This window comes from Equus caballus, chromosome 1, assembly GCF_041296265.1.
Source record: "Equus caballus isolate H_3958 breed thoroughbred chromosome 1, TB-T2T, whole genome shotgun sequence".
NCBI lineage: Eukaryota > Metazoa > Chordata > Mammalia > Perissodactyla > Equidae > Equus > Equus caballus.
In genome coordinates, this window is record NC_091684.1 from 92,797,529 (window position 1) to 92,940,269 (window position 142,741).

The window sequence follows — 142,741 nt, forward strand, 5'->3', positions numbered from 1 at the left end:
CTTTTTTGCCTTCTAGCTGTTGCTTTTCACCAGGTTCCTTGAAATCTCGCCCCAAGCCTTTGCAGGTTATGTCAGCCAGGGATGTGAAGGAGGTTTGTGTGCACATTTTGTTCTCTATCTGTGTCTTCCTCCCTCCTAGAATTTTCCCTCTCAATTGGCAGCCGTGCTGGAGCCCTAAACTCTGTTTCTGGCCCCTCAGCTCCGTAAGACACCTCTACTTGGGCTCTGTTCTCCATTGCTCCCTGAGCGGGGGCACCTTCAGAGACAAAGCTGGTCAGATGTGTCCCTCCCTTACCATGCTTCTCTTGTAAGGGTCAGGTCCCATCAATTTCTGCCTGCTTTTGGTTGGTCTCCAGTGTTCTTTTTACATTTTTTCCAGCATTTATAAATGTTATCAGCAGGAGGGTTAATCTTATATAAGCTCCCCTCGCGTTACCAGAATCTCTTCCCTAGAACCACCATTTTTGAAAGACAAATTGGCAATATCTATTAAAAATTTAAATGCCTCTATTTCTTGGTTTCTCTCCTAGAGGTATTCCTACACCTGGGCACATAGAAGTAAGCACAAGATTTTTTCATTTCAGCATTGTTCATAATAGTGGAATAGTAGAAATGCTAACTGTTGATCGCAAGGGTTGACAAACTTTTTCTGTGAATAACCAGATAGCAAGCAGTTTAGGCTTTGCTGTCTGCAGCAACAGCTCAGCTCTTCTGAGGGAAGGAGGAAACAGCCGTGGACAACACATAAATGAATATGCATGCCTGTGTTCCAGTAAAACTTTATTTGTGGACGCTGGAATTTTTGAATTTCACATAATTTTCGTGTGTCACAGGCATTCTCTTTTTCTGGTATTTTTTTCACCTCCTTAAAAATATAAAAATTAACCTTTGATCGCAAGTCATATAAAAACAGGCAGTGGGCCCGATTTGGCATGTGGTTCATAGTTTCTGACTCCTAGTCTATGAGTTTAACTATTTATAGGCAAGTAGGGTTTTTTTCTTCTTAAAATTTAATTTTAAAACAATAATAGATTCACAAGAAGTTGCAAAGCGAGTACCGAGATCCTGTGTACTCTGCACCCAGTTTCCGCCAGTGATTACATTGTATGTAACTATAGTACAGTGGAAAACCAAGGAAGCGACATTCGTACAATGTGTATATGTAATGCCATGCTCTTTTATCACAGGTGTAGACGTCTGTAACTACCACTGCATTCAAGATACAGAGCTGTTCCACCACCACTATCATGCTGCTCATTCATAGTCACAGTCCTCTTCCGCCCAATTAATCTCCTGGCAACCCCTGGCAACCGTTAATGTCTTTTCCATCTCAATAATGTTGTCATTTCGAGAATGTTATATAAATGGAATCATACATGGCACCTTTTGGGACTGGCTTTTTTCATTCAGCAGAATGCCCTTGAGATCTCTCCAAGAGGCAAGTTTTTGTAATCAATGAAAGCTAGGCAGCCATGGGTTGAACGCTGCTTGTATTGACATGCTTTTTGGCTTAAATTGGAGTTGCCGGCTTCCCTGGAACTCCCAACTCGTTTCTTAAGGAGAAACTTCTATAAACTTTATATCTTTGAAGCTTAAATCCTCTGGAAAAGTGTACGATGTGGCATCTGAAACATCCCATGGCCTGAAGGCTACTCCAATTTATCTATCTTCCTCCAGCCAACTGCTGAACTGGATTTTCTTGTATTGAAATCCCTAGCCCAAAAATCCTGGAATGCTGGGGAGCGAGCAGTCCTGAGGAGTCAGTGGAAATGGGGTTCCTGCTGCAGAAATGACAGCAGAGTCCTTCCACCCCCTGTGAGCCCTGTGGAGCAGCCAGCGGTTCCCTGTTGCTAGACACCATATGGAAGACTTGGTGGGAAAAGCATGCTAAAGGGGACTGAATTCCCTGGAGCAAGGCCAGCTGGAGGACGGCATCTGCCACCTGTGTGGCATCTCCAGCTCCTTCAGAACAGCAGGAAAAAAGGGAGTCCCTGCAGCAGGGAGGCAAAGATCTCCGCTGCCTGGCAGAGCCATGTCCACAAAGCTGCCTTCCTCCACCATCCAGCCTGCTCCATCTCAACCGAGACCGCTCTTGGGAGGAAAGAGTGAGCATTTGCTCTCTAGGGTGGTGGACAATGTCAAGACTTGGGCATCGAATGGGGATGTATTTGATCCTGCTGTAACATTTATGGTTTTTTCTACTTCTTAAAAAATATTATGAAATTTTAAAAATATACAGAAAAGTAAAGAGACTATGAGAACAGACGTTGGTGTGCCCATCAACAACTTTTCTTGATCGAACCCTAACGTCCTGCCGTACATGCTTTATGTATTTTTAAAACAGCAAAACCTAACAAATACTCTTGAAACAATGTTGTTTTCCTTTTTCTAGTGAGTTTTAGGAGTTGTTTATAAATTATAGAATCTCATCCTGGCAGTTATATGTGTTACAAATATCATTTTCCAAATTATAACTTCCCATTTTATTTATCCTATCTTTTGTCAAATAAATATTTAAAAATTTCTTGAATCCAGTTGATCTTCTGCTGGTTTGGAAGCCATAGATATGCAAACCCGGCAATCCACAGCCCGTACCTGCACTACGTCTTTCATCCAACTCCAACACTCTGGACTACTAGCCACCCGCCCTAATCACCCCAAGGCCAGCTACTAGGCAACCAGAGACAGCCCCTTTGCCCCAGAGCTCAGAATAATCTACTCAGTTATTCAAACCAGCCAGTCCTAAGCCTGCTCAACCCCCTTGCCCATTCCTTCCTGCCAAAACCATAATAAAGGTTCTCGCCCACATTTTCCCCACTCTCTGCTTCCTGACTGACCCGGGTGCTTTCCCATGGGGCACGCCATGCCTCCTGTTTCTAGGGATCTGTGAGTATAAAAACTGCCTTCATGACCGTTGCTTCCATGTCTTTGTGTCTTATTCCTGAGTGAAACAAATCTGAGGTACCCTTAAAACAAACCTTTAATAATTAGTGTGAGTCTGTAGGTGGTAAAACCTTAGTCTTTGTGTGAATAAAAAACTTTTTGTTATCATTTGTAAGTGATAGGTTATCTGGCATAAAATTGTCAGTTGAGTTATTTACCCCCACCCTCAGCCTTTTGAAGATAATGCTCCATTGTCTTTGGCTCTCATTGTTGCTGATGACAAGTCTGTCATCAGTTGTTGTTCTATCAGCAAGCAATTTGTCTTTTCTTTCTGGCAGCTTTTTATTCTTGATGTTTTGCAGTTTTGTTACAATTTCTCTAGGTATAGATTTATCCTTCTTTATGCTGACTGGTACTCACACTGCACTCTGAGAACCCCTTCTTCAGTTCTGGAAATTTCTCGGGTATTATCTCTTCAAACATGTCTTTTCTATTTTCTCCATTCCCTGCTTCTATAACTCCTATTAGATACTTCTTAGAACGTCTCAAAGTGGCCTTTAGGTCTCATAACTGTCTTTTTAATGTATCTTCTAATTTCTTTGTCTCTGTATCTTGTGTCATGGGTGAATTCCCCAGTAATATCTTTGAATTTGTTAATGTTCTCCTCAACTAGTTTCTATCTAGAATTTATCCTGTCTAATGAGGTTTTTTTTTTTTTTTTTTTTAATTAAGACCTCCTTTAGAACAGTTTTAGGTTCATAGCAAAATTAAGGGGAAGGTACAGATTTCCCATACACCCGTGGCCCCCACATATAGATAGCGTCTTTCATTATCAACATCCCCTACCAGAATGGTACATTTATTACAATGATGAACTCCACTGACACATCATAATCACCCAAAGTCCATAGTCCACATTAGGGCTTGCTTTTGGTGTTGTATATCCTATCAGTTTGGACAAATGCATAATGATATGGATCCATCATTATACAATCGTACAGAGTATTTTCACTGCCCTAAAAATGCTCTGTGCTCTGTTTGTTCATCCATCTCCATCCCCACCCCCTCCAATCCCTGGCGACCACTGATCTTTTTACTGTCTCTGTAGTTTTGCCTTTTCCAGAATGTCATAGAGTTAGAATAACATAATATGTAGCCTTTTCAGATTGGCTTCCTTCACTTAGTGATATGCATTTAAAGTTCCTTCATTGTCTTTTCATGGCTTGATAGCTCATTTTTTTGGTGTTGAGTGATATTCCATTGTCTGGGTGTACCACAGTTTATATATCCATTCACCTATGAAGGACATCTTAGTTGCTTCCAAGTTTTGACAACTAAGAATAAAGTTGCTATAAACATCCATGTGCAGGTTTCTGTGTGGACGTGACTTTTCAACTCCCTTGGGTAAATACCAAGGAGCATTATTGCCAGATCATATGGCAAGAGTATGTTTAGTTTTGTCAGAAACTGCCAACCGTCTTCCATAGTGGTTCTACTAAGTTTTGAAAATTTTCAAAGACAATACATTTCTAAGATTTCTAAATCATTCACATCTACTTGATATTTTATTCTGCCTTCTTCATTTCTACCTGTTTAAAAGTAATTCATTTTAATTTTAAAAATCTCTTTGAGCAGCTTACAATAATTTAGAAATATTTGTCAGACTGCTTTATAAACTTCATTTTGTCTGGAGTGAACTCATGTTCCACTTGTTGATTTTGTTGGTTTTTTTCAGTATTTGCATTCACCCTTAGATTTTGGAATATGAATTGCTGGCTTATTTTGAGTAGGATGTTTCAGGGCTTGTGTTTTCTTTTGTTCTGATTTGTTCTCTTCCGTCTCTTGCCTTCTCCATCGGTTTTTCATTTTTGCAATCGTCTTCACTAAGCCACATCTACTCCCGTCTGGGGCTGAGCATTATAATGCAGGTTGACAGAGACTGCTTTTTGGTGATGCTAGAGAAATCCTAGGCTCAGACAAGGAGCCAGCAGGTGACCTTGGTTAATTCTAGGTTCTTTCTCCAGCCTCCTCTTGAGGTCTAGAACCTCAGATAAACCAGTGCTCCAGGCAGTGGGTCAGAGTTGTTTCAGCCTTATTTCCCCACCAGGAGATCCACATGCCAACGTAAGCAGACAGATTGGAACCAGTGCTGCATCTCATATGGAATATGTTTAGTCCTCTAACCCAGTAAAAAGCCAGACCACCAGGTACCTTGCCTGCTTTGGGCTCCAGTGCTCAGCAGCCTGCGGCTTCTGTGCCTTCTACTATGTTGCATTCCTGTCCTGTTTCTGGCCCTGGACATATTTATCTTCTTTTGAGCTGACCATATCTTAGAGTGTCTGTCCTTTAAAATTGTATCTGTCATTACATATTTGGAGCAAAGGACTGTGCTAAAGTAGGAAGATTTCTTGAAGGATGTCTTAAAGTTCTTTCGCTGCGAGCCACAGAAATGACCTCTGGAATTTGCACGTAGGAAGCCTGAGAGGTAGCTCCTGGGGTGGAGGCACGTGACCAGAACAGATCTGGGGATCTGGGCAGCAGGAACTGATGGAGAGCCTGGTCTGTGCTGCTCTGAAGATGAATTTCTAGATTCTAACCATGTTTAGTCATTTTGTCACTATCCTTAAGAGTCACATTTCAGGAAAGAATATCTGATTGGCATTTCTTGGTCCCTCTGTATCTTTCTTGGAGTAATTTGATTGACAGCCTATCTAAGACTGTGTGCAATAAATGGGGGAGGAGCCCCCAAGTAAAATTGGAGCGTGGTTTCCAGAAGATAGGGATATGGATGTCAGACGGAAGAAAATATAGATGCCCATTCGTCTTACTCTGCCACTAAGTAGGTGTGAAAACAATAGCAGCTGATACTTATCAAGTACTTTCAAACACTGACGCTGTGCCAGTCACTGTTCTTGGTCTCTTCCATCTAAGAATCCACCTGCAAGTCCTCACTCCACCCCGTGAGACAGGTACAACTTTCATGCCACTGATTCAGATGTTGAGGCTCAGAGAGTCTGAGTAACTTTCCTAAGGTCACACAGCTGGGATTCACATCCAGTTGGTTGGGGGTCTAGAGTCCTTAGACAGAGCTGCTGAGCCATGCTGCCTCTGGACTCAGGGGCTTCCTCGTAAGGTTGACTGAGAAAAAAGAAAGGTCGAGCAGGGAAGGCACCTGACACAGTGCTCAGTCCATGGTGCTTGTTCACTGTCCAACTTGGTGGTCAGCGTGGATCCAGTTGGAGCTCACGGGGCTTTCTCCATATGAGGGGAGTGAGAGGAGAAGATGGGAGCTATTTTTTCTTAGACTACCCAAGGAAACTCTCATAATAAGAGGGAATTCTGGAAAATTGGAGGCCAGAGTTGAAACGTGTTACAAATCACCTACGGCCCATGCTGTTTATCACCTCTCTTTCCAGCTGAAGTGCAAAATGAAAATACCCTGCTGTCATTTCTCTCTCGGGACTGCTGGACCCAAAAGAAAGGCCAAAGAAAACAGATGCTACTGCTTTATGGCAGAGGATCTTAGAAACCCAACTGCTGCTTTTCCTGATGGGGAAAGTAATCTGCGTCCTTTGATACAAATGGTAAAAATGATACACACAGGATAAGAATAAAGAAGAACCCCTAACATCTATTGATGGCTTAACAGTGTGCCGGGATCTGGGCTCTCCTCCTTAGATTCTTTCTCTTTATCCTCGTAAGAGGCCAAGGAGGAAGGTGTTATTACCACCCCCATTTTATACTTGAGAAAACACAGTGGTGAGGTTGAGTAATTTCTCAGCCATACAGATGCTGTGAGGGGGGCCAGCGTTCACCCCTGGCTTTGAATCTCCACCCTGCACTGTGCATCTCGTGTTGCTGATGAAACAGTCATCTTTTCTTGTATCAGGGCCCTTGTCCCTAAAATGACACACGTGCTCCTGTTTGACAGCCTCCAAAGGATTTTCTCAAATGTACGCGTGCCTAAGCTTGTCTTGTTCAGGAAAGCAATTTGGGGACACTTTTTGTTGGTGTCTTACAGCCTGTTGCTTTGAATGACTGCTGGGACTGCACGAGGGGATCAGCGTTACTCACGAGCAGGTTGAGCTTTCTGGAAAACAGCGACAATCGCTGTGACCAACTGAAAACAAATTGGGAAATGGAGCGATTTTCCCAAACATGTCACCGTTACAATCATTTTTCCCAGGAAAAATTCCATAACATATATTTTGGTCTCTTTGCCAAAAGCCCTAACATGTCCTGACACCCTCCCCACGTGTAATGAAGTGGATCTGCGCGTGCTCAACCACCTCCAGAGCCTCCCCCGTATCCATCAGCACACGGCGTCCACACCAGCTTCTTCGTGTCGTCTGGATCATGAAGGCAGACTGGCTCTGAGTCCTGACGCTGCCCCCCCACCAGCCTCGGGGTCAGGCTCAAGTTGCTTCACTCTCCAAAACCCTGTTTTTAAAAATGCAGATAGTGAGGCTTGTTGGCTCACAGGTTGTGGAGAACTCATCAACATCCACAGAGAGCAGGGCGCCGTGCCCTCACTCCGAAAAGGGAACTCAGTGGAGCCTTGCAGCCTGTGGCCCGTTTTTGCCTGGAATTGAGATCGGGGAGGAGTTGGCTGCCTGAGGAGAGAATAGGGAAGTGCTTGCTTGAGGCAGAGCCCTGGGGGCGTGTGGGGAGGAGCAAGGGCTGTGCCAGGCCAGATGAGACTGAGGAGAGACTTGGGACCACTGTGAGGGAGACTTGTAAAGCCCTTGCTGTGGCGTATGTCATAGAACCCCCCTCTCTCCCTAGGGAAGCTTCCAGAAATTCTACTTTGTGCACAGCTGCCTCTGGGTGAGCAGGTTTATTTGGGGGCATCCTAGGAGGAAGGTGAGCTGAGCGACAGCAGTCAGCTCCTGCAGGGGTGGGTTGGGTGATTCAAGTCCCAGATGGAGCTGTGAGCCCAGAGCCTGGGGGCTGCCCCAGCTCCCATATGAGAGGTGGCCCAGTGGCTCTGAGCAGCGGCTGTTGTGTTTGGTGGCTGATCTAGCGAAAAAACATTTTGGTTCCAAGTGATGGGAAACCTAACTCACTGGCCTAGGAAAAGCCAATCACTGTCGCCTAGGGGGTGTCATGCTCCGATTAGCCGAACACAAGTTTCAGCTGTGTGGCGTCCCAGTTTGACCACGGAGACTAGGAGTAGAGGGGAAGTGGATCCCTAAAATACCAGGGCCGTTCCTGGAAGAAGGTAGAAGGCAGGCAGCGGAAGTGCACAGCCACTGCCCAGCACACGGGCCAAAGGAGAGAGCTGTGTCTTCTCTGCTGCACAGTCTGAGAGATTTTCCAGCCACCCAGAACCCAGGGAGGACAGTTTTCTTCAGCAGGTCAATTGACCCCCAGAGGGAGATGCTAAGAAATTGCCAGCAACAATTCATACTAAGCACTTTTCTCCAAGGCATTGAAACACTTTCCAACACGCTTTATCAAGCAAGAATGCCACATTGCCCCTTAAGCAAGTATCAGTTGGAATGTTGATTGCCAGTAACTTAGCTTTTGGTTATTGACCAACGTGTTTGTTCAGGGTTCTCTATGTGACATCTGCTGTGCCAGGCTCTGCGGTGGGAGGCACAAAGATGTAAAAGATGACACGGCTGCTCTGTGACCCTCTCAGAGGACAGAGACACATGGACACACAAGGCGCCAGGCATTCATTCAGGCTATGGAAAGCGAGGGCTGCAGGAGGCTAGAAGAGGAAGTCCACCGTTTTTCTGGGAGAGAAGGGATGAGGAAAGATTATACCAAGAGGAGCCATTTGCGTTGGGCAGCATTTTACCGGGTGAGGAAGGGCATGACAGGAGGGCAAAGGCCTATGAATGTGAAGGGCCTGGTTTGGTCACTTAGGGCTGTGGAGTAGACAGTGGGCAAGCGGAGAGGTGAGTGAGGGTCTCTGATGCCAGGCTGAAGAGCTTAGACTTTATCCAGAAGCTAGGTAGGGGTGTCTCAGTCAAGGTGCATAGCTGTGGGCAACAGAGCTGACTCTGGCTGATTTGGCTAAATGGAATTGTTTAAAGGGAAAGCAGGGAGCTCAAAGAATTGCCAGGAAGGCTGAAGAAGCAGGCTGGATAAAGGACAGGGACAAAGGCTCTGAAGCCAGAGGAACAGCCCAAGTCACATCACAAAACCAGGCCTGGCAGGATCCCACAGTCATGGCTGCTGAAATGGCAGCCTGCACCACTAGCCTCACTGGATGCTGGGTGCCGTGGCTGGCATTGTTGCCCTGGCTGCCCACAGAAACCAGACGTAGTTGCCACAGCTGGAGCCACAGAACATATTGTCCATTCTCTCACCATCCTTGTGCCAAGAACACTAGAGTCAATGTCTGGGGCAGGTACATCCAACTGACCGAGTGTGGGTTTCCTGCTCATAGCAACCCTCGGCTTCCACCAAGGCCCATCATGTGGGGAGGTCCCCAAGCATAACACGATGATGGGCAGCTGAAAAACAAGTGCACGGGGAAGAAAGAGGGTCCAATTTACGCTTTAGAAAGATTATTTTAGCAGCCATGTGAGAGTGGTTTTCTGGAGGGAGTGATGGAGACAGAGCAACAAGATGAGAATCCAGTGAAATAGTCTAGGCAAGAGATGCTGAAATCCCAAACTAGGGCAGGAGCACTGGCGTTGTTGAGGAGAGGGCAGGTTAGCGGTGTTTCAGAGGTAGAAACAACAGAAGATGGCGAAGGAGTAATTGCCTGTCTCCAAGTCCCCAAATGGAGGAAGCAGATCATTAATCATAACTTTAATTAAAATGGGGAATACAGTCGTAAAAATAGAGCTGGGAGCAGATGTGATGGGGCTACCGCAGGTTGTCTATGGGACATCCAGTTGGAGATGCTCAGAAGATGTGAGACGTCTTCTGTTTTTGGCGACTCAGCATCTATTCTCCCTTATTCTTGGAATAGATCCTTTATAATTTCCTGACTCGACCACTGGGATTTGGGATCTAGCACTTAGCAAAGAACTCAGGGCTGAAGAAAGATGTTGGGAAGTTGTAGCTGAAGCTGTGGATGGGACCTCAGAGAGAGCAGGGAGAAGGAGACTGTGGACAGACCACATGGTGAACCAATGTGTGGGTCCTGGTGCAGAAAGGCATTTAGAGACACGTAAGTAACTTCACAGCACCAATCCTGGGACCCTACTTATGAAGTGTTAATGTTTGTAGAAGATTGAGAAAAATAGGACACAAGGCTGGCCTGGTGGCGCAGTGGTTAAGTTCGCACGTTCTGCTTCTGGGCAGCCCGGGGTTCGCCAGTTCAGATCCCGGGTGCAGACATGGTACCGCTTGGCAAGCCATGCTGTGGTAGGCAACCCACATATAAGGTAGAGGAAGATGGGCACGGATGTTAGCTCAGGGCCAGTCTTCCTTAGCAAAAAGAGGAGGATTGGCAGTAGTTAGCTCAGGGCTAATCTTCCTCAAAAAAAAAAAAAAAAGAAAGAAAAGAAAAGAAAAGAAAAGCAGGACACTTAAAAACATGAGCAAAGTTTTTTTTTTTAATTTTCTAAGCAAAACCACCGAGATATTATTAGATATTTTGGAAGCAATTTTCAAAATGAGGAAAAATATACGTCTCCCCGAGGACAGTTTCCAAGAAGGCGCGAGCTGTTCAAATGCCATCGGGCTGCCTGGCTTTGGTGCCCCTCCACCGCCTGCCTCAGAAAGTACAGTGATCAACAAGTAGTTTCAGCTATTTTTGCATTGTGAATTGTGGTACTTCGTTCAATTAAGTCATTTAACCCGTTTCCCCAGTGACGCTGAGTCCCTAACGAATATTTAAACGACTGGATCATTTTAAAGACAAGAATCAATCACGCCTTTGAGGCTGATCACCAGCTGCTCTGAGCCTCTTTTAGCGTCATTTAGGCTCTTAATTTTGGTAAACTTTGAAATTTGTTGCACAAACCTGGTTTATGTTATACGTGCACTTTAACTGGATTATTGTTGTCATCCCGTGTGGTTGAAGCAGGTTCCCAGGGGTCCGTTTTGGAAAAATTACAAATATAGCTGGAGTCCCATTCCAGCATTGGGAGTGGGTGGCGCTGGAAAGCTTAGGCTTGGGGTCCCTGGGACGTGGGCTCTGCTCCCAGGCTCAGCCACCTCTCAGCTAGGGAAGCAAGCCCGGTCAAGCCCCTCACCTCCACTGAGCCTCAGCCTCCCCACCTGCTAAATAGAGAAAGCAGTGTGTGGGGCTGTGTAAGGCTCTTTCGAGGACTGGACGGGATAAGGTACATCAGATCAGAACAGCGCATGTCATGTAGCAAGGGCTCGAGAATTGATAGACGTCGGCAAAGGAGCTCAACGTTTGTCTTTTCTTGTTTTTTTGTGTGCTAACGAAATAGCAAGTGCTCATTGTAAAAACTTCAAACATAGAAGTATATAAAGTAAACAGGAAAGTTTCCCTTCAACCTATTCGCCTTGCTCTCAGATAACCCTGGGCAAGGTTCCTGACATACTTTTACTTGTGCAAATGTGTGTAAGCACACTATACGTATACCACAAATGGTTCACAAATATGTGGTATGGACGTCTTTACAAAACCAGCGCCTATAGACAGATACAGACAGTATCTCGTTCCTTTTAAAGTTGTTCAAATAGTTTGGCAGGAGGAGGCACCTGACGTTTTTTGGTAACAGTTTCACAGAGGTATCATTCACATATCACGCAATTCACCCATTTACAGCGTACAAGTCAATGGTCTTTAGTATATGCAGACTTGTACAGCCATTACCACAATCAATCACAGAACGTTTCATCGTGTCGAAGAGAAACCTCATACTCTATCACCCCATCGATCCCCGTCCCCCCAGCCCTATGCAGCCCCTAGTCTGCTTTCTGCTGCTATATATTTGTCTATATGGACATTTCACACGAATGGAATCATATAATATGCGGTCTTTTATAATTGGCTTACTTCACTTAGAATAGTGTCTTCAAGGTTCGCCCATGTTGTAGCGTGTATCAGTACTTCATTCCTTTCAATAGCTGAAGAATATTCCATTGTATGGTTCTACCACATTTTGTTTATCCACTTATCAGTTGATGGACATTTGGGTTGTTTCCAACTTTTTGGCTACTGTGAGTAAACGCTGTGAACATTCACGTACAACTTTTTGTGTCCACATATGTTTTCATTTCCCTTGGGTACATAAATCGGAGTGGAATAGCTGCATAGCTCTATGTTTTACTGTTTCAGGAACCGTCAGACTGTTTTCCAAAGTAGCTGCACCACTTTCCATTCCCACCAACAGGGTATGAGCGTTCTGACTTCCCTATGTGCTCACCAACACTTGTTATTGTTGACTTTTTGATAATAGCCATCCTACTGGATGTGATTGATAGCTCATTGTGGTTTGATTTGCATTTCCCTCATGACTAATGACGTTGAGCATCTTTTCCAAGTGCTTGTCAACCATCTGTATATCTTCTTTGAAGAAATGTCTATTCAGATCCTTTGCCCATTTTTAATTGGGTTCTCTTTTTATTGTTGAATTATAAGAATTCTTTACGTATTCTAAATATGTCTTTCAACAGATACATGATTTTTTAAAAATGTTCTCCCATTCTGTAGGTTTTTTCATTTTCTTGATAGTGTCCTATGAAGCATAAAGATTTTTAATTTTGATGAAGTCCAATTTATCTATTGTTTTCTTTAGTTGCTTGTGTTTCTCATGTCATATCTGAGAAACCATCGCCATATCTAGGGTACGAAGATTTATCCCTATGTTTTCTTCTAAGGGTTTTATTGTTTTGGTTCTTACGTATAGGTCCTTCATCCATTTGGAGTTAATTTTTGTATTCTGTCGCATGTGGCTAGCTGGTTGTCCCAGCGCCGTTTCCTGAGGGAACTGACTTTTGAATCTTTCTCCACATTCTGAATTTTCTCTTTAGTCCAAACAGTCTTTCAGTTCGTTCTCGTTTTTCACATCTTCAATGACCCTCTGCTACGCCAGGATCTGGTTTCTCTGTCAACCTAAACCCAACTGCTTTATTTTTAAAATGTTATTTTTGAGTAGGTAACATAATACAAGCAAATTTGAATTGAAATACAAATTCAAAAGACAAAAAGGATGTATAGTGAAAGGGCCCCCTCTCACTGCCATCCCTCTGCTGGCTCAGGCCACCCCATCTAACGGGAGATTCCTCCTGTTTCTTGGTATTTTATGCAGATACAGTGTAGATACATATGTTCCTTCTCCTTTTTTCACAAATCATTAACATAATGTATACACTTTTCTGTAATACGCTTTTCATGCTTTTTTGACTTAAACAATATATCTTGGAGATCCTTCCAGAACAGAATTCTAAAGACCTCTCTCAGTCTTTTTACAGGACACTCAGGACTCCACCGTGTAAATGAATTGTGGTTTATTTAATCAGTCCCTTGTCAGTGAATACGGGGCAACTTCTAATATTTTATTATTCCAAGCCATGCTGTAAAGAATTTTGCACACATGGAAATTTGAATGTGTGGATATGTATCTTTAGGACAAGAGAAATCTATTGAATCAAAAGATATATGCTTCAAATTTTTGACAAATATTGCCTGCTTGTTCTGCAGACATCTTATCAATTTATAGCGCCACCAACAATGCCTGAGTGCCCCTTCCACCCCTCCTTACCAACCTAGATTCCATCTCATTTTGTGATTTACTATCTCAGTTTCAATTTGCATTGATCTTATTATGAATGAGGTTAAACATCTTGTCCTGTGTTTAAGGACCATCTATATTTCCTTTTCTGTGAATTCTCTCTTCATGTCCTTTGCCTCTTTTCTGTTGGGTTGTTAGTCTTTTTCTTATTGATTTGTGGGAACTCCATGTAGATTAAAGATATGAGTGGAAAATGCTTTTTCCTATCTGTATTTTAACTTTTGATGTTATTTGCCCTTTTTTTTGGTGAGGAAGATTCACCCTGAGCTAGCATCTGTGCTAGTCTTCCTCTATTTTATGTGTGGGTTGCCTCCGCGGCCTGGCTGATGGGTGGAGTGGGTGCACGCTGGGGATCTGAACATGCAAACCCTGGGCCACTGCCGAAGCGGAGCACAGGAAATGTAATCACTCGGCCATGAGGCTGGCTCCTTATCTGCATTTTTTTAATCACAAAATCATTTTTATTCTTATGGAATTAAACATATCCATTTGTTCTATGCTTTTGGGTTTTGTGTCATAAAGGCCTTTTTCAAGTTTAAAAAATATTTCAAGTTTGTGATTCTATTTACTGCATTTACATATTTGATCCATCTGGAGTTTACCCTAGGATAAGGTTAGACAGGTCTTCAGCTTTCCTCCCAATGGCTATCCAGTTGTCCGACAGCATCGTTAGAAGACGCACCCTTCCCCATTGATTCGAAAGCCCTTTATGGTGCCCTGCATTCCTCTGTCAATTTCTGATCTTGATTCTACTTTTGACTACTATTGCTTGTTTACATTTCAATATGAACTTTGTAACCAGTTTTTACTGCTTCTAAAAAGTCCTGTTGGCATTGTAATCGGGCTGACATTACATTGGTAGATTAACTTAGGGAGAATCGATGTTTTATGATGAGCCTGCCTGCGGGATCTAGGAGGAGGAAGGAGGTTCAAGGACAGGGGCTTTGGAACTGCCTAGAAACGTTCCCAGACCTACAAAACTCAGGTTGTCACGAGACCAGGCATGGTGAGCCTTCGGTGACAACTGAGCCCCCTTTGGTACAAATAGCAGACACCGTGAGCAGCTGCTTTGCGCCAGCACGTGGCTGAGGCTTCTAATGGCCTCTCAGTAGCCATTCTTCCCATGTTCGTCAGTAATAAGATGTTTTAGTGCCCATTGCTATGTGGCTCAACATCTCTGCTTCCTAGTCCTTTGTGTAACTAGGTTTGGCCACGTAAATGGAGGATCATGTGGGGCTTCTGAGAATTCTACTTAAAAGGAAAAAGCAATCCTTTCTTCTTGTCCCTTCCTCCTTCTAGATTCTTGCAATACAAACCTGATGGCTGCGACCCAGCAGCCGTCGTGGACAAGGAGGCTCCATGCTAAGATGGTGATGGCGGAGCCGTGAGGTAGATGGAGTTGAGATCTCTGGTGACTGAGGAGTGGCCACAGTCTAGACTTCCGTATTAGTCAGGCTTCTCTGGAGAAGCAGAACCAAGAGGATATATATATGCAGGTGTATGTATATGTTCTCCCTTGCCTGCCTTTTGTTCTATTCAGGCCCTCAACTGATTGGAGGAGGCCCAGCCACATGGGGGAGAGCAATCTGGTTCACTCAGTCTCCAGATTCAAACCTTATCTCATCCAGAAACACCCTCACAGACACACCCAAAATAGCGTTTAAGCAAATATCTGGGCACCCTGTGTCCCAGTCAATTTGACACATAAAATGAACCATCACAACCTCCCACTTCTAACTGCTTGCAACCACTGTTATTTGGGTTTTTCTTTGACATGCTACTGAACTTGATCCCACTCACCCGGAGCACACAGGCAAAGAGAAGAGAGAAGAGAGGAGACAGCATCTTCAAATCGTGGCAAATCACGGGACTTCTCAGCCTCAGTAACCATGAACCAATTTCTTATGACAAATTTATATGTATATATTTATATATACACACACACACACAAATATAATTATGTAACATATATAAATCTATATATATATATATTTATAGGTGAGTGAGGACCTGAAGGCTGAGCAAGATTTTGGGAGCTAGAGAACACAGCACGGGCATTCCAGGAGGAGAAAGCAGCCTGAGACGGGCAGGAGAAAGAGAGGCGTGGCTTACGCTGAGGAACTGTGAGAAATTTGGGGCAACCACATTGCTTGTGGGTGGGATAAGGTCTAGGTCAGTGGTAAGAATTAAAAGGCATGAAAAGCCATAGAGAATTTGGGGAACAACTGGCAGAAACAGTTAGAGTAGTTTGGAAACATGCTCCTGAGTTTAAAATAAAAGTTAATGGAAAAAGCAGCACTTTATAGAAAATTTATGGCTGTGGTTCTCCGCCTAGTTTCCCCATTCAGCACACACGCACATCATCCCAGAGGGTCACATGGCCACGGCTCACTCCCCTGGGGAGGGACAGTGTATCATGTCAGCCTGCACAGAAGGGGTCTGCAGACTGAATAAGGCTGGAATCCGACACATCCTTAGGGAGGCGTGCCCTCTCTCTCAACCATCCTCCACTCTCCTCGAGATTCGAGAATCGCTGCTCCGCTTCCACCCTTGGCTGGAGGGTACCTATTCTGTCAAGGGAAGAGGGCCCCTATTGATTTTTATCCAAAGTAAAAGACCTACTAATGTAAGTGTGCGTTTTTAATAAACAGATATCTAGAGAAAGGCAAATAATTTATATATGTATCACCCACGTGCTGCCTGGCTCTTCGTGGTTCATGGGTACCAGTGAAAGACTAGCAACGAAAGCCCAAGTTTGCTCAGAAGTGCCCCCCTGCATGATTGAAAGACAAGCGCACACTCTTCTCTGGACAAGAGTGGTGGGGGAGGTGCACCCCAGTGGTCTCCCACACTGCTCCGGGCCTCTGGGGTCTTGTTCCATATTGCCTGGAGTCACCTCCCGCAGGTTCCAGGGCCACTGCCTCCTAAGGCCTCTGCTGCTGTGCTCACCTTGGGGCTATATTCCCTTCCCCCTTGTCCTTCCCCGCAGCCCAAGGGTAGACACAGGCTGAGAAGAAGAGCAGGTCCTTCCCCTAAGTCCCCACATCACAGCTCAGGTGGCAAGAACTGCTGGAGGCTCTGGGGGGAATTGGTCACACTCATGGAGGACCAGCCACAGATGCTTCCCTCCCACCTACCCCCATGCTCTGGAGACCAGCCTTTCTCACAGCCCAGGAGGATTCCCAAGCGCTCCTAAGCTCCTTGGAATCCATGCCTGAGAACATGAGGCCCAGAGGGAAGAGGCACCCCATTCTGCCTGTCCAGGGCTGGTCTTCCCAGCCCTGCCCAGGATGACCGAGGGAGGCAAACTCCACTCCCTTCATGGGAGAATCCCACCTCTCCCTGTAAGGATGTGCTCTTGTCCTAACACCCCAATGCCACTTTTCTCAGAGTGCAGATGCGCACATGCATTGGAATCAGCCGAAGCACATGGCAAAATGCGGATTCCCAGGTTCCATCCCAGACTCATTAAATCAGAGCATGGAAATGTGGCCCAGAATCTGCTGGAAGAGACTGCAAGGCCAGTGTGTTCCTTGAAGGAGCCAGAAGGTTTTGGTCTTAAACATTACACGTTGGGTAATACAGTAATACAGGCTGGACTGAGCTTCCCCAAGCTTGTTACTCCTGTAGGAAGAGGGGTTGGGGCTCACTGTTCTTCTTCAGGCTTCTGGGTCTCAGCTCTTGACCTCTTCTGAACAGCCACTCAAACAGGAACACACATTTTCAAAAGGTCCATGACTACACAGGCAAATGGCGTCCAACACCTCACTAACGGAAGGAGCATTCCCAGCAGGAATGTGATGGGGGGGGGGGGGGTGCAGCTCTGCCCACAGCTGGGCCCCCTTGTCCCTTAGCACAGAGAACAACAGGGCTTTGGGGGGGGGGGGGTCAGCTTCTCAAATGTCTTCATTTCAGAGATCTGCAGTCTTTGCTTTCCATTTGCATAACCAAATGGTTGGGTCAAGTGATTTCACCAGCCCAAGGAGTAGCTGACAAACGCCACCGTGTAGACAGGAGGGCTGGCCTCATGGGATGGGTGACCTGGTCATTTGAGGGGATAATTACACCCAGGCCAAAGGTGTAAACTGAGTGGTCCAGGCAAACAGGAACAGATGAGTAGCCTCCTGGTGGGCTAGAGGTGGTGGTTTTGGTTTTGCTTTTTGTATTGCGGTTGGCATTGCATTTTTCAAAAAATTGAGCCCATGCTTTGAAACCAAAAGTTTCAAATAAAAGTCCAGGTTGCTGGCTCTTCTGGAAAACTTCAGAAGGTTGAGACCATCAGGCCTGCCTCCTCTCGCACAGCAGCTCAGTCGCGGCTCCCCCTTCAAGCCTGGGTGCCGGCTCCACAAAGCCATCCCACCCCCGACTCCCCACGGTGTCCCCCAGGAGGCCAGGCTCCCTGGGCAGTCATTATTGCTGCTTGCTCTGTTCTTTCCTTTTACCAGCTTAGTGCCTCTCGGCCTGCCCTGCCCGGACTCAGGCCCACGTGGAGGAGAATTCGGGTCTCCCCTCCTGAGCCAGAACATTAGCTCAGAGCCAGGACTGGAGCACCTGGTCACACCACTACCCAAATAACCACAAATAGACTCTTTTCCATGAAACGTTCAAGCAATTTGGGAAGGAAATTTCTCCACGCTTTATGCCAATGACCTGGGCTAGCATTTTCTCATCTTTCACCTGGATTTGGCCAGTTCTATTTCTCCTGGAAGCTTGGCACCCACGGAGTGTTCAAACGTTGTCACCTGAGATGTTTTCCCTCGTGGTGCCCACAAAGCCTGCAAGCTGGGGATGAACGTCTGACGAAGGGGGATGTGAGTATCAGATCCCAGTATTACTTTGCCCGGGATTTGTGACCAAGGGAGTAGCTTTTGCTTCCAGAGGGAGTAGCCTATACAGAGTCCTTTGGGGTCCTCCTCGTCCCCCTACTGTGCAAATATCCTGGCAGCTGACCTTAATACAGTTATATTATATATGGCCTTGTCACAAGCTTTGTTTGTCAAAGTTTCGAAGGGTGGACCCACCAAGAGAGCAGGGGGCAGCCACAAAGGCCTCAGGCAGCAAGCCCAGGGAGGCCCCCGGAAATCTCCATTCTTTTTAAATTTTAAAGCTAAATGAAAAAAGCTTAGAGATTGCAAATTTCATTTAACAACTAATAAGATGGAGCTATGCTTCTAATTTGATTCTAAGAAGACACTTTCTTTACACATTCCCAAAACAATGAAATTGATTTGGCATCTTACAAAAATTAAATATGATTTAATTAAGTGGCATTTTAAAAGCGTTAAAAGGCACCCAAATGTCTAGCTTGTTAAAGCACAGAGCATTTTTGCCTTCAGTCAGGAGCAAGCCATGTTTCCTGTTTCTCTGAAGGAAAATATATATTCAAGAAGACATGAGACAGGGGAGCAGAGGAGAAGAATAATGGCACATTTCTTTAGACTGAAAAAATGATTATATTTCCAAAGAGAAAGCTCTTCATAATTAGTGCCAGAGAAGAGCTGGCATATAGACATATGACATATATAGATGTCATATAGGCAGAGGATCTCTATGTCGAATTCTTGATTTTATTTTATTTTTTTTAAGATTGTATTTTTCCTTTTTCTCCCCAAAGCCCCCTGGTACACAGTTGTGTATTTTTGGATGTGGGTCCTTCTAGTTGTGGCATGTGGGATGCCGCCTCAGTGTGGCTTGATGAGCAGTGCCATGTCCGCGCCCAGGATTCGAACTGGGGAAAACCTAGACTGCCGAAGCAGAGCGTGTGAACTTAACCACTTGGCCATGGGGCCAGCCCCTTGACTTTATTTTAAATGTTTATTTGAGAAGTAACCCCCACCGACACACACTCACACGCACACACACACACACACACACACTCATATGCAAAGAAAACATCAATTCTACCACTGAAAACATTTACCATATGGAAGAAACGATTGTCCTGTAGGCCTCTTCCTTCCACCCACCCCACCCACCTCTCCAAACCTACCACCCAGAGGTGCCCCTGTAACTTTTTCCAGTAATGCTGACGCATACATCATTTAACACTGATCTAAACTGAAACACAGCACCTCGGGCACAGGCATCTCCCGGAAGTTGCATGCACTTGGGTTTTTCTTGGAATCTGTGTGCAATCTTGTTTTACTTGTCCTTCCACTCTGGTCATGGAGGGAAGGAGAGCAGGTCCTGGTGGTGGTTGGTGAGGGAGGGCTGCTCTGACAGCACAAATACAGGCTCGGGGGGGTGTGTCAGAGGAGGGCAAGGTGGCTGCACAGAAGGCAGATGGGCAAGCTTGCAAATTTATTTCTCAGCAGAAAAAGTTTTGGTGGTGAAAGTAGGAATCACTGTTCAAGGAGGAAGAAATTGATTCAAGATAGGATGTTTAGACCGCGAGCAAATGTTTTAGTCACATGGGAATAAGGTCAATGTAAAAATGTTAAGGTAAAAAAAAGATATGCAGGGGGCTGGCCCCGTGGCCGAGTGGTTAAGTTCGCGTGCTCCGCTGCAGGCGGCCCAGTGTTTCGTTGGTTCGAATCCTGGGCGCAGACATGGCACTGCTCGTCAAACCATGCTGAGACAGCATCCCACATGCCACAACTAGAAGGACCCACAACGAAGAATATACAACTATGTACCGGGGGGCTTTGGGGAGAAAAAGGAAAAAAATAAAATCTTAAAAAAAAAAAAGATATGCAATGGCTACACACAATGTGATCCTAAATTGGTGAAATCAGTTTCTATATATATCTACCTCCATATGAGTGTTCGGACATAAATAGAAGAAACCCAAATTGAAACATACCAAATGTTATCAAATTTATACTTTATCCTTATCTGTATTTTTCCATTTTGCTATAATGAAAATGTCTTTCTCGTGTAGTAAAATGTTTATATGAAAACAAAGACAGAATACGACATCTATGATAACTTAAAGTGGTCTTTGAGAAAAAGGGACTAAATCTAGGATTCCTAAAGACGTGTGAAAACCGGACACCAGGAGGAAGGATTTTTTTAGCTTCTTGTTCTCAGTAAGGACGACTAAATATTTCCGAAGAATCCTAAGTGATTCATAGTCGCTGAATGAAATCTGGTAAATGAAGCTTGGGCTGAAAATGGAAATTCCATCCCCCATTTCATCACACTCGAGAAGGAACTTGACAAGTGGTTTCATCGAGTCCCAGAGACCTTTGAAGTTCTGGGGTGCAGGGGGTTTGAGGCTGCCTGGAGCATTGGACAGGGTGGCCCCCAGGTGCAGCGCAGTGGCAGGGAGCAGGGTGGCCGCCTCCCTGAGGGGTGTGCGCTCGGACCTGGCTGGCAGCCTTGTGGAGGCTCTGAAAGCCCTTCTCTTTCAACACGGCGCCCAGAGTCTTCGGCGAAGGAATCCATCTTTCTTCTCAAAGGTATGATGCCTTCTTCCCATGACCTCACGTTTAACGTCATCGGATCAATATCTGCATTTCTCCCCTCTCCTTTACTCTATAGCCAAGAATATATGCTGCAGTTTGGTGCATAGGATGTGAAAGTAGAAAGAACATCGTTTGACATGGCTGAGTTTTACATCGACCGTAACTAAAACCCTTCCTTAACTCCGAGGGACTGTGTTTTCCTCCAGGGGGACAGGTGAGCCACTCGACCCTCCTGCCCTGGCCTCTTTCCAGCCCTCTTCAGAACAGTCTGTTGGAAGGCAGATTATTTTCTTGTTTTAAAGGAGAATGGCTGAAGATTTGACTTTAGGTAATTATATGTTAGCATTTTAAATATCATTCCGTTCGGAGTAAGAAATAAATCCGTAGGAATAGCCAGATTCCCAAATACTGACATTAACTTTCGGTTCAGATTTTCAAAGGCCACTATTCTCCCTTCCCCAGCCCTCCCCTCTCCTGCCCATCTTTAATTTTACCTCTTTGCTTACTACGGAATGGAATCTCAGGTGCTTCTGGCAACTATGCGTTATTAGTAAGGGATGGCGCCTTGTTATTAGATTGCATTTTATTGTTTCCTTCAGCTCAACGTGTACCTGATATTGGAGGGCTCTCCCTATGGGTAGAGACTGAGAGATGCTGCAAATGATATGGTTTCATGATTTTTGTGGGCCCCATGTCCTTGCAGCCAGGTGAGAAGTCCTATGCCGTGCAGGCTGAAGGACAGGCTGGTGTTGCCTCGTTCGGAGCGGCAGAGTCCAGCGTCGACGGCCCAGAATGGCCGCTTTTGTTTGTATCACAGAACAGCCGGAGGCAGCTACTGTTCCGCTGACTTCACATGCCTGTTCCGTGAGGACATCAGTAGGCATTTAGCACGGCTATCCTGGCCGCTGCGCACAGGGGGTCTAGGTCACCATCACCTCCTAGGGAAACAGATACAATTTTATTTTGGTCAGCTTTACATACAATTTCTTTTTTTCTTAAAGATCGGCACCTGAGCTAACAACTGTTGCCAATCTTCTCTTTTTTTCTGCATTTTCTCCCCAAATCCCCCCAGTACATATTTCTATCTTTTAGTTGTGGGTCCTTCTAATTGTGGCATGTGGGACGCCGCCTCAGCATGGCCTCATGAGCGGTGCCATGTTGGCGCCCGGGATGCAAACCAGTGAAACCCTGGGCCGCTGAAGCGGAGCACGTGAACTTAACCACTCGGCCACGGGGCAGGCCCCAACAATTTCATGTTGTATAAGACATACATCCAGCTTCCACTAGAAGAGCATTTTCAAAGTACACAGACACGTAAATTTTTAACTAGCCGTTAGTAAAGTATTAGTGGATTGCCAAAGCTTTTGCTTCTGAGCAGAGTGAGGTAGGCACAATGCCAGCCTTCCAGGCCAGAAGGTCTCCAGGGTAAAGAAATTCTTACAACATTGCTGATAAAGCTAGGCACTGCTGGCATATCAACTCTAATTTCTTAGCAAGCCTCGATAGAATAATCAAATGGAACAAAAACCATTTTGAAGGCAAATAATAATGAAACACACATTACTACAATGCAAAAAAAAAAAAAAGGAAAAGAAAAAGTAAAACAACTTATTATCCCTAAATTCCCACCAATCCTTGGAAGTCTAGGGCTAAAACTTCATTTTTTCTGTTCCTCTTCTGTTTCCGGTGTTCTGGGAAGAGCCCTGAGCATCAAGCACCTTACTGTGTGGGGTTTAGGATGCTATCCTTCATGCACCACCAAGCACAGGGCCTCGAGTAAGAATTTAAGACTCAGAAAGAAACCCAATTTGAATGTCGGCCTGACACACTGATCACTTCAACTAGAAATTGGAGCGCCTCAGAGGAGGCAGGATGCTGGTTGGACGGGCTCACCGAACTCCAAGTCATTGATGTTGCAGTGGAATACAACTTCCTCATTCACCACGAGTTCCACCAAGTTCCGCTCTTCTATCTTCTCCAGGATGACGTGGTGTCCATCTTTGGCCAACACAACTGGAAAAGATGGAGAAGGACATGAGTGACCCCATGTCACTGTTCCCATAATAGACTCCCAGTTCAGCAGACGTGCAGATGTCCTCGTGGATGACAGCAGCTGGTCTGCTGTCCAGTTGCCCATGGCTATAACTCAACCGCCCTGGGGGGCACCTACCTGGTGCTGGCCTCCACGTGCCCTCAGCTTTGCCGGGAAGCACAGACAGAGACCTGAGCAATTCAGGCTTTGGTTGCCATTTGCCCCCGCGCCATGTGATCTGTTAAAATATGAGCTTTCTTTAGAAAGAGTTTTTGAGCTTTTCTTATAGAGACAATATTCAACGTTGAAGGAGATTTGGGAAATGAGGTAACCTCTTAACCTTGCTGGTGGAAATATAAATTGGTCACCCTTCTGAATGGCAGTTTGACAACACCTGCCAAAACCCTCAAAAACTTTAAAATAAATCAGAATTAAAAAGTGATTCTAATCTCTGGCCAGGAAATTGTACTTGTAAGAAAGGTTTCTAAGGAAAAAAATCAGAAATACAGGCAGATTTTTGCAACAAGATGTTCCTTTCTGTAGTATTATAATAGCAGAATAGTGTGAATAACTTACATGCCCAATAACAAGAGGATGGTCAAGTAAATGGTGGTAAGTCCATATGATGAGATTTTATTTGGACATTTCAAAAAATGTTTATGAATTTTTAATAGCAAGAAAAATATTTTTAATATAAGCAAAAAATCAGGGTATACATATAACATATATTAAAATATATATTCAACATTAATTAAAATATGTATACATAATAGGAAAAAAGAAGAAAATACCCAGTGGTTCTCTCTCTGTGTTGAGATTATGAGAAACTTTTTCCTTTTTATTCTTTTAGCATTTTCCAGATCTTCTATAACAATCAGAAAACAATGTTTTTGAAAAAAGCTAATGGACTAAGCTTTTATTCTCATCTCTGGAATCTGCATTTTGGTTATGCTTTTGAATTATGAATTACATTGAATTATGGCTCCTTCCCCAGAGATCGGCTACAGAAAAGTGGTTAGATTTCTTCTCTATTGTGGAAATGCGAGAGTAGATGGATTTAGGAGAGATGACAGGCATTGAACAGCCCGGGAGCTCTATTTTCTCCAACATGTTTGTCCCCAGTTTTCTCGCTATGTTCACCCCGTCACATTGGCGTTGGAGCTGATGACGGAAGTCACCACCTTTGGCAGCCTTCACACACCAGTGAGGATTTTGGTTAGGCTGGAAAGTGAAATCAGCTAGTGGGCATGTTTTTAAAAGTCTTAGCATTTCCATCGTCTTAGGTGGAGAAAAGCAGACAGTTATGTCAGTTAGTTGCATTTAATTACAGAGACAATTGCTCTTTCAAAATGTTGGCGTGTCCACTTCTTCCTCTTTCAATCAGTTCGAGAACATCCAGCCCCAACTGTGAACATTTTAATTGCGTGATTTTAATTTCACTTCTGGAAAGGAACTTCAGAAAGCAACTCAGCGTGGATCACCATTAACAAGAGAGCGCTCCTTGGGCACCCAGGGGCAGCCCTAATTGACCTCGCGTCAGCTAAAGCCTCTTTCTACAGAACACTCGCATCTTTTTCTTTGACATATTTATGCTGTTGTATCCTATTTAAGTGTCTTGTTCCTAAGCATCTTTGGAGGAAGGCGCTCGGCTTGGACCAACGACTTGTTTAAAGGAAGCAGTCCACCCAGTTTGGAATGGCCAGCGGTTGGTCTGGGAACCATAAAGGCAGTCTCCAGGCGTCCTATACTCCCCCCAGCAGCGCCCCCTCAGGAGAGGACAGGTATAGCTGGAGAGGGCAAAGCCGCAAGTGGGTAGGTGGGAGGCAATTCGGCCCCTACGACCTTGGCTTTGCCTTATCTGAAGATGGTCCTGGGCAATGTACTTCAACTTGATAGGCAGAAATCAGGAACAAAACAGCTTCTCCACTCCTACCTTACGCCCCACCTCTGGGGGCATGGTGCTGCCTCCATCCTGCTAACACCCAACACCAGCTCTCTAAGACCCGGGGGTTCTGGAGCGAAGGAGGGCTCAGGTCCCATCTGGGGCCCATCACAGTGACCGCAGTGCAAGTGAGGAGGGGGCTTTGCTGGAGGAGCCCCAGGAACGCACGCACCCCTCAGCGTCCCACAGGTCTTTCCCTGCAGGGCTCATCTGACCCAGCCTTGTGCCCAAATAGCATCTGGGTTTGGGGTTTTTTTAGGAGAACAGCAGCACTGTTTCATGGCAAGGTGTGTCTAAGAAACAGGGTTTGATCCACTGAATAACCCACCCTGTGGAGGTGGGGGGTGCAGAATAATGGGGTTCTGCCTCATGTCTCAGCAAACGAAGCCCAGCAGGAAGAAATCCTCTTAAGAGAGCACGTCACTCTTCACTTTACCTTCTGTTCAGTCGCGAAGCCTGGGCTCTTGGGGCCTTTAAGGGCACATGCCTCTCTCATGGACCACAATCCGGCCCAAGTGCCTGGTGTTAATGGAGTTTGTCGAATCCACACGCTCCTAACTGCGCTGGGCACCTCCAATGGCTCTTTTGGACCCTGAGTGACCTGATTCTCATTAAAGCGAAAACCCCCTCAGAGTCTCCATTGTCTATTCACCCTCAGGACACCTGTCCCCTTCTCATCGGTGGAGGATGCGTTGAGCCCTGCTGTAGGGCAGCCAGCGCAGGCTTAAGGGATCAAACTCGGAGAAGCCCCAGCATTCCTGCAGCTCATCCAAATGCCACCTCTCTCCACGGAGGACCCATTTTTTTCCTATGAGCTGCTATGGGGTTGTCTATTCAAAGAAAGGTCAGATAAATAAACTCCTTGCAACAAAGTCTTTGCAAAGGCAGCGGCTCGACTCCAGCATAAATCAACCAGAAGCTGTAAGGCCACCCGCAGCACGCCTGCCTCTTTGAAGTGGCACCTCATTCTTCAAGGGGGATCTGGGGAAGCGGAAGGGACACGGAGGACCATCCCTCTTCCCAGTGCTGGCGGGACTGTGCACCATCTGTGAATGATTTAAAGGCTGCTGGGGAGGAAGTCAAGGCAAACGGACAGACAGGCATCTCCCCTCGTCCGCTAGCCACAGACGCAATGCTGACAACCACTAATGTGCGCAGCTAACCGAGAGCTAGTGACGGAGGAAGGCACCCCGAGCAGCTTCGCTCAATAAAGGCGGGTTCTCCTTTTATGGACCATTTTCTATTCCTTCTAGTTCCTTTTAGCGAGTCATTTGGCAGACTTACGTACAGCAGGCGAGGAGAAACCACGGCCAGGGAAAACGACTTCGACCTTTCTGTTAAGCATTAGTTGGTTTAGCTTCGTCAGTATTGAGGCCAGAGGAGAGACATTTTTGCTGAGCTATTATAATTCGTGGGTAATAAAGAACACAACTTTTCAGACCGCTTAAGGCGTAGCAAGTTCAGGAAAGACCAGGCACAGTTCCAAAACCAGCAGGCCTTCGGGAAATAATAAAGGGCTATAATTTTTAAAGAAATACCCAGAATTCAGATGCAGATTTTACAGACGAAGGCCTGCTGTGCACCTCTCGTGCTTGCTGTGGCGGCCTCCTCTGGTCTAAAGTGGTGGGTGGAGTGTGGGACAGAGATGGGGAGATGATGCTCCCTGATTTGCTTCCCTGGCACTTGTGATCGGCCCTCCGCAAATGTTGGCTACCAGAATTACAGGCATTATCATTCAGGGATATACAAAGCTGACAACAATCAGCCACCTGCTGACACCTTGCAACACTCAAGTCTCCTTCAACCATATGAGTTCTCCCCTTGATCTTCCCCAAATAGCCCCACCCCTATCTGTGCCCTTTGCTTCCTCATCTCTCCCCACTCCTTTTCCTCCTGCAGTCAGAATTTTCAGCCCACCCTCTCCTAAATCTGTGCTTTCGGAGGTGAACAACCATCAGCACACTCAATGGCTCGCTCGGTTCTCCCCGGCCCTCCCAGCAGGTTGACGCTCTGCCCTATCTCCTTTCTCGCTCCTTTAAAGTACTTCTGCTGGCAAAAGAAATATATTTTAAACTCTAAAATTTTATCAGATTATAAATGGAATGCAGACCCACGATTTTTTAAAAAACTGTAAAAATTCCCGCAAAGTTAAAGGACAGAATTTTAAAAGTCACCCGTAATTCTTCCCCCCTCTCCCTCCCTTTGTCTTTTTCAACAGAAGTGGGATCATAGTGTACATGGAATTCGGGAGCACGCTTTAGTCCCTGAACACTGTGTTGTGGCGATCCAGCCCTGTCAACATACAGAGATCTACTACATTGCATTTCACGCGATGCATGTACCGTAATTTATTCAGCCATTCCTTTTTCTGGTTGTTTCGAATGTTTCACTGTCACCAGAAACGCTGCAGAAAACATTCATGGGCGTGCCTCCCTGAACATTTGTGAATATATTTCATATATATATATGCATATGGAAGAACCGAAATAACTGGATTGTGCAATGTGTGATTAAATTTTAAGACACTGCCAAGTTGCCCTCAAAAGTGGCTGTGCCAATTTACCCTCCTAATGCAAGTCTTCAAGAATGCTCTTTTCTATATCCTTTACCAACCATAAATTCATCTTTTTCTAGAGATAACTCCTGCTTAACAGTTTGGTGCCCAATAACCATTTTCTTCTTGAAATTCTCCTCTCACCTGCCTCCTGTGCCTCCAGCTTCTCTCTGACCTCTGTGCCCCTCGGAGGGGCCCCTGCCAATTCCTGCCGTCTGCCCAGTTCTGTCTTTTCTTGCTTCCTCCACAGTCTCACGTCCTGTGGTCCCAGCATTCAGCTCCATGTGGCTTCATTTTAACTAATATTTATGGATCTTTAAGGCATGCCAGGCACAACTCCAGACACTGGGACGCAGCAGAGAACAGAAGAGACAAGAACCCCTGCTCCTCCGAAGCATCCATCCCAGCAGGAGAGAAGGATAACTAGGTACAAGGGTGAAATACGTGTTATGTTAGATACCTATGAGCATTAAGAAGAAATAAGAGAGGAGGGAAGGGAGATAAAGAAGAGGGAGGCAGAGGGAAGTGTTGACATTTTTGATGGGGATGCTTAAGGAAGGCCTGTCTACGAAGGTCTGAGAAGGACCTGAAGGCTGAGAGAGAGTGAAGAACGAAGATATGCAGGAATCTGGGGAAGCGTTATTCCAGGTGGAGCATCTGCCAAGCCCCAAGGTGAACGTCAAGGTCAGTGAAGAGGCAGGTGGCTGGGGCAGAGTGAGTGATTAGAGATGGAGGAAGTGAGGTCAAAGAGGTCACTAGGAGCCTGGTAGGCCACTGTAAGCCTTTGGCTCTGCCTTGAGTGAGCTGGGAGCCGCTGGAAAGTTCTTGGAGGCACGGGTCATGCTCTGACTCAGGTTTAATGGCTTCATCTGGCTTTGGTGCTGAGAACAGACTGGAGGGGACAAGAGTGGTCACAGGGAGCTTAGTGAGGAGGCTGGGGCAGTGGTCAAGGCAGGAGATGATGCTGGCTTGGACAAAGAGGTGGAGAGTGGTTGTAGGGAGGGTAAGAAGTGGTTGAATTCCGTCAGGATGCTTTGGAGACACAGCCAACAGGATGTACTGCTAGACTTAATGAGGAGTTTGATGGAAGGAGAGGAGGGAAAGATGCCTGCAAGGCTTTTGGCCTGAGTAACTGAAAGAACGGAGCTGCTATGAACCGAGATGGAAAGAACGCAGGAGGGGTGGGTGTGGGAGTGAGTGTCAAGAGGCTGGTTTAGACATTTTGGACGTATTAGTCTGAGATGCCAACTAAACATCACAATGACAATGGAAGGTCCTGATTAGAGATATAAGATGGGACTCATCTGCATATAGATGTCATTTAAGGTCATAACTACTTCTGACTCAAATTTGCCTTTGTTGTTCTCCTCAACTCCAGGATGTAATTTCTAACCTTGATATTTCTCAATAAAATTCATTTTCTCCCACTTCTTCTCAAATCTCTTCCTTCAGAATTAGCCTCTTAAGGCACATCCTTGATCTCATCATTCCTTAGCTCAAGAAACTTCACTGGCTCCCTATTGCCAAGGGTAAAATGGGCCTGACTCTCTTGCAGCACACCATCCTCTAGCCAGACCCAACTGCTTGCTGCTCCCAACACGCCCCCAGCTACTTCCCCTCTGCCTCCTAGTGACCCTTTCCCCTAGAATAATAACTGATGCTTGCTAAGCACCTACTATGTGCAAGTATAGTGCGCATGACTCTATATGCATTTTTTCATTGGATTCTCACATCAGTATAGATAGGGATTTTCTCCCATTTTACTATTAAGTAAACTGAGGCTCAGAAAGGTAAAATAACTTGACCTTGACGTTGGCCACACAGCTACTAAATGATGGAGACCATTAAAACTAGATCGATTGGACTTCAGGGCCCTCGTGCTCAGTATCTGCTCATGCCGTCTCTCCACCAACAGTGCCAAGAATGTAAGCAGGAGACAAGTGACCAAGGAGAGGCGACAGGATTTGTGTACAAACCAGGCAGTGAGTTTTTCCCCTCCAACACTTGTAAATTGTACATTATAACAAAATGCTCATTTATGTATCCTGCTTTAATATAATTCTTGGTATGTAAATGATCTAATTTCACTCTATACAATCACGCTGATTGTGGCAGCAGTAAGAAACTCAAATAAAAAGTATCTTCAAACATCAGCAAAACGGTGGAGTACTCTTCCGTAGAAAGGTTGAAAAAACAACCAGAAACTGTCAGAACTAACTTTGTCAGAACTTTGGAAAATAATCAAAGGTGGCAACAAGTGAATGCTGAGTCAAGGAAAAGACAACTTTAAAATGGTAAGAACGCTTTGTGGCATCTTTTTTTGCCCTTGTCCCACCTCCTCCCTGGCTTGGTGGCAGTCTTGAAGATAGCCGCCCTTGTTTCCAGTGTGGGACCCTGGTTCTTGTTTCCAGAGGGAGAACAGCAGACCTTATTTGCAAATCCTTGTGTTGGTCTGTTCTAACCTGTCTGGGGGCTACATACAGGATTGACACAAGGCGCTTGTCTTTGTTTCACCAAACTTGGAACTCACACGGGCTGGAAAAGCCATGGGCAGTGCTTGAAAACACTATAAGACGAATGAAAAATCCGTAGCTGTCTGGGCAAAAGACTGTTGAGACATACGATGAGCCTCACAAAGCCTGGGAGGAAAAGCCGGGGAGAGAGTTTCTTTGGGAAATTAGAGCATTTAAAAGTGCCTGCATGTACTGGGGGATTTAGAAGGCCAAGTGCATGCCCAGAGCAGGATGCAAGCTCAGAGAAGACTCAGAAAGATCCCCAGCTTTCACCACTGGTTCATCTATAGACTCAGTGAAAGCAGGAACGAAGGGCCGAGGCAGAATTGTAAATAGCCTGGATGAGTGTTAAAGGAGTGTCTCAACATACAGCAAATACATAAAGAATGGGAGAGACTTTTTGTTTTATTTTTTTGTTTGTTTTAAAGCTCCTGCCATTCAAGGAGTCTCTGTTGAAACAGGCTGAACACAAGCTAAGCCTTCAACAATTAAGAATAGCAAACCCTGGGGAATGGGGAGAATCTGACTTCCAGAGTTACTGCATTCTAATAGTCAAATATGCAGTTTTCAACAAAAAAATTTTAAAGTATACAAAGAAACAGGAAAGTAACAGAAATTTAAAGGGGAAAAAATAAATTGATAAAAACTGTCTCTGAGGAAACCCAGACATTAAACTTACTTTTATTTTATTTTTTTTAGGAAGATTAGCCCTGAGCTAACTAATGCCAATCCTCCTCTTTTTGCTGAGGAAGACTGGCCCTGAGCTAACATCCATGCCCATCTTCCTCTACTTTATACATGGGATGCCTACCACAGCATGGCTTGCCAAGCAGTGCCATGTCCGCACCCAGGATCGGAACCAGTGAACCCCGGGCTGCCGAGAAGTGGAACATGCGAACTTAACCACTGCACCACCAGGCCGGCCCTGGACTTACTTTAAATCAACTATCTTAAATGTGCTCAAAGAGCAAAAAGAAATCATGGACAAAAACTAAAGGAAGCCAGGAAAATGATGGATGAACCAAATGAGAATAACCATAAAGAGAGAAATTCTGAAAAGGAACCAAATAGAAATTCTGGAGTTGAAAAATACAATAACAGAAATGGAAAATTCCCTAGAGAGGTTCATCAGTGGATTTGAGCATGCAGAGGAAGGACTTAGTTAACTTAAAGACAGGACAATTGAAATGGTTGAGTCTGAGGAACAGAAAGAACAAAGGATGAAGAAAAGTGAACAGAGCCTAAGGAACCTGTGGGACACCATTAAATGTACAAACAAACAGATAATGGGGATCCCAGAAGGAGAAAAAAGGAATGGTGGAAAGAATATTTGAAGGAATAATGGTTGAAAATCTTCCAAATTTGATGAAAAATACATGAAAATACACATCCAAGAAGCTCAACTAACTCCAAGAAGGATTAACTCAAAGAGATCCACACTGAGACACATTATAGTCAAATTGTCAAGAGACAAAGACAAAGAATCAATCTTGAAAGGAGCAAAAAAGAAATGACTTGTCATGTACAGGCATTCTCAATAAGATTAACAGCTAAATGATTTCTCATCAGAAACCATAGAGACCAGAAAGCAGTGGGATGGTATATTTAGAATACTAAAGGAAGAAAACTTGTATTGGTCAGAGTTCCCCAGAGAAATAAAATCAGCAAGTTATATATATCGACAGAGACAGAAAGAGAGAGGTGGAGTGGAGAGAAAGAGGGATTTATTTTAAGGAATTGGCTCATACGCTTGTGAGGGCTGGTAAGTCTGAAGTCTGTAGGACTGGAAATTCAGGCAAGAGTTGATGTTGCAGACTTTTCTCTTAATTGATTGGAAGAGGCCCACCCACAATATGGAGGGTCATCTGCTTTACTCAAAGTCTGCTGATTGTAAATGTTAATCACACCTAAAAAATACCTTCACAGCAACATCTAGACTAGTGGTTGATCAAACAACTGGGCACCAAAACCCAGTTGAGAGTTGACACAAAAACTAACCATCACAACCGTCAACCAAGAATTTTATGTATATCAAAACTACCCTTCAAGAATGAAGGAAAAATTAAGACATTTCCAGATAAAGAAAAGCTGACAGAATTTGTCGCTAATAGACCTGCCCTACAGGAAATGCTAAAGGAAGTCCTTCACGCTAAAATGAGAGAAGACTAGAGAGTAACAGGAAGCCATATAAAGAACTAAAGGACACGGATAAAGGTAGCTACAGAGGTAATCATAAAAGCAGTTTTGGTGTGCTTTTGGTTTGTAACTCTTCTTTTTTCCCTATATGATTTAAAAGGCAAAGGAACAATACAATATTATAAATCTATGTTAATGTGCACACAATGTATAAAGATGTAATCTATGGCAAGAATAATATAAAGGGAGCGGGGCAGAGGTGCATGGGATCAGATTGTTTGTATACGAGTGAAAACTAAGTTGATATTCCTTAAACTAGGTTGTTATAAGTTTAGAATGTTTACTGTAATCCCCAAGGTAACCATTAAGAAAATAATGTAAAATATACTGAGAAGAAAAGGAGAAGGGAATCAAAATGGTACATGACAAAAAAATCAACTAAATTTTTTAAAAGTCAGTAATGGAGGAATTGAAGAATAAAAATAAAATAAGACATACAGGCAACAAACAGCTAAATGGCGGAAGTAAGTCTTTCCTTATCAGTAATTACTTTAAGTGTGAAATGGATTAAACTCTCTGATTAAAAGGCAGATTTTGGCATAATGGATTAAAAAGCACAATCTATCTCTATGCTGTCTACTAGAGACTCACTCTAGATACAAAGACACAACGTGGTTGAAAGTGAAAAAATGGAAAAAAATATTCCAAGCAAATAATAACCAAAAGAGAGCCAGCTTATCTATATGATTATCAGACAAACTAGATTTTAAGTCAAAAAGTTTACAAGAGCCAAAGAAGGACATTCTATATCAAAAAGAGTTTCAATTCATCAAGAAGAATAGCAATTACAAATATATACACACCTAACAAGAGAGCTCCAAAATTTATAAAGAAAAAATTGACACACTTGAAGGGAGAAATAGTGTTACAATAATTGCTGGAGACTATGACACATCACTTTCAGTAATGGATAGAACGTCTAGACAGACTATCAATAAAGAAATAGACGACGTGAACAGCACTTTAAAACCAAATAGACCAAACATATATAAACAGAACTTTCCAGCCAAAGGCAGAGTATATATTCTTCCCAAGTGTGCATGGAATATTCTCCAGAATAGACCATATTTTAGGCCACAAAAGAAGTCTAAATAAATTTTATTTAATTTCTTTTTTTTTTTTTTAAGGAAGATTAGCCCTAGGCTAATATCTGCTGCCAATCCTCCTCTTTTTGCTGAGGAAGACTGGCCCTGAGCTAACGTCCATGCCCACCTTCCTCTATTTTGTATGTGGGACGCCTGCCACAGCATGGCTTGACAAGTGGTGTTAGGTCTGCACTCAGGATCTGAACTGGTGAACCCCAGGCTGCCGAAGCGGAGCACGCAAACTTATCCACTGTGCCACTGGGCCAGCCCCTAAATAAATTTTAAAAGAATGAAATATTATAAAGTATCTTTTTTGCTCACAATGGAATGATACTAGAAATCAGTAACAGAAGGAAATCTGGAAAAATCTATAAATATTTGGAAATTAAACAACCAAAGAAGAAATCACAAGGGAAATTAGAAAATATCTTGAGAGGAAGAAAAAGAAAAACAATATATTAAAACTAACAGGATGCAGTGAAAGCAGTGCTCAGAGAGAAATTTATAGCTGCAAATGCCTACATTAAAAAAAAACAATGATCTAACCGTATAGCTTAAGAAACTAGAAAAATGAGAGCCAACCAAACTCAAAGCTAGAAGAAAAAAATAATAAAAATTAGAGTGGAGCCAAAATAGAAAACAATATAGAAAATCAACAAAACTAAAAGTTAGCTCTTTGAAAAGATCAACAAAATTGACAAAACTTTAGCTATATTGACTAAGAACAAAAGAGAAGAGACTCAACTAACCAAAACAATAAATGAAAGAGGGGACATCACAACTGACTTTACCAAAATAAAAAGGAATATAAAAGAATACTATTAACAACTATACACCAACGAATTGGATAACCTAGATGACATGGACAAATTCCTAGAAATACACAATCTATCGAAACAGACTCAAGAAAAAGTAGAAAATCTGAACAGACCTATAACTAGTAAGGAGATTGAATCAGTACTCAAAAACCTCCCAAGAAAGAAAAGCCCAGGACCAGACGGCTTCACTGGTGAATTTTACCGAATGCTTAAAGAGGAATTAACACTAATCCTCCTCAAATTGTTCCAAAAACTGAAGAGAAGGGCACACTTCCAAATTCATTCTACAAGGCCAGCATTATCCTGATCCCAAAGCCAGACAAAAACACTATAGGAAAAGAAAACTACTGGCCAATGCAACACAAAACTAGCAAACTGAACTCAGTAGTTAGCATAGTAAAAGGATTATACATCTTGACTAAGCAGGATTTATCTCAGGAATGCAAGGTGGCCCAACAGATAAAAATCAATAAAAATAGTACACCTCATTAATGGAACGAAGGAAACAAAAACACATAATAATCATCTCAACTGACTCAGAAAAAGCATTTCACAAAATGCAACACTGTTTCATGATAAAAACTCTCAACAAACTGGGACTAGAAGGGAACTTTCTCAACATGATAAAGGCCATCTATGAAACATCCACAGATAATGTCCTACTCAATGGAGAAAGGCTGCAGTATTTCCCCTAAAATCAGGTACAAGACAAGGATGCCTGCTTTTGCCACTTCTATCAACACAGTATTGGAAGTTCTAGCCAGAGAAATTAGGCAAGAAAAGGAAACAAAATGCATCCAAATTGGAAAGGAAAAAGTAAAACTAGCTCTATTCACAGATGGCATGAGCTTATATCTAGAAAAGCTTAGAGTCCACAAAAATGCTGTTTGAGCTGAGAAACGAAATCAGCAGAGTGGAAGGATACAAAATCAACACACGAAAATCAGTTGTATTTCTATACACTGGCAATAAACAATCTGCAAAGGAAATTAAGAAAACAATTCCAATTAGAATAGCATCTAAAAGAACAAAGCTCCTTTAACTAAGGAGGTGGAAGTCTTGTTCACTGAAAACTACAAAAATTACTAAAAGAAATTAAAGAACACCTAAATAAATGGAAAGACATCCCATGCACATGGATTGAAAGACTTTATATTGTTAAGATGACAATATTTTCCAAAGCATTGTACAGAGTCAATACAATCTCTATCAAAACTCCAATGGTGTTTTTTGCAGAATTGGAAAAACTCATCCTAAAACTCACAGGAATTTCAAGGGACCCAGAATAGCCCAAACAATCTTGAGAAAAAACAAAGTTGAAGGAGCTACACTTCCTGATTTCAAAACTTACTCAAAGCTATTGTAAGCAAAACAGTGTGGGACTGTTATAAGGATAAACATCTAGACCAATGGAATAGAATTGAGAGTCTAGAAATAAATCACTGTGTCTGTGGTCAACTGATTTTTGACAAGAAAGTAGTTGACTATGCTAACTACTGAGTTCAATGGGTAAAGAACAGTCTCTAACAAAGAGTACTGGGAAAACTGGATATCTAGGTGAATATCTTTTGAAGGAAGCTGGACCTTTATCTTACACCATATATAAAAATTAACTCAAAATGAACCAAAGATCTAAATTTAGGAACTACAAAACTCTCAGAAGAAAACATAGGGGCAAATCTGCATGACCTTAGATTTGGCGATGCTTTCTTAAACACCAACGCACAGACAACCAAAGGAAAAACAGAAAAATTGAACTTGGTTAAAATCAAAAACTTTTGTGCGCCAGAGGACGCTATGAAGAAAGTGAAAAGGTAACCTACAGGGGAGAAAATATTTGCATATATCTGACAAGAGTCTATCCAGACTATATAAAGAACTCTTCCAACTCAACAACAAAAATTATAATCCAATTAAATAATGGGCAAGAGACTTGAATAGACATTTCCTCAAAGAAGACACACAAATGGGCAATAAGCACATGAAAAATGCTCAACATCATTAGTCATTAGAGAAGTGCAAATAAAAATCACAATGAGGGGCAGACCCCGTGGCCCAGTGGTTGAGTTCGTGCGCTCCACTTTGGCGGCGCAGGGTTTCGCTGGTTCGGATCCTGGGTGCAGACATGGCGCTGCTCATCAGGCCACGCTGAGGTGGCGTCCCACATGCCACAACTAGAAGGACCCACAACTAAAATATACAACTATGTGCTGGGCGGACTTGGGGAGAAAAAGCAGAAAAAAAGAAAGATTTAAAAACCACAATGAGATTCCATTTCACACCTGCTAGGATGGCTATAACTTAAAAAAAAAAGAAAGAAAAGAACAACTGTTGGCAAGAATGTGAAGAAACTGGAACCCTCATACACTGCTGGTAGGAATGTAAAACGGGGCAGCTGCTGAGGAAAACGGTTTGGTATCCCCTTAAAAAGTTTAACATAGAATTACCTCATGACCTAGCAATTCCACTCCTAGATATATGCCTCCCCAAAACTGAAGACAGACTCAGATACTTGTACACCCGTGTTGATAGCAGCATTATTCACAATAACCAAAAGATGGAAACAACCAAAGTGCCCATCAACAGATGAATGGATAGGCAAAATGCGGTGTATGCACACAGTAGAATATTATTTGGCCATAAAATGTAATGGAGCACTAGTACATGCTACAACATGGGTGAACCTTGAAAATATTATGCTAAGGGAAATAAGCCAGGCACAAAAGGACAAATACTGTATGATTTTACTTACATAAAATGTCTAGAATGGGCAAATTCAGAGAGAGAGAAAGTAGGTATAGCTTAGCAGAAGCTGGGGGGAGGGAGCAATGCAGAGTTGCTGCCCACTGGATATAGAGTTTCTGTTTGGGGTACTGAAAAAATTTGGAAATAGGAGTGGTGATGGTTGCACAACATTCTGAGTCTCATTCATGTCACTGAATTGTACACTTAAAAATGGCTAAAATGGCAAATTTTCTTATATATATTTTACCACCACAAAAAAATAGTACAAAAAAAAAAAAAAGAAAAAGAAATAGCTGAACTGATGGAAAATGCGAGATTGGGTTGGGGAGGAGGAGCTCGGAGCCCCTAGGACTGGAGCAAAGAAAAAAAGGTCTGCAGAAGTCAAAAGCCTAGAGACAGAGGAAATGACAAGGCTCCGAGAACTCTTGAAAGTAGCTTCCCCTCCACCAGCCTAAGATCCACCTTATTTTAAAGAAATGCTGTAGCTGCTTAGTCTCATCATTTAGTGAACAAAAACCAGAGGTGGGTTGTGAGGTGACGGGCTGGTGAGTGGGGCTCATCCAAAGGCGGAAGAAGCAAAAAGTCAGTTATTTAGGCAGTGTCCCCAGCCAAGACCACAAACCATTCAAGCATTGCCAAGTAACACAGAGCTGTTTACAACAGACATTTCTCCATCAACTGTTCTCTCAGAGAAAGCAGCTTTCTCTGCCGATGGAAATCCTCCCCTCTCCAAACCGGAATTCAAACGCCACCTCCTCCAGGAGGCCTTCCCTGATTGTTGAAGTTTAATAAATGCAAAATGGAGCATGTTTTGTGGTCCATCTTCAGTGTTCTCAGTTTTAGCGTAGAGCACTTCCAACCAACAGCACTTCGCTCAAGCCAGACATTGACTGGATCCCGAAGACATCCTCTTGACCCTTGCCTCCCATCTCCATCCTCTCCGGGAGTACCATTGCCTTTCCTTAAAGTGCCACCACCCCTTTATGGCTATCCTGGTCCCAGCTACTATCATCTCGCCCCTGGACCATCTCAAAGCTCACTGGCTTGTCTCCCTGCTTCTGCTCTTGGCCCCGTCTGTTATCTGTTCTTGCAGCAGCCAGTTTCATCCCCCTGCCTAGAACTTTTCTGTGGCCCTGCAGGATCTGGCCCTGTCTACCTCTCCAGCCACGTCTTCCATCAGTTTAACAAATATATCGTTTGCTCATGCTTCCTGCCTTTGCAAATATTAGTCCCTCTGCCTGGCATGCTCTTTCTTCTCTTTAACTGATTAGTTTCTCTTTACTCTTTAAAGCTCAACTCAAATGTAATTCCAGCAAATAAACCTTTCCAGATCTCTCCTCTCTCCCCTCCAATTATGACCAGTGGGAACTCCCACTCTGAATCCGTTCCTCTGTCCCAGGCTTGGCACAACTGTCGACTGTAGTCAGCAATGAGAAGGTCACTTCAAGGACGTGTATCTTTGTTCACCAAGGTGTCTCCAGTACCTACAAGAGTGTCCAATACATATTAGGTACTCAATAAAGGTTTGTTGCATGAATGAATGATCAAGGGATAGACTCTCCGCCATATGACCTTGGGAAAAAATCACTTAATATTCCTGATCCTCAGTTTCCCAATGTGGAAAGCAGGGTATGTAGTCCTTTCTATCAAAGTAATTTGTCTAAACTGCCTGGCACCCATTGGGCTCACAGTGCATGTTTGTTCCCACTCTTATGTTGAAGCGGTGAAAGCCAGAAGAAGCAAAATCATCCCTGGGTGGTGGGGGCTCAGGGAAGACTTTCCAGAGGAGGTGGCACTTGGTCTGGGGCTGAGGAAGCAAGGAAGTCCAGGCAGAGGGCACAGTCTGCACGGATGCTCAGAGGCTGGGGTGCACCTGGGTGCACGCAGCTGAGTGGTCCTCCTGGGCTCGGCTGCTCACCTTGCAGGCCCTCCAGCCGGAAGGTGCGGTGCTCCACGGACAGGCCGACTGCGCTGTAGGGCCCATAGCGCAGGATGACCTGCGCATTCTTGGGCATGGCCGGGCCGCCTGCCGGCGCTGCGGCGCAACACACACTGCTAGGCAACTGCCCGCCAGGTCCTTGAAAAGGGGCGTGGCCACGCGCGGGTGGGCGGGGCCAGGGCGGGTGGAGGCGGAGCTGGAGGATCCTGGCTCTCTGGTCCTTTGCCCGCTGGTGGGATGTCAAAAGGTGTGTTGGTGGCCTGGTGGTCGGAGGCAACTTGCTTTTAAGACCCTCATAGCCAGGTAAACATGGGATTTCAACCTGGTATGGCAAGTGTTAATGACAAATAACCACAGCCAATGTTTACAGCCAGTTACAGAAAGTACGTGTCAGGCCACGTGCTGAGTGCTTTCTGTGTATTATATCATTTAATCATTTTTCCATTTTTATGAAGTACGTTGTATTTTCTGTTTACAAAACTGAGGCGCAACCTTCCCAGGCTAGTCAGGGGTGTAGCAGGAATCGAAACTCTTGTAAGGTGTCTATGCATAGATTTCTTTTTATTTATCTTGCCTGGGATTTGAGATTCTTGAAAGTGTGAATTTAAATCCTTCATCTGTTTTTGGAAAAATTCAAGCCATTACCTCGTCATGTATTGCTTCTGTCCCGTTTTCTCACTTTTCAGGGACTCCAGTTAAACATATAATAGACCGTCTCTGTATTCTTTCTCTCTCTTCTCTTCTGTGTTTTTCTTTCTTCCATGCTTCTTTCCGGGTTGTATGTATGTATGTGTATGTGTGTATTCCTTCCTTTACTCATTCATTTTTACCTGTCGTCTAGTTTACTGATTTTCTTTGCGGTCATGTCTTAGCTGCGATTGATACCATCAATCTGGTTGGTCATTTCAGTTATTTATTTTTCGATTCTAGAATTTTAATTTGGTCCCTTTTCAAATCTGCTCTGCCACTTTTTACAGTTTTCGGTTTCTTGCCAAGTTTTTTAGGAGTCTTTATCTTCTTGATCATAGGAAAGATACTTATTTTATAGTCTGTGTTTGAGAATTCCACTGTCTGGAGACCTCATGTGTCTGTTTCTGTTGTTATTTCTGCTGGTTTCCATTCATTTAGTCGTGTCTCCTGGAACGCTTGCTTTATTTTAACTGTGTACTACCCATTATATGAGAAAAATTATTTGTAGGAAAATTCGAGGCCAGGGCTGTTGTTATCTTCCTCTAGAGAAGACTTTTTTTGTTTTTGTTTCTTGCCGTGTCCTGGTAGCACCAGCAACCTGGGATCATCTTAATACAATTTCAAAGCTTGAGATTTTCTGAGCCATCCAGATGGCTTGAAACTGGCTGCAGTCCATGTGGAGGCTGGTTTATTTATATTTTATCCTCATTCCTGTGGTGCACTCCTTTAGCATCCTAGCGCAAAGAGGGTGTGGCTTACCAGGGTTCCCTCTTGGTGGTGCTGGACTCCAATTTTTGTATGTCTGACTCCTCAAAGACTCAAAAATTGCATCTCATCTTCCAGGTTGCCTATTCAAGATCACTAGATAGCCCCAGAGGAAAAGCATTTCCGGCACTATGCTCTCCCTGGTCTTGATCCAGTTAGCTCTTTTATGATGTCCAAGAAGATTTAAGAAAACATATATGCCAGATTTTTAAAGACGTCTTCTGTAGGAAGCTTAGTCTGAATTAACTAGTCTGTCATTATCAGCAGCAGAAGTTACCCTGTTGTGAGTTTCACGGGTGTTGCATTGAATCTAGACATCAGTTTGGGGAAAGCTGATGTCTTTCTGAGGCCTTCCTTCCTATTCGTGGTCTTGAAATGTTTCTCATTTATTTAGATCTTCTTCAATGTCTTTCAATACAGTTTATAATTATCTGCAGATAGGTCTTCGTGTCTTTTGTTAGATTTCTTGCTAGGTTCTGTTGTAAATCCTGTATTTTGTGTTGTGATTTTTATTGTTTGTTGCTGGTGTATGAAATGAAATTGACCTTTATGTAATGATCTTATTTAAGCTACCCTGACCTTTTTAAATGATTTCTATCAATTTATTTGTAAATTTTGGGGGGTTTTCTATATAGACAATCACATTGTCTACAAATAATGACGGTTTTATTTCCTTTATTAAGCCTTCCTATTTTTTTTCTCATCGTATTGCACAGGCTAGAACCTCTACTGCAATGACGAATAGAAATGGTAAGAGTGCATATCCTCTCTTTATCCTGATTTTAAAGGGAAGGGAACATTTCCAACATTTCCCTATTTAGGTTGATATATAGTAAGTTTTTTGTAGATGTTTTTTGTCATCTAAGTTCTTTTCTAATTCATTTTACCATGATTTTTATTTAAAAAATTATAAATGACAAATTTTTATGAATGTGTTTTAATAATCTATCCGAATGGTCTTATTATTTTTATTCTTTAAGCTGTTGATGAGTAAATGACATTTAGATATCTTCTAATATTAAACTACCTTGCATTCTTGGATAAAGCTGATTTGGTCATGAGTGTATTACCTTTTTTATATGCTATTAGAATTTGTTGGCTAACATTTCGTTTAGGATTTTTGGATATGTATGCATGAGTGAAATGAGTCTTCAGTTTTTCTTTATTGTGTGTCCTAGTCTGCTTTGGATATTAAAGTTGTACAAGCTTCAGAGAATAAATAAGGGAGTATAGAAGAAGAAGGAATATCCCCTTATTTATTTTGTATACAAGTGAAATGATCACTTCTTTGAACGTTTGGTAGAACACGTCTATAAAATTTTATGTTCCCCCCTTGCCTTGTTTTCCTGAGTGGGAAGATTTTAAAGTACTGTTTCAGTTTGTTTAAGATTTAGAAGACTCTACAGAAATTATGTTTCTTCCTGCATCAATTTTAGTAAATTATATTTTTCTAAGAATTTTTCTATTTTTATCTAAGTTTTCAAATTTATTGGCGTAAAGTAGTTGCTGTATTCTCCTGTTACCTTTTTAATGTCTACTTTATTGTAGATATGCCAACTTTTATTTGTAATATTATTTATTTCTGACTTTCTCTTTTTATTTTATTGGTTTTACCAGAGACTTGTCTATTTTGTTAGTCTTTCCAAAGAACCAACTTTTGCTTTGTTTGGCTTCTTTATTGTTTTTTATTTTCTTCTTCATTGATAGTTGTTTTTATCCATATTACTTTCTTTGAGTTTACTGTTGGGTTCTTTTTGTTACTTTTTAGAGTTACACTTAGTTCATCAGTATTCAGTCTTTCTTCTTTTCTGATATAAGTATTTTAAGCTATAAATTTTCCCCGAAGCATGACTTTTGCTGTATCTCAGAGGTTTTGATATAAGATATCTTTATTGTCATTCTGCTGTAAGGATTTTTACATTTCCATTATTATTTCTTCTTTGACTCATGAGTTTTAGATGACGTGTTTCTTCAATTCTGGAATATTCCTAGCCATTTTCTCTTTGAATAGCGCTTTCCCCTGCCCGTCCTGAATTCTCTTTAATCTCTCCTTCCTGAACTCTTACATGTATCTCCTTTGTATTTTTATTTCTTTACAATGTTAGACATATCTGTTTTATAGCTTCTCTCTGTCATCTATTCTCTCCAGCCTTTCTGATGTTAATTCTCCTGTATACTTGCTGCTTTCCCTCCTGTGAGCCATTTCTTGTGCTGTTTGTAGTTTTTGACTGTGAGCTCATCTTGAATGGAGTCTTTTCCCTCTATGGGAGCTTGGTGTGTCAAGGGTTGTGGAAAGTGGCTTTGTATTTGATTCTGCTTGAGGCCCTTTGGATTTCACTGATCCAGGCAATTATTTATTTTTTAAAACATTATTGGCTTGGAATTCCTGCTTTACAGATAAGTTGTATAAATTCAGATTCCACATCCACATACGACACAAGTTTATAGTTTAATTTCTCATGGATGTCTTTTTCCACCATCTACAGCCATGAGTGTTGGCACAGTTCCTTGATGCTCCCCTGGGCTGATAGGAGGGGTTTTCTAGTCCTTTTCACAGGGTTGGGACACCCCTTTGAGGTCCCGGTTTTGTGCGAGGAGGTTAGCTGCATCTCCCACCTCACATGGCAGAGGTTACGTCCTCTCACCTTGCAGGGGTGGTAAACCCCACTGTCAGCCAGAGTCTGTGTCTGGTCTGATAAACCTTTAGCTCCCACTCCCTGCTCTGTTTTGGACAACTTTCCTTTTTTCTGGAATGTGAGGATTTATTTCTTTTGAACTTGACTATATATTTAAAAGAATTTCCTCTTTTGTGTATGTTTTAATAGGTGTATCAGCTTGGCCTGGCATTTTGCTGCTCCTGAATATAAGAAATAGAGACCAAGGACAGAACCCTGGGGACTGGTGACATATGTGGGACAGAAATAGGAAGTGAAATCCCACAAGATGGAGGAAGCAGTAGGAAAAGAACAAGGAGAGAGTTGGTCCTTAGGAAACAAGGGAAAACAGAGCTTTTAGAAAGGTCTTCTTGTGTGATGTGAGGCCAGCTTTTCCCAGGGGTGGCATATCATTCATCCTACAGACTTAAGAGGCCTCTTTGAAAGGGAAACATAAAAGCAGGGAGATCAGCTGAATTTTCTTTCTTTCTTTTTTTTTTGGTGAGGAAGATTGGCCCTGAGCTAACATTTCTTACCAATCTTCCTCTTTTTGCTCGAGGAAGATTGTGCCTGAGCTCATATCTGTGCTTGTTTCCCTCTATTTTGTATGTGGGACACCACCACAGCATGGCTTGATGAGTGGTGTGTAGGTCCATGCCTGGGATCTGAACCCAGGAACCCGAGGCCGCTGAAGCAGAGTGCGTGAGCTCAACCACTATGCCACCAGACCAGCCCTGAGATTGGCTGAATTTTAAAGGGAACCCAAGGCACTCATTCTCCCCCCACCCCAAGCAGAACTTCTTGGGTGTAATTTGGAAACTTCTGGTCACTCTTGTGAACTTAGGAGGGACCCATCCCTGCATTTTTACCTGAATGTACCAGCACCCACCCCACAGGACCTTCAGAGACAGCAAGGAGCAGGTGGCATTATTGTGTAAGTAGGGGATTGGGGTGCCTGTCCATATTCTTCTCTGTTGTCTACTTCTGGTTATTTTGGGGCCATGTGTGATATATGGGGTAAATAAGAGCAAACCCACATTACTTTGATCCTGTTCCTTCCTATCCTCTCCATTCCTCCTGGAAAAGTCTCAGCCATTATCTTTTTGCATAATGCCTTTTCCGCATCCCAGTCATACAAATTCGTACAATTTAAGGGTCCTTTTAGGGTCTGATTGGAAAGCATTTGGGCTTGCATTTGGAGGCATCTCAGTCCTGGTTCTGTGGATTACTGTGGCCACAGAGGGGGTCCTGCAGCTTGAATATATCTTTGTCCTGTGCAGGGTGAAGGAACCTGTGTACTCATGTACCTGTGAGCCTCCAATAAGAATGCTAGATTTTTACATCACTTCCTGGGTTTTTTTTTATTATTATTATTAATGTTATGATAGATTACAACCATGTGAGATTTCAGTTGTACATTATTGTTAGTCATGTTGTGGGTACACCACTTCCCCCTTTGTGCCCTCCTCCCACCCACCCCCCTTTCCCTGGTAACCACCTATCAGTTCTCCTTGTCAATATATTAACTTCCACCTATGAGTGGAGTCATATAGAGTTCGTCTTTCTCTGATTGGCTTATTTCACTTAACATAATACCCTCGAGGTCCATCCACGTTGCTGCGAATGGGCCAATTTTGTCTTTTTTATGGCTGAGTAGTATTCCATTGTGTATATATACACCATATCTTCTTTATCCAATCATCAGTTTCTGGGCATGTGGGTTGGTTCCACATCTTGGCTATTGTAAATAATGCTGCGATGAACATAGGGGTGCAAGGGACTCTTGGGATTTCTGATTTCAGGTTCTTAGGATAGATACCCAGTAATGGGATGGCTGGGTCATAGGGTATTTCTATTTTTAACTTTTTGAGAAATCTCCATACTGTTTTCCATAGTGGCTGTACCAGTTTGCATTCCCACCAACAGTGTATGAGGGTTCCTTTTTCTCCACAACCTCTCCAACATTTGTCGCTCTTGGTTTTGGATGTTTTTGCCAATCTAACGGGTGTAAGGTGACTTCCTGGGTTTTTAAATAATGACCATCTTACGTCACCTCACCACAACCCTGGAAGTGCGTAGCGCTGATGTCAACATCCCCATTTTACAGATGAGGAAACTGAGAGCTAGCGAGGGGAAATGACGTCCCCAAAGTCCACAGCAAGTTGGAGATAGAGCTAGGTTTATGGTCTAGGCATCCCATCTCCGAGCCTGGAGCTTCCCTTCCACTCCATTCTGCCTACACATGTTGTGCAGGCTTAGGTGGAGATGCCCATCTGTATACCCAGGTTTCCACCAACCTGACCACAAACACCCCATGAAGGCTCTGTGCCCCTCACCCCACCCCATGGAGGCATGCCACACACTAGGGGAGACGAAGTTCCTTCCTCCTTTTCACCCCTGGCCCCTGTATCTTTCAGACATTTGTCGCTGCTGCTGACAGACCTCAAACAAAGCAAAGAAATTGTTGACCCACCTCACGGAATTTACAACAAAATGTTTATAGCATTTCTGGGTAGAAACAATGGCCAACTCCATCTTTCTTGGCATGACTTTTTATTGATTACAGACTCACAGTCTTGAAATCATCTGAATATAGTGCTTTCAATATATGGTTCTTTGGTCATACATATATTTCTTTAAAGCACAAAACTATAACTTAAAATTGAAAGGCTATAAATACACATGTACATATTGCCATAAATCTAGAACTATCTTATAAAAATAGAACTCAAATATCAACTTTATATATTTTGGCAACTTAGCAGTATTGTAAGGTGGCCACATACATTTTTATTATGCATCACTGTCCCAAAATGACTGTCTCCAGGTTTCATTTTTCATCTCTCTGGGGACGCGTGGAACAGTCTCCTTTCCCGGGGTCCCCACAGAGATGCCTAGAGCCGTGGCTCAGTGTTGCCTTTGCATAAAGACTCAGTGCACCCACCTGTTCTTGGAGCGGGAAGACCAGCTTCCAGCCCCTTCCTCGGAGAGAGGAAGTGTTCCGTGCTGCCAAACGTCCACCATCCACATTCTCAATGCCCTCACAGTGCGTGCTTGATATCTGAGTATACAGGGTCAGTTCCTGTCCCTATGCTCAGAGGATGGCAGAGGGGAGTTTGGTTCTGTCAAATCAGTGTAAAATGTTTGAAACAAAAGTCACCTAAACAATGCCTGCTGGAGTAACCCCATCCCGACAGTGGGCACCCTGCCCACCTGCTCGTGTAAGGCCCTTGACACGCGTGAGCCACCATCCTCACAGCCTCACAAGGTCCGTGCATTCCTGCCCCCATTTGACAATGGAAGGAATTGAGTCTCTGGGCATTAAAGTCTCTTGGCCAAGGTCAGCAGGGCTGCCCAACCCCAAAACCAGAGCTCTCTGCCTGCCCGGAAATCCATGGAGGGAACCCAGCAGACAATTCGGATCTGCACTGTAGTCACTCGGGAGAAGAGATGAGTGGCATTGGGTCAACTTACAGCAGGTGGACAGCAGTTCCCCAGACATCCCTAGGACTCTCGGGCTGCCACTTCTCAAGGGGAGCAGGAAGATGGATGTCTGAGGGAAGAAGCGTGGACCCACAGACCAATGACTTGCAAGGGCAGCATCAGAATCTCCCAGATCCTTCAGTAGAAATCCTCAGTCTAAAACCAGGGCTCAAGAGGTCACTGCCTGGGGCTGTTTATGTTTTCAAAGAGCTGAGCAAAGGTCGAAATGCCCTCCCCATGTCAGCCCCACCTGCTTCAATATGGGTCAAAGTGCGAGAGCCTGCACAGAAGGGACCCATGCAGGGTCCCCGGGCCAGAGTGGAGTGCTCAGAATGACACAGAGCACAGCAGGATTGCGGGGGGTGGGGGGTGGTTGGGGTTGCAAGTGATGCTTTTTCAGGACCCTCCCCACCCGCCACAGGGAGCACAGCAGAATTCAGAACTCCAGTGATGGGAGCTGAGCTCTGCGCCTCCTCCAGGCAGAGGCAGGTGCCTCCGCTGTTTGCAGCTTAGATTTTTCTGGTTGCTTTCCCATTCCCTCACCATTTTAGATTCCCCATAAAAATATGCCCCAATGGGAAGTGCCTTTCACATCTCTTCAATGATCACAGCCTCTTGGGACAATCTCAACTCCGGCTCTGTGAACTGTCTGCCCCTCCGTCGGGGGCAGCTGTGGACGTGGCCATTCCCTCCCCCCAGCCCGGCTCTCCGCCGGCTGTCCCCTCAGCCGCCAAGGCCAGCAGAGAGCCCTGCTCTGGGCTCTTCCACGTGGATTTTAGTCAGAATCCCTGGCTAATGACATCCTCCACATAAAGGAACCCACCTGTCCAAGGACATCCTGCTTGGACCACTGAGATCATTTTCTGAAATTGATGTCACAATGGTTTCCTTGAAAGCCTCTCTTAAGAAGGAACAAAACAAAACAAATCAACAACAGCAGAAAAGCCCGAAGCAACCCTCTCTCTCTCTCTTCTTTAAAACGCAGATCACCTGTCGGGGTGTGTTTTGTGTGAAGGGGAGTGTGAAAGCAACCAGAAAAAACGCAAGTGGCAGGGTCCCTGGGGAAGTGGACTGGTCCTCCCTCCGTCCCTCTTGCTTGCCGGGGGCTGTGCTCTTTATTCCTCCTGGATTGTCCCCGATGCCCCCCGGGAAAGCAGAGAGCGGCCACAACTCCAGGGCACTGGCAGATGATTTTCTTTCCCTTTCAGAATAGCCAGACCAGATTTTCTGAACTCAATGGAAGGCTGCCCCTGGGAGGCAAAAAGAGAAACATGTTTGTGGGCCCAGGTCACTCTATTTTAAAGGAACTGGGGCTGCGTGTGTGTAGGGGATGCGGTGCTTATGGATCTGCGTGGCGCAGAGCAGGCTATCCTGAATGCCGTGATCAGACTGCTTTGAATCTAAAAACAAAGCCCCCTACTCCTCCCCAAAGAAAAGAGGAATGACCTGGAGCTAGCCTCTTTCTTCCTGATTCATTTAGGTACATTGCTCGTAACAAGGTGACTCATTCTCTGACTGGGCAGAAACATCACCGGGACACGCCAGGTCCTGCTGGGTAAAGCAAACACTGACATTAAGCTTCTGAGGCCACGGAGGGAGGTCAGCCTGGACTCCCCCACCTCACCCAGGCACCTCCGAGCCAGGCTGGTCCCATTTCCCAGTGCACAGGCCAGAGGGCACCTTGATAAATAATGATGATTCCCGTGCATAATGAGGGCCACTTTCCTCCCAAGACTCCAGCTTTGTGGGGTGCCTCAGTGCGGTATGTGTTTTGGGCCCTGAGGACAAGGGAGCTACAGAAAGCTGGGGTGACGGTAGGGAGCAGGGGTTCGGCAGGGTCAGGCAGCTATGGAATGCTGGATTTGGGGAGGTGAACCCTAGTGGCGGGAGTCAAGGGTGGTGCCCCTGGCTGGGCCTTGTTGCCTTCTCTTTTGTGGCCAGTGGCTTGCCCGCGGCAGACGGTGGCAGACTGCAGAGGGCTCTCATGTCCATGAGGCTCTGTTCCACAGCTTTCGCAAACTTAGCCGAAGAGGTCTCTTTGCAGCCGTGAAAGCTGGAGATGCAGAAAAGGATGCTGTCCGGCTGGGGGTTGTAGCAGGCCCCGTACCCGTTGGGCACCACAGGACCGTAGCAGCAAAACATCTCCATGGTCGTGGGCACCTGGAGGAGAGGACAGGTCAGAAGCTGCTTGTTCTGAAATGCCACTGGAGAGCCTGCTGGAGTGCAGGGCGTTCCGGCAACCCCGGGGGCCTTGACGGGCTATTCGCTTCTCTGACTATTTTCCACCTGGGCATTTGACTGAATTAACCAAATCAATTGATTGCTTCAGCATGGATGGGCACAGCCAGAGTCGTAAAAACAACCCTGTCTCACGGCACACCATCAGAAGAAGGGAGGCCATAAGCCACTCCCTGGTGTGACATCTGCTCGACTTGTGGCGTCTGAAGCTCCCAGGGTGGCCTGGGGCTGGGGCTCAGGCTGAGTCTCTCCTTCACCTGGGGGCTGTTGGAGGCACCGAGGCAATCAGGGTAATTTACTAAATGGCACCCGGGTGGCACCCAACAGTTAGATGTCTTCCCAGAGGGAGTAATTTATGAACTGGAGGAAGTCTGGCCCGTCTTTTCTGTCGATTTCCCCCACATCCTTAATTACTGTCAGTATCGCCTGGCTGGTCTGATCTTCTCTCCGCAGCCTGGCCATGCACAATTACCCAGCACTGGGCCTTTCAGAGATTGCCATCAACTGGAATTTTAGTTAGGTACCTAGTATGTTTTGAATCAGAGTGCTGAAATTTTGTAATCTGGATCCCAAACCAAGAAAATGTGTTTCTGAAGGCATTGAAGCCATAAATGTTCATTAAAAAAAAAACAAACCACCACACCCTGAATTAATTTTATTAGCTGGGCTCAGGGGGAAAAGAGAACACATTCTTGGGCAGGTGACTGCGTGGGTTTGTTTTAAACCACAGGCTTCCGGTGATGTGTACTCGGCCCGTCAGAAATGACACTGGCCGTTTTAATGGGGTAGAACAAACCATTAGTCTTGTTAATAGAGTCACCTCATTGTCAGATAAATTTGCCGTGCAACAGCCGAGGGCCATAAAGCCATTCCAAAGCGCTTTTTGCCCATGGATGGTTTCCTGAAGAATTTATGTTGTTGTGTTCTGCCCTCGTTTATTCACATCTGCAAGCTCACTGCCCTAATGACAAAATCAAATTACTGAGTGGGCTTTCATCCTCAAACACAACTTTCTCCGTCTCTTTTATTGCCCACGTCCAGTCTTTCACAGATGAGGTGGGGTTGTAGTAAATTGATGTTGGCGGGGAGGGGGTGGTATTTTCTCTCCCAAACTCCTGTCTTTCCCTAATGGATTTCATTCTGTCGTTGTGACAGTGGCCTTCCAACCGGGCGAGCCTGCAGCACTGGGTGGAGACACTGGACTGACAGCGCATCGCCTGCTGTGGGTCCTGTGGCCCTTTACAAGAATCCTGTGACCTGTTTGGAGGGCCCTGTCCATGCCAGGCACTGGGCTGAGCTTTCTAGAAACCTACATCGTCGCATCTAGTTGAGCCAGGACTTCACTCAGCCTCTCTCAGGCTTCAGGGCCTGTGGGCACCCCGGTGGAACACCACCTCTCAGGTGACAGATTGAAAGGTAGTGAGCATAGTGGTTAGGGCACAAGAATGGGTGCCTTCTTATCCTGTCCACCTCTGCTAAGGTGGTGTCCATGGGTACTCCCATTTACAAGATGGGGGAACCAGCCTCCTTGCATGTAGGGCATTTTGCTAAAGGTCGCGCAGCTCGTAAGAAACAGAGCCAGGACTTGCCTGACTCCAACCTGTAGTCCCTGAGCTCATTAGAAAGTCCTCTGGTTACACTAAGTGGCCTCTCGGGTGACGGCCACACTAGGGCTGTACCTGGCTGGTGGAGAGGATGAACCGATTGCTCATCAGGTATGTTTCATCCGTGAACATCTCGGGCAGCTCCTCGCACAGGTCTCGGGCCAGCTCCCGCAGCCCCAGCAGGTGGTTGTCAATGGCCATCCCTGTGATGGCCTAGGTGGTCACGACAAAGAACAGGAAATGAGGTGTGGGCTCCCACGCGCCTCCTCCCCTCGTCTCTAGCCCTCAGTGCTAATGGCGACTCCAGTGGCCACGGATCACACTTACCCAGTGCTTGCTGCAGACAATGTGTGTGGGTGGCCACCCAGGACTGACCACTTTACTATGTGGCCCCTGCTCCCTGGGCCCTTGCACATTTCTACATGCCCAGGAGGGGTCCAGAGCAGGTTGGATTCTAACGTGAGGATGCCTGAGTTAAAGGTCAGTGAGTCTGAGGGCAGGAGTCTGCGGAGGACAGGTGCTGGGCCCCGGGACCCTTGGGTCCCGTTCGAGCATGGGGAGGGGTGCCCTGGGCTGTCACGGGGCAGACCTTCACCACAAGCAACACTTTGTCCTCCAGTGGGAGCCCAAGGAATAAGAGACAGAGAATATTAAGATCTGTTTCTGAAGCGAAATAGCGAAGGCTGCCATTTCATGGGCCCAGAATCACTCAAACTGGATTCATAATCTAAGAAATCGTTTGGAGAGAAACTGGACATCTTAGCAGAGGCTCAGCAGACGTTTTCAAGGAGAAAGCTTGTTGAATGCGGAAAGGTTTTTTCTTTTTAATACAAGATATTTGAACTCTTATTAAAGGATAAGATAACAGCAGTGGGGACTCCAGAGTTTCTGTGTGGGAGGAGCTCAGGGGTGGTGGTGGTGTGGCCGGAAGTGGGGCGGTGGGGCCAGGCACTCATTCTCCATCTTTCCCACTTGAGGCTGCATGTGTAGTGTGCACACTGGTTTTGCTTGGATTGCCTGTTTATTTGGGGTGATTTTGGGGGCTGACGGAGACATGGGGGGGCCCCCTCTAGCCTATAGTAATAACCTCTGGGTCAACATCAGGGTAATTACGAGAAACTCTTGGGGGGTGGGGTTCACAGTTACATAAGATGGCCACTGAGCTGTTAAAACCTCCCGTCACAATGAACTTTGTTCAGGTTTACAAGGCACGTTTTAGGATTTGACAGCCATTCTCTTTCAGCTGAGAATGAATGCATAAAAATGACTCAGAGGTCCCAGTCTCTCCAAATACACCTAATTATAGGCTGAAAAGACAAGTTATACAACCACAGCTCACTTTAGACGTGCCCCGTTAGGACAGAGGGCAAGAACTCTGAGCCCGTCTAGGAAGCAGGGTGCCCTTTAAACTTCTCCAGTTCCCTCTGTTTCATCGCTGATTCGTGTAGATCTGTAGCAGCAGCTGCTCTGTGCAGCAGCCAACCCACCCCTGTTCTCACCATCTCTGAACTCACTGCAGCGACTGGGGTGGATTCAGCAGACCGTTTGGATGACAGCCATGAGTAGTAACGAGTAAAATGACTCATCATTCAGCCTTTCATTCATTCAGGGAATCTTCATTGAGTGCCTACTGTGTGCCTGGTGCTGCTAAGGGCTGGAGCGACAACAGAGAACAAAGTCCTAGAGGTGGCCCCTATGGTGCCCTATGTGGGTGGGAGGCGGGTAGTCACCAGCCGTACAGATAAACTCGTGGTTGTAAACTGAGGTCAGCGCTATGCAGGAAAAGCATGTGGTGCTGTGACAGTATGTGACGGGGGATCTGGACCGCATTTGATCCTTTGCTGAAATTTCCTTTCTCCACTATCACTACCAAATAGGCTTGCCAGATATCTGGAGTTTCCTTGCTTCTTGCCCCTGTCGCTTATCCCTCCCGGCCAACCAGGCACCACGTCTACCACAAAGCATTTTTATAGCTCTCCTCTCCCCATCCTCCATCTCTTTCATTTAGTTCTCATCAACTTAAAATAGTCAACACAACAGAACCCTATGGCAATGCTTTAGAGGATGTTTTCCTAAATTTTTCATAAAAATTTAAATGATCAAAGTCACATATTTGTATAGTTTAAAAACCCAAATAAGCCAAAAGTTTATGTCACTTTGCCAGCACCGATTCCCGCTCTGCAGAGGCAGCCCCGTGGGAACCTTTTGGCTATTGGCTTTCTTAGTTCTAACTGCCATGCTCAGACAGCCAGCACTGCATTTCTCAGATTTACCAGGATCTTCTTATGACACAAGATGAAACTTTGGCTCTTTTTACACGCCCCCCCCCCCCCCCCCCCCCGCAACCCCGCTCCCTAAGAGCTACTTTTTTTTTCTTGTTTACTTTATTTTATTTTCCAAGAGCTACATTTTAACTCTTTGCTGTTTGATCAACATTGTGTTTCCATGATTATAATCATTCAAGTATTCACAGCTGAGCGAAGCTGACTTTCATAGTGGATTGTGATTAGATTTCCTTTCTCATTCAACTTTTGGTTTTCCCTAGAATTGACGATTTTTAAATGGTTAAATTAGGATTTTTCCACTTGCTTAACATTCTATATCTCTATAAATAATTGATTTCTAAACCCTCAGCCAGAAGTGTAAACTTCCCTTAATACACTAAAATGTATCAGGTAATTTATCAGTTCATTCCTCCTCTCACTTCCTGCTCCTCTGTGGACCCGGGCCTCCCTAGGTCTGCTGAACAGCTGTCAACTTGGGATCTCCGTTTGCTGAACAGCTGTCAACTTGGGATCTCCGTTTGCTATCATCCTCTTTCTCCACCTTTCTTGTCTTGGATCTTCTTCTTCTTCTTTTTTTTTTTTTTTTTGAGGAAGATTAGCCCTGAGCTAACTACTGCCAGTCCTCTTCTTTTTGCTGAGGAAGCCTGGCCCTGAGCTAACATCCCTGCCCATCTTCCTCTCCTTTATATGTGGCACACCTACCACAGCATGGCGTGCCAAGTGGTGCCATGTCCACACCAGGGATCTGAACCAGCAAACCCCGGGCTACTGAGAAGTGGAACATGTGAACTTAACCGCTGTGCCACCAGGCAGGCCCCTCTTGTCTTGGATCTTGTGATTTTTGGAGGCTCTGACTTCCTCTTTTATGTTTTATTCCCCTATTTTAACAGTTTACATCCTCCAATGGATTTGTAAGAAAGAGCTCAGTACGAAAAAAGTTTGAGACCTTGTCTATCTGAAAATGTCTTTATTCTCATCCCAGCTTGCCCTAAATATTATATAGGCTCCTACTTACTGTTGCTGTCTCTTGGCAGACCACGCCCTGCTTCACCCAGCCTTTCTACCTGGTCACCAGAGGAAGCTTTGTGACAGAGAAATCCGACATCAGAAGTTCTCTTGCTCCTCTGTCCTTTGCATGCTGCACAGGCTGAACTGCTTGCGTTTCCTCCAGTGTGTCTTTCTCTTTTGAGACTCTTTGCCTTTGCACATGCTGTTCCCTTCGGAGGCCATCCTTCCCTTCTATGCCTACCTCACAAGCACCTCTTCACCCGTCAAGTCTCATATCAAGCACTACTTCTTCTGGGAAGTCTTCCTGGATTTCCCAAGCAGAGGAATGAGCTTGCTCCTCTGTGCTGTCTACTCCTTCCTGAGGGCTCTTTTCATATAGGATGGGATTTATCAACCAAAGACCTCTAATTCCAACCACACGGTAAACTCTCTAAGGACGGGGCTTATGGGCTGCATTTTTTATTTCCTAGCCCCCAGCGCCTTGCCTGGCATAAAGCAGGAAAATATCCATTGAATACATAAGAGTGAGCTTGATTTTACCCCAAAATAAGCACTTCTGATGAATTAGGGACCTAGCCACTGAATTAGAGAAAAGTCTACACTGGCTGGTGCTAAAACGCAGAGGTGTGTTAACACTTGCCTTCAAGTATATAGAGTGAAATTCTTTGAGCTCCTTTTCATAGGTTATATGATCCTTCAAAGACTATATTAGAATGATTTGCAATTAATATATGGATCACCAGCCCAAGTACTACCTCATTCTCTGTCATTTGTATGCAAATGATGGCTTTGCAGTGCTAGAAAATAAATGATTCCCTAAACAACGGAAATATTTCTCTTACAATTTTGATTTCACTATTAATTTTCAGCGAAGGCTTTTTATTCACAGGCAATACAAATAAATACACAGAAAAGAAGAAGGCAAAACCAGCCTTGGGTGGGAATAAATATTGCCTCACCTGCGATTGTGCAAGGTGTGCAAGTCACCACAGGTTGCCAGGCCGGGCGCCATCCCCTCACCTTTGACCACTCTTGTTGTATAAACTGTAAAGTGCTGTACATATTGGGTGCTATTATTATCAGTATTGTTTTTTCAAAGGCCATTCACTGTATTCTTGTAAAAGTTCATGTAAAAAGCAGGAGTAGTGTGTTACCTGGGTTCTAAAAATAAGAAAAAGGAGGCTCTGAGAGGCAGGGTGATGTTCCCAAGTCGCTGGGCAGGTGGTGGCCCAGGTCTCACCCACGGACTGTGCTGGGGCCCTGCTCTTGCAGACCCCGCTCTGGGCTCAGCCCACAGTCATGAGCTCAAATGAGAGGTGCCAACAGGTCACTCACCATGACGGTGTACTCAGTCTGGGCTCGGATGGCATTCCTCAGGAGCAGCAGCTTCTCCGAATCCTGAGAACAGACCAGAGATGCAGCACACGGGGCTGCAAGGGGCTGCTCATTGACAAAGAAGCCAAGGGAGCCGGTTGTCAGGGAGCCAGCCAGACGGGCAGCTCACAGCTGAGACCCACACAGAGGAGGACTTACCAGCACGGCAGCCTTGCAGTCAGTGACGGCTTTCACGAAGCTCAGTGCCTCTGGAGTCGCCGATCGGATGTTGTCCACCCGTCCCTCCTGAAATCGACGGATGGACGCACTCTCGTAGGTGGGCACCAGTCTCCTGTGGAGCCTGCGTAGGATGGAGGATGGATGGCAAATGGTGATGCATTCTCAGGGAATCATAAATGCGGGAAGAAAAATAGCTTCAGCATGCTTTATTGTTGCAGTCCTGTCTTGACTTAGGACAGTATTTCATTTTAATGTTAATAGAATTCTAGGGGAGATTTCCCAGAGACGAATGTTGGGGCGTCTCTAATATGAACAGATATGTACACTTTCCTACACTGGTGATGCTGCATGGATAGAAAATAAAGAAGTGACTGGTAGCTTTTTAAAAAAATCCCAACCCGGTGGAAAATCTAGAATTTTCTGTGAGACCCAATGAGCATTTGATGAATAGCACAGAATGGAAGAGTTGTGTAATTAATCATTCGCATCCCTGAGAGAATCCTGTTTTACTTAAAACAACTCAAGTATGACCTACGGATGGAAGCAGGAATGGGGCCCTCCACGGTCATGGGGGTAAACCACTGCACGGGTGCCCCGTCCAGAGGCAGCTGGACTTCCAACAGACCCGTGGGTCCCCTGGCTGTGCCTCTTCTCCCTGATATCTGTGACCAGAGCAGGACTGGCTGCTCCCTCCACCAGCCAGGGAAAGTCTCTTTCTTAACCATGTGAACTGAGTGAGCACCCCTACGTTTGCACATCTGGCTGGCACACACCTTTCTCACCAGTCAGTAAAGTCCTTGGTGTTGGGGGTGGGGCAGGGGAAAGACAGAACTCAGAGAACAGCAGTGACAGCCCAAAGACACACAGCAAGTCGTGGCCGCGAATCTTGGCCTTTTCAGGGCGTGCCTCTCCCACACTGGGGGAGCTCCGGGAGGAGGGAAGCCAAGTCTGATTCGGCACAGGGCTTGGAAGTGTGTTGCTTGGGGAGCAAGTGGATAAACTTCCTGTACGCTTATTTCTCATTTTCCCAAGGCTCTGGCAGGGAGCTCATTCCCCATATCTCGATGGATCCTGGAGGCAAGCACCACGCTGAGCACAAAAGTAGACGCCATTACGGGCTGGTTACTGATGAACCCCAATATGAGCAGTTTCCAGGTTTCTGCTGAATCTAGGAGCAGATTTTTAAAAAATTCGTCATGGCTTAGACTCTGAAGAATGTTCTCCATGGGAAGCAGATCCGATTTTGGCTATTTAATGAGCCCAGGAGCCTCTGGCCATGTCCAGGGACAGCAAAGATCTCTGGAGGGGAGAGGGGGTGCTCTGCGCAGGGTCCACTTGCCCCCCTTGGCTTTGGATCTGAAGCTCTGAAGTGCTCACTGAGCAGTGTCTCCGCTTGTGGCTCCAGCAGGACCCTGACCTCCTGGCCCATTTCAGCCACGTGCCATCTGAGTGTCAGAATGGCACTGACCGCCGTTTCAGACTCTAGGGTCTGCCACAGCTCAATGCCAGCGAGGTCTTGGTGACCCTGCGATGAGCACACACCCCATGTCGAGGGACGTCAGCCTCCTGCAAGGAGTCCTGACGGGATGGACACTCAGAGTGGTTGCACTCCGTTCCGTGGGCGTTACGGTCCCTAGGGGAACACTGGGATCTGGGATGCTGTGCCCTCACAGGTGCTGCCTGCTCGTTAGTAAGACCCCCTCACCCCAGCTTTATTGCAATGCCCCCCCGAGATGTTGTAAACCAAAAGCAGATGCTGGCGGGGTTGTGCTGACTGCTCATGCCAGTTTATGAGCTGTCGCTTCTGGAACTCTGGAACCAACAGGAGCCAGCCTGTCTTAAGGAAGATCTACTTTGTATTTGCATTTCAGCCTCCTACAAAAGGCTAGTCGTACTCCCTACCCTGCCTTCAACCTTCATCCCCTACTCTTCACCCCTCCCCCAACAGAGCCACCACTACAGAGATTTTTCTAAACCATAGACCTGACCGTGCCACCCCCGGCTAAAAGTCCTGTAGTGTCTTCTCATGTCAGTGACTCAGTCCCTCATGCCTACTCTGTGCCAGGCATGCGAGGCACCCAGAGTGTCATGCTTGGGGAAGACAGTCTAGAAAACAAAGTAAGTCAACAAATCAATGGACAAAGCAGTTCACGTGAATGACCGCTACCATGAAAGAAAAAGAGAAGGCAATGTGGCATGATGGAGAACTGGGGGTCAGGGGGCCGGGGGCTGCTTTTGATAAGGGGGTCAAGAAAGGCCTCTGAGGGCTAACACCTGAGCAGTGGAGGAGCTGGCATGCGGAGTGGTGGGGACCGGCGGGTGGACAGAGGCACAGCCAGAGCAAAGGTCTGGAGGCTGAAAGAGCCTGGGGCGAGGGATCCTGACGAGGCCAGTTCCCAGGGAGACTTTCTAAGCCTGGACTTTGTTCTAAGCGTGGTGGGGACTCCTGGGAGGGTTGGAAGTGGTAAGTGATAGAACGTGATTTGCATATTTCAAAGTTCACACTTCTCGAAGATGGGATTATAGTGGTAAGAGTGGAAGCAGAGACCCCTGGGGAGCAAATGCTGCAGTTGACCAAGCACGAGACGACAGGGGCTTGGGAGGGGCCGATGGTGGTGGACACGGAAGACAGAGGACGGGTCTGAGAGACATTTGGAGAACTGACATGGGGCGTGGGGGATGAAAGACAGGGATGAATCAAGGATGAGTCCAAAATCTTTGACTTGACCCACTGGGAGGATGCCAGTTCCATTTTTTAATCAAGGCCTGGAAGACTGGGGAGGACAGGTCACAGCTATAGGGGACCAGGTGGCCTGGAGGATATCAGGAGGGAGAGCAGCCTCCTCAACTGGATGTCCCCATCGTCTGCCTGGACCTCGTCAGCCTGGCATTCCTGCTCTGTGTCCCTGGGCCATTGCCACATCCTTCCTTCTCTCTTCTGAGGTTGGATTCACACTTCAAAACCCAGTTCAGGCAGCATCTCCTTCCATGCAGCCTGCCCTGGTCATCCTCCCATCCTCTAGGCTCACAGGAAGCCAGCCCTCCCTCCAGGATGTTTCTGGACTCTAGAATCTAGAGCAGCTCATCAGTCAGCCCGCCTGGCACAGAGTCCTTCTGTCAGCAGACAGTGCTCACCTGTAGAAGGCCAGCTGGAGGGCCACCTGGATGAAGGCATCGGGGCTGCATTTCTGCTTCTTAATGAAGGTTTTCCCATAGTTGTCAAACTTAGAAACAGTGAAGTCGAGATTCTTTACTATGCTGTGGAAGAAAAGGATAAGATGCTGTCATTGCCTGCAAAATAGAATGCATGCACCACAGAGTCCGACCGAGTCTCTCCAGCCTGGTCTATGTCCCAGTGCTCCAGAAGTCCACATTGTCCCTGCCCTCCGGGAACGTCTTGGGGTGTCAGAGACAAGCCTTGACGTATGGAAGTGGCAGAGGGCATGCCGGACCAGGGCTACTCTGAGCTGAAGGTGAGGCTTGGCCGGGCAGGGTGGTGGCCCTGCTCTGGGGGGTGCGGGTGTGGGGCTTGGCTGCAGGGAGGGACAAGGGGGCATGAGAGACATTTGCATGAACAGGAAGGTCCCTGCCCACAAACAAAGTCCTAGAAGCCACTGCCCACGGAAGCAGGCGCTAACGAGGCCATTTACTCGACCTGCTTGGGAAGGTGGTCTGGCATCCCTATGGATTCTTGGGCATCCTGGCCATTCTGCCAGATGCGGCAAACCCCTCTGCCTAGGGAAAAGCCTGTTTCTCAGATGGCTGCAAGCCGTGTCTTCTTGCTGAGGCTCATCCTTGTCGTACTGCAGGGAGAAAGGCCTGGAGCCTGGCTGCTGATCACTGTCATCACAGCAAAGGGGACTGAAAACCTCTTTTATCCAGAAACTCCTGCTGAGCCTCCCATGATATGCCCAGGGCTTGCTGCCTACGAATCATTGTCAGAGCAACAGGAGGATTCCTCGTCTACACTGAGATCCTTGCGTACTGCTCTCCCCCCAGCAATACCGCCCAGTTTTCTTCTTCATAATGAGTTTGGGGTCCAGGCTGACATCCGCTGGAGCCACATCTGGCAAGGTCCACACCATCTGTCCAGGAGCTGCGTGTGAGCGCAGACCCCTGAGTGGGCACTGTGGTCCCCCACCCACAGGACGCATACACTCCCTCCCTGCCCCTCCTTGAAGTTTTCCTCCAGCCTCATGTGAGCTCAGCTCTCAGTGGTGCTGTGTCAGGGTCTGGGGACCCAGGGGACTCACCGCTCAGTGCAGCCTGTTGACCCACTGTCCCCGGACAGGCTCAGCTCATGGTCACCACAGCCACCTGGAAAGCTCTTGCCCAGCTCTGCCCACTCAGACCCTACCTGCTTCCATGGGCAGCTCAAGACCACTGAACCTCCTCGTGCTTCCCCACCCAAGCCTCGTCTGCCTCTCCCCCTCTTTAAAGAGGACCTCAGGGTCACATGGGGCCTGTTGGCATCTCTGAAGCTGAGTGGGCACCTTCCTCCACCCAGGGCTCAGCAGCCCACCCACTCACTCTCCTAGCAGCCTGCTTATCAGCTCAAGATATCAGCCCCGTTATGTAGATGAGTGCCCTTGGCCTCTCACACTCCCCCCACAGCAGTCACCCTCCACAGTAGCTCTCAGTGGACCCACCCCACCCTCCGAGCCTGGCCACCCTCTGTCCGCTCACCTGCGCTGTTCTCACAGTCTCCTCACTGGCTCCCAAGACCCCCTACACAAAATCCTCCGGGGGCTCCTCACCATGGGGGGACGGCTGCTGGGTCCCCTAACATGAGGACAGCAAAACTCTGCCCAGTGTGGCCCAACTTCCCTTCAGTGCCCCGATTCTGGCCATTCTCTCACTCGCTGGTCTCCAAACCAGCCTGGATCCTTCATGAACCTGTACGAGCTGGAACAAGCTATCTTTCTGCCTCTTCCCCAGCTGCCTGCACCACAAGCTCCTATCCATCCTTCAAGGCCTCTCTTTGTAAAGCCCTCTCTCAATGTCCTGGCAGAATTCAGCTCCTGTGTCCTCTGTGGGGTCAGGTCTGCATGCCTTGCTCTCATCTTGGCACTTACTGCATCACATCTGTTTTGGCCCAGGGGTCCACTTCCTCCACTAATGTGTAGAGGGAAGGCCCCATGGCACATCCATTTGTGTGTCCTCAGAGCCTTGCCATGGGCCTGGCACACACTAGAGCTTTGCATATGGTTAATGAATGAATGAATGAATGAACTCATGCTCACTTACTGAATGAGGGAGTGAACAACCAGGGTCCAGATCTAGTTGCCAGCCCATGGCTCTCACCACACTTTGCCACTGCACCAGTGCTGGTCCACCCAAGGGGCCCACACCTGTCCCTGGCCCTCCTGCCTGGTCCCGTTAGGGCCTGAGCTGCCCCCTCCCCTTGGGGAAAGAGGCCTTCTTGTCACGTTGCACTGTAAATTCAACCAAATGGAAATAGCTTGGATTCAAATGACCTATTCAAACCAGCTGTTTATTACTCCCTGAAAGCAGGGGCTCGTTCCCCCCCTTGACTCTGCTCAGTCAGGTGAAACCGTGAAAAAAAATAGCTGCACGTTTGCATTTTATGGAAATGATGGATACTTCGGCAAGGTTATTTCCTGAGAGTTATAACTCCCCTCTTGTTTGACTCCATTTCCATGAGGGGGTGGGGGCGGGCGAGGGGAGGCAGAGGAGCTGGGGTCTTCAGAAGCTTCCAGCTGCCTCATCAGTGGGCGCAGGGGGGTTGGGGTGGGCACGGGGTGACCCCGGAGCAGCACCCCAAAGGAGATTTGGGCTTATCCTTACCGTTGAAGTCTTTCTGCTGAGGAGGCTAAGAGGCCTTGAATTTCTGGGGAGCACTTCCACCTCAGCCTCCTGGGGGCAGGGAGCTCGCTGATGGAGTCAGCTCGGACCAGCTTCTTGCTGCTCTGCATCCTGCAGGCACAAAGAGGTGACCTCCTGTGGCCCTAAGAGCTGGAGGGCTGGGGGCAGTGTTTTTCTTTGCCCTCTGCAGTCATCTTAGCTGTTGCAGATTCAGTGGGTATGAGCTGCCCTCTGACCCACTGCACAGATGAAGAGACTGAGGCTCAGAGTGGCCACCCATTAGTCAGTGGCAGAGCCAGGATTCCATCCAGTTCCACCTGACTCCAAAGCCCAATATTTCTTTTCACGTTTTCCCGTTCGACTATGTTACACCCCTAACACTTATAAGACACCTGGAGAGAAATTAAGAAGCAAATTGTGTTGTTCTGTCTATGGGGGCTGGTTTGGGGTTTTCAGTGATTCTAAAGAGTTCCTAAATCATGGAAGGGATTTAGAACCTAGATTCAGAGAGAAGATTCTAGAAGGAGAGAATGAGCAAAATCGTGAATGGAGGAAGGAACCTGGTATGTCGAAGGGACAGAGAAGCATTCAGTCTGGCCAGCTTGGGAGCTAGGGAGAGAGACCCGGCCTCAGGGGATGGAAAGAGATGCAGCTCAGAGACCTCCCCTCTGTGCTGGTCAACGGTCGGCCCAGCCCTGACTCGGGGTGAGCAATAGGTATCGATCTGGGCTCCCCTGGACCAAAGCAGCCATTCCTTTCTAGCTGAGAATTCTTTGCCCACCTCTGCCCGCCTGCCCCAAACCTGTTGCCCCTTCTATCCATGGCCAACAAAGCGTCTGATGGTTTTGAAATCCATCTTTTGCTAACACGCTTTCCAGACTATAGCACCTCCCCCCCCTCCCCCCCCCCTCCCGCCCCGCCGGTGGCCACCCAAAGTTTCCTTGGCCTGGCTTGGTGGCCGCTCGGGAGTCATCTTTGCCTCCGGTGGTTGCTCTGGAGGGACCCCGACCCCAGACTCACATGTGCCTGAGCAGATGCTCTGTGCACTGCACCAGGACGATGCCGTCAAACGGGGAGTGCTCACACACCACGCCGCAGGTGCCGTCTCGGCCCACCACAAACTGCAATAAGCAAGAGAGAGGTGAGCCGGCCCCTCGGAGGGTCAGCATTTCAGACCAGCCTCCTGGCTCCAGGCCGGGCGCCCTGGCCTCTCAGGAGGACCTCTCCTCTGAGGACACCAAAGCACATCATCTCCTGAAAAGAACGTTGTCAGTGATCGCCACGGCCTGAGAATATGGGGGCCTCAAGATGGCTCTAGACTGTGGGACCACCTTCCCACAAATGCTCTGGGCAGTGAAGGTGGAGCCCAGAGGCCCCCAGCTGAAGCAGCCCCATGATTCCGGAGCGCCCATGCCGATGTTGGGCACACCTGGCAGGTCATGGGTGAGCTCCTTCGGCTTGTTAGCCCTTCACAGTGCATCAGGCCGCCGTCCTGTACTGCTTTGTGTCATTAGGACTCTGACGGATGCAACCACTGATTTTATTCCCAGGATCTAGATCAGTCCACCCCAAAGTAGGTGTTCAATAAGTTTGTTGAATGAGTGAATAAAAGACAACAGTTCAATTTGGATGGTGTGCAGATTCCCGGGGAGAATTAGAATATCCCTTGATGGGAGTGAAGGAAAGATCCACTGAGGATGCCCCGTTAACTGCCACCTGGGCTTCAAGTCAGGGACCCGGATTCCGGTTCTGCCGTTGCCACTTGCCAGCTGGGAGAGCTCTGACAAGACGCTTCGACTCTCTGGCTTCAAATTGGATCCAATGAGGCCCAGCTCACAGAATTGATACGAGCATTGGAGAGAAGGTATAGGAAAGATCTGCAGAAGCCATAAAGATGACTTACGATTTTTTTTATGACTTTACAAAGGCTGTGTTCAGCTGACTTGGGAAAGGGACATGCTCAGTATGTACAAGAGTACTGGGAGCTAGTAATGAGAAGACTGAGATGCGATTCTTCAGATGTCACCCAAATAAAGTGGGGCTGCCTTGTAGCCCATCCCTGCACAGAATCGCACCCAGCAGATGTGGGCGCACCATCCAGAAACAAACAAACAGCAAGCTCTCGAAACCTTTATGAAACCTTCTCCAGGCACCATAACACAGGGCACACACCTGAGCCGGCTCTCAGCGTGCCTTGCCTGCTTTCTCACATAATGTGTCTGTTGTCTGAATCTTTACTCTCACTCTTCAAACAAACTTCCCACAGGGTTTCTCTCAAACCTCCACCCTGGCAGGCTCTTTTGTCTCACCCCCCGTGTCCCCCGCCTTTCCATCCTGAGACTAGCTCTCAATCCTTTCAATTCAGGTCCATGGAGCCTGCTGGCTTCACAGCTTATCTGATCACCCTTCCTGCCTGCAAAAAGAGCCCAGAGGTGCATACAGTCACCCACCTGAGGGGGAGGGGAGGGCTGTGCCCATTCACGTGTTCATGCTTTTCTGTCCCTGCCACTAAAAGGAGGAGAGGGAAACAGTGGGTTTTAAAAACCGCTACCAAGGCTTCCTATGTTTCAGGTCCTGTACATCCATTACATCATTTCATTCCCACAGCTGCTCTGTGAAAGATTACAAGCCATTAGCACCAGTGGTGGAGGCTGAAACAGCCAGCGCAGCAGCAAGAGAACTCATCAGAAATAGCAGAATCAATATGCAAACCAATAAAAAGGATAACCTGCAGAACGTAGGGGCCAGAGAAGAGAAAAATGCGATGTTGCCTAGAAATGCTTATTAGTGTGAGCGATGCTAGCCCCAGGCACAGAGATCGTTGGCTGCTGTTTAATATGGACGTTGTGAAAGTGTAGCGGCTTTAAAAACAAACAAGATTAGACCCAGGACTGGCATGCTGGGGAAAAAAGGATGGAGGGACGGGGACGGACGGCTCAACTTTGACTTCATCCCCAACTGCATGAGTATTTTTCTGCAGCCGAAAATGAATGTCTTGTTTCTGGCCTGATGTCACGTGAATGAAAAATATGTGCATTGCTTTGCTTCGTTTTACGACTTTTCTTCTGTGGAGATGCTGGGCTGTCCCACTTCTCAGGGGTGGAAGGAGGTGTGTCGAAATGGCCAGGCCAGAGTGACGGAAGTTCAGAAAGGCTGACATGTCTGGGCATCAGACGTGATTCTTGCTGAACGTGTGGAGGACTTGTTCAGTGGGAGCCCCTGGCATGCCCCCACCTTTCTGTGTGTGGCGGGAGATGGGGAGTGAGCCCCAGGTCTGACCCGGAGGCCCCCCAGGCCTGGCACGGGCTGCAGGAAGGTTAGGGAACCTGACTTGGGTTTGGCCACTTGCTCCTGAGAAGAGTTCTGGCCGGTCCAGGGGCTGACCCCAATGGCACATCTCTAGCCCCTCAGCTCTGTCAGCCCCAGATGCAGCATCCTGAGCAGCAGAGGCCAGTGAGTGAGCCTGCTGGACATGAGCACGTGCCAGATCAGGTCACAGGCCATGCCGTGGGGACACTCACCTGCAGAGACTTGTCATACCAGCGGTTCGCCCCGTTCTGGCTGCAGCCTCCGCCATGAAGGAGCTGGAGAGCCCTGTTGGTGTCGCTGAGCTCCGCGCCTCCCGGGGCGTCCAGGCACACCAGGCAGACGCTGCGCTCAATCATGTCCAGCGAGTCCCGGTTGGTGGAGTCTGCAGGGCAGGCAAGCAAGGCTTAGCACCTGCCCTGCCCTGCACCTGGGATCCGCTCCGCAGAGCCCCACACACCACATAGATGCATACACGTAGGACATCCCCATCCTGAGCCCATCCTGACCCCTCCAGCCACCCCAGTGGCTGTGAAGTCAGCCAGACTGCCCTGAGCTTCTGTGCTAACCCCAGGGGCCAGCTCACCCTCAGGGTCCCTGCAAGAGGCCCGCCCTCCCGCTGCGGCCAGTTTTGCCCCCAGATGTGTGGTCACTGGTCCTGTCTGCCAGGATGAAGGGGGCTCGTACAGGGCCTTCTGCATGCACATGAGGGACATGAGACCCTCGGGCCAGCCTGTGTGGGGGAGGAGCTCCAACTCCCCATCCAACAGCACCCCCCCTCTGGCACCCGAGAGCCATGTCTGGCACATAGGCATGTTTATTTGTCCTGAACTATAATTTTCAAACATCGTTTGCCAAAATTTTAAAATTAGTCAGTTTCACATGAAAATCTGCAGTACGAGAATAAGAAGGTTATGCCCCCCGTCCCCCGCCACCCCAGCAGTTATTCTGATGCAGAGGGTGGATGGAAGGGCCAGGCTGCCCCGAACCTGTAGCCAGACGAGCCCACTGGGGCTGCTCCAGGCCCGTGGAACCCATGAGGACAAAGAGGCTAAAGGCTACAGAATTGTGCAGGAGAGGTGTTGCTAAGGGAGCTTGAGTTCTTCACAGGGAGCACTGGCCGTGGGGTTCCTCCCCAAATAGAGGCGGGCTGGCCCTGTGGGCTGCCCCAGGCAGCTTCCTCCACCAGCATGGGGAGGCCCACGCAGCCAGCCCAGCGGGACCTCATCATGGCCGCCCTGGTGCAGCTGTGTTTCCCGTCTGCCAGTCAGGAGTTTACTGGGCGATTATGTTCTTTCTCTGCCATCCCATACGTGGCGTGGGCATCAGGACTCAATGGTGAAGGCTGTGCATCGCCCAGAGATCCAGACTTCTGGCCTGGATGCTGTAACAGGATGAACGGCAGGGTTACCCACCCCGCCCCCAAGTTCCAGGATATTCTCTGCATGGGAAGATGGGCTGTGTGGTGTTTGGAGGCAAAGGGGCATTGTGTGGCAGAGATCGCTAGTTGTGTGTCACAATAGTCGTTCCCCCTTTAGTCATAGAACACCTGACTTTTAGCTTGGCACAGGGACAACTAGAACTAAAACCACCTTGCCCAGCCTCCCTTACAGCTACGGTCTAAATTCTGCCAACAAGATCTAGAAACATTATATGACAGTGTTTTCCTGGAAACCTCCTTAAGGATAACTAACATTTGCTCTTTGCCCTTCTGCCCACTTTCCTCCATCCTACTGCCTGGAACACAGGTGTGATGGCCGGAGCTCTAGTTTCCACTTTAGACCATGAGGATAAGGGCTACACTCTTGCCATGAGATGGAGGAACCCATAGCCACCAGGTATCAGCTCTGGCCGCCTCACCTCTGGCATACATGAGAGAGAGAGAAACTTCTATTTTCTTTAAGCCACTATTATTTTGGGTTTTCTGTCACACGTAGCCAAATCTAATCCTCGCCAGTACCATCTGGGGGTGGCGGGTTCACACCCTCACACTGCAGGAATTAGCTGGAGCTGAGAGGCTGCATCCTTGCTCTGCCACAGTCCTCTCTCATTTATTCAGCCCCTTGGCCCCTGCAAGTATCTAAATTCCAGGTCCCTGTTCAGAGGGCTACTCTTGTCATCACATAGAAACATTCGGGGCTGAGGATCCCTCTGAGATGACAGTTGAGCCCTCCCCCCACCACTGTGCTCCCACTTGTCCCAGCATCAAGGCAGGCACTTGGGTGTCCTTGGTCCTGAGTGCTGGCCCTTCTCTTTCCTGTCGTCAGCTCTGTGCCCCTTGATTCTGAGCCTGGGACACAGCCCTCTGCTTGTGCAGCCACATGCACGCCTCAGTTCCTGTCCCTTCCCCTCCCCACTGGGATCCCAGTGACTGCTGAATCCGAACTCCCCCTTTCAGAGCCTGTAGTTCTGGAGGCTTCTGTTCTTCCCGAGCATCAAGCCAAGACTTGGGCCACCGTCTCTCACATCTGTCTGGAATCTGCCTTCCTGAAGTCCAGGGAATGTGTGGGAGCAGGCTCAGGATCGCCCGCAGCCTCTGTTCGCCAGCCGGGTCCTACCCATGGGTTGGAACCAGGCACAGCAGCACCTTCCCCAGTCAGTGGGAGGCTGCATTCACGCATGGCCTGATGCTGCCATGGGGAACCACATCAGGAACTCCCCCATCCTTCCTTCTGTCCAGCAAGGGACCTGGGTGGCCCTTGATGATGTCCCATCTGCTCGCCCTGGCCTCTCTGGGCTGCACCCTTGCTTGGGCACATGGCGAGTTCCCTCTCCTGGTGCAGTCAGCCTGGAGTGGGGCGATCCCTAAGACCCTCCCACCCCAGGTCTCCTCGACACCTGCTGAGCTCACGGATGCTAAAACCACCTGTGCTGTACATTGCTCTGTCAGGTGGCTTCTCCAGCTTCCCGAGAGGTGTCCACACGTCCTCACGTGAAAGGACTCACCCAGCGCCTTCCTCCCACTTCTTGCAAATCCTCGGGGAAGGCGGTGTCTCTCACAGCAGGCCTTCTACTCTGGGAAGGAGGGGGACCAGTGGGCCAGCCCATTCTGGGGTCATCCATTCCCCTTCCTGTCTAGAATGAGGGTTAGGGGAGCAGCGTGCTTTTAGGACCACTCTGGGCCATCCTGTGGGGCCGGGATGACTCATCGCCTTCGGAACGGCCTCTTGGGCTTTCCTGTCTGATCAACTTCAGGGCTTTGGGCCACGTTCTGAGGACTGAAAGGTGAATGAGACCCAGTCGCGGCCCTGGGGAAATTCCCCTTCCTTCTGCTCCTTAAGTGTGGTGCAGTCACCGCGCCACCCTCTTCAACCTGAAGCAGCTCCTACTGCCCACGAGGTAGGATCCAAACTTCTAAACATGGCCCTCTGGGCTCCACGGCTCACCTCCTGGGTCACCTTCCCTGAGTCCCTGCCTGGAGCTCCCGCCAGCCTCCTGCCACTCCCTGGACACCTGTGCACATTCGTCTCCTCACCTTAGCACAGGCTGTCCCCTGAAACGGGGCCCTTCTCCTGCTCTTCTTATCAAAGCCCTGCTCGTAACATTATCCTGAGCTCCCTAATCCTCTAATGGTACTGGCTCTGCCCCCGGCACGGGTGGGAGCAGCCCAGACGGAGCCTCTGCCCTCCAGCCTCCTCACACCCGGAGCACGCCAGCTCAGCCACCTGCTCAGTGCAGACGAGGAGCCGCTGCTCTGTCCACCAGGACGACCTCACATAGCACCCGAACCCAGGGGTGGACCGGCCCCTCCTACACACACTGCCTCCTACTGCAGAGGGCGTGACCCCACCACTGTCCCCAGAGCCCATGCTTCAAGCAGTCACTGCCAGTCCAGCTCCCAGAGCCCTGATCTGGTCCCCTCCCCCATGCCCGTGAGCTCGCAGAGGGTGGGACCTGGGTCTCCAGCCCAAGTGGGCACAGGAAAGGGTCTACGGCTGGCAATGGACTTGAGTGTGCATGGACAGGCGAGGCTGAGATCTGTGTGCACAGCTCAGAAAGGGAGCCCAGATGGCTGATAGGAAAGGTCTGCGACCCCTCAAGTGTCAGAGAACCACTACCTTCAGGGCATGGAGCTTCATGGGATGGGAGGGTGAGGGATGGGGAGGAGATGGACACAGGGAAGGGATCTCTTACTCTCTGCGGGGCTCTCAGCCCTGGCGCTCTCTCCTCCGGTAGGAGTCCCTGCCAATTGCCATGGTGCCCCGCCCTCCACTGTGTGCTCTTCTGGGGGGTCCTTTGGGCTCCCAGGCTGGCCAGTGACTTCAAAGCACGGGGAGGCCTTGGCCAGGCCTGGGTCAGATTCAAATAGGCAGAGAGGAAGGGAGAAGCACGTCAGGAGGAAGATAACAGTGTGGGGAAAGGCTCTGAGAGCTGGGGAGTAGACACCTAAGCTTGCGGGTGGAGTTTGTGGGTGAGCAGACCCCCCCCCGGCTGCAGTTTGACCCCAGCTTCCGGGTGCAGGCATGCAGGATCTAAGCCAGGCTGGAAGAACACAGTGAAGGGATGCTTTTCGCTAACCTTTGTCGGGCTCCCACTCAGATTGTGCTAGGCATCCATCTCGGCACTCCTATTGATGAATATGAGATAGGCATTAATATCATCCCCATTCACGGGGGGAGCAGAGAAGCTAAATGTCTTGCCTGAGGTAATCCCATAAATGGAGGGAGCTGGACTTGATCCCAGGCAGCCGACCACAATGCCCAGACGGGGAGCAGATCAACAAGGGCCGTGAATGGCAGGCTCGGGAATGTGGCCTTCATCTAGCCACACCAGAGAGCCACTGAAGGACCATGGGTAGAGGTTGATATGGTCAGAGCAGAGTCTAGGATGTCTAGCAGCTTAAGGAGGATGTGGGCCTGGAGCCTGGCCAAGGGGCCATGGGCAGCCCCAATGCTGCACACCTTGGCCCTGTTGAGCTCACCTCGGTGAGCTGTGAGAGCCCAGGCTTGGTATCTGCCTATACCAAGCTTTCCTTAGAAACAGCCCCAAGGCCAGTGTGGAGCGAGAAAGCCGCAGCTCCCCAGGAAGCCCACAGCAGGCCTGTCCAGCCAGGAGGCTAGGGAGCAGGCCTGATGCAACCTCTGGGCAAGAAAGTAGAGGCTTGACACTCTCCTTCCCAGCTGGGCAACTCGAGGCTGGCAGCAAAAAAGGACAGCTCCCCGGGCATCAGGCCCCAGCCACCTCCAGGCAGGAGAGAGGGACCCCTGAGGAGGGGCTGAGCCATCACCACCGCATGCAGGTCATGCAAGGCCCCGGAGCTCTGCACCAACCAACAGGAACCAGGACCTGGCTCATTAGACACAGTGAAATGGGAGCAGGACAGCAGAGCTGGGTGCCAGGTGGCCTTGTAAATGAACGCCCTGCGTATGAGTAGCTGATCGGTCAGATGCTGACAAGTTTATCGTGTAAGGCAGAAAATGAACTACACCCGAACTCATCCACCATGACTCCGGCCCAAATGTAATGGAAACTCGGGGCGGTGGGCTGCAGGCACGCGGCGGGAGCCGTTTGTCTTGTGACATCCTCATCGAGCACACGGAGGCTCATTTAATGGGGTAAATCCATCTTCCTCAAGGAGCCCCTGCTTAATAGTGAGAAGTTGGAGTTGAGTAATAAGAGGAGCTGGCCCTGCCACCCACGCCTGGGGAGTTGGCAGCTTCGATGATGCAGAAATTCCAGAGGCCACGAGGCCTTGGAGGCCCCAGGAGCTTCTGTTAGAGGTGGAAAGCTTACACACTGTGACTAAGATGAACAAAGACGAAATGAATGCAGCACTTCTGCCTTTGGAGGGCTGCAGAACTCTCCGGAGCTGCTCTCCCACACATTTACCGGTGCACGCGCATGCACACACACACACACACACACACACAGCCCTCTCTAGGACACTTGCCCTCTCTGATCTATTCCCTGGGAAGATGCCTGGTCAGATTTCTACTGTCCTGCCTCACATGGTCCAGGCAGATGGAGGCACCAGGCTCCTTCTCTGAGGCTGAGAGCTTCTAAACCTTTGTCAGTCCCATCTGAGCATCTTTCCTCCCCATAAGAAGGGTCATATTTTCTTTTGGGAGGAAAATCTGCCATCATGCACATATTCTCTATTCTATGGCATACAGGGTAATCTTTATGCGCCCAGTCCCCAGAGGCTATGAGAATTCCAACACGAGCATTTCTTGCCCAGTGAAATTGGGTCTTGCAAATCAGAACTGCTTTGACTTGAGTTACAAAAGCCTCTTTGAAGAGGCCAAGAGAGAGGGAGGGACTTCTGCTTCCGGGAAGATCAAGTGGACCTTTCTCTATTCCTCCCACTGAAAGCCCTGGGCACTACATTTTAAAAAATGTAGGAAGACTCTGAAAGATGGAGAGAGGAGGGCAGAGCAGCTAGGGACCTCAGAACCCAAGGAACAACGTGATGGTGGGTCCCTTGGCTGTTACGGACTGAATTGTATCCTCTCCCCACCAAATTCTTCTGTCGAAGCCCTAATCCCCAGTGTGATTACATTTAGAGACAGGGCGTTTAAAGAGGTAATTAAGGTTAAAGGAGATCATACGGTGGGACCCTATGGGACCCTAGACCGAGAAGACGGTTGTCCTTATAAGAGGAGGAAAAGACACCAGGGAAGCATGTGCACAGAGAAGAGACCGTGTGAGGATATAGTGAGATGGCAGTCATCTCCAAGCCGGGCAGAAAGACCTCAGGAGAAACCAACCCTGCCGACACCTTGATCTTGGACTTCTAGCCTCCTGAGCCATGAGAAATAAATTTCTGTTGTTTGATCCACTCAGTCTGTGTATTTGTTATGGTAGTCCTAACACCGGCTTTTCTGTTTGACCTAAAATATCCCAACAACATGAAAACACAAACAAGTGGACCAAAAAAAGCCCAGCAAAAGCCTACTCTCTTTAAAAGGACCAGGTAAGGGGTAGACTAGCAAGACAGAAAACTTTTGGGTAACAACCCCCCACCCCATGCCAGACAAGGCTGAGTGTGGAGTCTGTAATGAAGCATCTCAACCTCTGGTGGTATCAGAGAAGGCATGGTCTCAGATGGAAGCTGGGACTTCCATCTCCATCCACCAACCACCATCCAAGCTGCTCCCCTCACAGTAGAGACCAGGGAGGAGCCTGAATTCCCAACCCCCACCACCAGGAACTAGGAGTCCCATCACTCCTGCGGTCATGTCAGGCCACGCAAATAACCCGGGCTTCTCCCCGCACCTGGCTGTAACAAGGCAGCGCCTGCCTGCTTCCTCTGCTGGAGCAACGTCAGAGGAAGCCCATTAAAACAGGAGCTTTAAATAAGATCCAGGGTCTCATATCTAATACATCCAGGTTTCAATAGACAATCACTTGTCATGCCAAGAACCAGAGAAAGCTCAACTTGAGGAAAAAACACAATCAGTAGAATCTGAGATAACACAGATGCTCGAATTACATGACAAATATTTTTAAATCAGTCATCACAAATATGCTTCCACAACCAACTAGGGACACATTTGAAACAAACGAAAAAAAGGGGAAAGTCTTGACTAAGAAATAAAAGATATAAAGAAAAGCAAATGAAAGTGTTAGAACTGAAAAATATAATAGCCAATATAAAAAGCTCAGTGGATGGGCTTGACAGCAGAATGTAGGGGGCAGAGAAAAGAATTAGCGAACTTGAAGATAAAACAATAGAAATTAGCCAGTCTAAACAGAGACAAAGCAGACTAAGAAAAAGAGAACAGAGCCTAAGGGATCCGTGGAACAAAAAATATAACAATCATGTCACTGGAGTCCTAGAAGGAGAGGAAAAAGAGCAGGGCAGGGAAGAACTCAGAGAAATAATGGCTGAAAACTTCCCAAATTTGGCAAAAGACACAAACCTAAAGATTCAAGAAGCTCAGTTAATCCCAAGCAGGATAAAGTCAAAGAAATCCACACTAAGACGTATCATAGTCAAACTTCCGAAAACCGAAGACAAAGAAAAAAATCTTGAAAGCAGAGAGAGAGAGAAATGACACTTTACCTTTAGGGGAAAAAACAATGCAAATTATAGCATATTTCTCTCCAGAAACCATGAAGGCTGGTAGGAAGTGGCACAACCTTTTTCAAGCGCTGAAAGAAATGAATTATCAACACAGAATTCTATGTCTAGCAAAAATATCCTTCAGGAATGAGGGAGAAAATAAAAACATTCTCAGATGAGGAAAAATTAAGAGAATTTGTCCCCAGCAGAGCTACCCTAAAAGGATGCCTAGAGGAATTTCTCTCACAAAGAAAGGAAATTGTATAAAAAAAGGAACATTGGAACATCAAAAGGAAGAAAGAACAACAGAAAGAGTAAAAATCTTAGTAAATAATTTTTCATTTTCTTTTTGAGTTTTTAAAATTATATTTCACAGTTGAAGCAAAAATTATAACACTGCCTAATATGGTTCTAAATTTATATTAAAGGAAATATTTAAGATGATTATATTATAAATGGAGGAGAGTAAAGGGATGTAAAAGGTGGTAAACTTTCTACATTTCACGAGAACTGGCAAAATTTCAACACCAATAGATTGTGATATATTATGTATATATAAGGTAATGCCTATAGAATCCACTAGAAAAAGCTATACAAATGGATACACTAAAAAACACTACAGATAAATCAAAACGGAATTCTAAAAAATGTTCAAGTAACCCACGGGAAGGCAGGAAAAAGAAAGCAAGAATTGAAAAACAGAGCAAACAAAACATAAAATGGCAGAGTTAAACCCAAGCATATTAATAATTACACTGATAGAAATTGACAGAGTAGATTAAAAATCATGTCCCAGCTATATGCTATCTGCAAGAAACTCACACCAAATATAACGATATAGGTTGGTTGAAAGTCAAGGAAAAGAAAAAGATATATCAAGCAAACATTAATCAAAAGAAAACAAGAGTGGCTGTATTAATATCGGGTTAAGTTAACTTCAGAGCAAAGAGAAGTATCAGAGACACTGAGGGATGTTACATCCGCCAAGAATATATAGCAATCCTAAACATGTATGTATCAAATATACCACAAAATAAATGAAGCAAAAACTGACAGAACTGAAGGGAGAAATAGATAAATCTACAATCATATTTGGAGACTTCAACACCCTTTTCTCGATAATTGATACAACAACTAGACAGAAAGTCAGTAGGGATACAGAAGAACTCAACACCATCAATCAACAGGACTGACATTTATAAAGTGTTCCACCCAAAACCGCAGAATACACACCTTTTTCCAGTGCCCTGAGAACACACATGCCAAGGGTGACCATCGTGTCCGAGGCCGTGAAACATCCTCAACAGATTGAAAAGAATTGAAATCATACAAAATGTGTTCTCTGACCACTGGAATCAAAGTAAAAATAAATAAGAGAAAAAGTTCCAAACAGTTGATAACTAAACTACACTCTTCCAAATAATCCAGGAGTCAAGAGGGAGTCTTAAGAGAAATTTTTTAAAAAGCATTGAAATTAATGAAAATGTACATATGCCCTATCAAAATTTGGGAGACACAGCTAAAGCACCATTGAGAGGGAAATGTATAGCACACATGCTGACATCAGAAAAGAGAAGTCTCAAATGAATGATATAAGTTCTCACTTCAAGGATCTAGAAAAAGAAGAGCAAAATAAACTCAAAGCAAGCAGAAGGAAGGAAATAACAAAGAACAGAAATCAATGAAATTAAAATAGAAGAAAAAAGAAAATCAATGAAAAGAAAGCTGGTCCCTTTAAAAGATCAATCAATTCTCTAGCAAGACTAACAAAGAAAAACAAAAGGGAGAAAAGACACACTATCAAGGATGAAATAGGGCAATCACTATAGAGCCTGCAGACATCAAAAGGACAATGAGGAAATACTATGAACAACTCTACAGACAAGAATTTGACAACTTAGATGAAATGGACCAATCCTTTGAAAAGTATAAACTATCACAATGAACCAAATACGAAATAGATAATTTGGATAGTCCTGTTAACTGTTAGAGAGATTGAATTTGTAAGTTTAAAACTCCAGAAAAAAGAAATCTCCAGGCCCAGATGGTTTCACTGGGAAATTCTACCAAACATTTAAGGAAGAAATAACACCAATGTACACAATTTCTTCCAGATCATATAAAAGGAGGAGACACTTCTCAATTCATTTTATGAACCCAGTGTTACCCTGACACTGTAACAAGCTAAAGACAGTACAAAAAACAAAACAAAACAAAACCACAAAAACCAACCATTTATAGACCAATAACTCTCATGAATGTACATACAAAAAAATAGAACAATAGTGGCCAGCCCACTGGTGTAGTGGTTAAGTTTACATACTCTGCTTCAGCAGCCCAGGGTTCACGGGTTTGGATCCTGGGTTTGGACCTATATACCACTCATTAAGCCATGCTGTGGTGGCGTCCACAAAATAGGCATACAAAATAGAGGAAGACTGGCACAGATGCTAGTTCAGCGACAATCTTTCTCAAGCAAAGAGAGTAAGATTGGCAACAGATGTTAGCTCAGGGCCAATCTTCCTCACCAAAAAAAAAAAAATACATATATATATATGTGTGTGTGTGTATATATATATATATACACAGAGAGAGAGAACAATATATAAGCAAATAGAACTAAGCAACTTATAAAAATTATACACCATGACTAAGTGGGGCTTCCTTTATGGATGCAAGGCTGGTTCGATGTTTGAAAATTAATCAATGTAATCCACCTTATTAACAGGGTAAAGGTGCACATATGTATGGTGACAGACAAAAATTAGACTACTGGTGGTGAGCACAATGAAGTCTGTTCAGAAATTGATAAACAATAATGTACACCCGAAATTACACAATGTCATAAACCATTATGATTGCAATAAAATTACTGGAAATAAAAAAGAAAAACCACCTCATGAGAGCAATTGATGCAGTAAAAATATCTGACAAGATTCACCATCTATTCATGATAAAAATCTCAAAAAACTGGGAATAGAAGGGAACTTCCTCAACTTCATAAAGAAAATCTACAAAAAAGGTTATAGCTAACATCATACTTAAAGGGGAAAGACTGCATGCTGTCTGCCCAAGATTAGGAACAAGAAAGGATACCCACTCTTACCACTGCTCTTTAATGTAGTACTGGAAGTCCTGGCCAGTGCAATAAGGCAAGAAAGGGAATAAAAGGGATACAGATCAGAAAGAAAAAACAACTGTCCCTGTTTTCACACAACATGATTGTTTATGTAGAAAATTCTAAGGAATCTACAAAAACAACGATAAAACCAAAACCTCCTAGAACTCATAAATGAGTTCAACAGTTCGTAGGATAAGAGGTAAACATACAAAAATCTATTGTGTTTCTGTATACCCGAAATGTATGCAAACACCAAAATTAAAAATGCAATACCATTACAATCATGCAAAACAAATTAAATACTTCAGTGTAAATCTAATAAAGCTGTAAGGATTTGCATGCTGAAACTACAAAACACTAATGAAAGGAAGCAAAGATCTAAGCAAATGGGGAGATGTACCATGTTCGCGCATCAGAAGACAACACAGTGAAGGTGTCAGCTCTCCACAGACTGATGCACAAGTTTAACACGGCTCCCGTCAAAATCCCAGCATGACTTTTTGTAAATATGGACAAGATCGTTCTAAAATCTGTGTGGAAAGGCAAAGGAGCTAGACTAGCTAAAAGAATTTAGAAAAAAGAATAAAGTTGGCGAAATCAGTATATCCAATTTCAAGACTTATTATACAGCTACATAACCGAGAATGTGTAGTACTGGCAGAGAGACGAGCATATAGATCAACGGAAGAGAATAGAAAACCTCACGATAGACCCACATTAATATGCCCAACTGATTTTGACAAAGACGCAAAAGTAATTCAATGGAGGAAGGATGGCCTTCTCCATGATTGTTGCTGGAGCAATGGGACATCCATAGGTCAAAAACCAAACCAACTCGAATATAAATCTCACATCTCATAAAACTTAATTCAAAATAGATCAACTTAAATATATAATGTAATATGTATTATAAAATTTTTAGAAAAAACATAGGAGAAAATATTTGGGATCTAGGGCTAGGCAAAGAATTCTTAGACTTGACACCCAATGCACGATCTATAAAAGGAAAAATTTATAAATTGGACTTGATCAAAACTAACCAGTTACTCAGTGAAACATCCTGCTTAGAAGAGGAAAAGATAAGCTACAGATTAGGAGAAAATATAAAACCATATATCTAATAAGGGCTAGAAAAGAATATATAAACAACTCTCAGAACTCACAGGAAAAAAAAAAGAAAAAGAAAAAACCCAAATCCAAACAGTCCAATTAGAAAATGAGCAAAAGACACGAAATGATATTTCACTAAAGAGGATATATGAATTAGCACATAAAAAGATATTCATTATCATTAGTCATTGGAGAAATGTAAATTAAAACTGCAATAAATAACTACACACCTGTCAGAGTGGCTAAATGAAAAATCATGACAACACCAAATGCTGACGAGGATGCAGAGAAACTGGGTCACTTATGCATTGCTGGTGAGAATGTAAAATGGTGCAGCTGCTCTGGAAAACATTTTAGCAGCTCCTTAAAAAATAAACATGTGGCTATCATATGACCTAGCAATTTCATTCCTGGGCATTTTTCCTGAAATGAAAACTTATGATCACACAAAAGCCTATACATATATGTTCATAGCGGCTTTATTCGTAATAGCCAGAAAGTAGAAACAACTCAGTGTCCTTCAGTGGGTGAATGGTTACATTACACATTATGATACATCCACATCACAGACTACCCAAATAAAAAAGAATGAACTGTTGACACAGGCAACAGCTTGGATGACTCTCCAGAGAATTATCCTGAGTGAAAAAAAGCCAATCTCAGAAGGTTACATACCATATGATTCCATTTATATAACATTCTTGAAACAGTAACACAGAAATGAAGAATGGATTAGTGGTTGCCACGGGTTGAGGAAGGGTGGGGCTGGGAGGGAAGTGGGCGTGGCTATAAAGGGCAACGCCTGGAATCCTTGTGGGGACGAGAATGTCTGTATCTTGACTGTATCAACGTTAATATCTGGATTGTGATATTGTACTACGGTTTTGCAAGATGTGGGCATTGGGAAAAAAGGGTACAAGTGACATTCTTTCTTACAAGTGCGTGTGCATCTGCAATTATCCCAAAGTACGTTTAACTTAATTTAAAAATAAAAGAACTCAAGAGCCAGGAATTGCTCTTTCCTCTGGGTTCTAACCACTCTTCCCACAAAGTCAGATTTAAAGAGCTATCGTATTTTCAGAATTAGGGGAGAGGTGGCGAGTGGAGGAGGGCAGGAGACACACAAAAACGCCTTCCAGCTACCTTGTACCCACATATCATTGCGCTGCCCGTGAGATGGAACCTGAGCGCCAGAAAGACCACAACCAGGGAGGAATGAAAGAGGAGACATGTCTGGGGTGTGCACACAGAGTGTGGGGTATGTGGGAGCCTGGGGAAGGAAAAGAGCATCCGGGTGCAAACAAAAGGCTAGGGTTCCACACGAGGACTACAGGCCCCTCAGCCTGAGGTCACAGGCCACTGTCACTGAACCACATGGACAGTGCCCTGTCAACAGGGGCCCATTTTCAGTTCACCAAATTTTTCCAGAGAGGTTGTGGGCCTTGGGCAAAACATCCTCAGAGTGTTTCCCCAAATCTCATAAGAGTTATCATTTAGAGAACACCCTCTATGAGCCAGGCACCAGACGACATGCTTTGCAGCCCCTCTGCAGCCCACCAGTCATATCCACAGGATGGGGCTCTATCTCCATATTCTAGCCCACGCAGCCAGGTTCCAGGGGACAGCAAGGAGGGGCAGGTCAAGCCCAGCCCTCTTGCCCTGGACCACGTGCCTTTCCCTGTCTGGATGCTCTGGTCCATAAAAGCCTTCTTGCCTCCACTGTGGGACGGAGGCGGGGAGGCATTGGCCCCAGTGCCCCCACCCCCACACCCCAAGAAAACAGCCTTCAGCCTGAGAGCCTAGGAGGTATTTCTGGGCCAATTAAATCAGAGAGGCTGTTATTGCTAATGTGTAATTGGTTTTAAAATCAGCAGACTTGCCTATCCCTGGATGACAATATTTAAATAGCAAAATGCCCCATCCCGAGTGGTTCTTGTAAACCATGACCAAAGCCTTGTGCAGACGCAGCCACCTTCTGTCAGCTCCCTCCTTGAAAGCAGTGGCTCAGCTCTAATTGGTTGCTGGGGATAAATATTTACGGGACTGTGTAAACGGAGGCATCTGCCTCTAAAGTCTGTTTGCAGGATCTCCACGGCAGTACCCAGGAAAGCCAGCAGGCTGGGAGGGGGCAGCTCTCTGAGCTGGCCATCCTTTTCTTCAAATTGACAAGCGCTGTAGTCTTCCAGACTCAGGGCTGAATGTCTAATTAAATTTCCAGACCAGCATAACGGTGTTGGCTCCTCCTGGGTTCAGGAAGGCCACAGCTCCATGGCCTGGTGGAGAGGGAGGTCCTGAGAGCATGCGCATGCCCCTCCCGAGGCCCCGAATCCCATCCCTGCTTCCTGGGCCCTCGGGAGACAGATACCCCCGGGTCAGTCCCGGCTCCATCACTGGCCACCTGAAGGGTGGGGACTACGTCAACCTGTGGCAGACACAGCCTCCTCTGTTCTGTAGGGATGACATCCCCACCTCACGTTACAGACACATACACCCACGCGCACACACTATAACGACAACTTAAAGCAACAAGGGACAGAAAGTGCCCAGGACAGGGCCCAGCATCAAGGGGACCTCCATGCACAGTAGCTGCTAATATCTGAATAAGTGGGTCCCCATCTGAGCTGCACATGAGGGTGCTTTAAAAGTACACGCTCCTTGGCCTCACTCCTGTCCCACTGGAAAATCGATGGGAGTCAGGAATCTGGGTTTTTTTAAGGAGCTCTCCAGATGATCCTCATGTCACCGGTCAGCCCCAGTCGCACTGACTTTAACCCTCCTGGGCTTAGCCTCAAGTCCCACTGGCCACAGGAAGCCCTCCTGGGCTATGACAGGCAGAGGGGTGAGGCCCCCAAATTCCCTCAGGGCTCCTGTTGGAGACATTCCTTTGGTTTTATCCCGTCCACACTCGTCCTAACAATTCTGCTTATTCAGGTCTCCCCAGCAAGACTACAGGCCTCTGGGGGGCAGTGATGGTCCTGCCGGGTCTCGTAGCCCTTGTTTCCCCAGGAGGGCACTCGGCATTGGCTGCGGATGATCAGGATGCTGATAGAGACGGCAATACCCACACTCATCCTGTACCGTGTCCTCACTGAGCTCTGTGTCAGAAGTGCGTGTGAGGGGCTATGGGGTGTGGGGACACAGGGCACAGAGGAAGGACGTGGGCTTTTCGGCAGACAGTTGGCTCCACTGCTCATGGAGTGTGCCACACGGACAGTTACTGGACCTCCATGAGCTCCACTCTCTCAGTGTCACAGCAGAGGGCCAGGCTGGGGAGCCTGGGAGCTCACAGAGGAAGCCGTCCTGGTTGGGGGGGCAGGGTGGAGGCTCAGGGACCGTCTCTCGAAGGAGAGAGGGTTGACGAAGTCAATCACCCCACTGGGCCTCAGTGGACCCTATGAGAATTCAGGGATGGATTTTGTCTGAGCTCAGGGACCTCAGTCCAGGACTCCGCCAGGACAAGAGAAGCTCAGCCTGGCCGAGGTCTATCGCCGGACAGCACCTGACTGGGCCCAGTGCCCATGGGCATTGTTTCTCTGCCCAGGTCCCAGGAGGGGAGAACTTGGGACTTCAGCTGAGATGCCCTGAAAAGCTCAACCCATCCCACAATGTTAATTGTGACACTGTTGTGGTCCAGAAAGACCCCCCCCCCACCGCCCCAACAACAAGCCCCCACAACCACAGCCAGGCAGCCACGCCTGGAAGCAGGAGAAAGTAGTTTCCCAGAAGTTAAGGATTTGGGAGCACTGTTTGCAATGATGGCCACCCTTCCTGGGTCTCTGGCTGGCACTCCCATGCCCTGTTGCTCTGGTATCCCCTGTGCGGACTCAGCCCTCATCCCCTCGCCTTTCCTCTTTCCTGAATCCTTCATGATGCCTGACAAGTGACAGCCAGTCCCCCTGCATCCTTGACTTCTTCTGAAAGTGTTCCATTCACCTTATGCCTCAACTGGAGGGTGGCATCCCCAGAGGGGAGCGCTTCCCTGTGCCCTCTCACAGGAGACTGTTCTTTTCCGACACACTCACACACCCCAGGGCCAGGTAGGGTAGGTGGCTTCCTTCTCACTGTTCTCGCTCCTACGTGATTCCTCTCTCCTCTTTCCTTTTGGAGCCACAGCTGGTAGACCTTTATCCCCCGCCATCCCCATCATCCTCCTTGTTGCTGTGCTCCACTGACCTCCTCACAACTCCATGGGCCCCGGTTTCTGTTTTCCCTGCACCAGCGAAAGCCCTCTTATTCTCTGGGTCCCGTCTCCTTTTGCCTCTGAAAGAATCCCACCCCCCCCCATTTGCCCCCTCTGTCCTCACTGATAATTCCTGGATTATGACCATGCACTTGTCTACGTACAGCCATGCATTTGCCTCTCCTACTAAAAAGACTTCTGTCGACCCCCATTCTTTTCCAGCAACTCCTCCATTTTTCTGCTCCTTTTAATGCCAAAATGTCTGAAAAGAGTCATCCACACTTACTGATTCTACTCATTGACCGTCTCACCAACAATCTCTGCCTGCTGTTGGGTCCCCTCCATCAGCATACGACCATTCTTTCTTCCTACCACTCCAGTCTGACCTTTGTGAAAGTCACCTACGACTTAGGGTGGCCATGCCCACAGTTTCGTCTTTGTCTTGCTCTTCCTTGAGCTCTCGGCAGCATTCTGCATGGTTGGCCTCTCCCTCCATCCCTCTTGGATCTCTGTGACTCATCTTGTGTTCTCTCGACTTCACGGGCTGCTCTTTCTCAATCCCCTTTGCATCTTTCTCTACCTGACCTCAGAGGCCCCGTTCTTCTGTTTTGAGATGATCTCACCCAGGTCCATGACTTTAGATGCCACTTATGTGCTGATGGCACTCAAATTTATATCTCTGTACTGACTTCTCCCTTCAGCTCCAGACACATAGATCTAACTTGACGTCTCCACTTACATGACTCAAGGCATCTCACATCTAAGGTACTTGGGAGGGACTTCTCCGTCCTGTAGCCACTTCCCCAACCTAGCTCCCATCTCAATGAATGGTACCACCATCTACTCAGTTGCTCAAATAAAAAGCCTGGGAATCTTTCTTGCTTCTCGTTTCCTTCCTATCACTTCAACTTTGAAATATATCTAGACCCCACCCCTGTCTTTCCATCTCCACTCTCCACTCTAGCCCAGGTTACCATAATCTTTCAATTCTACTCTGAAATAGTTTTCTAAGGAGTTTCCCTTCCATGAGAAGGGGCTGTTCCAGGAAGGAGGGCTCTGTGAAGGATTGGTTTCCTGCTGTGCAGACGACACAGTCAGTGCTAACTGGATTAATAAGATTTCCAAAGGGAAGGCGCGTGTGCCCTCTCCTTTCTGTCGCGCTTTCCTTGGAAACAGCTCTTCCATTCAGAAAGCCAGATCAAGTGCCATTAACAAATTAATTCCGATTAGTGCAGCCTAAGCACTCAGACCTCAAGGCAATCCCGGCCAGTCCTGCGGGGACACGGCTTGGGCCTGGCCTGCTAATAAAGTGGAAACTGTACTGGAAGCAGAGGTGGTGATTTTGATGCCTGCCTCTGTCCCTGGAGGGGAGAAGAGTGGGATTTGATTACACCGTGGTCTCCTGAGGGAGTGAACTCACTTTCAAACGCTGAGTTATTACTTCCCCAACTTGGCGATTGGCTTCGTGAGAACAGGTCAGCTCTCACACCTCCCCATAGCCTGTGCAGCCCCCGATTTAGGACAGAGCATTCTGCAGGTGCCCAATAATTGATTGAAAGGATCATTAACTGGTAAGTGGGAAATAAATCTGGGGCTCTGTATCATCAGTAACCCTTCATTCTCTCATTTAACGAATGTAATTGGGCACCTACTGTGTTTGGCACAGCAGATTCAGAAATAAACCCAGCAGACAAGGCCGGGGTTCTCCCAGACCTTATGGACTGGGGGAGCCAGCAACCAGCATGAATCAAGCAAAGGAAAAGCTGACTTCAGAGAGTGAGAAATGCGATCAAGATGAGAAAACAGGTCAAGGTGACAGAGTGTATGTGTGTGTGTGTGTGTGTGTGTGGCGGGAGGGGTGGGTGCTCAAGGAGGGCCTGGGGCTAGCAGAGCTCTGGCTGTTGCAAGGAGCCAGCCAGCTCTGGGGGAAGAACTTTCCAGGGAGAGGGACCAGAAAATGCAGGTGCCTGTTGACAGAGAGCCGGGCCCCACCCCCCTCCCATTCTCCCGGTACGTCCAGCACGGCCATCTTCGCTGGCCAGGCAGCTCTCCTCTCCTCATGGTACCGGGCGGGGCAGACACACCCCTGCTGGGTGGTCGGCTTTGCCTGCAGTCAGTCTGCCCACCTGGATGCTGTCCCTCCCTCCCGCCCCTCTCACTCATGTCCCAGGGCTTTGCTCAATCCCCACCTCTTGCAACAAAGCCTTTCAAAAGCCTCCCATTAAGAGGGCTCCCTCCCCAGTCTGAAACCCTGGAGTGCTTATTTGGCACCTGCTGGCTGTATCTCCTCACACGGGGAGACACTGCATTACCGGGTGTTTGAATCTCCTCCCCACGCCCTCTCTCCGCTTGTTCCTATTGAGCGGGCTACTCAGGGCAGGGGCTTCATCCTCTCCATGTCCCACGCTGCCCAGGCTCAGCCCAGGGCCTCAGTTTACAGACACGTAGGGTGTCTAATGGCCGCCCAGCCAGATGGAAGCCCGAGGGCACATGGAGGCAGGCTCACGGAGAGACTCGCCTCTCATCCCAGCATCTCTAACATAGCCAAGAAAGGAAGGCACTCCATCTGGTTCCTGGGACCAGGGCTGGCTTTGGATTCGAAAAGTAATTTCCAGAAGGATGATTTAAAAAATTGAAGACTCTTCCTGGCTTTCTTATGGAAATGCTTAGAAACTTTCATAAAAGCAGTAGCCAGCCAGAAGAATAAGGTCAGCTTGAAGAGGAAAAGTTCTAGGACCAAGAAACTGCACAGAAGAGGTGGACAACCACCCTCCCACAGGTGAGCTCCACCCCGAATTCCCATCTGACAGCTCTCCCCACGACTCAGACCCCTACAATGAGTGCCGTCTGCACCCCGCAGTAAAACACAATTGCTTCACTGTGGCCAGCCTTCCTCCAGCTCGAAACCTTTCCTCCCTCCATGTTCCCAGACATCCCAGGCTTCCAGTGCTGGTTAGCCTCACCCAGACAACTAGAATATTGTCAGAGGAAACACAAGGGTGCGAAAAGTGCCTTCAGCGTCCAGGCACCTGGGCTGACAGCAGGACTTCCCGTCGCCATTGGTCCCAAGTTGGGGGGAGGCCTGAGCTCCCCATGCCATGGCAAATGGGGATGAAGCATGGTGCCTGGCCCTGGAGGAAGGAGAGCCAGCGGGCATGAGGATGAGATGAGCGTGGAGACGTGCTGGGCACTGCTGCTAACCTTTCACGAGGACCGTCCTGGCCTCAGCCCACTCGCTCCTCCCGTCTGACGTCAGCAGGCCGATTGGAGGCAAGCGTTCATCCTCGTTGGAAGCCATTTTGACTATTTTCCTCAACTGAGTGAACAGATCCCCCTCACTGAGACGGCGGAAATTAATGACAACATCCAAGACAAAGAACTGTGGGGGAAACAGGTCAAACGTCACTCATGGTGGGCGGCCTGAGGCGCCAGGCCTCCACCAAGCCCTCATGCGTGAGCACGGATGGGAGATGCTCGGGCCCAAGCTTCCCAAGTATGTGATGGTTCCGAACAGTCACAATTTGGGGACCAACCCAGTGCTATTGAGTGTGCTGGACTCCAAGCTGCTCCAACTCAAAGAAGGCCATTAACTAAATTTAGCTAAAAGAAAACTTGTTCCTGTGGTCCCTAGTTCTCATAAAACCATTGTATTTGTGGGGAATTGAGTATAAATTTGTACAACTCCGTTGGAGAGCAGTATCTATCAAAACTAAAAATGTGCATACCCTACGATTCAGCCATTGCTCTTAAAAATACACACTTTAGCCCAAGGCTTAGAGCAACATATACCCACATGCCCCAGAAGAGTTGCAAAGGAACGTGCGTGTCAGCCTTGTTTGCAACAGCAAAATGGGAGACAGAGCCTGAACGTTCTCCAGTAGGGGGACTGCTAAGTGACATGTAATGTTCGGTGTATGTCTACCCAGCAGTTAAAGGAATGGACTAGCTCTCAATAGAGCCACGGGGATAGATCTCAAACACACTGGTGAGTGGAGAAAAAAAGAACTTAGCAAATAACATGCAGGGGAGGATTAAAATGGAAAAACAACGCACAAAATGCTCTATGCATATGTGCGTGCATACGCATGTGTCCCTGCGTGTGCCTTGTATGTAGGGCCTGTGAGCTGTCATTCAGCAGCTTTGACGCTAGAACCTCGGGCTTCATAAAGGGTCTTATTCCTAGACCTTTCTCAGCAGATTGACCTCAGTACCTGGTCCCACGCCCTGAGCACATACATGTGGCCTGGTCCAGAGCAGGAGGCCTGAGAGCATTTCTGGAAGGGATGGATGCTGTGGCATGTGGGGGCTGGGAAATGCTCGGTTTGACTCTTGAATGAAGTGGGAGGAGGGTTCTCATTTTGTGGCCAGCCGGGGTGTCGAGTGGGCTTCAAACCTGGGAACAACCACCCTCGGCTGGCAGACTTTCACTAAGCTCCCAACTTTGACTGGAAGTGTGAGCTGAGCCCAAGAAGAAAACATGACAGAACAAATACCAGGGGAGAACCTGGGATGGGCGTCAAACTTGGGTTTTAGCAAAAGTCAAAACAAAACAGCTTGTGTCAGATGAATTATTTGTGTGAAGCCTCAGTATATAGAATATAAAGTCTTCTGGGCATTGGCAAAGGATCAGGAGCCCTCATGTTCAGCCTGTCCCGTGGGCTCCCAGGGGCTCTTTTTGGCTCCCTGGAACCCAGTCTGAAGACCTGAGCTACAGCAGAGGGAGTGTGCACTTGTGGCATTGGCCAGTCCTAGGCATCCTTCCCACCCTTGGACAAGCCTCTCAACTTGTCTAAGTCTCATTTCTCATCTGCCAAATGCAGAGTCCAAGGCCCCCTCTGTAGGGTTACCAGAGGATCAGATATGATGAATATGTGTTAGTGTCAAGGCCACGGCCTGAATGTGGAGGTCCATAAAGCTCTCTGTCTGGGTGACTGCATGTGGAGCGGCTAAGGTCTCATTAACGACCTTCAGTCCGTCCAGGAAGTTCTTTCATCCTAACCTGGCTGGTCAGGGCTAAAATGAGAGCTCAGCAAAGGCATTTTGAATTGATAACTCTCATTCTTAAAAGGCAACCAGTGGAGAGAAATGGGACTGACTGGGAGTCAGGAGACCCCATTCTGAGGCCAGTCTGCCCCCGTGCACCATGTTTCTCCCGGAGAGGCTAGGCACTGGATGAGCACACATGCGCCCCTTCCCCAGCCCAAGAGGCTGCTGCAGCAAGGGGCCCCTTACCTGGTTGCAGCAGGCCACGATGACATGCTCGGGCTCGGGCATGACACTGCTCTTCTGGGCCACCAGTGTGTCCTGGGTGTGGCCGGGGAGCCGGTAGGAGGAGAAGAGCCCGTAGTATTGCTTCATACAGAGGGGCTGTCCTGACAGCTGGCCCTTGGCGCAGTCGGTGGGGATGGAGTGGCTGGAGGGGGACAGCGGGATGGCGGAGGCAGGCCATAAGAGGATGGAGGGAGCAGGGAGTCAGGACTGGTCCTACTGAAACTTGCTTTGGGAAAGCAGGGCACAAAACCCAAAACTGTATTACGCAGGCAGTCAAAGAGCTCTGTACCCCACTTTTTAGAGTAGTGGTGCGCCCCCTTTCCACGGCCCATGGAGACCCTCAGGGTGTCCTCCAGCCGTCAGTCTCCCTGCCCCCTGCCTCCCGCACTGCGTGTGCAGAGCTTGCCATTGCAGCCCTCAGTGCCTTTGCTTGTGCTCATCTCTGCTTGGTGTGCCTTCACCCCTGCACTCAGCTCAGTTGTTTAGAAAACTCCTTCCAATCTTTCAAGAGCCTACTCCTTCATCACCTCTTCTAGAAGCCTCCTCTGAGTTCAAGGCAGAAAGTTCTCTTTCTCTGGTGGTCTCAGCATGCCTTGTGTCCTCCCTCTCCCCCTTCTTCCTCCTCCTCCTCCTCCTCCTCTCTTCCTCTATCTCTTTCCCTCTGTTCTTCCTTCCTCCCTCTCCTTCTGCTCCTCCCCTTCGTCCTCCTTTTCCTTCCCCTCCTCCTCCTTCTGTTTCTCCTCCTCCTCCTCCTCCATATTCTTCCTCCTCTTCTTCCCCTTTCTCCCTCTCTCTCTCTTTCCCTCCCTCCTTCCTCCCTCTCTTCCATCCACCCTTTCAGCCAGCATATACTATTGAGCGCTCCTCTGTGCCAGGCACCCTTATGGGACCTGAGGATACACCGGCAAATGGGACAGGAGTTTCCTGATCGAATGGGGCACAGGTCCTGGGATGTGTGGGTGGCACACAGACAACAAGCAGCAAACTGGTAAACGGGAGGGTTTCAGGTAGGGAGCAGGGCGATGACACCATGACTGGCAGAGGAGGAGGAGTGGCCAGGGACAAGGTCACTGAGGACCAGACACATGAGCTGAGTCCTGAGGGTAAGAGGCAGCCATGAGCAGAGTTGGCTGGGGCAGGCAGGGTGGGCCGGGTGGGGTGTCCACGGCCCTGCTGTTCAAAGTGTGGGTGTCGGACGGAGCTGTGCTGACCGGCCCATGACAAGGTGAGCGTGGGAATCCAAGGGAGCTTTGAGAAACTTCTGTGGCAGTTTGATGAGGAAATTTATGTCTGTTGAATTTAGTCATAAAACAAGTGGTCTCATATTTTGTACCTTTATGCCAATTTTCTACTAATTCATTTTTGTAGTGTTTTACAAACATTTTACCAAATTAAAAGATACATTGGTCCTTCACCCCAGATGGTGTGAGGAGCAGCTGCTCAAGGCAGAAAGGACCCGGGGGGCTGCAGCTGAGTAAAGAGAAGGCGCGTGGGAGGGTGGGCCCTGCTGGCAGTGGTAAGACAGTGTCATTGGATTCTTGGTGCAGTGAAAGCCCGTGGAAGGTGACAGCATCAGGGGCATGATTTGACTTGTTTTGCATTTGTGGTGACCCAGTTATGTGTGGAGAATGGGTCCCAAGGGGTCACAGGAGGAACAACGAGGGAGCTTCGAGCTGACGGGCAGGTGATACGGGCCCAGGGAAGGGACGTGGCAGGGGGGAGAAGGGAGGCACAGGGGCGGGTTCTGGAGGGAAAGCAACACGCCTGAGCAGGGATTAGATGAGGTGCCAAGGGAGAAAGAAGAACCATGGGCCACTTCTAGGATTTACCAACCAGGGGTGTGTTGGCATTTACTAAACTGGTAAACAAGGTGAGGGGCAAGCCAGGGGGTAGGGGGGGGATCCAAAGGTCCCCTGGGCATGACCCAGTTTGCAATGACTGGGAGACACCCAGGGGGGACGTCTGGGGGCTGGATAACCGAGTGTGGGGCTTAGAGGAAGGGACAAAGCTATGTTTTGTCTGTTTCTGCGTCTGACTTGCTGAAGAGTCTGAGAATCTTTTAAAGACAAGGATGGGGCCTGATTTCTCTTCATCTTCCGAGCATCAATACATTGCAAAGTGAGCAAATGAACGAACGAGTGAATTAAGGGTCCAAAACAGGCACTCGGGCAAATGTTCCAGCCTTACAAGGTTTATGATCTTAAGACGTGGGAACCCTCGCATGGATGTGTATGGGTATGAGTGTCCGAGTGAGTGTGCACACACACATGCACATATGTGCACACACATGAGAGTCTGCAGTCTAGACCGTCAGCGATGGAAGGGTACAAGGTCACCAGCCCCACTGGACGAGGCCCAGGCCCTTCCTCCTCTACTGTCCCGCCTCGGGTATTTGTAAAGCATGAGGCTCTTTGAAACCAGAGACTGGGCTGAGACTGGGACTATAGCTCAGAGTGATTACTCTCACCCAAGGTCAACGCATCCTGTGTGCTGGGTGTCTGCATTCAGACTCAACTCTGCTCACCCCAGGGCCTGAGCCCAGAGCCACTCTCCAGAGGGAACAGCCCCACCCTGGAGGGGCTGCAGGTCTGAGGCGGGCTCTGCTCCAAGGCTGGGTAAGACTCAGTGGAATCAAGTTGAAAAGAGAGTAAAGTTCACCCCTGTGCCTTCCTTGCTCTGCCACCTTCTGGCTGTGCGACCACAGATAAGCCACTTAACCTCTCTGAGCCTCAGCTTCCTCTTCTGTGCAACAAACACTGCTTTGGGCCTCTCTCTCATTCCAGCGTCTGATGCCCTGATATCTTCTGACTCTGGGGACCCTTAGTCCTCCAGATCCTCTCACTCTCCTGCTGCTCCTGGGCCAGCAGAGGGACTTTCCTCCTAAAACCAGTGATTACCCACGGTCCTTACGCAGCTCCCTCTGTCTGTCGGGACACCCTCTGTCCACTGAGACAGCTTACCGAGTGCTGGAGCACAGTGGGGTTGAGGAAACAGGCTCAGAGTGGGGGGACCATGCCCTTCTGGCAGCAGGCAGCAAGGCCGAACTCAGCCTCACCTCATTCCAACAACTCTTCCTTCCCCACTTGCTGCCATGTTCTCCAGATTCATCTCACGATTTCACAGTGCGTGTGCACATATGAGGTGAGGGGGAGGGGGGCATTTTAAAGACAGCAAGGGAGGACAGCACTGACCCCAGAAAGAGGAACCAGCGATGGTTGGGCCAGCTGGGGTAAAGCTCGCTCTGATGCTGGGGGAGGGGAGCGATGTCACTTGCTCTGTGACAGAAGCTGGGAACACAGAACTGGAAAAAGATGAGGTCCCTGCCCTCAGGAGTCTCCTTGTGTAGTATAGGAAGGAGACAGATGAATCAGCAGGCTGTGCCAGAAGCAGGCACTACCCTGCCCAGGCTGGGCCCAGCCTACCTGTCCAGCAGGGCCTTGTAGTCGAGCACACCGGAGATGAGGTTGGCTGCAAACCTGTGGAGACAGAGAGGCTTTAGCCACTCCTCAGGGGCCCAGGGGCCCAGGGGTTCTCCCTCCCTCCTTCCCCCCTCCCGACCCCAAATTCAGTGACCACTCACCAGATGCCAGGCTCCAGGGGTCACCCTAATGAAATGGGATTCCTGCTTCCCCCAACCCCCACCCATGCTGTCGGTCCTTCCTGAGCCTTGAGTTAAAAACGGCCCTGTGGGGGCCAGTCCGGTGGTGTAGCGGTTAAGTGCGCACATTCCGCTTCAGCAGCCTGGGGTTTGCCGGTTCGGATCCCGGGTGCGGACATGGCACCACTTGGCAAGCCATGCTGTGGTAGGCATCCCACGTATAAAGGAGAGGAAGATGGGCATGGATGTTAGCTCAGGGCCAGGCTTCCTCAGCAAAAAAGAGGAGGATTGGCAGCAGATGTTAGCTCAGGGCTAATCTTCCTCAAAAAAAAAAAAAAAAAAGGTCCTGTGGAGAGAACTGGGGGGAGGAGAGGAAACTGGAAGGTGAATGAGGAGGAGGAGGGAGAGGAAGCCAGGAGAGGCCACAGAGCCAGCAGGGGTGGAATCCTTCCTAGGAAAGCCTGTGCTGGGACAGGACTGGGCTGGAACCCTGGGGTTCTGGGAAACCCAGTCTCCTGGGAAAAGTCAATAATTTGGTCCCCTTAGAGCTAATGAAAAGGAAAGCAGGTCCTCCGGGTGGGGGAAAAGGCACCAGAGAACTGTGCCTCCGGTGGTATCATCTCAGCTGTCCGTGGATGATGAGCTCTGGCTTAATTGCATCAGGAGGAAAATGCCTCCTCGGATGCAATTTTGAGAACTGTTTTCAGAAGTCATTCATCCATCTGCACACTTCCTTCTGCCCTAGGGAGACCCAGGCTGCAGGGGAAGGCGGAAGGCTGCCCTGGGCCAGCGGGTCAGTTGGCTGGTCTCGGGGAGGAAGGAGGGGCTGGGGCTGCAGAGCAGAGCTGAGCCCTGCTCATAGGCCAAAGCGGGCTCTGCCTCTCGTTTCTCCTCCCTCTGAACCGTCCCCACGCTGTGCCACATTAGGTCTGAGACCCAGGTTTGGCTCAGGGAGACCCTCCCTCTCCGCCCCTCCCCTGCGTAAACGGCCCCTCCACCGTCATCCGTGGGCCCAGAGCCGTTCCAGCGGCTCAGTGAGCTCTAAAATGGCAGCAGATGGCAGAGGCTCGGCCGCAGTGGCTGATTTCCACCCCCTCAGAGCCTCTGCTTAGAGCTGGCGGCTGGAGGGCCGCAGAGGCAAAGCGTCCATCCTAGCAAGTCCCAGCCTCCAGTCCTAGCGAGATGGGAGGGTGAGCACTTCCTCCCAGGCCTCAGCCAGGTCAAGACTGCCGTGGGGATGCCTGGGGGCCTGTGACCTCCATTAGTGCCCACCTCACCCTGAATAAACACATTTGAGGAAGACTTGTGTCTGTTACTCCCCTGCAGCATCTCCTAACCTCCCTCCTGACGCTGTGGCCGGGATGGTTGCTGTCTCAGGGCCATTTGGCCTCAGAAAGCTCAGCTAAGGCAGGAGCTTCAGCTTTTCCTTCCCTGTGCTGGGGCCAGGACCCCTCCCCCAGGCAGACTCCCAAGCCGGGAGCCCGGGAGCACGGCGGCCTCACCTTAGCTGGTCATTGGTGTCCTGGAAGTGCTGCCGGGCAAAGATCACCGCTGGGCTGGAGTTGACAGGCAGGGCCAGGCGGTTACCGAGGTACATGTCGTTCAGCCAGTACTCAGACACCTGCCGGGAGGTGGGAAAGGACAGCATCATCCACAACACCACACACACTCCTCCAACAGGGGCACCTTGTCTCTGGAGCCCACAGTCCCATCCTGGCAGCCCCGAAGGACAATCAGGACCCTTCACTGGCTCGTGCACCACTGTCATTCATTCATTCCACAAACTATCACTGAGCCCCAGTTACGTGCTAGGGCCCGTGCACTCTGCAGCCCACTGTGCCTGTCCTCCACCTTTGCCCCAGGCTTTCTCCTTTGTTCCATCCCAGCTTCCCATCCAGGTTGTTCGGGGCTTTGCCCATGTCCCCTGCCTGTCCCCAGGAGTGCCCCGTTCTGCCTTTCACCGCTCTCTGCTTCCCTCACCTCACCTCTATCCTCCACTGCCCCCACCCCTGTCTCCTGTCTGTCCCCCATCGTTGTCCTTGTCTGTGCTCCATTCCTGTCTCCCGTCTGTCCCCCAACCTTGGCCCTGTCTGTCTTCCATTCCTGTCACCTGTCTGTCCCCCATCCTTGTCCTTGTCTGTCCCCATTCCTGTCTCCTGTCTGTCCTTCCTCCTTGTCCTTGTCTGTCCCCCATTCCTGTATCCTGTCTGTCCCCCATGCTTGTCTGTCCTCCATCCCTGTCCCCCGCCTGTCTCCCCCTCTGTACCCTGTCTCTCTCCATCACCCCATCTCTATCACCATCTGTCCTCTCTCTGTCCTCGTCCCTATCTCCCATCCCACCTCTTGTCTGTCCCTCACTCTTGCCCCTGCTGTCCTTTGGTTTCTCCCACATCCCTGCCCCCATCTACTCTATCTTTGTCACCTATGTGCCCCTCATCCAAATCCTTCTGTCTCCATGTCTGTTTGTGCCCCCGCCCCGTGGGTCCCCCTGTCTGCCCCCAGTCTGCCCCCTCCCAGCAACTCTTACCCAATTGGCTGTCTTCTCCTGCCGTTCCAGGAGCTTCTGCTGCAGGGTCTCACCGAGGCCACCAGGGGCCCCGAACTGCTGCACGATGGCCTGGCTCCTCCTGAACTGCTCCTCAGGCACCAGGTGCTGCACGCACCGCAGGTAGGTGGCCAGGGTCTGCTGCAGTGGGGGCACTGGCAGTTTGGGCAGCTCCTGAGAGAGAAGGTCCACAGACACTTGCTGTGCCTGTCCTTATGTGTGGCCCATGCCTGTCCGCAATCTGACGGCAGTGTCTGTCTCTGTCTGCCTCTATCCTTGTTCCCTATCCTGGGACTCGCCTGTTTCCGGGGATCAGCTGAGCAGAACTGTGACACTTCTGTTTGCTTTCTCCCATGCCCCTGCTCTGCCTCCAGGAGGGGACAAAGTGCAGAGGAAAAGACCTTGATGTTGGTGCCAGGCAGACCTGGGTTCCCGCCCTGACCCTGCTGCTGACCAGCTGTGTGATCTTAAGCAAACCACCCCTAACCCTGTGCCTCAATTTCCCCCTTGTAAAATGGGGTAATAACTTGTAATTCTCATAGGATCAAAGAGATCATGGATGTGAACGTGCATATAAACCATAAAGAATGGGGCTAACGTGAAATAGTCTTGTTATTGACATTGGCTGCTGGTCACTCTTAATTTAGGAATTGTTTCCAGCTGGGTGTCCAGAACCCAATTGATCTCTGGACCCAAAGGCTATGACTCGGATGGAAAGATTCAGACAGGTGAAAGATGGAGGGAGGCATAGTTCATTGCGTGCCCTAATGACCAGAATTCTGCAAAGTGTGTCCTGGGAAGGTGACACACGCCCTGGGCTCCTCAGTAAGTCCCTCCCAGGTATAAAACCCAGGAAGGGGCATTTGGTCCACATGGGTATGGGGTGGAAGGGGGAGTGGAGTGGAAGTTCTTCCTCTCCTAATCTCTCCGAGCCTCAGCTTCCTCATCCATCGGACGTAAATAACAATTCTTTCTTGAGAAGGGCACAGAGAGAATTAAGCGAGAGAAACAACTGGCCCCAAATGGGCACATCATAAAGTGTCATGACGTTACTCTCCTTATCCCTCTAGAGGGATTCTTAAGAGGAAACCCATAAGCTCTGGGGTCTCCCCAAGTGTGGCGAGAGCCTAAGTAGAAGCCCCCTCCACTGTCCTCTCTGCCTGGGCCCTCTGCTGCCCACTTTACCAGCTCTTTACCCAGGGATCTCACGTGTATGTGAAACAATGTTATGGCTTAGCCTGGCAGGGATTGTTGTCCCATTTACAGATGGGGAAACTGAGGCCCAGAGAGTGGAGGGACTAGACCAAGGTCACCCAGCAATTTGGTGGCAGAGCTGGGACCTGAAATCAGTCTTAACCCAACATCCACTCTGCTCCTTCCTCCTTGGTCAGTCTCTCCCGCTCCCTGTTGCATCCTCTCCCTTTCCTTCTCACTCATTTAGCTGGTCACAATTGGAAATCCAGACTGTTCATATTATTGCTTCACTTGTACAAAGCTGGCAGAGAGTGGGCTGCCTTCTTTCAGGGGGTCCTCCTCTGTGCGGTGGGGCGGGCAGGGAATTTCTACCCCAGGTGGGCTGCAGAGTGAGGCGGCCTTTTGAAAGCTTGCCTCTGCTCTACGTCTGCTGCTGCACAGGCTGGAGCCCCCACGGTAGCCCTGGGCAGCCATGGACCGTGTGAGTGTAAGCTGATGAATGAACGGGAGTCCTCTGCCTGCCTGAGCCTGTCTCTAGAGTTCGCTGCCCTAGGGGGAGGAACAAGGATATCAGTGCCAACTATGGGCTGCCTCTGCCCCTGGGGAACACTCAGGGATGGATCTGGGCAACATGCCAGGCTGCTCAGCCCACTCCCAGAGAGCCAGGTCCAGGCTCCCAACCCAGCCGCTCTGGTTCTCTCTTCCTTCTCTTGGGGTCTGGGGGTCTGTGTGATGGGTAATGGAGAAAGCACCTACAGAAAGCCCAGGCCAAGCTGGTGGTCTGGCCAAGAGTGCCAGCAGGTCTGGCTGGAATCCCTGCTAGAAATGAGCCACCCTTCTCTGGGGCTCTGGCAGTGCCCTGGGACTCAGCCTGGGTCACAGGAATCAGTGACGAGTTAAAAAGAATGAGGCAAGAATCTCTGACAAGATGTCTCCAGGCTCCTCCCAGACTCTCATGGGCTTCTGGCCCATACCCCAGGCCAGAGGCAGGGACTTGTACTAGTGAGGTCTTTGGACCTTGGGCTCTCAGGTCAATACACGTTTCCTGGACAGGTGAGACATTCTTGTGAGGCAGGCCCTGGGCCAGACTCAGGGATGATGGAGAGACAAGGCTGCTCTGAGGGCAGCTACAGTCCAAAGGGAGGGATGTGCCATGGAGCAGAGGCAACGACAGAGGTTTGTCAGCTACAGAGGGTGGGACAATGTGGTGAGCAACTTCATGAGGAGAAGCCAGGAGGTTCTGATTAGGGTTTCAAGCGAAGGCCTGGGCGAGGAGGAGGGTAAGAAAGTGTCAAGAAGACAAGTGTGGCAGAGGAGCCAACATGCGCAACAACCTGGAGATCAGATGTGTTGCTCTGTCACTCCAGAAGGTGAGTCTGGGTGTGGAGGGAGGACACCTGCTCAAGGAGAGGTGGCATTGTCTCAAGCCAGTGGAGAAGATGGTGCCTAAGGCTTCCCGGCTGAACTAGGGACAGCAGCTGGGGCTGGGATGTGACAAGGCTTAGAGCAGGGAAGTCGGCCACACCTTAAGGCAACTCCAGTGGGCTCAAGGCCATTGAAAGTGGAACTTGTAGGGGGAAGCGTTGGGAGAAAAGAGAGAACCTGGCCCAGGTCAAGCGCTCTCCCTGGCCTTGAGGGTTAGGAAGTGTGGCTGTCTGCACTCCTGCACCCCTGAAGCCACTCCCAGCCCCTCCAGACCCTCCCGTGCTCCTCAGCAGGCTCAGGATAGGGCTGCAGCCTGGGCCTCATGACCAGGAGAGTGTAGGGCTGGGGCCAGGTAAATGCTGGGGGACAGTGCCACTAGGACTGTTCTGGAAGCAGGGCATGTATGTGGGGAGAGCAGGGATGAGAGAGAAAGCTCTAAAAGTCACTCACAGGCTCTTCCTCACTGCTGGGAGTTTTGGCTGCCATCTTCTGGGGCGCTTTTTCCAGGATGGGCATCTTGGGGACTCCTGGCTGGAGAAGCGGAGGTGCAGACCTGGGGACCAAGAAGCAGGGAGGCATCAACACAACAGCCACATGGACCCACCATGGACCCTTCACCTCTCCAGTATGACCCCATCCTGTAAGGGGGCCAGGGCTAGACAGCAGTGTATGCAGGCCTCATTATAGGTCTGGCCCCAATCTCCTGACCTCCAGACCAGCCCCTCTGGCCACGGTGTCCTTTCTGAGCCCCCAAATAGGAGAGGATGGGGCCAGAAGTGAGCCTCCAGCTGGTATCTGCTGTCACGAAGGCCCAACTGACCTGCCCAGGGCAGCATGAGAGGGAGCAGGGCTGGGCTTGCCCACTCCAGACCCATGAGGGATGGTTGGCAGAGCACTGGCTTTGTTATTGCCCAAGATCCAATAGATACGTGCTTTGCAGATTAAAATCTCTCTTTCCCAAGAACCCAGGAGGGCCATCCAGCCCTCCTCCAGCATTGTGGGTCACTCTGTGGGAGCCCCTACTCTGCTCTCTCCCCATGGGGATTGCAGGGGAATTTGCGGGGCTCAACCACTGGGAATCTGCCTGTGATGGAGAAGGGGAGAGGGGCATGCAACAACCAGTGCACAGATCTTGGCTGACTGAGTTCATACCTGCAGTGCCCATGTAATAATCCCAATCAGCAGCTTTGCTCACCTGCAGAACTGAGCCGGGGGCGCACTCTGACCAGGGAACTAGGCAGGGTACAGACCTGCCTGATTCAGATCCTCAAGCGAGGAGTTTTGCTGACCCTAGAGCCCAGTTCACCCACGCCCAGGCAAGGAGCTGAATCCCAGCCCCAACCACGGTGGGGAGTATCTTCTGGCCCCATCTGACCAGAAGGGCTGGTGACAACTCCTGGAAGCAGTGTGGTCCAGTGGCTTTTGTGCCAAGAGGTGGGTGGGCAGAGGTGATTCCCCGAGAGCAAAGCCAGTACTGGGCATGGAGCCTTCCCATGCTACACACAGGCAGGGGGATTAATTCCTAGCGAAATCTGAGGGTAGCTCCCCACCTCTCCTAACTAGAGAACCTGTTTAGAAAATTGAGAGTAGCCTGCAGTGGCCCTCCTCCTCCCACCCAGGCAAGGGACTTGTGACATAGCCCCACCTGCTGTGGAGAGTGTCTTTCAGCCTCATCGGACCAGAAGGGCTGGTGACAACTGGAAGCTGTACAGCCCAGCAGGAATCAAGCTGAGAGGTGGGCTGGCAGAGCTGAAAGTGTGCAGAGCAAAGCCAGTACTCTGTTCGGTCAGGGAACTTGAAGTGCAAAACAATGAGCCGTATGAGCCCTGGGTCCCACCCTGTTGCAGGGAAGATCATTCATTGTCCCATCTGCTGCTGTGTGTAGTACCCAGTCTCAATCATCTAGTGAGTGTGACCAGAGAATCCAAGCAAATACAGAACCCACCCTACAGCCTCACCTGGGTAGGGCAACAAGTCAGCAGTCCTATCTAACTGTTCTCAGTTGGTGGCACACACCCCCAACACCATCCTCAGAGCTCAAACCATTGCCTTGCCTCCAGAATAGACCATAATAGCAGGCCCCACCTGCCCAAGGATGTTACTAGCAGGCACATTCAGAAACCCAAACTGAGCTGACTGGTGAAGAACTGTTTCTGTCAAAGCAAACCTGTCAAGTCTGGGAGAGGAGTCCAATTACTCAAATGTGCAGATACCAGCGTAAAGAATCAAGGATCACAAAAAATCTGGTAAATATGACGTCACCAAAGGAAACTAATAAAGCTCCAATAACTGACCTGAAAGAAATGGAGATCTATGAACAGTCAGACAAAGAATTTGGAATAATCCTCTTAGTGAAGTTTAGTGAATTACAAGAAAACACAAATAGACAACTAAACCAAATTAGGAAAACAATGCAAGAGCAGAACAAGAAGTTCAGCAAAGAAATAGCAGCCATCCAAAAAAAAAAAAAAAAAAAAACCCAAACAGAAATCCTAGAGTTAAAAAATACAATAACTGGGGGCTGGCCCGGGGCTGAGTGGTTAAATTTCTGCATGCTCCACTTAAGTGGCCTGGGTTTGCAGATTCCGATCCTGGGTGTGGACCTACTCCACTCAACAGCCATGCTGTGGATGCATCCCACATATGAAAAATAGAGGAAGATGGGCACAGATGTTAGCTCAGGGCAAATCTTCCTCAAGCGAATAAAGAGGAAGACTGGCAATGGATGTTAGCTCAGCGTGAATCTTCCTCAGCAAACAACAACAACAATAACAACTGAACTGAAGAATTCAACAAGAGTTTCAAAAGTAGACAGGGCCATGCGGAAGAAAGAATCAGCAACCTAGAGAATAGGACATTGGAAATTACCAAGTCAGAGGAGTAAAAAGAAAAACAATGAAAAAGACTGAAGAAAGGATTCCTCGGGAACTATGGGACACAACGAAAAGAAACAATATTTGCATTGTGGGAATTCCAGAAGGAGAAGAGAAAGAGCAAAGGACAGCAAATATGTTTAAAGTAATAATGGCTGAAAACTTCCCAAACCTGGGGAGAGTAATGGACATCCAGATCCATGAGACCCAAAGGTTACCAAATAGGTTAAATCCAAACAGAGCTACACTGAGACGCAATATAATTAAATCGTCAAAAGTCAAAGACGAAGAAAGAATTGTAAGAGCATCAAGAGAATAGAGGGAAGTTACATGCAAGGGAAAACCCATGAGATTATTGGCGAATTTCTCAACAGAAACTTCACTACAGGAGAGAATGAGAAGACATATTCAAAATATTGAAAGAAAATAACTGTCAACCAAGAATTCTACATCCAGTGAGGATGTCCTTCAGAAAGGAAGGAGGGATAAAGACTTTCCTGAACAAACAAAAGCTGAGGGAGTTCATCACCACCAGACCTGCCTTACAAGAAATGCTAAAGGGAGTTGTTTGAGTGGAAGTAAAAGAACACTAATTAACATCATAAAAACATAAAAAGACATAAAATTGACTTCCTATTAGGGAAGATAAAGATAGCTCTCTTCCCTCCAGTTGTTTAAATCAATATTCAACATTCACATAACTGTATTTCTATGTCACCATCACTTATTTTTACCAAATTTTCCATCAAAATTATAGAACATTTTATGCAAATCCAAATACAACACACACACACACACCCCCCACACACACACCTTTCCTTGGAGATTTCCCTCTGGAGTCACTTCATCTTTCTGCTCCAGTCTAGACTGGGTGTTCTCCAGTTCTGAAAAGTTGTCATTCTGGCTCTTTCTTATTCTATTCTCCTGGTTGGAGTTCCTCTGTTCTATGTCTGGTAGCCAGAATTTTACTCCTTGCTGCTTATATGCCCTTATTTGGTACAAGCTGCACAGCTTTCTATAGGTTCAAGAGGAAGAGGGTATGGGATTTTGTGTGTCTGAAAAGGCCTTTATTTTATTCCCCACTTCATAATTCTGACTGGGTGAACATTTCTAAGTGAGGTACAACTCAATAGATTGCTACTGAAAAGCACGATGCTTTTTTGCCTCTCAAATCTTGTATATAAATCATTTTCTTTCCCATTGAAGAAAGGAAGAATGAAGTCCTTTACTATTTTCTCTTTATTAATCATTCTCTGAAATTTTGCAATAATGTGACCCGGAGTAGGTTTATTTTCATTTACTGTTCTTAACACCAGGTAAGAATTCTTAAATTTTTTTCTTCACTTCTGGAAAACTTTCTTCTCTTAATATTATTTAAGAAATACATCCCTCTTTCCCTTTGTTCTCTCTTCAGGAACTCCGGACAGATTGAACCGTCTGGATTGTTATTCCTATTTTCTTATCCATTCTCATCTGTTTCCCATTTCTTTTTCTTTTCAGTTTTCTGGAAGATTCTTCTCAATTTTACTTCCAATACTTTTATTTACTTTTTATTTCTGCTGTTGTTTTGGATCTTTCAACAGTATTTGCCAAAGTACAAACGTGCACAAATCATTAATGACAGCTCAAAGAATCATCACAAAGTGAAGACAGCATGTTACCAGCACCCAAGTCAAGAAACAAAATGTCCCTCATGTCATTTTATGCCCCCCTTTCTATCACTATCCCTTCCCTAATTCCCAAAGGTAATCACCATCCTGACGTCTGAAAGTACAGATTAACTTTTTTTAAAAAAAAATTCATATTAGATTTCTGGTGCTCTCACTACATACACACCCACACCCACAAAAGTAACTATGTAAGGAGATGCTTATACTAATTAGCTTCACTGTAGTAGCATCTTACTATATATATGTATATAAAAACATCATGTTAAATATCTTAAATATATACTGGTATTTAAAAAAGAGGAATAAAAATATTTTTATACCAAAAAAACCCACCTCTGTTTCCCACTAGACTGTGAGCTTCTCCAGGGCAAGACCATACTTGCTGTGTTCAGCGCTTCATCTCTGGGACCTAGCCTGGTGCCTGGCATGGAGGAGGACTCCAGAGCTGAGTACAAGGAATGAATGCAGGAATGCAGGAAGGAACACAAGGTCCTTGAGGTTCTGGGCTCCAGGAGGCACTCTGCACTCATTGGGAGCCTGGCCTATGGTCAAGGCAGGGAGGACCCTGCTGGACAGGCTGTAACTTAGGCAGTCTCTAGTCTGCAGGCTCCCAGCATAAGTGGCGTGGGAATGCTGAGGGAGGTGATACAGGGAACCTGGGCAGCCCAGGCCCCTAAGGACCCCCTGACTCAGCCTGGAGAGAGATGTATTAATTTTGAAGGAGTAGCAAAGGTGAGGCAGGCCAAGAGAGGCAAAGACCAGTTTTGAAGGCCAGTGGGGCCCAGTCTCTATCCTCAGAGATCCCCCTTAGTGTAAGCCTGCAGAGGCACACACACCTGCTTTCCACTCTCCCATCCTCTCTTCTCTCCCAAGAGCCTAAAGCTGATGCTCAGCCCATTCCACCACCCCCTCCCACCCCCACGCCTAAACTGGCACAGCCCAAGTCGGGGCTGGGCGCGAGGAGTAGTTGATGCAGTGACAGAACATTCAAAAAGATAGATGGACCCGGCTCAGGGGTGGAGGAGCTTGGGGCTGCCTGGCAGCGCTGGGCGGAGAATGTAGAGTCCTCGCACGCACCGCGCCGGAGCACTCCGGACTAGGCGGTCCCCAGATCCGCCAGCGGCGTGGAGCATAGGGACTGCCCCTACCCACTGCACAGCGGAAGCGGCAGCGTCCAGGTGAGGGGAGGGTCCACCCCAGTGCGGGAGGGTTTGTGGGGCCTACGAGAGCAAGGTCAGGTTGGTAAAGGCCCTGACAGCCGATGCCTCCTCTTGCTCTGGCCCTCCCCCTGACAGCATCACAGCGGGAAGACACTAGCGAAGCCTCGGAGACCGCACGTCTCGGAGAGGCGCAACAGATCGAACCAGAATCGTTTCGTGGGGGCCAAAGGGGAGGACCTGGTCATGGCCGGCTAGATGCTCTTCCTCCTCGGGCTTTGGGCCAGCGCCTAGAGGCTGTATGTGTGCATGTGTCTTTCCGTCCGTCTGCTTGGTGCCCTCCAATCCATGCTCCCGCCTGCCTCCCTTCCGAAGGCTGCCCGGAGGGGTCTCTGCTCTGCCCTGGAAGCCCAACCCCAGCCCAGCGCCGGCACCACAGGCTGTGTGCGCGCCCCAGGGACTCCCTGCGACCCAGCTCACACTTGTCGCCCCCGCCTGCTCCCCACTTCCCGCCTCTGCGCGCTGGCACTTCAAGGGGGTCGGGGTGAGACCTGTGGACCCTCCGACTGGGCACAGAAAGTGCAGACCCTGGCACATAGTAGATGAGGGTCCGGGAGAAGTGTGGATGCGCACGCGGAGCCCTGCTGGTCAAGCCTCTCCAAGTCCTTTCCCCCTAACTTCTCATCGTCCAGCTCCCGGTCCCCCCGCCCCCACTCTGGGTGGGGAAGCACCAGAGCCAAGGAATCCTGCAGTCTCCTAGTGGTCCCCCGACGGCCGCTGCCGTTCAGGACTCGGAGGACTCCGCGAGTCCAGGGGCGTCTCGGCCCCGGCGCGGTCCCTGGACGGAGCCTCGCTCTGCAGCCCTCGGCTCCCCCCGCTGCGCTCCGGCAGCCCAGCCCTTCTCACCTGCTCTCCTCTGCTCCGCCGCCTCCGCCGCCGCGGCACCGCACCCAGCAGGACTGCGGGCCCGAGTGTGAGCGGGAAGGGATCGCCCGACGCGTCAGCAGTGCGGGGGTGGGGGCTGCCGCCTCTGTCGGTGGTGGAGCCTCCGACGTCGCCTGTCCCCGCGGACTCGCGACTGGCTGAGGGCGAGCCGGCCTCGCCTGTTCTCTCCTTCCTCCTGTTCCTCCTCCCTCCCGTCTCTCCTTTTTCCTCCCTCTCCCAGCCCCACCCCTGTGTCTCTCCCTGTCCGTCCTCTGTCTCTCCGCCCCCCACCACCACCTCCCGGCCCCCCGCCCCTGCTCGGACGGCTTCCCGGATGAGCTCGTGCGAGGGAGGCAGAATCCAGGCCTGAGAAGGGGGTGCAGGACGTTGCCCCGCCTGTGCCCACTGTCCCCAGCCCAGCCTTCCCCGGTCCCCGCACTCCCCCAGCCCCATTATCCTAGCTCCGGCTAGCAGCGCAGAACCCAGGGGAGGGCTGCGTCTGGGGAAATCTGCGCCCTCCCCACCGTCTAGGCCAGGCTCCAACCCTACTACAACTTCTTTCACAATAATAATGATGATGATGATAATAATAATAAACCTGTTTGTTGATCACTGCAGGTTCTCCCTCCTTTTCTATCCCCACCCCATCCCTGCTGGCACTATGCTGGGAGGGGCATACGGACCTGGGGATGCTTAGAGACACGCAGTCACAGGCAGACACTCGACTCTCCCTCCAGACAAAGCATCCCCCCCTCCGCCCCACACAGGAAAACACACAGACAACCCACAAAGACAGACCCTGCCCAGACAACACACACACAGTAGACAAGCAGACCGAGAGCAGACGTGCACACACTGGCAGTGCAGACCCCCACAGGCGTTGTCTAATACACAGGCGTACCCCAACACCGCGAGCTCTCCTCGCTGAGTCCGAGGACTCTGCGGCCATCACCTAGCCAAGGGCTTCAGGACAGAGAGTGGAGCACAAACGAGGGCCTGGGGCTCCTGGGACCCACACTCAAGGTGGGGAGACTTCTCTGACAGCCCTGAGCGGCTGCTTTCACTCAGAGATCCAGTCGGGACTCAGACCCGCACGGCCTGGGACACAGCAGACACACCCACAACTGTTCCCCTACTCCTCGTAGGCTAGAACCTGGTTCTCTAAAACGAACACACACACGTCACACACGCCCGTTTCCAGAGATGGGGCCCTGAAAGATGGGGCCGGTTTTCCTTCCGCTGCCCGAAACAGCTCAGCCTCTACTCCTTTTTGGAGCCTGGACCGGACAGGATGCCCGGCTCGAAGGGAAGCCCAGGCCGGCGCCTCCAGGCTCTGTGGCGATTCAGGGCGTGTCCTGAAGGGGCGGGGCCCAGCGCGTCCGGCGGGAGCGGGTCCTCAGGCTCCCCCGGGCGGCGCCCTGGGGCGCTGCGCTGGGCCTGGGAGGGCGGGGCTGTTGCAGGCCGAGGGGGGCGTGTGTGAACCAGGGTGTCCGTGGGTGAGAGTCCCTGTCGGACTTGCTTCTCTCGTAGCTCCTTCTCCAAGTAGCAAAAGAGCCACAGGCTTCCCGGGTGCCCACCGAGCTGAGACCTGGACTGAGGCTAGATCCGGCTCACCCGACCCTCGGGCTGGCCCTGTGCCAAGCTGCCCACCCCCAGCAGTAAAGAGACTCGGTCTCAGATAGACACGGTTTATTGATTCAAGCCGGAGGCACCGCGGTGCAGCCGGCCAAGTTGGCACTGGGAGGTACGAAGGAAAGATAGACAGACAGACGCATGGCTTTACACAGGGGAGCCCCGAGGTGGCGGCCCACGGTCCCCTTCATCTCTGTCAGGAGCGCATCGCTTCGCGTGCCTCTGTGCTCCACGCCCCCTTGGACCAAAAGGAGAGGGACACAGAAAGGGTCATGGAGAGGGGATCCCCGCAGGGGAAGTCAAGACAGGGGAGGGGCTGGGGTATTCGCTGGAGGGGGCGGGCCCTGAGCCTGAGCTGGCCAGTGAGCTCACAGAGCAGCCACCTTGACCGAGGGGTGGGGAGTGGGTGGGTGGCCCGGAGGAGGAGCGGGGCTGCTAGCTGCGGGTGTAATAGTCGTAGTCGTCCTCACACTCCTCAAAGGGGCCAGGCGGGCTGCAAGGCGCGCCGTCTGGGTCGGACACAGGGCGCTCACGCAGGCGCACGGCATCGTACAGACCCTGCGGTGGCTCATCCAGCAGCACATCGCGCTCGGAGCGGGAGCGCGTCAGGAGGCCCACGTTGCGCAGCAGCAGCAGGACGGGCGCGTAGAGCAGGTTGGCCAGGCCCATACCAAGGCTCAGCTGCGCAAAGCCAAGGGAGTGTACAATGTGGCCCGCCACTATGGGCCCGAGCGCATAGGCCACGGAATACGAGATGTCGGCGATGGCATAGACGCTGCCGTAGACCGAGACGTGGCGCACGTCCACCAGGAAGGCGAGCGTGGGCAGCAGCGCCGTGTCCACCAGCGCAATGCCGAAGCAGAGGCCGCAGAGCGAGATCGCTAGCGGTGCAAAGGACCGGCAGGCGGGCACTACGCACGAGCTGGCGCCGATCACTGCCAGCCCCAGCGCGCCGTAAAGCCACTGCAGGTGTGGGTAGCGCGCCGCCAGTCTCACGGTGAGGTAGACGCCTAGCACGTGTGGCACGAAGGCCGGCAGCCAGGCCATGCCCACCTCCCACTCGGACGCTGCCATCGTGCGCTTCATCCACGTGGCGATGGTGGGCTCCAGGAAGGCGAGGGGGATGTTGCAGGTGGTGAGCGCGCCAGCCACCACGGCGATGTAGGGGTCCAGCATGAGGCGGTGGATGGGCGTGCCCACAGGGAGGTTGGCTCGCGCTCGCGCCGCGGCCGAGAAGGGCTTGGCCACCGCCAGCAGCAACACAGCGTCGAACAGCGAAACGGCGGCGAGCACCAGAAAGGGCCCTTGCTTGCCTGCGAACTGGTGGAGGAGGCCCCCGAAGGGTGGCGCCACCAGGCTTCCGAAGCTGATGAAGGCCAGCGCCACGCCCAGCGCGCGACTGCGCTCGGGCTCTTCGGGATACTTGTCCGCGATCATGGCAATGCCGGACGTGTCCGCGAAGGCCGAGCCCAGGCCCTGCAGGCTGCGGGCGGCGAAAAGCGTGGCGTAGTCCTCTGCGAAGGCAAACATCACGGTAGAGGCGAACATGACGCCCAGGCCGATGAGCAGCGGCACGTCGTAGCCCATGCGGTCGATGAAGGGCCCGCTCAGGGGGTTCACAAGCAGCTGCAGGATGGCCTTGGAGGCAAAGAGCACCCCGATCTTCACGTCCTCGCTCTCAGTGGGGACGTGGGGCTGCGGGGCAGACCGGGTCGGCCGCGCGGCCGTCGGGGACTCTGAGGTGTTGACCATGTCGGCACTAGTATTGGCCGGAGTGGGCGGCGGCAGGATGGGCACCCGCACTTCGGTGGCCGGGTTGGGGCTCCCGTGCATGTGGGCGACATAGTAGGGCACGATGGGCACGATGACCATGTACAGCATGTTGTCCAGGAAAAGCGCGACACACACGATGACCAGCACCAGGCGCCGCTGCCGCCGGGGCTCTTGCAGCGCCGCGCCTACCGCCTCCGACAGCTTGGTGGCTGCCGTCCGGGCCTGGCCCGCCGGCGCCGCCGGTTCCATGGCGCCTGCCCGCCCGCTCTTCCGAGGACGCCTCCGCCGGGGCCGGGCGCCGGCGCCTGCAGTGCAAAGAAGAGAGCACAGAACTTCGGGGTCGCGGTCGGCGCCGCGCGACGGCCCCCGCGCCTCAGGTGGCTGCAGGGCTCATGGCCCTGCGCCGGGGGAAAGGGAAGGACCGCCGCTGCTCGGAGCCGAGGCCCGCACCCGCCGCCGCCGGGCTCAGGGGCGGTCAGGGCAGGCGGGCTCGCCGAGGGGCCGGGGCCGGATGAGCGCACCGCGCCTCCCGCGCGCCCGCAGCCGCCCCCGCAGCGCTGAGAGGCCGCCCGCGCGGGCCGAGGGGCATGCTGCTGCCGCCCGCCCGCCGGCTCGCTGGCCCCGCCGCCGCTCTCCCCTCCCCTCGCGTCGGCTCTTGCCTCCTCCTCCGCCGCCTACTCTTTTTTTCCTTTACACTCGGGGCTGTGACGCTGCGAGTCTCGGCCCCCGAGTGGTGCCCGGGCCACTTGCGTCGCTCATGCTAATACGACGTCGGCGGGGCGGGGGCCGGGGGCGGGGCGCGGCCGGGAGGGGGTCCCCTCCCCAGATGCGCCAAAGCTGGAAGCCCCAGGAAGGGGTCTTGGCGCGGAAAGAGTCCTGGCCAAGCCCCTGAAAATGGGTGTACCGCGCGAGGAGCGTGTTCTCCGCCTCCCCAGTTCTAGGACCCGCGGGGTCCGCGCCCGCTCCTCTCCCCTCGGAAGGGGGCGCGCAGCGGCCGCTTCTCCTCCGGCCCCGTGGGAGAGGGGGGCGCCGGGGGCTCCAGATCTCCGTCTCAGCCTGGATTTCGGCGCATAGCAGGCAGGGAGCCCCCGAGGTGAGCCGCGGCTGGATCCATCCGTTCTCGAAGCTGGAAAGTGGGGTGGTGACTGGAGGGGCGCCGGGTATGGATCCCCCAACCCTTTCCCTGGCCACGCCCCCTGGCCCCTTCCACCCCGGGGAAGGGAGGGGGAGGCGCAGAAGCTGGTGGACCCGGTTCCGACAGACCGGCCCTTCCGGAGAATGTCATAGCAGAGAATTCCAGACTATGAGCATCTGGGGATGAGGGGAGAAGTCGCCTCGCCCCCACCCAAGGCCCCAAATATCAGCCCTGCCACTCCCATCCTCCCGCACTGCCTCGCCACCCTTTCCCAGCCAGTACTCCCCCTTTCCGTTTTAACTGCCCGGGTCCCCCAGCTCCGCCTCTTCTTCCAACCCTCCTCATACCCGCGCCCGCCGCTCTCCCTCCCCCCACCCCCCAACTCTAACTCCTCCCAGGCCCTCTGCGCCCTGGACCAAGCCCTCCCTCCGCTCCTGCGAGGCCCCGCCCCCTTCCCTCCCCCACCTCCCAATCTCCAGAGCGGCTTTCAAGTCCCGGGTGGATCTGGGAGTGATGTGGCTGGGGTCTTCTCTTGGAAGTGTAAGAACCCGCGTGGGCGCCGCGCCCCTCCCGAGTCAGGACTCGGCAGCTTTACTCCCATCAGAGGCTCAAGGGAGGCTCACCTTCCTGGAGGGCGGGCCCCGCTCTCAGTAGACAAGCTGAGCCGCCCTAATGTCTCCCCTAAAGAGCGTTGGCCCTGGATGGCACACTGAGTCCGTGTTCCAGGCCGCGGGCTGGCCGGAGAGAGGCTGAGGCAGAGGAGGTTGGGAGACTTGTGTTGTTGAGATGACAGTTTGTCTCTCTTCCAGAGTCAGAGAGGATTCTTCCCATCTTTCTAGCCTCAAAGGCAAGCCAGCATTAGATCCAGCTGCTTCCCCTACCTGCTGCCCATCCCAAGGAGGCACCGTGATGCCGGGCGAGGAACTTGGGCTTTAGAGACAAACCACTGAGATGGCTCCTGGCTCTGACGCTCACTAGTTAGAGTGCCTCCTGGAAATTACTTGGCATGTCTATCCCTCAGTTTCTTTATCTGTAAAATGGGATGATAGTACCTACTGCTGAGAGCGCCTGGCATATAGTAAGAGCAATGTAAGTGCTTGCTGTAGTTATTATCATCTGTAAAATGGGCTACTGTCTTCATTTCCCAGTTGTGGGTCTTGCGAAGAACAGATAAAAAGTACAAGGCACCCTGGCTTCCTGACTAGTCCCTCTGGTTAGGTGGGTATTGTGATTCCAGGCTCTGTGCTGGTTGGTGGAGGGCCTGGACGGCATCAGAAAGTTGGCTTCTGTCCCTGAAATGGCCGTGGGGAGAAGTGATGGAGACCAGGGCGTCAGGGTGAGAGGCAGCGGTCTTGCCACCTATTGCCCAGTCTCTCCCCCACCCAGGCACCCAGGGGTGGAAGAGAAACTCTTCCACTAAAAGAGCTGCCTGTGCTGCTCTGCAGTGGCCGACTGCCCTGTGCCTGAGGGAGGGGAAGAGCCCCAGGATGGGGACAGGCCGGGCTCTGTGGCTCTTGGGCAAGTCATAGCCTCTTTCTGGGCTCCAGTCTTGGTCTCTGTTAAGTAAGGGATTAGGGGAGAGAGCTCCCTTGCTGCAGCTCTGAGGGGAAATGGGTCCTGCAGAGGGCTCTGGGGTGAGAGAATGATTTTAAATTTTATTTGAAGGGCTTTAGTCAGTACACACACTCTCCATCTCCTCGAAGTCTCTTTGCAGCTGGCTTCACACATTTATGTCACCTGCGTGTCTCTCCAGTCATTTGAGTTTGAGACCTCTGGCCTCTTCTGACTCTCCCATTATAAGGCTTTTAAAGGGACAGTCTTCCAGCTTGCTGAACATTTTTATTTATGCATATATTATTTTCCCTGACCAAAATAAGTGGGGGTTTAAAGCAGAAGCTTTGTGTCTGGGGGCTGAAGAACAGTGGGATCTTAGAGAAGAGGAACTCTCCCAGGGCCTTTATGGTGCAGACCCGGTCTCCCAACCCTCTGGCCACAGGATTCATGTCTGTTCCTGAGCATGAAGGCAAGGTATCTCTGGGCTCCTCCGTAACTCTCCAGTCCTCCGTTCATTCCCCCATGGCAGGAAACAGACTCACTTATTAAGCACTTCACTGTGCCAGGGGTGTTGTGTGTGCTGTTTTATTTAACCCTCACTCAGTCCTGTTGCAGTGTAGGTGCTATTGCCCCTGTCTTACTGACGAGGAAGAGGGGCGTGGAGAAGCTGGGTCACTTGCCCAAGATCCCAGCAGTAGAGCCTGGATTTAAATGCAGGCTGTGAGGCCTGTCTTGTGGTCCTCACACTCCCTCCCTGTCCCTTGTGCCTCGTTGTGCTTCTGCTGCTCCATCTGCAAGGTGGCCACACCCTGGCAGTGTTGGGGAGAGAGGCAGCTGAAGATCCACGGCAGGAGGAAGGTCCTGGGCTGGCTCCCTAAGGAGGCCCTAGGGACGCTGAACTTGCTCACCCTCCAACTTCCAGCTCAGAAGGCAACCCCCCTCCTTTCCCGTCCATCAGCAGACCCAAGGACTAGGGTGCAGGAATTATAGGGAGGTGAGGACCCTTTACCTCGGCACAAGGCAAGGACCCGAGCCTTGGTGGGAGGTGGAAACAACCTCCGTTCTTGCTCTGGAGCGCGGGGAGCTGTCCAGGGTGCTGTCCCCGGTTCTGCCACTTGCCAACCAGCCTCCCACAAGGGCACCGCCCCTCCATCTTCCTGCGCCAGTGGCTTCCTCTTTACCAGAACTCTTGGTAAAGTCCTTTCCGGAGACTCCTCTATCTGGGTGCAAATTACAGGCAAAAGGAAACTTCCCATCCAATCCTATCAGAGAAAATGGAAGCATTTTTTTTTCTCTCCTTTCTCAACCAGATGTATGAACTGTTGCTACAGAGTACATATCTCGTACTAAATGTAAGTTGAATAAATAAAGGAAGAAATCTATTTATTAGACACATCGACAGGTTTATAATGTGCCAGGCACCATTCTAAGCATTTAACAAACATTAACTCATTTAATCCTCTTACCAACCTTCATATTACCCTTTTACAGGCAAGGACACTGAGATACAGTAATTTATCCACAGTCAGAGAACTCACAAGTGGTGGAGACAGAATTAAAATGCAGGTTTTCTAGCTCCAGCATCCAGCTCTCAGCCACCATGCCATCCTGTTCCGGGATGAATGAAGATTATGAGACCACTTATTTGAAAGTATCTAACTCAATGCCTAACACTTAGGAGGAGCTTAATTATTATTGTTCTGTGTGGATAGAGACAGAATGGTGATTTCTGGCTGGCAATCTTTCTTCTCAATTTATCCATTGAATACACTTGTGGCCTCAGTCTGCTAGAACAAGGTCCTTTCTCTGCTGGACTAGTGCCATAGTGGAGCTTGCTGGAGCTCACTGAATCTTGGTATATGGCAACTTGGGGAGGGGGTGGAAAGATAGCCATTGTGCACTTGTGCTTGTGTCTAGTGTTTGTGTGTGTTCTTGAGGGAGTTGTGAGGGGCGCTGCTCTGGAGGAAGTCATCAGCCCATCTTGGCCTCTTATCTGAGAAGGTCATGGGCCCAGTCAATTCCAGGGCCTTGCCATTTGTTGCCTCATGGAGACAGCTGGTCCCAAAGATGTGAAACGGCCTTATTTCTGTGGAGAAGCAGGTTGATGGTGGTGGTGGTGGCGTGTGGGCGGGGCACTTGCTCTTGATTTATTATTTCTTTGTCTCCCTGGAAGCACTTAAGTGCAGGCTTCGTTCCAATGAAGCTCCTGAGCCTCCTTGGATTCCAATACTGGGGGAGGAGGTGCAGCTTACCCTGTCCTCACTGCCCCCTCCCTTATGTGCTTCCTCAGGAGGGCCTCAGGGCCTCAGCATCACTTAATTAATTTAGGCTTCCCCAGCCACATATTCTCAGATTCAAAGGAACAGAGCGGCCCCTGTCAGCCTTTCCCGGAAGCCTGTGAGTCTGGTGGCTGCAAGCCAGGAGGACTACGTGCCTGCCTGCCCGCCCTTGGCCAGCCTGTCCTCAGAGGCCAGACCTGCCTTGTGCACAACATAATGCAACTCCAGTGGGAACAGAAGGGGGCTGCAGCTCCTGTACTGTGGGGAGGCCTCAGAGCCTCTCTCTGCAGCTCCTAGAGAAGGGACTACCCCCACCTGCTTTCCTTCTGACTCCCTACTCTCCCTGTGAATCATTGGGTGGAAGCAGGGCCTCAAAATCCCCTTGGTTTCTGCTCCATCCACTCGCTTCCCATCCCAATCCAATGAGTGTTTCGGGTTCATCTCCCTCCTCCTTTGAGACAACCCCTGCCTCCAGTTCAGACCCCAGATCTTCCCCCAGCACTGGGGCAGTCACAATTTGTCCCTTGCCTCCTTGCCTCCTGGCCAAGCCACTCCTGCATGGGTACCAAACTTCTTTTCTCTGTGAAGTTTCAGGCAAGTTCCCAGGCAAGACCTCGCAGGGCCCCGTGCTGCCTGGAACTAGAGTCCAGTTTCTTCTCCCAGCATTGTAGCTCTCCACAATGTGTCCCTGCCTTTCCTGTCCTCCTCGTCTTCCCTAATGTGCCCCAGGAGCTCCCACTTCTGCATCTTTGAACCTGACGTTCTCTTGGTCCATGCCCAGCCTTGCCTCTCCTTGGTTGCCATACGTGCTTCTTTGATTCCTGAAATATTGTGAACAACCTTCCTTTCACCCTGCCATGAATCCCATTGCATTTGCTACTCCTCTTCAGGAATTTATCCCATGGAATTGGTCCTGTTCCCCACCGCCCCCCACCAGCCTGAGAGCTCCTTGAAGGTAAGATCAGCATCTGTGTGTCTAATAACAAGTTCTTTCTTGTTATGCATTCTGCAGAGCACCGGCCATAACACTTTGCATAGGAACTGATGTGTCAGTGGTTTTTAAATCTATCTCTACACTTATTAAGATGAAAATTACTCATGTAAGTAATACATAAATAGAAGTTGCTCATAAAGATGCTCAAGGAACTAGAGCATTATAAATGTTCCTTCCTGGCCCCCAATCTTGGTCCCCTCTGCTACCTCTCAAATACTGCCACTGCTGCTGTTTTTATGTGTATTTTCCAAGCCCTTTCTAAACCCTTTCTGCGGTATCTATGAATCTATATAAAATGTAACATAAACAGCCCCTATGTTTAAATAAGTATATTTTAACATAAATGTATCATATTTATGTAACATAAATGTATCGAACACTTAACATAATTGTTGTTATATATGTATCATTCTGCAGCTCTCTCCTTTTCTACTCAACAATATATCCGCTCTAGTCTGTACAGAGATAGCTCTATTTTCTTAGCTGCTGCATAGCATTTTTTGTTATGAAAACACTTCAGTGTTTGCAGCCATTTCCATATGATGGACATTTGAGTTATTTCCAATTTTTAGGTGTGACAATGTTGCAATGAATCTCCTTGTGCTTGTGTGGAAGTGCTCCCCCGGGAGCAACAACTTGGTCAACCCCAGCGATCTGTGTGCATTTTAAATTTACCAGAGGGGAAGGGGGTAGGCAGGAGGTGAAAGGGGTAAAGGGGGCACAGGCGTATGGTGACAAGTGGCAACTAGACTTTTGGTGGTGAACACAATGTAGGCTATACAGAAGTTGAAATATAGTGATGTACACCTGAAATTTATATGATGTTAAAAACCAATGTTACTTCAATAAAAAAAAATAAAGAGAAAAAAAAGAAATTTCCAAATTGCCCCCTAAAGTGGCTGCATAAGTGCATATGCCCACAAAGCAACGTACAAGACACAATTCCCAGCACCCCCGCCAACACTTGCTCTTGTCTCTCTTTGTCAGTCTGGCGGGAGAAAAATGTTATTCATTTTTGTCTTAATTATATAATTGTTTTAATTGGCTGAGTACCTTTTCACATGTTTAAAGGCCATTTGTATTCTCTTTTTTTGTAAATTGCCTGTTACTTTCTTCCCCCATTTTTTCTATTGGAGTGTCTTTTTCTTCCTGAGTTGTTGCAATAGAATATCATCATTAAATAGAATAATCTCGTTAAATAAGATATCTTTGCCCTGGACATGCCCATTGTGGCTGAAAACTGTTGTTACTTCTTCACTACCAGAATTTGTGATTTATACTGATTGGGCAGGATAAATTAGAGTGGATGTGAAGTCATCACAGCAATTAAAACCCTTTAGAGCCTCTTCATCATCAGTGGGAGAGAGTCCAAATTCTTTAGCTCGATATAATCCATATACCTCTATAATCCATCTATCTCTATGGTCTTGATATGATGCCCAGATTTGATTCCTGTTTCCAGCACCTTCTACCTGTCTAACCTTGAGTGAATTTACTTCAATGCTCTGGATCTAGGTTCCATCATTTTAAAAATGTACAGAGCTGTCCCTCCTCTGCAAGTTTCTAACTCTCTGATCTTGTCAAGGTTACTTAACCTCTCCAAATCTTACTTATGCAACTATAAAGTGGGTGCATTGACAATGCCTCACAGGGTTTGGTATTGATGGAATGAGATTCCTTGTGAAGTAAGTTGATGCTGTTGTTAATTATACCCCCTCCTGTCTACCTAGATGACTTCTACTCACCTTTTATGATCAATCTGAGCCTCTTTGTCCCACCTCCCAAATAAAACTGATCTCTCCTTCCTGTGTGCCCAGACCATGCTTCTGTCACTGTACTTGCCACATGTATCATGAGGACACATTCACATGTCTGTTTGCTCTACCAGGATGTGTGTCCTTGCAGGAAGGGTCTGAAGTGGCCAGATTGTGCTCAGCCCCTGGTACCCAACACCCCCAATAGATGACTCTGCAATGGAAAAATAAGCTTATTTGTCACTCTTGAAAAGAATTGAGCTTCCTCATTGTGCCAGGATTCTGTTGAGCCTAGGAATGGCCAGAGGGACACTTAGAGGAAAGCTGGAGTGTTTCTGCAAAATACCCCAGATACACCCTGGGGAGAGCCAGGAAACAGATCTGCTCTAAGGCTCCCTGACGCTGCAGCCTCATTGAAGAGCTCCCCTGATTGACTAGTGGGGTAGGCAAAAAGATATTTAAGGGAAACTGCATTCTACAGTCCTGGTTGGCTCTGTTGGGAAAATGAAGATAGATGAAGGCTGCCAGCCATCTCTCCTGGTTTTGGAGGCTTGTCTTGATGTGAAAAGTGAGCACTGATCAGTCGGAGTCACTTCCATTTTCAGACTTGAAAAGTGTAGGTTTAGGGCAGGAAGTCTTGGAGGCCAGCGCAGAGAGAGGGCAGAGAACCTCCCTAGAAGGACGCCCCATTGGGCTGCTGCGTGCTTCTTAAATCAGTGTATCCCCAGCACCCAGCACACTCTCTGTGCATAGGAAGGCTCAGTGGAAATCCAAGGGAGGGGCTTATTTTGGAGCGAATTGTTCTGAATGGGTACGTAGTGACAGGCTTCACTGAGAACCGGGGAAACCCTCTTTGTTTGGGTGATGTGACCACAGGTTCAAGACCCTCTGTCTTGAAGCCTCCGGAAACAGATTCCCTCTCAGAGGGGCCCCAGGTGCCGATGGTGGAGATGCAGGTAAGAGGCCCCATCTGGTGAGAGGGCCAGCCCAGCAGAGCCTGCATACTGGCCTCGCTACCCTGAGCCTCCAAGTCATTGTGGGCGGTCTAACTTGTAAACATGGGCCCAGAGAGGGCAACGGCAATGCAGAGTCGGCCCAGTTTCCCTGACTTGTGTCTGAGTGGCTGGAAGTTGGTCCTTTTCCAGGCTGCCTGCCAGCACCTTCTCCAGACGTGTCCATGACGTAAGAGAGAGAGGTCATCAAGAAGTCCTAGTGTGACCCCTGGCCAGTGGAAGGCTTTTATTGTTATTAGCTTTCAATCTCATAACACCCCTGTGAGCTGTCCTCATCTGAGCCCCATTTTATAAATTGGCAGTGCAGGGGGTTGAGTAATGTGCCAAGGTCACATGGCTGCCTGACTCATGCCCATGGGTTTATCCTTTTGGCCATGTGGCCTCTATGCTTTGGGGGCCTGTAGAATTATTTTGTGGCCTTCAAAGCCCCACTCTTTCCCCCAAAATTGTGTGCAGGGTCACGGCCTCCATCCTTTTCCAGGTGTTGGGGACCATCCAGCTCCACGTACAGAATCTGTATCTGTCTCCTTCTCCAGACATCCTGATCTCTGTCCCTGTTATCTCATGCTAGGACCATTGCAGTAGCCTCTTGGCAGATCCCCTTGCCTTCTGTGTTGCCACCAGCTCCTGGCCCCTCAAACTTCTCTCACAATCTTTTTAAAACATAAATCTTCCCCATAGTAGGCACTCAGTAGATAGTTGTTAAATTGGTCATCCTCCTGATTTAAATTTCCATTGCCAAGGGTCAAGGTCGGAAGCTAACCATGACTTTCAAGGCCCTTGTTGTGTGACCCCAGCTCCTCCTCATGCTGCTCTTTCTAGTTATATCTGCCACACGTGCATACCTGCCTGCCCAGGATGTGTGGGTCCTGCCACGTCCAGTCCCACTGTTATCCTTTTCTCTGTCCCAACAGAATGGGTTACTCACCACAGAGAGCATCCTGACCCATGTGCACATCCCTCCACCCTAGCACCACCGGCGTGAGTCCCACATGGCTTCTCCCCACCTTGGCCTGTGTGTAATCCATCTAATATCTCCCAAACCCACAATGGGGTCTCACAGGTAGAAAACCATCTGGGAATGGTTTGTGCCACACACATACACACAGATGTGTGTACCGGCCCCTCTGAAGTGAGGCACACTCTCGTTTCCACTGTATTTATGTAAAAGCTGGTAACAACCCACTAACTTGGTTTTACAGCCAACAAATTGTTGGTGACCTGCAGCTCAAGAAGCTTGGCACTGGCTCTCTCATTCCCCATGACAACCTCGTCGTGTTGATCTTTATCTCTCCCATTTATGTCTGATGAAACTGAGATATGCAGAGATGAAGTGGCTCACTCCGGGTCGCACAGCTAGGAAGCAACGAAGCCAGGGTTTGAACCCAGGTAGGTGGCCCCAGAGCCCATGCTCTGAACCCACAAATGTGGCTCTGATGGTTGATGGGGGCTCGAGGGGCTGGGTGACTCGGTAGGACAGGAGGCCATAGTGAGCGCCCTGCAGCTCCCAGCTCCCTACACACCTGTGGGAAGTGGCCAGCAGAGAAGGAAGAGCTGGAGCATTCACCCTCCCCTCCAGGGACGAGCTGCAGCTGTGGGTGACTTTGCCCAGAACACTGCTCTTTCCCCTTAAGGGGAGAGGGGCAGCTAGCTTGTACCGAAGTGAGGGACATCAGGGTCCTTTCCTCATCTGGGGCCTGTGCTCAGGGACGAGGTGAGGACCGGGCAGAGCAGGGGTGTCGGGGAGGGCTGGCGGGTGCATGGATGGGGCAGGGGAGTGGAGAGCAAAGTGCAAGGCAGGGACGCCCCTAATCCTGCCCGTGACTGTGCACCGGTAACAGCCAGTGCTTCTCAAACGTCGGCTGTGACCCTCTCAGATCTGTCACCTCCTTGCCCCCAGCACCTGGCACCATGCCTGGCACATGTGGAATGAACAAATAAAAAGTGGCTCTTTTTGGAGGCATTTGCCTGGAGGAAAGTGACTGTAGTTCTCACTCTTTCTTGTTGAGGTAGGAAGATGTTAAGATCTGTCTGGAGAACTTTGGGGGACAGCCCTGTGGACTCATGGCAGGAGGAGGCGCTGAGATGAGGTCCCCCTGAGAGAGAAAGTCTGGGCCGGCAAGTTGGGGATTCTGAGCCCCAAACTCCTGGTGATGTCGTGGGAGGTCCTAGAGAAAAAGCCTACATCTGGATGGAAAGACCTGGCCCCTTGGGGCACGGGCTGGTGGCCCAGGACACCCCTGACTGACCCTAACTCCTGCCACTGGCCACAGAAGTCAAGTTCTACAGTAAGGCCCGACGCAGGGGTGTCTGGACGTGTGAAGCAGGTGTGGCCTCCCTCTCTCCACAGGTGTGTGGGGACTGGGCAGCTGGGGGTGGCGGCTGCGGGGAAGACCAGCAGGGCACTCCCACCTCATTGAAAATGTGATCAGCTTTGAGTACCAAGAAGACCAACCAAAGCATTGTTTGCCTGGGTAATTAAGATGCTACTAATTAAATTTCACTTAAAGCTAGTTTCAAACTAATTCTTGATGACACATGCGCACACCCTTCAGAAGGAATGCGCCTGTCTCCTCTGGGCTGTGAGGCCCCAGCAGGCTGCTTCACCCTCAGCAGGCTCCAGGCCTGGCCAGGCTGGCACAGAGGGGGCCGTCTGGGGGTTTGTAAATGAATGAGTGACAGGTGGACAGGTGCCATTCCCTCGCTTGAACTTCTTGGCTGCCATCAGGTAGCAGACTGCATGACCTGGAATGTTCCTCTTGTCTGATCCCAGATATCAAGCAAATTCCAGCCTCCCTTGTTCAGTGTTTAGTCTGCACAGTTGATGGGCTCAGAAAGCCTCTGTCCTTCCCCAAGTGACGGGAAGGAAGGAGGACAGCGGGGCCAGGCCCTGCCCTTCTCAGCCCTTCTCAGCCCTCCCTTGTGACAGGTGGGACCCACCGAGCACTCCTGGGGGCTTAGAAGGGCCCAGGCTGAACCCCACATGGAGGAGCACCAGATAAGACCCTCTACCTGGGGTGGGAGTGACAGGCTGGCCCAAGCTGTCCTCCCGTCCCCATCTGATAGGCCCTAGTTCCAATCCCAGTAGGAGGGATGGTGAGAGGCACTGGGCCCAGAATCAGTCCTGGGTGTTTTCGAGAGAGAAAATAAGAGGACTCTTTCCTGGGAAGAGGTGGAGCCTGGCTGGGCTGTCGCAGGCCAGAGGGGCGGCAGGTGGGGTGGGAGGATAGGTGCATCCTGACGGATGCCGTGGCGGGAGGAGAAGAGGGAGGTGCTCCCGGTGGGAGGCCAGGCCAGGCCAGGTATGGGGTGGGGTGCTGGAGGGCAGAGCCCTGGGACTGGAGGGGCAGTGTGCCAGGGCCCGGGGAGCCAATTGCCTTTCCATGGCTAATTGAAGGGGACAATATACAGATTCCCATGTTTGGGATTTTCCTTGAGAATACAGTCCCAGATGTGGAATGACTGGTCTGAACGGTAGGACCATTTTTACATCTCTTAACACAAAGCCAATAGGCTTTCTAAAAGCATGATCTGATTCCATTTCCACTAACTATAAGGGTGCTTCTTTCCTCCCTGACAGCATAGCCAGTGCTATCATCTTAAAAAACTAACAAGCTAATAGGGGAACCATGCCACCTTGGCTAATTACTGCCCTCGGGGGATTAGACGTCAGTGTTGTGCCCTCCCGGTGGCCTCCAGGCACTCTGGTCTAGACTCCACCCCCACACCTCTCAGCAGGGCCTGGGCATGCCTACTCCACCCACCTCAGGCCCTTTGCACATGCTCTCCCCTCTGCCTGGGAAGTAATCCATCTGCATGTCTCGTTCCCACATCTCCCTCCCATCTGCACTTGTCACTGAAGCCCTCCCAGACCACCTTGCTTAAAACTGCAGCCCAGCACTTCTTATCCCTCCTGGCTGCTTTGTTTTTTCCAGTGTGCATGGTCCCATATGTGTAGTTCATAGATTAGATTTATTGTCTGTCTCCCCTGCCTGGAATGGATGCCCCAGGAAGGCACGTGAAAAGGGGGACAAGGTGGGGGTGCAGAGTTGAATGTCAGCTGGAAGGTGGGGAGGAGCCAGCCAGCCTGGGGCCCAGCACTGGCTGCTGGGCTGGAATGAAGGGAGGGACTGAGGACGCTGCCCAGAGGCTGGGAAGCATGGGGATGGGGCTGCCTCCTGGTGTCTGAGCACATGCTGCTCTTGGTGGAGGGTTGGAAGGGGAGGGAGAATGTCACCCACCACTGCCCCCGACAGTGTGTTAACGCAGGGGAGGCCTCTGGGCTGTTCTCTGTCTCAGCTACAGTTTGGGTGACAATGCATGACTTGCAGCAAAGGTGAACACATGGTCCCTCTGATGTGGGGTCCTGAGGGGTCCCAGGGAGGGGGCCCTGGAGGTGGCAGGGGCTGGCAATCCAAGGCCCTCAAGGGGCTGTTGAATTAACCCAGAGGGAGGGTGGGAAAGAGATGGCGTCCCTGGGGAAAGCCAGAACTCAGGAAAGCCGGGAGATGGAGAGGGTGTTTGAGGGCAGGGGGTCATGTGGAGGGTCATCTGCAGAACCGGGTGGGGAAGGGAAGGTGAGCTGAGCTGATGATGGCGACGTTGAGAAGGGAAACAGGAGGGGAGAGGGTTAATGGCATCGCCCACTGCTGGGCCTGTGAATGTGCAACCCAGTGACCTGAGCCATGACGTCAGCCTGGGGAGACTGACCTCTGACCCCCACTGGCCTTCCAGACCTCGCTTCAGCTTGCCCAGGGTCTCAATAAAGCCATCACTCCCCAGAGTCTTAATAAAGCCCTCAGTGAGATTGTCCCCACAGCCCCTCTGCCTGGGGGATCTGTGCCCTTCTTTGCTGGGGCCTGTGGTTCTCACTCCCTGATTCCTGAGCTCTTCCAACCCAGCTCAAGATGGGGGGCTGGAGGGCCAAGTCAGCAGAGAGCCAGCCACAGCCCCTTAGAGACGAGCTGGTCAGGGCCTGGCCCCAGCGGAACTGAAAGCTGCGGGGTGTGGCTCTGTCTTGGTGAAAATCAGGGACCACACCTCATGGGTGGAGACCACCACCCACAGCCGGCCCCAGGCTCTCTGGAAGGGAGCTGATCATCCCAGCTTCACTCACTTAGCAAGGCTGGGTCCTCCAGCAGCCACGCGAGAGGTGAAAGGGGCACAGAGAGCCTCTAAATGGCTCATTGAGGAGGCCCGGAAATCAAAGGCAGCTACCAGGACCTGCCGAGCCTCCAGGCCTCGCAGGGTCTGAGTCACCCAGGCATCAGGTTCCAGGGACCTGGACAAGTGGGTCCTGCCGCTGAAGGATGGGAGACATGGGTGACCCACTGAATCCCGTGTGGGTCCTCCCTTCTAGCTGGGTCTTCAGCATCAGAAGTGGAGTGAGAGATCTAAGGGTGGGAAGGAGAAAGCTGCCAAGCAGAGTTGGTTTGGCTTTGCTCCTGAATTTGGAAGGCCAGGCCGAGGGCTCGAAGCGAGATGAAGGACGGGACCAGGGGTTGTCCTGGTGGAGGGGAGGACCACATCTGCGAACAAGTCTGTCCTGAGAAGAGGGGCTCACCCTGTGAGGACAGCTGCCAAACTGGCTATGCCCAGAGGAGGCATCGGGGTTGGGGAAAGGGCAGAGGGCCCAGGAGCCCTGAGGAAGGAGGCGAGAGCTGGGGAATGGCACGTGGGGAGGGAAGAAGTGCACTAAGAGCACGCAGCCGCAAGCCCAATGGCTGGTGTTACTGAGCACTTGCCACGTGCTCCACATGGGGCACCTTTCCACAGCACCACGTGTAATCCCCACCCCCAGCCTTTGAGCTAGCCACCAAAGACCCACAAATCCTTGTCTGAAACCCTGGGGCCTCATGGTTTTTCGAATTGAAAATCTTGTGTATTTCAGGAAAATAAGATAACGGGTATCCTGTATCTTTTATCATTTCCCAGCAGGCTCTGGGGGAGCACCCCATAATCAAATACATCAATATTTTCTGCAGAGACATGTACAAATATTCAGCGTCCACAGAGACCATAAAAAGACTCCTGTCGGTTCAGGCAGATTTTGCCAGCAGAGGAGTTAGTTCAAGACAGGTTTTGCAGCCAATGAGTTATAAAAAGTCTTTTGGCTTTTAGTGCTTTTTAGATGTTGAAGTTGCAAGTTAGGGATCGTGGGTCTGTATTTGTCCCAAACTGAGGATCTGAGAGGTTAAGTGATGAGCAAAGACGGCACAGCTCGGAAGAGGCAGAGCTGGGGCTGTGGGGCAGGCCTTCTGGTTCCAACCACAGGCTCTACTGTGCAGCGCTGGAGGGGCACCTACGGTTGTTACAACACCTCGTCTGTAAGAGCACCAAGGACATGGTGCTGAGAAACTGCTCTCTAAAATCACAGGTGGCCAGAAACCTGGCTGCTTGGAATCCTGAGTGAGAAGTGGACACCTCAGTCGTCATGGGAGGACCCGTGCCAGGGGCTTACTGTGACTCAGAGAACCGGTCCCCATCTCCAACCCTGCAGAGCTCCAGCTAAGGGGTTTTCGGACACAGCATCCCACACCATCTTCCCTTTGTACTTTCTAAGGAAATGGGACCCCGGGTCTACCTCTCCGTGCAGCCCCTTTGCTGTGCCATAACCGTGTCAAACACTGCTTCATCTAAATTTGTTCCTACACCTGCCCTTGCCACAGATCCTACAGTAGCCCTATCACTCCTCTGGTAGGACGCCCCCAGGTCCCTGGGTGTGCAAGTTAAGAACCCTAATTTTATTGGGCTGTGATAGTGCATCCCCAGTGGTCTTTATCAGATGGGCTTTGTCATCACTGATTAACATGAACACCTCACATTCAAGTCGCAAAGCCCTTTCACAATGTGGTTTCACTTAATCCCTGCTAAACACCGGCGAAGTAGGAGTTCCTAGTAGCCCCAATTTACAGATGGAGAAGAGGCTCGTGCTGGTCATCGTGGTGCATAACATCTCACGGGTAATGAGCGCTGGAGCCAAGATGCAAAGCCAGGTCTGCTGAACAGCAACCAGGCTCCTCCCTCCTCTTGGGGCCTCCAGAGAATGCCTCTAAGAGTGATGGTTTCAGCTGGTCACAGCTGTGAGTGACCTGGAGCATGGATCCCCTCTGCTGTGGCCCTCAGGGGGCTGGCCATTGCCTGGGCTTCCCATAAACATCTATATTTCCAACTTCTTTTGAAAAGCAAGAAAGTCCGATGACTCACAGCCTCTTTTCCACCTGGCAGCAGTTCACCGAGCCAAATGGCAGCTCCCCATTTAGACAGGGCATGCCGTCACCAGCTTCCCACAGGCCCCATCCAGCTACTGCACCAATTTCTTTGAGTCTCCAGCATCCTGAAGGCATTTGTACCTGTAACCTCTGTTCCACATCTCTGACAAAATGGGCAACAATCTCTGCTTACATGCTGCCAGGCACAGGAGGCTCACTACTTCCTGAGGGAAGGGAAGACTGTATCCACGTGCTGAGAGCTACAGGACCAGGTGCTACGCACTGTGCTTGACATTGACATGCTTGATAGTTTAGTGAACCTGTGAGAAACGTAGTTTTAGCTCCATTTTACAGATGTACAAATTGGGGCTTGATGAGGCTTGTGCAGGTGCAAACCCTGCAGAAAGTGGTGGAGCTGACACTGGAATAGGTCCCTCTTGTTCTGCAGCCCATGCTCTTTCAGGGGCTGCCCCCAGACCTTGTCCCAAGGCTCTGCAGGCAACATCGTCTTCATCTAAACACCTCCCCCCAGTCATTGCGGGAGGGACACCCTCATGAGGCATGACTGTGGGCTCCACACAGGCTCTCAGGAGGAACCAGGGCAGGACTGGTGGATCATGAGGGCCAGGTATGGATTTTCCCTCTCATTTACCAGTTGGGTAATTACGGCAAGAGAGCGCTCCATGGTGTATAACATGTGACCTCCAGTGTCAAGACTGGGGAGAGGCCAGGACTCAGGAAGGCAGATCCTGCTCTCTGGGTCTGATCACTGGGTTCCCTTCCAAGAGGAGACCTGAGACAAACGGAAAAATGCCGCCTGCAGGTGAGAAGTGTGAGGAGCATGAAGGCAGGAGAGAGGTGTTAGGCTGGAGATGGGGCAGCTACAGTGCCCAGGACAGGAGGACAATGGGATGAGGGTGGCCAGCCTGGGAGCTGTCCTTGTGGACACAAGGCTCTGACCCGCCCATCCCCGTTTCAGAGCTGGAGACAAGCTTTCAACCCCAAGTCTGACATAGAGTCAGCTGCATTTTCTTTCTCTCAAAAACAAGCAGTTTAGTGGCTAGGCAGAAGCTGTTTAGCAAAATAAAGAAACGCGTAATCAACTCCTACATTAGTGCCTGCTGACTATGGAGAAAACTGACCTGTGCTTGGTTGCAGCGTCTCCCGAGTGGCCACCCAAACCATCTGGAGGGCTTGTGAAAATGCAGGGTACTGGGCTCCATCACCAGCAGTTTCCGATCCAGTGGGTTTGGGATTTGTTTTTCTAACAAGTTCCCAGCAGGGTTTTGCCCCTGTCTGAAATTATCTTATACCTTCCCAGAAACAGGCTGCTGGCCCCGAGACCACACTTTGATGCCCGCTGGCCTGGATGAGTCCATCACTGGTCTTTGCTGCCACTGTCTGGTCACTCTTGAGAATGACATGCTCTCCCTCTGATAGATCAATTATTCGTCCATCCATCGGGCTGTTCATTTTAATTTTTATTTCACTGAAAGTATCTTCAGTGGGATAAATTATTTTCCTTGTAAATTTCTCAATGAAGATTTTATTTACCCATTGGGCTTTAAAAATCCGTATCAAATTTCATCAATATAACTTCTACCTCTGTGATTTTTCTTTAGAGGTCCTTGTCGCTATTATTAGTTTATCCATTTCTTCAGCCAATGAAAATTTTTATTTAAGCTGTTTTATCTATTAGATTGTGTGTTGACTTTTTAACAAATTTCTTTTTTTCCCCCCAGGCAACTTGGTCAAAAAGGCACTGGAGTTAAAATGACAGGGTCAAAATGTTCTGCTGTGTCTGGGTCACACGAGGATTATGAACTGACCTCTTTCTAAGGAGAACTAAGAAATCTGAAATCGTGAGAGTTGGGAGACCTGGGTTTGAATTCACGATCTGCCACTTGCTGGTGTGATCTTGGGCAAGTTACTGATTTTCTGTTTCCTGAGGATTCAGTGAGACAACATCTGTAAAGCCCTTGGCACGTAGTAGGTGTTTCAGGGCCTGCAAGGACCTAGGCTGCATCCCCTCTCCCGGCTAGACTGTGCTGTGATGCTTCGTTCTCCCTGAAATGGAAGTAGCAGACCACCCTGAGATGGAGCGTAGTCTGTGGGTCTCACTCCTCCTTTGAGCCCAGTTGTTTACAGGACCATGCAACATCCTGGCATTATCTTCAGGGACAAGAGATCCCCAAGGTCCTGGACTGTGGAGCGTCCACAGTCCACTGATGGGCTGGCTTGCAATGGGCTGGGGTGGGGGGACCTGGTGGGTTTTCCCATAGCCTCAGTCAAGCCCCTCTGAGGACGACTGGGCAACTGTTTCAGCAAAAACTGTGAATGTTCTGTCACCTTCTCTGGGGCAAAATTGTGTGTCCACAGTGACAGCTAGAACACATTTCCCCTTTCTTGTTTGGGGCATAAGGAGACAAGTCCCCCCCCCCCAATTTATTTATTAGGACATATATCAGAAGACTAACCAAGCAGGATTTTTAAATGACTTATGTATGTTTTTATTATATATAATTCATTTAAACTGGTCCTTAAACAAAAGAAGTAGGATTTTTAAAGCAAGGTGCTTTCAAACATCTGCTTGAGACAAGATACATGTCTTCTTCCCTCGGAGCAGCTTCGTAGGCTGCTATTCTTTCAGAACACACATAGGGGTTTTGGGGTGCCTTGCTGAGGGATGAGGGGGCGGGCTATTGTCCATCTGTCCCCAGGAGAGAAGGAATCACCTCCCAGCTGTTCTCGGCAGCACCAGCCCCATCCTGACGTTTTCCCGGGGTCCCTCATAGCAGGAAGCATCGCTATTTTATTCAGGATTGGGGAACTGCTCACCGATACTGAATGCTGAAATATGTAATGATTGACGTTTGACTTGGGTTTGCCTAATTTCTGCCTCCCCAGGTTCTTCGATTTCCGGCAGGGAGCGCATCTTCTTCTGAAGGTATTTCAGATGGGGGTGAGGAGCAGGGTCCTGTGCTATGTTAAACAACGTTAGGCAGGTTTGGGTTTGGGGAGTTGTTATTATTGTTGTGTTGTATTTTACTGCAGAACTTCTTGGAAACGTTAATGAGTGTATCCAGTGCCTCCCAAACTTATCTGATCCCTCGGCATTTTTACTCCTGTTGAGCATCATTTTAAGGGATTAAATGTTGGAGAGCACTGATGTATTAAATGATTTGGGATTGGAAGCAGACAGCAAGCTGGCTCATCTCAATGAGGATTTGCTCTGGGACCTTTCTGTGTTTCAGTTTCTTAAAGGGGACCTGACATTTTCTGCTTTGACCCATGACCATGGGACCCTGGGGAAGGTCTGACCCTGCAGGAGAAGGTCAGAGGTTAGGTCTCAGAGGACAAACGTGCTTGATGGATGTATTAGTCAGGGGTCTCCAGACATATAGAAGCGATAGGATGTGTATATATTTAGAGAGAGAAAGAGAGATTAATTTTGAGGAATTGGCTCAGCTCTTGTGATTGTGGTGGTGTGGCTTAGTACCTTCTGCCTTGAGAAGGTCGGCTGGAAGTCTGAAATCTGCAGAGCAGGCTGGCAGGCTGGAGACTGAGGGAAGAGTTCATGCTGTAGCCTGAGTCTGAAGGCCGGAGGCAGAATTCCTTCTTCCCTGGGGGACCTCAATTCTTTCTTCTGAAGGCTTTCGAGTAATTGATGAGGCCCACCCACATTACCTAGGGTCATCTGCTTTACTCAAAGTCTACTTATTTAAATGTTAATCTCATCTTAAGAACACCTTCATATCAACATCTCGACAGCTGTTTGACCAAACATCTGGGCACATAGCCTAGTCAAGTTGACACATAAAATTAACCATCACAATGGACCATGAGGAAGTGGGTCTTCCAAATATGGTGGTCAGGTTGGGGCAAGGAAGCAGGGCTGTATTTGTCTTTGCCTGAAAGTATCTTTCACCTTCACTAACACTATGGAATATCTTTCTCTGCCCCTCTGGAGTGGGGTTTGGCCATATGACTTGCTTTGGCTGATGGAACTGTGATCAGAGGCTTTCGTGTGCTTGTGTGATGTGGGTTAGAATCTTGTGCTTCTGCCCTCTGCCTTGAGAAGGTCATGCCCCAGCGGTGCTGGTCCCAGTCTGGAACCACTCCAGCCAGTCCCAGCTGAGCCACAGCGGTCCACCACCCGGAGAGAGAGAGAAATGCTTTCTGCTGTAAGCTGCTGAGCTGGAGTTGTTTGTGTGCAGAATGGCTGTGGTGGGAGATGGCAGTGCAAACCGTTACTGTCCTCTGGTCCTTGGAGATATTACAGGAAGCACTCTTCCTCACTGATCAGAGAGCCCTCGGTCTCACGTCGGATCCACCGTGGTCCAGATCCTGGCCACGCCACTCAGAAGCTGTGGGATGGGCATTTGAACGGGTGTTGTTCTTTGGGCCCCCAGGAAGCTGCACTGTGGGAGAATCAGGGTCAGTTTGCCCGAGAAAAGAGATGTAAACTGAGTCCAGAACTGGCGTGGCCCAGAGGCCTGTGCTAAAGCCCCTACTACACACAGGTATGTGTGTGTGTGTCCACGTTCAATTACTCACACTCATGACGTACACACAAACAGGCATGCACACACACACACACATTAAGGCTGGCAGTTTTCTTCTGGAATCCATTATGGCATCCACCGGCCCTTTGCCCATCACTAGGCCATCTTACGAGAGCCTCTGCAATGGAGCCATCCCTGGTCCTAGTCCTGTATGATTATGGGCTGATGTCTTAGAGGGGATGGTAAGCTTGCCATATTGGCTTTACTGTCCTGTCCCTGTGCTTGGCTGATACCCTCAGTTCCCTGGGTCCTCCCTGCATGTCCTGTGGGGACTGTGCCACCAACAAGGCCAGGCAGCAGCCGGCCCAGACTCGCCCACTCCCCGGCTCTGGCTGAGGTCCAACCGTCAGTGACGCTGTCCCTCCTCAAGTGCAGGCCCTGGAGGAACACCTGTAATAAAAGCCCATGCTGACCAATGTGTAGGGGCCAGAGGGCATTTACAGGACCAGTTCCCCAGATCTGCAGAAATGATGAAACCAGTGAGGAGTCAGGAAATTTACGCCTGTATATCATGTAAACAACATAATGCAGCCCCAGATTCTGCTTCTAGAGTTGCTGGGGGAGTGATATGCTGAGCTGCCGATGGCCAAATTTGAGGACAGAGGGGGAGCTTCTGGGAGGTGTGGAGAGATGAAGAGCAGCCCCGGCCTACGTCTACCAGGACCTGATTCCCAGCTGATGTGTGTACACATCCTGTTGTAACATTTAATTCTCCAGTCTTAGGATATGCTATTGCTCTTGCCTGAGTGACGGGTGGTTGGGACTGTTTCCTTGGTGTTTGGAATAGGAGTAAAATAACCCCACATGTTCTGGAGGTGGGGAGAGATGAAATGCAAAGGTAGGGAATCAATCCCCTAACAGCCCGGCAGCAGCAAGGAGAGGAAATCCACACAATAGACTGGAGACTCCTCTCTGGGTCCTCAAATGGACCTAAGGAGAAATCAGAGTTAATGAGATGCAGAGAAGAGGGCAATGACTTCTCAGGAGGAGGAACAGCCCATGTGAGTGGGAGTCTGCCTTTCAGAGTCACCCAGAGTTGGGCAGGGCTGGAGTGTGATGGTTGGGTGGTAAGAGAGGGTGGAGGGGAGGCCTGTGCATCCATCACACCTCGCTCGCTCTCAGCCTGGACTGGAGCTCATCACCAAGGCTTGGAGGGTGGCATTGCAAGCAGAGGGAACAGCATGAGTTAAGGATGAGTTAGAGTCTATGTTGACTGTAATAGAGATTTGAATTTGCTTCTTATTTTATTTTACTTCTTTTGGGTTCTCTGAGTTTTCTTCACCTTGCTTGAAATAGCCGTGTTAACTTTGTTCATTCATTGACTCATCTACCTATCCCTCTTTCTGTCTGTCTGTCCATGTTGGGTCCATTTCTCTGCTGGGTGATGGTAACAGAGGAAAGTAGCTATGGCCCCTGCTCTCCAGGTTCCAGACCCAATAGCCTTTCCTCATGTGTCTTCGTGATGAATTGCTCACCCTACCCTCTCTGGTCCACGAAATCATATTCACCTTCAAGGCTCATCTTTCAATGACTCCCTCCTCTGTGAAGCTCCCCCAGATGGTGGCAGGCAGAATCAGTGACTCTCCATGCTGCTGCCTGGGACACAAGCCAGTTGAATGAATGGATGGATCGGCCAGAGGAGGTCACTTCCTGGTTATTTCACTGAGTTGACCCATTGATTTGCTGTTAGGTCATGGAAGTCAAGGAAATGTGGGGAAAGAAGCAAAAATGAAGTCTTGGCAGCAATTGAATGTCCTTTTGCAGCTCAGAGCTGAGACCAGCTACCAGCCTCCCAGATTCTAGGATGCCTCCCTGCCTGCCCCACCCCACCCCACTTCAACAGGCTCCAGGAAAGCTTCAGAAGTGCATAACTCCAGGGACAGTGGGGGACACTCATGTGGAGTCAGGAAGACCTGGTTCCATCTGCCCTGTCCCTGTCTTTCCTTCCAGGGCACGTCCTGCCTCTGCCCACTGACATCTGCCTCTACTACCTATCCTGTGCTCTACTGCAATAGGCAGAAGTGCAATCCAACTGAGACACACAAGAAATATGAATGTTCTTTATTCTGATGCCAGTCCCCACGCTGCACAAGTGAGGGAATCCTAACCTTAGCCAACACAGATTCTCCCCCTTTCCCTTATGGCTGAGATTGAAATTTGGGGAAGAAAGGGCTTCTGGTCCTTGGTGTCAATTACCCATGCAGGTCCTGGGGTGGGGAGAGGAGCATCCTTCGTCCCTGTTGCGTGGTCCCTGTTTGCTGCCTGCCTGTCTCCTCTGTAATGCTTTTGGCTCTCAGGAATCATTCTGTTGAGAGGCTGCCCAACATCCCCTCTGCTTAAACACCCAATGCAGCCATTCCCTCTAGGACCGTCCCTGATGCTTCTCCTAGGTCTTTACCGGGAGGCAGGCATAGCTCGTCTCTGCTCACAGACCCCAGAGACTTACCTGGATTCTGATGCCTCCTTCAGTCTTAGTCTGGGGACGACCTGCAGAACCACTCTTTGAAATCCACCCAAATCTACACTCTCGTTGTTTCCCTCAACCTCCCCCCGACCACCAATAGCCTAGGGAATGGTTTTCCAATTGGTGGGAGGCTAAGGTGGCAGAGTAAGGAGGGTGGTATCCTTACTCTCATTCATCATGTTTTTCTCCCAAATCTATGGTCTATGTCATTGAAGGGCCTTCTTAGCTTTTGAAATTCAAAGCCAGGAAAGGGTCCATTTTTATAACCTGCTCATGACTGTCCCTCCTTCTGTGGCGGGTCTGTGAGCACACAATGGGAGGGGACTGGGCAAGGTGACGCAGGATCAGTCGGGGAAGAACGTTGTCCTCCTTACTGCCTCACGGCACCTGGACTTCCTAGACCCCAGGGACTCTCACTACACCACCTCGTGGCTGCTCAACCCATGGCTGTTGCCGTGAGCGTGAACCACCCAGTGCTATTCCACTCCTGGAACTACAACCCCCTTCTTCCCCTCTCTGACCAGGAACTCCAATTTCCTAGGCTAACTTACTCCTTTCTTGTTTCACCTGCTTTTCACTCACTTAGACCTGTACCCCTCCCTTTTCTGCCAGTGTATCAGTTGCTCCCTTAGTTTGGAGCCCTTCCATGGTGGCTGAGGTGGATCAGGGAGGCCTGCACTGGGGTTTGGATCCCAAGATGAAGCTGGAGTGGGGCATCCTATCTATGGGGACCAAAATAGGAAATACCGGGGGAGAGCTGGGGGAACCACCAACTCTGGCTCACATCCTTAGCAATCTTGTATTAGTCAGGCAAAAGTTGCTCTAAGAGGTCATTCGACAATCATGTGGCTCAAAGAACAGAGAAATTTCTCTCTCACACCAAGGTCCCAAAGAAATGCTACAAGTCAGCAGGAGGCTCTGCTCCACATGGTCATTCAGAGATCTAAGTTCCATTCACCTTTTTCCTCCATCATCCCACAGGTAAGTGGTTCTCAACTTTGACTTCATATTAAAATCACCAGGAAAAATGTGAAAAAAAAAAAATCCAGGTGCCCAAGTCTCATTCCAGGTGAATTAAATCTGCATCTCTGGATGTGGGACCTAGGTGTCAGTATTTGTTTGAGCTCCCGTGGTGTCAAACATGACACGATCATGTTTGAGAATCATTGCTTAGGGGATGATCCAAGATCAACATTTCTCAGATTTGACCGTGTATCAGAATTACTTGCAGGGCTTAGGAAACACAGATTGCTTGGCCCCACTCTCAGAGTTTCTAATCCTGTCTGATATACACCCCAAATTTAATTTCTAACAAATTCTCAGGTGATGCTGATGCTGCTGATCTGGAAGCACACTTTGAGAACCACTGCCCTAGTTTCACTGTTGAAGCTGGGCCCCTGCCCGCTCTGGGTTGCAGTCTTTGGGAAGGGAAAACAGAGACACCTCCCTGATTGCAAGGCTGCAGTCATTTTTCAGCCATTATTCTCCAGACCCCTGTTGGGCTCTTAAGCAGATGGTTCTCCCCAGAAGGAGACCACTAATGAACCTACACAATCACCCAGTAGGAGAAAACACTGGCAATTAGACATCTGGCTTCCAGGAGTCACCTTTACCAGATGGCCAGGCATTTTGTGCTTTCTGTTAATTATCTCTCCCTCTTGGTTCAAGCCAGTCTAGCCATTGGTGGCAGTGGGTGCAAAGCCAGGAAACAGTGTAGGAGATGACTATATTCTTCGCACGTACCCCATCTTCCAGGCTTCCTGGAAGTTCCTCGTCTGGAACAGGTAGGGACTGGGGTAGAAGGCAGATTGGGTGAATTTATAAATATGATTATTACACTGGGATGAAATGGAGTTATTTCTATTACACTGGATTAGATAATAACAAGAGTGTATTTGCTTACCATCTAAGTATAACTGGAAAAGTTATTAGGTCCATCTAGGGTTTTACCTAAGAGTTAAAAATAAATAGCCTACAGAGCAGGTTTAAAGGTAGATGAGGGGCCAGCCCAGTGGTGCAGCAGTTCAGTGCACACATTCCACTTTGGTGGTCTGGGGTTCGCTGGTTCGGATCCCGAGTGCAGACATGTCACTGCTTGGCAAGCCATGCTGTGGCAGGCGTCCCACATATAAAGTAGAGGAAGATGGGTATGGATGTTAGCTCAGGGCCAGTCTTCCTCAGCAAAAAGAGGGCGATTGGCAGCAGATGTTAGCTCAGGGCTAATCTTCCTCAAAAAAAAAAAAGGTAGATGTGAAAAGGTATAAAGTTAGTTTCTGCTTAAATTCTATGAATCCAGTTCATTAAAATAACTGATCATGTGACAAAGTGAAAATGGTGGAGTAGGCAGTTCCAAGCTGCCATCCCTCCACAGAAATGTTGAAAAAACAAGTAAAACTGCCAGAATCAACTTCATCAGAAATGAAAAATAGTCAAAGGTTCACAACCAAGAAAATGCCGAATCAAGAAAAAAGTAACTTGGGGCTGGCCTGGTGGTGTAGTGGTTGGGTTTGCATGCTCCGCTTCAGCCGCCCAGGGTTCACAGATTTGGATCCAAGGTGTGGACCTGTGCACCACTTATTGGGCCATGCTGTGGTGGTGTCCCATGTACAAGATGGAGGAGGATTGGCACTGATGTTGGCTCAGGGTGAGTCTTCCTCAAGGGAAAAGAGGAAGTTTGGGGGCTGGCCCAGTGGTGCATCTGTTAAGTTTGCACATTCCACTTCAGTGACCTGGGGTTTGCTGGTTTGGATCCTGGATGTGAACCTACGCACCACTTGTCAAACCATGCTGTGGCAGGCGTCCCACATATAAAGAAGAGGAAGATGGGCACGGATGTTAGCTCAGGGCTAGTCTTCCCCAGCAAAAAGCGGAGGATTGGCAGCAAATGCTAGTTCAGAGCTAATCTTCCTCAAAAAAAGAAAAAAAAAGAGGAAGATGGGCCACAGATGTTAGCTCAGAGCCAATCTTCCTACACCCCTAAAAAAGGAAAAGAAAATAGTAACTTAAAAATGATAGAAAACATCTTGCCATGTGTTTATTTGCCCTTACCACACCTCCACCCCAGCTTGGCAGCCATCTTGAAGATGGCAACCTGCATTCCCAGTGTGGAACTCTGGTCCCTGGTTCCAGAGGAAGCAGAGCAGATCCCATTCTAAAGTAATTGTGATTTTTCGGTTCTAACTTGTCTGAGAGTTACCTGAAAAATGGTCTCAAGGTGCTTGCCTTTGTTTCACCTAACCTGGAACTCACTCAGCGTGGACAGGCAGTGGGCATTCCTTGATGACATTGTAAAGCAAATGACCAACTCACTTCTGCCTGGGGCAAACGCTTACAGTTCAGGCCGAGAATAGAGAACCCAAAGCCTGGGAACAAAAGCTAGGGGAAGAATGTTTTAGGATATTAGGGCATTCAAAAGTTCCCATGAATGCTGAGGACTCAAGAAAGCCACATGTACACCCAGGGCAGAATGCATGCTCAGAGAAGACCTGAGAAGACCTTAAGCTTTTGCCTCTCACTGATCTCTAGGATCAGTGGAAGTGGAAAGTGGAGGTTAAGGTGGAATCGTTAACAGCCTATCTAAGTGTTGAAGACTGCCCCGACACAGCCAATCTGAAGAGACTAGGAGAATCATTTTTCTTTTCTTCTCTTTCTTTTATTTCTCTCTCCTTCTCTCTTCTCTGTCTTCTGGTGCTAAAGGAAATCTCTGTGAAAACACCAGCTGAACACAAGCTAAAGGAACAGAGACTTCAGAGACCACACGTGACAAGGAAAACAGATTTTATAAAAAAAATAGTTTGGAAAAGTCACTAAACAAACTAACAGGTACAGCCCACAGCAAGCAACACAAACAAACCCTGTGGAGGGGAGAGGAATCTGATTTTCAGAGTTACCACATTATAATCCTCAAAATGCCCATTTTTAAAGAAAAAATTATGAGGCAGGCAAAGAAACGAAAAATTATGACACATTCACAGAAGAAATGAATAGAAACTGTCCCTGAGTAAGCACAGCTTTGGACTTACTAGGCAAAGACTTTAAATCAAGTGTCTAAACTACGCTCAAAGAGTTAGAGGAAACCAAAGAATTGATATTTTGACAGATACAGAATGTTAATAAAGAGACATAAATTATAAAAAGAAACCAAGCAGAAATTCTAGATCTGAAAAGTACAATAACTAAAATGAAAAATTCATGAGAGTTTCAATAGCAGATTTCAGCAAGCAGAAGAAAGAATCAGTGAACTTGAAGATAGGGCATTTGAAATTATACAGAAAGAAGAAAGAGTGGAGAAAAAGAAACACAGCCTAGGGGAATGATGGGAAACCATCAAGCTATCACCATATGCATGAGAGTCCAAGAAGGAGAAGAAAGGAAGAAGTAGGAAGATATTGAAAAATAATGACCAAAAACTTCCCAAATTTGATTTTAAAAACCCAGAAATTTATACATCTAAGAAGCTCAACAAACTCCAAGAAGAATAAACACAAAGAGATCCATAAGACACATTATACATCAGGGCATTCATTGCTGAAAGCCAAAGACAAGAGAATCTTGAAAGCAGGGAGAGAAGTGGCTTGTCACATACAAAGGACCCTCAGTAAGATTAACAGCCAAATTCTCTTCAGAAACTGTGGAGGCCAGAGGCTGTGGAATGATGTGTTTAAAGTGCTGAGAGAAACAAAACTGTCAACCAAAAATTCTGTATCCAGAAAAACTATCCTTCAAAATTAAGGGAGAAATTTTAAGACATTCTCAGATAAATAAAATATGATGAAGTTTTTCCCTCATAGACCTGCCCTACAAGAAAAGTTAAATGAAGTATGTCAGACTGAAATGAGAGGGCACTAGACAGTAAGTAGTTCAAAGCCATATGAAGAAATAAGGAACTCTAGCAAAGGAAACTACATAGGCAAATATAAAAGTCAATATTGTTGTGTTTTGGGTATGTAATTCCTCTTTTGGTTTAATATATGATTGAAAGGACAAATGCATAAAACAATAATTATAAATAGGCACCCAGTGTACAAAGATGCAATTTGTGACAATAACAACATAAAAGTGGTGAATGGCTGTATAGGAGCAAAGTTTTTGTATGCTATTGAAGCTAACTTGATATTGGTTCAAGTTATATTGTTATAAATGTAGGATGTTAACAGTAATCTCTACTATAACCACTAAGAAAATATTTATAAAAACATACAGTAAAGGAAATGAGAAGAGAGTCAAGGAGGTACACTACAAAGGCAGTAATTGAGGGAATGTGGAACAAAAAAGGTATAAGACATACAGGAAAATAGAAAAATGGCAAGAGTAAGTCCTTTCTTATCAGTAATTACGTGGAAATTATTTAAACTCTTGAAACAAAAGACAGAGATAGGCAGAATGAATTTTAAAAAATGATCCAACCATAAACTGTCCATAAGAAACTACCTCTAGATCCTAAGACATGAATAGGTTGAAAGTAGAAGGATGGAAAATGATATCCCATTCAAATAGTAATCAAGAGTGCTGAGGGGGCTATAGTAATATCAGAAAAAAAATAGTCCTTAACTCAAAAATTGTTACAAGACACAGAAAAAGTCACTATACATTGATAAAATGTTCAACTCATCAAGAAGATATAATAATTAGAAACATATGCACACTTATAAACAGAGACCCCCCCCCACCCCCAAAATGCAGCAAACATTGACAGAATTGAAGGAAGAAATAGAAAATTCTACAACAATAGTTGGAGACTTTGAATACCTACTTTTAACAATGGATAGAACATCAATAAGGAAATAGAGGGCCAAAAAATACTATAAACCAACTAGACCTAGCAGACATATATAGAACACTCTATCCAGCAGCTGCAGAATACATACTCTTCTCAAATGCCTATGGAACATTCTCCAGAATAGACCATATGCTAGGCTACAATGCAATTCCCCAAAATTTTTCAAAGTTTGAAATCATACAAAGTATCTTCTCTGATCACAATGGAATAAAGCTATAAATCAACAGAAGAAGGAAAACGGGAAAACTCACAAATACATAGAAACAAAACAACACACTCATAAACAACAAATATGTTTAAAAAATTACAAGGAAATTAGAAAATACTCAGAGATGAATGAACACAAAAACACAACATACCAAAACTTATGACATGCAGCAAAAACAGTGCTCAGAGGGAAATTTATAACTATAAACACCTACATTAAAAAATAAAAAAGATCTCAAACCAACAACTTAACCGTACAGCTTAAGGAGCTAGAAAATGAAAGTAAACCAAACCCACAGCTAGCAGAAGTGAGGAAATAATAAAGATAGAGCAGAGATAAGTGAAATGGAGAAATAGAAAAATAATAGAGAGAATTAACAAAACAGAAAGTTGGTTATTGGAAAATGACAAAACTGACAAACATTTGACTAGACTAAGAAAAAAGAGAAAAGATGCAAATAACTAAAGTAAGCAATGAGAGTGGGTACACTACTATCACTTTACAGGAGTAAAAAGTACTGTAAGAGAATACGGTGAACAATTGTACCCCAACAAATTAGATAACCTAGATCAAAGGGAAACATTCCTAGAAACATACAAATTACCAAAACTACTTAAGAAGTCCTTATAACAACAACCTAGATAACTCAACAGACCTATAACAAGAAAAGAGATTGACTCAGTATTCTAAAACCTCCCAACTAAGAAAAGCCCAGGGCCAGATGGTTTCACTGGTGAATTCTATCAGATATTTAAAGAAAATTGACACCAACCCTTCTCAAAGTCTTGTCAAAAAAATAGAAGAGGAATGAATACCTCCTAACTCATTCAATAGGCCATTTCTACTCTGATATCAAAGCCACACAAAGACATGGCAAGAAAAGAAACATACAGACCAATATCCTTTATAAATATACATACAAAAATCCTCAACAAAATGCAGCAAACAAAACACAACAGCATATTAAAAGGCGTATACAACATGACCACATATAATTTACACAGGAATGCAAGAATAGTTTAACATAAGAAAATCGATCAGTGTAAAATACAACATTAAGAGAATGAAGGAAAAAAACTCCACATGATCATCTCAATTTGACGCAGTAAAAGCATTTCACAAAACCTGAACTCTTTAATGATAAAACATTTGGAAAACTAGGAATAGAAGGGAACTTCCTCAAAACATAAAGGGTGTTTACAAAAAATCTACAGCTAACATCCTACTCAATAGTGAAAAACTGAAGTTTCCCCCCTAAGATCAGAAACAACACAAGGATGCCTGCTTTTACCAATGCATTTCAACATTGTTCTGGTATTTCTGGCTAAAGCAACTAGGCAAGAAAAAGAAATAAATTGCATCCAAATTGGAAAGGAAGAAGTAAAACTACATCTATTCATAGATGACATGATCTTATGTATAGAAAATTTCAAAGAATCCATTAAAAAAAATCCCTACTAGAGCTAAAAATCAAATGCAGCAAAGCTGCAGGGTGCAAGATCAACACACAAAAGTCAACTGTGTTTTTAAACACCAGCAATGAACAACATGAAAAGTTAAGAAAACAATTCCATTTACAATAGTATCAAAAAGAACAAAATACCTAGAAATTAATTTAACCAAGGAGGTGCAAGACTTGTACACTGAAAACTACAAAATATTTCTGAAATGAATTAAAGACCTACGTAAATGGAGAGACATCCCATGTTAAAGGACTGGAGGACTTAATATCGTCAAGATGGCAACACTACCCAAAGCTATCTGCACATTCAGTGTGATCTCTACCAAATTCCAATGGCCTTTCTGCAGAAATGAAAAACCCTATCTTCAATTCATATGGAAATAAAGGGGCCCTCAATAGTCAAAATAATCTTGAAAAAGTAGAACAAAATTTGAGGACTCACACTTCCTGATTTCAAAACTTACTACAAAGCGATAGTAATCAAGAGCGTGGTAATGTCATAAGAGTAGATATATAGACCAATGGAATAGAATTGAAAGTCCTATGAATAAAGCCGTACATTTATACACAATTGATTTTCTGCAAGGGTGCCAAGACTATTCGATGGGTGAAGAATAGTCTTTCCAATAAATGGTGCTGGAACAACTGGATATCTACATGCAAAAGAATTAAGTTTAATCTTTACCTCATACCATATACAAAAATTAACTGAAAATGGATCAAAGACCTGTATGTAAGAGCCAAAATTATAAAACTCTTAGAAGAAAACATAGGGGTAAATGTTCATGGTCTTAGATTTGGCTTTGGTTTCTTAAATATGTCACCAAAAACAAAAGCAACAAAAGAAAAAATAGGTAAATTGCACTTCATCAAAATTAAAAACTTTTGTGCTTTAAAGGACACAATCAAGAATGTGAAAAGGCAACCCACAGAAGGAGAGAAAATATTTGCAAATCATATCTTTGGTAAGGATCTAGTATCCAGAATATGTAAAGATCTTTTACAATTCAATAACAAAAGACAAATGACCCAGTTTAAAAATGAGCAAAGGACTTGAATGCACATTTCTCCAAAAAATATACACAAATGGCCAACAAGCACATAAAAAGATGTTCAACAACATCTGCCATGAGGGAAATGCAAATCAAAACTATGAGATACAACTTCACACCCATTAGGATGACTACAATTTTTAAACAACCAGAAAATAATAAACATTGGTGAGGGTGTGGAGAAATTGGAACACATATATGTTTCTGGCAAGAATGTAAAATGCTGCACCTCTGTGGAAAATAGTTTGATGGTTCCTCAAAAAGTTAAATACAGAATTACCACATGACCTAGAAACTCCACTCTTAGGTATATACCCAAGAGAATTGAAAACAAGTACTCAAACAAATATTTGTACACAAATGTTCATAGCAGCACTAGTCACAATAGCTAAAATGTGGAAACAATCCAAATGTCCATCAATCGATGAATGGATAAACAAACTGTGGTATATCAACACAGTGGAATATTATTCAGCCATAAAAAGGAAAGAAGTACTGATACATGTTAGAATGTGGATAAACCCTGAAAGCATTATGCTAAGTGAGATAAGCCAGACACAAAAGTTCACATATTTTATGATTCTATTTATAGGAAATATTCAGAATAGGTAAATTCATAAAGACAGAAGGCAGATTGGTGGTTGTCAGTGGCTGGAGAAGGAGAGAATAGAGAGTGATAGTTTAATGAGAATGAGATTTTCTTTTGGGGTGATGAAAATATTTTGGCATTTTATAGAGGTGATGGTTAGGCAATATTGTGAATGTCCTAAATGCTACTTTAAAATGGTTAATTTTGTGTTATGTGAATTGCACCTTAATTAAAGAAATTTTAAAATTTTGGGCATATATGTTCTAAAAGATCTACCTTTTTGCCGTGTATAGGGTTGTATTAGTTAGGATAGGATATGCTCAGTGCAGTGACAAACAAACCCAAAATCTCAGTGTCTGAATGCATAAAATTTATTTCTCGGTCCTGCAAACTCCACTGCAAGACAGGTGGCTCTCTAGGGCAACCTCTTTCTAAACTGAAGGTCAGATATGCAGCCTGGCTTCATCTTGCAGGTATACCACCTCAGTGTGTGGCCTCTGGGGTTACCAAACACTATGGCAGAAGATGAAGGGGCTGAAGGGTTAGATAGGGGTTTTCATTGTTTCAGCTAGGAGTGACCTTAGTTGTTTCTGCTTATAGCACTGCCCAGCTGCAAGGGTGCTGGCAAGTGTGATATATCACAGATAATCTGTGAACATTAAATATGTAGGCCACTAGGATAGACAGTAGGGGCTAAGCAAGAGTGAGACAGGCATTTTAATTAGGAGCCTATAGCAGAAATCCAGACAAGATATGATGGCTTGTACCAGGGTAGTAGTGATGGATACAGAGAAGAGATTAGATTCAATCTAAGTTTTCAAAGTAGAGCGTAGTTAGTTGTTGGAGTGGTATTGAAGAGGACTTCTTGGGTTTTAGCCCAAGACCTTGGAAGAAGGGTGGTTGCTTTTGTTGAGATGGGGATGCCTGAGAGAAGGACTAGTCGTGTATGTGAGCACCATTTTAAGGAGTTAGAAAAGGAAGACCAAATTAAATCCAAAGAAGAATGAGTACTTTGCTGTGGAGCACTCTATAAATGTCCAACAGATCAAGTTGGTTGAGAATGTTCACGTCTGCTGTATCTTTGCTGATTTTCTGTGTGCTTGTCCTGTCAATTATTGAGGGAAGAGTATTGAAATTTTTGAGTATAATGTGAATTTGTCTATTTCTCATTATAGTTCTGTCAGTGTTATTTCATCTATTTTTTCTTTCTTTCTTTCTTTTTTGAGGGAGATTAGCCCTGAGCTAACATCCACTGACCCCCTCATCTTTATGAAATCATCTTCTTCATCCCTGATATATTCTTTGTGCTGAAATCTTCTTTGTCTGATATTGATATAGCCACTATAGCTTTCTTTTGACTAGTATTAGCATGGTATATATTTTCTTCCACCCTGATATTTAATCTATTTTGGTCTTTATATTTAAAGAGTATTTCTTTTAGGCAGTGTGTAGTTTTGGTGTTGCTTTTTTATCCAGTCTGACAATCTCTGCCTTTTAATTGAATGTTTAAACCACGTAGATTTAATGTGATTTTTTGATATGGTTAAGTTCAAGTCTGTCATCTTATTATTTGTTTTCTATGTAGCCCATCTGTTCTTTGCTCCCTTTTAACTCTTTTCATGCCTTCTTTGGATTGAATCTTTTCTAATATTCAATTTTATCTTCTCCGTTGGCCTATTATCTCTTTGTTTTGTTATTTTAGTAGTTGCTCTAAGATTTACAGTATATTTCTTTAACGTATCACAGTCTATTTTCAAGTGATATTAAACCATCTCACATACAGCAGTGGTTTTCGAATGGGGGCAATTTTGTCCTTCAGAGAACAGTCAGCAAGGTCTAGGGACTAGGAGCTTTTAACAGATAAAGGACAGGGACGCTGCTAAAGATCCTACAATGCGCAGAACAGTCTCTCACAATAAAAAATTAACCAGTCAAAAATATCAATAGCAGTTGAGAAACACTGACATATAGTGCAAGACCCTTAGAATACTTACTCTCTTAGGCTTTATGCTATTGTTGTCACAAATTTTACTTTTACATAAGTTATAAATATTAAATACCTTGCTATCATTTTTGTTTAAACTATATTATCTTTTAAATAAACTTAAATAATTTTAAAAAAAAGTCTTATACACTTACCTGTGTAGCTACCATTTCTGGCATTCTTTGTTTCTTTGTATAGATCCGGATTTATATCTGGTATTATTTTACTTCTGTTTGAAGGATTTCCTTTAACATTTCTTGTATTGCAGGTCTGGTCATGATGAATTCTTTCAGCTTTCATGTCAGAAAGTCATTATTTCATCTTTGTTTTTGAAAGATATTTTTGTTGGGTATAGAGCTCTAGAATGATTTCTTTTCTATCAGTACTTTAAAGACGTTACTCCACTGTGTTCCGGCTTGCATTGTTTCTGAAGAAATATCTGCAGTCATGTTTATCTTTGTTCCTCTTTATATAACACGTCATTTTCCTCCAGCTGCTTTTAAGATTTTTCTCTTTATCTCTAGTTTTGATCAATTTGATTATGATATGCCTTGGTGTAGTTTTCTTCATGTTTCTTGTGCTCGGGGTTTGTTAAGCTTCATGGATCCGTAGCTTCATAATTTTCATCAAGTTTGGAAAATTTTCAGCCATTATTTCTCAAATATTTTCTGCCCATCCCCTTCAGGGCCTCCAGTCACACACATATTAGGCTGCTTAAAGTTATCCTGCAACTCACTGATGTTCTTTACATTTTTAAAGTTCTTTTTTTCTCTCTTTGTTTCATTTTGGATAGTTTGTATTACAATGTTTACAGGTTCACTAATCTTTTCTTCTGTGATGTCTGTCATTAATCCCATGCAGGATATTTTTCATTTTATACATTGTAGTTTTCATCTCAGGAATTTAACTTGTGTCTTTTTTATAACTTTCTTAACCTCATTATGGATCATGGTTTCCCACCTCTTTGAATGCCTGGTAATCTTTGATTGGATGTGAGACACTGTGAGTTCACCTTGTTGGGTGCTGAGTAATTTTTATTATGAGTCTTCTTGAGCATTGTCCTGGGGTGCAGTTAATTTACTTGGAGACAGTTTGATCCTTTAAGTTTTGATTTATGATTTGTTTGGTGGATCTGGAGCAGTGCCCAGTCTGGGGTTAATTATTTTACATTATTGAGGCAAGACTTCCCTGAGTACTTCTATCATGAATTATGAGGTTTTCCAGTCTGCCTGGTAGGAACAGGCGCTATTCCAACCACTGTGTGAGCAGTTGGCATTGTTCTCTCTAATAGTCTTGGGTGGCTCTTTTCCCAGACCTGGGTAATTTCCTTACACAAACATGCTGGTCAATACTCTGCTAAGTACTCAAGAGGGACTCCCTGTAAGTCTCTGTAGTTCTCTCTCCTGTCTGGCACTCTGTCCTCAGAATTCTAGTTGTTTTTGTTGCCCCAGACTCTCAGCTCCCTGTTCTTGAATCAGAGTCTTCTGGTTCTGTTTGGGTTCTCTGTGTACTGTGTGCTGGAAACTCTCTCAAGGTGGTAAACTGAGGCAATTGCAGGGCTATTCTCAACTGTCTTCCATTGCTCAGGAATCCCTGTATTTCATTGCCTGGTGTCCAATGTGTTGAAACCCATTGTTTCATATATTTTGACTAGATGGAAGGTGAATATAGTCCTTGCTATTCCCTCTCAAAATCTGCTTTTGTTTTATTCTGAATTTCTCATTATTTCTGACTTCTCAGCGTTAAGCACAGGACCTGAAACAGAGGAAGTGATCAATAAATGCTCATTGGATGGGCAGGTGGGTGGTTGGGTTGTGTGTTGTCTATAGGCTAGTGAATGATTGTATGAGAGAGAGAGGGAGAGAGACACAAAAAGAGAGACAGAGAGATTTAGGGAGAAATATATGATACAGCAGTATTTCACATAGAAATCTGATTTTTCAAAAAAGTTAATTTATCCCCATATTTGGTCATCTATCTCTGACTCTCTTTTGTGCATTTTCTCTCTCTCTCTCTCTCTCTCACACACACACACACACACACACATAAAGAGTCAAGCACTTAGAGCTCATGGTTGTTGTGAAGCTTTTCTTATGGCTTGTTCAAGACATGGAGAAACTATAGAGATGTTTGTAAATGACTGGGCTGCTTTCCCTTTTGAGATAATGGTTTCATACTGTATACTCTTTCATAAAAAGCTCAATAGTTACTCAAATCTCTGTTGACCCAACTACTGTATGATAACCCATTTTATCAATCAGTGTGCAGCCAGGACTAACTAGATAATGTTTGGTCTCAGTGTCTTAATGAGGTTTAGAACAATCCTTTACTCTTTCTTTGGCAAAACTTCTTTTCTGCCTCCTTGGTGAAAATTCTGGTTCTCAGGCATGATGTTTATAAACTCTTCATACCTCTTTCCATCCTCCTCTCCCATTTGATCCTTCTGGGTCCATTCCATTAAAAGTTTTTGTTACCCAAAGATCACTACAATTTCCATTGGATTTCGTGAGGGAAATAGGGCTGCAATTGCTCTTCCACTGGCAATTTGGAACAGAGTGGTCCACAGTCATACACAGGACCCTCATGAGAGTAGTAGGCCCTGGTGGCAGACAACAATAGGCATCTTACTATTATTAGTCATGGTGCAGTTATTCATGGCATGGCCCATAGGGGCTTTTTGTGTACACTACTTCATTCAGTCCTTGAAGGAGTCCTATGAAGTGGGCAGTATAAACACAGTGGACCACTACTTGCTTCTTGAAATATTCCCTTTCTTGGCTTTCACGACATTCTCTTTTTCCCAATTTTTCTGCTACCCCAGTTTCTCAGTCTCCTTCGCTGGTTTTTCATGCTTGACCTCTAAATGCTAGAGGCTCCAGAGCTTGGTCCATCTTCTCTATTTACATGTTGCCTCAAGGTGCTCTCCTATGATTTCATGACTTCACATCCCATCATGTACTGAAGACTTCCAAACTTATGTTTCTACCCCAGACCTCTCTCCTCAATGCTAGGCTCACATATCTGACTGCATACTTGGAATTTCTACTTAGATGTCTAAGAGGTCTCTCAGACAAAACCTGGCTAAAACATTCCTCCTGTTTCCTCTCCACTTGCACATATCTGCTTCTCTCCCAGGCTTCCCCATCTCAGTAAATGGCACCACCACCCTACGGTGGCGTAAGCAAAAGATCTTGAATCATCCCTAATTCCTCCTTTCCTCAACCCTCACATCAAACCTATTGGCAAGAGCTGTCAAGTTTCCCAAGGCATATTCCAAACCTGGGCCTGCTCTATCTCCACTACTTCCATCCTAATCTCTCTTGGACAGTCGCAGAAGCTGTCTAATAGTCACCTGCCTCTACTACACCCACCTCCACTTCCTGCCACTGCCACCGACTACTTATCCCAAGGCAGGCATACAAGTAAAGTTCTAAAAACTGAAATCTGGTATCATTCTCCTACTGAAAACCACCCAGTGGTTTCCTGTTGCAACTAGAATAAAATTCAAGCAGGGAAGACCCTGCAGCTCACAACGCCCGGCATGACCCAGCCTCTGCCCACATCTTGGACTCATATCACCCCCACTTCCTCTTGCTCCCTCCACTCCCCGCCCTTCTGCTCTTTGAATATGTGGAATTCACTCTGACCTCAGCGACATTCCCACTCTCCTCTCCCCTCCCTTTAGATCTGCCTGCAGCTGGCTTCTTCTTGGTTATCGGGCCTCATCTCGAAGATTATCTCCTCAGAGCGGCCTTTCCTGACCACTCAGTCCCCCGGTTGTCCAGCCACAGTCTGTCTGTCACGTGGACTTCCTGTATGGCGTTTTCCACTGGCATTTATTTACTTGCTTACTCCTTTATTGCTTGTCTTTCTTTCTCTACTTAACGTAAGCTCCAGGAGAGTGGAGATTGTCTCTGTTATTTGCTGCTGTCTCCTCAGTGCCTAGAACAGTGCAGGTACACAGTAGGAACAGTAAATATTATTGAAGGAGTGAAAAATGAGGAAACCAAGGCTCTGA

At 48.1% G+C, this 142,741-nt stretch overlaps 3 protein-coding genes and 2 long non-coding RNA genes across 5 annotated transcripts; 2 read left to right on the forward strand and 3 right to left on the reverse strand.

The window, feature by feature from the left end:
• Positions 1-21,525: 21,525 nt before the first annotated feature.
• Positions 21,526-38,898, reverse strand: C1H10orf53 (chromosome 1 C10orf53 homolog). Its single transcript, XM_001500229.5, has 3 exons — positions 38,769-38,898; positions 22,859-22,978; positions 21,526-21,903 (listed from the first exon to the last, which is right to left on the reverse strand). The coding sequence occupies exons 1-3, from the start codon at positions 38,863-38,865 to the stop codon at positions 21,839-21,841; spliced, it is 282 nt and encodes a 93-aa protein (XP_001500279.1). The 5' UTR covers positions 38,866-38,898; the 3' UTR covers positions 21,526-21,838.
• Positions 38,899-38,956: 58 nt separating this feature from the next.
• On the forward strand, positions 38,957-45,507 carry LOC106782200 (uncharacterized). The gene is made up of 4 exons (XR_001379103.3): positions 38,957-39,092; positions 40,961-40,994; positions 43,743-43,832; positions 45,316-45,507. It is a non-coding gene; the product is annotated as an uncharacterized lncRNA (long non-coding RNA).
• CHAT (choline O-acetyltransferase) lies at positions 45,435-102,627 on the reverse strand. The gene is made up of 15 exons (XM_023648083.2): positions 101,258-102,627; positions 95,102-95,204; positions 92,015-92,206; positions 90,990-91,108; positions 89,312-89,365; positions 85,851-86,031; positions 83,820-83,997; positions 64,418-64,587; positions 61,917-62,017; positions 60,879-61,007; positions 58,206-58,328; positions 55,050-55,191; positions 54,852-54,914; positions 50,299-50,436; positions 45,435-48,541 (listed from the first exon to the last, which is right to left on the reverse strand). Exons 2-15 carry the CDS (start codon positions 95,165-95,167, stop codon positions 48,272-48,274), a joined length of 1,926 nt encoding a protein of 641 aa, XP_023503851.1. The 5' UTR covers positions 95,168-95,204; positions 101,258-102,627; the 3' UTR covers positions 45,435-48,271.
• On the forward strand, positions 48,426-50,035 carry LOC138923792 (uncharacterized). Its single transcript, XR_011437916.1, has 3 exons — positions 48,426-48,557; positions 48,711-48,909; positions 49,775-50,035. It is a non-coding gene; the product is annotated as an uncharacterized lncRNA (long non-coding RNA).
• A 322-nt stretch (positions 102,628-102,949) lies between the features above and the next one.
• SLC18A3 (solute carrier family 18 member A3) lies at positions 102,950-106,070 on the reverse strand. Its single transcript, XM_005615216.4, has one exon. The coding sequence runs from the start codon at positions 104,927-104,929 to the stop codon at positions 103,343-103,345; it is 1,587 nt and encodes a 528-aa protein (XP_005615273.2). The 5' UTR covers positions 104,930-106,070; the 3' UTR covers positions 102,950-103,342.
• Positions 106,071-142,741: the final 36,671 nt, after the last annotated feature.

Bases quoted from the DNA above. Each gene is read 5' to 3' on its own strand.
- C1H10orf53 (XM_001500229.5), bottom strand. From the start codon at position 38,865: ATGCCCAAGAATGCGCAGGTCATCCTGCGCTATGGGCCCTACAGCGCA. The intron at 22,979-38,768 runs GTGAGCAGCCGA...CATCTTTTCCAG, and splicing joins CCGGCTGGAGGGCCTGCAAG to TTGTGTTGGCCAAAGATGGA. The intron at 21,904-22,858 runs GTGAGCCCGTCC...CTGTTTCCCTAG, and splicing joins CATCAATGACTTGGAGTTCG to GAGGTGATGGTGACCTAGAC.
- CHAT (XM_023648083.2), bottom strand. From the start codon at position 95,167: ATGCCCATCCTGGAAAAAGCGCCCCAGAAGATGGCAGCCAAAACTCCC. The intron at 89,366-90,989 runs GTGAGGCCGCCG...CTGTCTCCACAG, and splicing joins GACACCAATGACCAGCTAAG to GTTTGCAGCCAACCTCATCT. The intron at 86,032-89,311 runs GTAGGCTGGGCC...GTCCCCCTCCAG, and splicing joins TACAAGGCCCTGCTGGACAG to CCACTCCATCCCCACCGACT.
- SLC18A3 (XM_005615216.4), bottom strand. From the start codon at position 104,929: ATGGAACCGGCGGCGCCGGCGGGCCAGGCCCGGACGGCAGCCACCAAG.